General features: G+C 40.3%; 6 protein-coding genes across 10 annotated transcripts; 4 read left to right on the top strand and 2 right to left on the bottom strand.

Moving 5' to 3' along the window:
* Window positions 1-16,318: 16,318 nt before the first annotated feature.
* Window positions 16,319-21,218, bottom strand: psmd14 (proteasome 26S subunit, non-ATPase 14). Its single transcript, XM_072380832.1, has 11 exons — window positions 21,111-21,218; window positions 20,325-20,380; window positions 19,421-19,492; window positions 19,223-19,342; window positions 18,989-19,059; window positions 18,568-18,718; window positions 18,362-18,469; window positions 17,440-17,514; window positions 17,228-17,353; window positions 16,727-16,789; window positions 16,319-16,480 (listed from the first exon to the last, which is right to left on the bottom strand). The coding sequence occupies exons 2-11, from the start codon at window positions 20,370-20,372 to the stop codon at window positions 16,382-16,384; spliced, it is 933 nt and encodes a 310-aa protein (XP_072236933.1). The 5' UTR covers window positions 20,373-20,380; window positions 21,111-21,218; the 3' UTR covers window positions 16,319-16,381.
* A 4,007-nt stretch (window positions 21,219-25,225) lies between these two features.
* Window positions 25,226-42,065, top strand: rbms1a (RNA binding motif, single stranded interacting protein 1a). Its single transcript, XM_072380831.1, has 14 exons — window positions 25,226-25,654; window positions 27,417-27,559; window positions 29,802-29,860; window positions 31,017-31,108; window positions 32,130-32,287; window positions 33,978-34,057; window positions 34,161-34,261; window positions 34,727-34,776; window positions 35,718-35,808; window positions 37,122-37,172; window positions 38,005-38,106; window positions 38,941-39,009; window positions 39,273-39,348; window positions 40,169-42,065. Exons 1-13 carry the CDS (start codon window positions 25,604-25,606, stop codon window positions 39,339-39,341), a joined length of 1,116 nt encoding a protein of 371 aa, XP_072236932.1. The 5' UTR covers window positions 25,226-25,603; the 3' UTR covers window positions 39,342-39,348; window positions 40,169-42,065.
* Window positions 42,066-45,896: 3,831 nt separating this feature from the next.
* Window positions 45,897-59,051, top strand: itgb6 (integrin, beta 6). 2 transcript variants are annotated; one of them, XM_072380830.1, is made up of 16 exons: window positions 45,897-46,080; window positions 48,024-48,093; window positions 48,283-48,362; window positions 48,525-48,723; window positions 48,821-49,067; window positions 49,208-49,373; window positions 49,487-49,648; window positions 50,240-50,335; window positions 50,598-50,687; window positions 51,652-51,786; window positions 53,663-54,080; window positions 54,163-54,385; window positions 54,944-55,038; window positions 57,169-57,285; window positions 57,373-57,539; window positions 58,753-59,051. In XM_072380830.1, exons 2-16 carry the CDS (start codon window positions 48,039-48,041, stop codon window positions 58,846-58,848), a joined length of 2,346 nt encoding a protein of 781 aa, XP_072236931.1. In that variant the 5' UTR covers window positions 45,897-46,080; window positions 48,024-48,038; the 3' UTR covers window positions 58,849-59,051. The 2 variants fall into 2 exon arrangements, with proteins under 2 accessions (XP_072236931.1, XP_072236930.1); XM_072380829.1 differs by lacking the exon at window positions 45,897-46,080 and having other exon boundaries at window positions 47,874-48,093.
* Window positions 59,052-61,560: 2,509 nt separating this feature from the next.
* pla2r1 (phospholipase A2 receptor 1) lies at window positions 61,561-89,668 on the top strand. Of its 2 annotated transcripts, XM_072380827.1 has the most exons (30): window positions 61,561-61,874; window positions 63,981-64,361; window positions 64,460-64,633; window positions 66,187-66,351; window positions 66,560-66,673; window positions 67,066-67,215; window positions 68,515-68,709; window positions 68,806-68,969; window positions 69,450-69,560; window positions 71,552-71,664; window positions 71,752-71,918; window positions 72,033-72,241; window positions 72,707-72,852; window positions 74,086-74,170; window positions 74,262-74,397; window positions 74,489-74,524; window positions 75,809-75,969; window positions 77,243-77,307; window positions 77,854-77,957; window positions 78,036-78,172; window positions 79,035-79,152; window positions 79,258-79,397; window positions 79,981-80,122; window positions 81,570-81,805; window positions 82,705-82,885; window positions 83,023-83,157; window positions 84,104-84,226; window positions 84,302-84,478; window positions 88,551-88,586; window positions 88,671-89,668. In XM_072380827.1, the coding sequence occupies exons 1-30, from the start codon at window positions 61,730-61,732 to the stop codon at window positions 88,886-88,888; spliced, it is 4,464 nt and encodes a 1,487-aa protein (XP_072236928.1). In that variant the 5' UTR covers window positions 61,561-61,729; the 3' UTR covers window positions 88,889-89,668. The 2 variants fall into 2 exon arrangements, with proteins under 2 accessions (XP_072236928.1, XP_072236929.1); XM_072380828.1 differs by lacking the exons at window positions 84,104-84,226; window positions 84,302-84,478; window positions 88,551-88,586; window positions 88,671-89,668 and having other exon boundaries at window positions 82,705-82,938; window positions 83,023-83,086.
* Window positions 89,669-90,677: 1,009 nt separating this feature from the next.
* marchf7 (membrane-associated ring finger (C3HC4) 7) lies at window positions 90,678-99,527 on the top strand. 3 transcript variants are annotated; one of them, XM_072380824.1, is made up of 11 exons: window positions 90,678-90,982; window positions 92,894-93,099; window positions 94,257-94,400; window positions 94,533-94,704; window positions 95,401-95,586; window positions 95,684-96,869; window positions 97,112-97,281; window positions 97,390-97,493; window positions 98,418-98,522; window positions 98,695-98,743; window positions 98,861-99,527. In XM_072380824.1, exons 1-11 carry the CDS (start codon window positions 90,820-90,822, stop codon window positions 98,950-98,952), a joined length of 2,577 nt encoding a protein of 858 aa, XP_072236925.1. In that variant the 5' UTR covers window positions 90,678-90,819; the 3' UTR covers window positions 98,953-99,527. The 3 variants fall into 3 exon arrangements, with proteins under 3 accessions (XP_072236925.1, XP_072236927.1, XP_072236926.1); XM_072380826.1 differs by having other exon boundaries at window positions 90,883-90,966; XM_072380825.1 differs by having other exon boundaries at window positions 90,901-90,982; window positions 92,902-93,099.
* A 374-nt stretch (window positions 99,528-99,901) lies between these two features.
* On the bottom strand, window positions 99,902-125,202 carry ly75 (lymphocyte antigen 75). The gene is made up of 35 exons (XM_072380823.1): window positions 124,926-125,202; window positions 123,290-123,661; window positions 121,432-121,605; window positions 121,169-121,330; window positions 119,777-119,896; window positions 119,014-119,154; window positions 118,519-118,713; window positions 115,901-116,061; window positions 115,679-115,786; window positions 115,114-115,202; window positions 114,767-114,936; window positions 113,396-113,595; window positions 112,844-112,986; window positions 112,371-112,449; window positions 111,341-111,412; window positions 110,779-110,902; window positions 110,511-110,546; window positions 110,249-110,418; window positions 108,936-109,003; window positions 108,748-108,824; window positions 107,746-107,882; window positions 107,164-107,269; window positions 106,646-106,806; window positions 106,337-106,466; window positions 105,826-106,046; window positions 105,579-105,741; window positions 104,838-105,002; window positions 104,616-104,738; window positions 104,147-104,332; window positions 103,810-104,033; window positions 103,533-103,734; window positions 103,185-103,346; window positions 102,112-102,228; window positions 101,629-101,811; window positions 99,902-101,491 (listed from the first exon to the last, which is right to left on the bottom strand). Exons 1-35 carry the CDS (start codon window positions 125,020-125,022, stop codon window positions 101,319-101,321), a joined length of 5,211 nt encoding a protein of 1,736 aa, XP_072236924.1. The 5' UTR covers window positions 125,023-125,202; the 3' UTR covers window positions 99,902-101,318.
* Window positions 125,203-127,157: the final 1,955 nt, after the last annotated feature.

The following is a 127,157-nucleotide window of genomic DNA, read 5'->3' as shown; positions in this document are numbered from 1 at the left end:
AGTCTCCAGTGATTTCAGGATCTGTAAAAAGCCTCTGTAATGAGTACCAAACTTTAACAGATGGAGAGCCTGGGGAGGGCTTGTTTTCAAAGTGTGGTTCCCCACCCCAGCTTCCAAGTTTGGATGGGCAGTCTAGAGTGGGAGAGCCAGATGGCCACGGCTGGATGGAATAACTGGGGGAGGTAGTAAATCATTGGGGGTTGAGTGAAGTGATAGGAGGTTAAAAAGAAAGTTGAGATTTAGATGAGAGGTAAAAAAGTTTTAGTTGGTGAGTTTATGTAATTGAAGGATGGAGGGAGAGATGAGCAGTAACTGTGACTGTCTGAGTGTCACACCCATATACAGCTGTTCTGCTGAATGCCTCCAGCACTCCAGCTTTGAATTGTAAGAGTTTGAGAATTATATAAGATAATTCTCCCCTTGCATAGAGGAGAAAGAATATGACAAAAAAAAAGGGGTTATGCAGAAGTTCATGCACCAGACAGCCACTGGGTGAAAAATGAAACAGTTGAGCAACACAGTTTAAGATTGTCAGCGTTCTCACTGGTCCTCATCATTGCTCAAGTCTGAATCAGACTGAATTTCTGCACAGGATGTGAAGAGCATCTGCTGCTCTGCTGGAGAAGTCGCTGAGGATGGGCGACCTTTGCAAAGACGAACACTCAGACAACTCACCATAGATTCCACAACACAGTGCTACAATACAGAGTTACTGTGGAGACCAGATTGGGTGGGGCCATTTATGGAGTGACAGCAAGGGTTTGACAAGTGAAGGGTGCTAATGGCAGCATTTCATTCACTGAATTATGTCCTGAGTCATGCAGGGCACTCACACACCCTTGTGATTAGCTGGTCACAGTGTCCAGATGAGCAAAGCAAAAACGTCAGCTCAGTTTCTCTCATTTTGTTTTAATTTTGTCAGTCATGTGTTGAACATACTGCTTTTTCAAACATGTGACAGATGTGAAGCAACAGCCTTTTAGCTTTGTTTTGCTCTCCATTAGCTACCTACAGAAATATCTGACTGTTCACTGTCTATGTGTTGCTCTTTAGTGCATATGGAGCATAAGTTATCATTACAAACAAACAAAGTGCTAAAAGACACTAAAACTACCTGCAGTCAGGTGAACCTTTTATGTGGATGGGTCACTAAAAGGAGTAACCTTCACATAAGGTGGTCATTTGATCCATTTTCAATTTCATGTGATACAAATTCAAAGACACTTGGGGGAAAAAAAAAGAGTTAAAGAAAGCCGACTCTGTGCTGAGGACTGCTCTGGAGCTCCCAGAAAACTGGTTGTGATAAGAATTTTGTTGCTTAAGTTGCAAAATATGATGTTCAACACTGCATAACTTTTATTCAACTTAGTGATTAAACAACAGTCTTCAATCAGAGGCTTATTTAGGTCTGCTGCAAGTACCAGTTTATGAGGTCATTCCGTCCTACAAAAAAAAGCCTCACACAATGACTCTTTATGATAACTATTAGTTCACTTCTTTATGATTTGCCTTTCTACTTCAAAACCACACTTTCACTTCTAAAAATCCCACATCTCTGACCTTTTTCAAAGGTCCTTCCTTATCCAAAAGGAGCATTTGCTCTGCAAAACGACACCCTCTTCCTCTCCAGACAGCTGTGCTCCTTCAGGTCAGTCACAGTTTGTACTTCCACCAGTCAAACTTGACATAAGCTGTTCCACCATTTCCAGCATAGCAGTCTTTCATGTCACTATTCTTTCAGTTAGAGCCGTGGAAAGCCTGTCTGTGTTTTTATACCCTGACATCAGGTGTGAATAAGCATGACCTTAACTCAGTAACACATGTGTGTTTCTATTTCTGTGTTATTTTTGTGAGAGGGACAGAGAAACATTAGACTCAGTGAAAAAGTAACTCGGTGGAAGTGAACACCACGAGCTTCTGTAACCTGTGCCCTCACTTGCACTGTTCACTGTTTGGCCTTAATGAATCCCTCAAAGGGAAGCTTAGCTGTCTCTTTTCAGTGGGGTTGATTCCCAGACTGTGTCCATGGTTTTAATGAGGTCAATGAGAAAAGTAGAGGAAACAAGTCTGCATCTTGTTTACCCACTGGAATGAAAAAATAGCCTCATTGTTAGTGCTGCAAAATGAGCTTCGCAGACATATACAGAATTTGGAGCCCATGTGAAAGTGTCTGTCCTTTTTCCTGTTGTCACTCCAACTAAGACTAATTGTTTTATAAAACAGAGACTACAGTCCATCACATTAATGAAATCCTGATTTGGCTGCCAGTGGACAGGTGAGGATATTCACACAGACAGGGCACATTTCCAAAGTACTTACAGTAAGTTCCAGAGCCAGAGAAGGAGAGGATCAGTCAACCCTGACCAGTTAGCCTGCTCATACTGTTGGTGTGTGTCTGTGATGTGCTTTTGTGTGTGACTCCTCGCCGCAAGCTGCCTGCCTCGTCACCTCTCACTGGGCAGGTTGTCCTCAGAAGATCCTGGAGGAAGCAGACAAAGAGGTGCTTTGAGTGTGCAGACCTTTTGCTGGCCTCCAGGGAAAAGTGCTGAGAGATTTTTTTGTTTTGTTTTTTCAAGATGTGCAGACAGACAAAAGATATAAAGGAAAACACGAATATGTCATTGTTGAAAATTAAACTTTTTAATTCAGTTCTGAAATGAAAACTGTTTATGCTCAAAATGTTTGGATCCTCGTCCTGGCTGTTCCAGAACATTCAACCTTACTGAGTGAGCAGTTTCCATTATTTTCTATTTCACTATGTGCTTTACAAGACATGGTTTGTTTTAGAGCACATTGGGTTGAATGGGATATAAAGTGAATTAGGTCAGAGCATTCCAGTGCTCCTGCCTGCCTCCTAAAAGACATGGCTGATGTCGTTTTAGGACACAGTGCAAGATCTGCAGGAAGCCAAAAGATTTGCAAGACCCTGTTGAGGGAAAAATATATTTGAGTGTTGTCACACTGCTGTATGTTTTTCTCATTTTCTGAACTTTGCCAGTGTTCATTCTTATTGCCTGAAGACTCCTGTCTTCTGTCCAATCCTTTGTTCAAAAAGCACCTCATTTGTTCACAAACATAAATCTCCTGCATTTTCTGCAACTGAACTCTGATGATGTAAAAACACTTTCCAAAGCTTTGAGGGGAAATAACATTAAATGTGTACCTTGCTGTAAACGTCACCATTACTCACTCATTCCCGTCTAGACAGCATGAACGTGCCAGCTCACCTGAGGCCATATGCGGAAGGAATGGGTTTACCTGCCTCCTGCCTCACCCCAGGTGAAATCAGCCCATGGGAAATGGATGACCAGCTCCATAAAACATTAGAATGTTTGGAGGGATGTGGCAGGAATCAACAATGAACAGAAAGAACATCATCAGTCATTTGAGACTCAAGTAGGACTCAGTGAGGCTGCCAGACAGAGGTCTGCGTGATGACTAGCGAAAGTGTTCTTGTACAGACTGCTGCAGCCCCCTAAACACACACACACACACACAAATACACAGAGAGATTCAAAAATTTCCACAAATATACACAAGCATAGAAATACACAGACACCTCAGCAAACACAGCGTGCAAATTACAGCTATGTTTGCTGACAGCCCATCTGACACCTGAAGGTTTCATGTGGTCACACAAAAATCATGTCAAGAAAAAACAAATTAAAGAACTTTACGTGACTTTTTATATGGCTCAGATTTTTCAGACACACTTGTGTTAGCATTTGGTTTTGACACCACCGCTCTATGTAAGCAGAGCTGATAATTTGCACAGCAGGGCTGGGAGCCTGATTCAGAGATAGAAAGGGGGTGGAGGCAGAGCAGCTGTGGATGAGCAGTCTGCTGAGTGAAGCTTGGTTCACAGTTCACACCCAGACAATGATTCTACCAGCGGCTGTGATGGCATTTATTCAGTATTGGTAGGTTTATGGTGACGTTAGGACTGTGAAGTGTAATCTCTCCCGCACACAAAGCCACAGAAGTACTGATACTGTGGTCCTGTCTCTCAAAAAGACTGCTGGCATTACACAAATACCGTTTTATGTTCAGTCTTTTTCCTGTGTTCATAAAAGTGCCTTCAAAAGCATGATTTCTACATTGCAGATAAAGAATAACCATATTTCCAGAAAGGTTAAGATGTGGTATAAATGTAAGAAGAAGCAGAAAGGTCTTTTAAAATAATTTCATCCAAATGTTTAATAGTATATCAAATAATGAAACTCAGGGGAAAACAGAGTTTGATGAAAGCTTCTGGGTTGGAATGGGTCAAAAGACCACATGAAAAATTGTGAAAAGAAAGAAAAATACCTGGAGGAAAATCTCACAGCAAACTGGATTGGGAACAGATCAGTTACATGGCTTAGTATCAAAATAGAATTTCAGAGAGTTTTGTTAGAAGTAGAAATCTGAAATATGCTCACCATTCTGTGAGAGACTGCATGGATAAACAGTTTGATGATGTTTTGAAACACACTAAGAAATCTTAGTAAATATAGGTTGAAGCCACTACATCAAAAATAGACATAATTCTGAGGTGGATTTGTTGCATGGGCTCAGGAACACTACTGGAAACTATTATGAGTGAGTCCAGTTCATCGCTAGTCTACAATTCAATGACAAAAAATATGGAAATCTTTGATTGTGCATCCTTTGGGTTAAAGGACGGGACCATCTGGCTTGTAAGTAAGCAGTTCAAAAGCCAGCATCCCTGATAAAATGGGAGAGAATAAGTGCACATGACATGTGTTAAGAGTCCCAGTGCTAACTGACCTGCCTGCAGTCCAGACCAAACTTTTTTGGAACATTATGACTTGAAGAACACTAAAACAGTTGTAAGCCTAATACAAACAAATGCTTGTTAAAAACCGAAGAGATAATGCAATAGGACTGGAAAAACAACTTTAAACAAAAAAATGAAAATGTAGGTTGTAAAAATGGTGGCATTTTTAAAAAAACAGTAAGAATAATATGTGTGAACTATGTTTAAACTATAGTTTAAAGTGATATCGTTGCATGAGAGCAACATAGGCATAAGCGTGTAACATAAATCTTGAGTTGCAGAATCATCTAAAAGAAATGACATTGTTTAGTTAGGGGACCCTCGGCTGGGCTACAGTAGCGCACATCCTTACTAGAAATCAGTCTACTTCAAATTACTGCCATTTTTTAAATATGCCCTGCCTTCCAGGAAGCTGTTAGTCTCAGTTGAGCACACTACATTGGAAGAAAAATAAGTGGGGGGAAGAGTTTCTTTACAGAACGGGAGACTGGATCAAATTCCCCCACAATCAAAAAAAAGAGGAAAATGAAAGAGAAAAATATTGAAATACCAAAAATTACTTCTCATAAAGCAATTTCTAATATAAAGTCTGAGCCCTTATTCTTTATTCTCATTTCATTCTCCTCTTTCCTCTTTTGCCTTTTTTGGTCTCAGTCTTCATACGTCTCTCCATTTGGCTCCATGGAAGTCTGACTGCAGCCCTCCTCGGACCATTTGCCACAGTGCTATTTTCAATAGGAAATGCCAAAAGTTTAACTGGCTTTGCCACAGGCAGCCAAACACTTCAAGTGTTTGACTTGAATGCGGCTGTTAACAATTTAATAGAGTGAAATGTTGCAAATACAAAGCAAACATGAAGTAGTAATAATTTCCAGAACTCGTTTGGTCATGGCTGTAACAGTACTTCAGGTTTGCTATGACTCACAAGCATGGAAATGCAGCACGACAAAAACATAGTCAAGCTGCGAGAGGATGACTCACAGTCTGTGGATGGGCACACTGACAGGCCGTGTTACATGATTTCCCAGCAGTATATATCTCTGCATGGAGAAAACATTAAGAACAACCAGGAAGAAGACTCCCAGAGCTTTCCCTTTTAGAGTTATAAGCCCAATAAAAAACCCTCACAATCTTGGAAACAGAATGTAATAACGCCTGAGAAGTTTGGTGTGTAATTTCCCAATTTTATCTGTACGTTGTGCCAGTAACTTAAATTTTGGATTTAGACTTTTTCTTAAAAGAAAGTTTAACCAGCGAGCTGTAAAGATCTAAAAACCATGTGTGGCCCAAAAGTCAATCAGATCTTTGTGAAAGCATCTGACCCTTGCCTCACACCCATCTTGGCTGACTTTGTAAGTATTTAAAAGACAAAATACAAACTCTAAAATGAGAATTTGTTTTATCCTGCAGCCCTGAACAGATGATGGAAGAAGCTCAGAGTAAACAAACATGATATCATCGCTGTGCATGTGTGCCTGTTTGTGCATGTTTGAAGTCTGTCTCCATTTTTAACCCCCTCTAATTACACAGCTCATTCTAACCTGAAGGAATCCAACAGATGACATCAGACCATCAGCCAGTTAGAGCTGGGAGATCTTCACGCACATGAAAAGCCACTGTTATAGAAGTTTATTCGTTAAGAAAGTCACACATCAGAGATCAACCATCTTTTTGTGACTCCCTATGTGTCAAACAAACTTCTTCCTGAGATTCATGTAGACACAGTATATCAGGTTGAACTACAGCTGAACTAAACATTGCAGAAGTGAATACAGTACAAACTAAATATGACATCAGTGGTTGCTGATTTGACATTAATATGGTATGGTGTTAGGAAAGTTTGAGTTTGCTATGGAGATGCTCCGGTCATTGGTGAGTGTCTCAGAGCCAAAGAGGAAGAGTGGAGGTTTCTGACGTAAGACCACTGGGGAGAAGTTCTTTATCTTAATAAGTGCAAAAAAAATGCATGAAAATAAGAAGCTAAACGTTTTCTGTTTTTTAGAGATTTTTGATAAAAGACTTTAAAAGAGAATACATTAAATTTTCACGAAAAAATCTCCTACATTTCTAAAATGTATTTATGGAGAAATATTCAAGAATTCTGAAAGAAAATCTCAAATTTCCAAGCACCACTATAGATTTTCTAAAAACATGAATTTTCTTACTTATTTTGCTTTTCTCACATCATTCTGACTATAACACTCCTACTTTTGGTATTATCATCTGTCCTCACGTTTTTTTTGCAAGCATAATACACTTCCAGTAAGTGAGGTGTTGAAGTGTTAAGGTTAACATTTTACTGGAAGCCGCTGTAAAAGTGATGAAAGAGGTCTTAAATCATAATAAGTTATAGCATACTATGCACAAGTGGTCTAGCACTACTGCAGAAATGCTAGCTGCATTATGAGGGTGTCCCTCGCCACCTCAGTGTTTAACTTATTCTATTTCTCTTTCTGAGATTGCCCCTGACAGATTTCAGTTTAGTTATCGTCAAGCTTATTTGGCAGCGACTCAAATTCTACAACATCATTATTTCTGAGAAATTCTGACATTTCAGATTATTTTGGTTTGCATTACAGGAAATATACGGATTTCCCACCAATACTGTTTTCCCCAGAAGGTTCAGTCCTTTTTTTGGGCCATTCTTCTCATAAATTGAAAGGGAAATGGTAAAGAGTCAGTTTCTTAGACTGTTCATTGTGTGTGTGTGTTTTGGGGGGTTAGGGTTAGGGGTTGTGTATGTGCAGGAGTATGTTAGAGCTCATTGTTGACTTAAATAACACAAACTCAGACAGTGAGTCCCTGCAGACTAGACCAATGAAAAACAGCACCTCTCTTTTGTGGTTCTGTTCAGAACGACCATCTTCCCTGTGCAAACGCAGCCCGTCTAACTGCACATAGAAAACTCACACACACCCACTCGCTTCCTCTCAGCAGGCCCTCTGCTGTGGTGGAAACTACAGAAAGTGACATAATCATTCCTAGACCACTGAGTAATATTACAGAGAGAAGTGGAAATCTGGCCTTTGAAACAAGTAACATAAAAGCACTGTAGCACGCACAGTGTTATGGTCATTACTGTACCACTGTTACGGAAGCAAGGACTGTAAGCTGCAATGACTGTCGAATCTTACTTGAGGATACACACACAAACCACAGCAAAACTGATAATCATAACGCTGGACAAACAATCTGAATGACTTTATTCTCCCAAAACTTGCTTCATGAAAAGGCATGAGTCATCACTACATGCACTGTACTGCTTCGGATGGCTGTTGTGTACTTTTTCACTATCGCATTTTTCTCCCTTATAAAATGTTTATCCAGTATCTAAAGAGCCCCCTTTAAACAAACAGTCTGATGGGGGTGAACTATTCCTTGATATGTTTTTTGTCTTGGAAGATAAGAGATTCTGGTAAATTCTTGTGCTTATTTGCTCTTGGCTCTCTCTGGATTGGAAGCATATGGCTTCAATGCATAACAGACAAAAAGAGCAAGCATAGAGAAAAATTACTTTGCGTAATTATGAGAAATGAAACACCGACAGACTCCCTGTGTGAATTCAAAGGCTACTGCCCTCCTCTACAGAGCCTGATCTCTTTTGCACATGCCTGAAAACAACTGTCAACTGTTTCTTTTTCCCATGAACTGATAGTTTAACACAGTTTGACACTTTCCAGGGGATAAGGAATTACACTTCTACATAGCTGCATAACAATCTAAACAACTTAACTACAACAGAACAAATTATTTGATTCTTTAATGGAAATCTGCAAGCAAAGAGACTGGTTTTAAAAAACAGGGAATCTAAAAGACAAAAATATAATGGCAATATAAGTATAGTAACAGAAAATTACTTTTTTATAAATTCAGAGCTCATATGTTTAATAGCTTGTTTTTGCTCGTATTTACCATAATTATCAAAAACTTCGGGACTTGAGGCTCTAGCTGTCTTTTTAAGAATCTGTTCATAGACTGTTGCACTGTTGCATGAAAGTATGGAAATCTCATGATGAGTGTCAGTCTTAAAAGTAAATTGATATAAAACTCGTCAAAAAGCTTGCAAACATACATAATCTCTGTAAATCCTTATCTTCATATAAAAATGATCTGCAGAATTTGTATTCATTTGTTGTCAAAACCATTTAGATAGATTATATTTGAGCAGGTTTAGCACAAACCATATGCTGTCCTCTGATGATAATTTAACTTCTTCTTGGTATTTTAAAATCTATCTGTATTCATACAATTGATGTGGTAAAGAGGAAGTCTTGATCTAGATTATTATCCGTTATTAGCTTATCCGCCCGCCTCACCGGAAGCAACAATTCACTTTGCATTGTTGTACAATTGTTGTGAGTCTCTGTGGACATATAAAAGGCTGCCTGGGGTTAGGTGTATTATAAATGAAGTAAAAGTGCCTTAAACCTGGAGATGACTCATAGTTTTAAAAGAAATATGATTGTAAAGATGTTTATGAGAAAATGATCCTAACTCTTGATTTGTTACCTAAGTGAACATATTCCTAATGAGTGCACGGCCTCAACCATTTATTTCGCAAGTGATTGACACCATATTTCAGACAACATTTTAGAGTCTATAACACAACTTGGGTAGGGTGGAAAACTGGTCTGTGGTCAGATGAGCCAAAACTTGAAATCCTTTGTGGGCCTCTGGATTGAAAAAGAGAATTACCACCCGGCTTGTTATCAGTAAACACTAATGTTCTTTGTGTTCTACTGTGAATAAAATGTTGGTTTTATGACATCTGCAAATCATTGCATTCTGACTTTATTTACAATTTACAAAACATTGCAACTTTTTGGAATTTGAGAACAGTTACAGCTATATGTTTGTCTTTTATACTCATCAGCTTATTGTTACATCACTATATTAAGCACACATTGAAGGCTCCATTAGTTCCTCTTCTACAAGAGGAAGAGCAGATGAGCTGTTGGCAGTCTTCTGCATGTAAACTTTTTAAAATTATCTTCTGTTTTCTATTTACATTTCATATCACTCACCACCACACCCTTTATTTCCTACTAATTATGTAGCTCATTTCCTCTCTAATTTACTCAATATAATATTCAGCCCTGCAGAGCTGTATTAAATCAACTTGATTTCATTCCTTCAGAATAAGAAACAAATTCAGTAATATTGCAAGCATTCCTGTAAGACTAACTGCATTGCCATCTCTTATGCTTTCTTAAGTTAGACTACTAATTAATCTGTCTGACACTGAGTTTTATTGAAACTTAATCCAAAATCAGTCCATGTTTCTTATATCACACATCATACACCCTTTTTACTGTAGCAGGCACCATTTATCACATGTTGTATACGTTAGTTTTTGCCAGAAAACCCTGCAGGTAAAAAACTGCCCTTAGCTAAATGAATTTGATTATCTAAGACAGAAGATCTATTTATCTCTTGGCTGAAAGTAAAGATATTTGCAGGTTAGGGCACACTGACTGATGGAGCAGTCTGCTCATGAACTGAGGAGTCTGACTTTAAGCTGATATAACACAGCTGCCTGACAGATTGCATTACACTAAAATGCACAAATGGCTCACATTAACTTTGCTTGGCTAAATTTAATGGGTTTGTGAAGAAAAGTTAAATACTCTTTGGAGCTCTGTGAAGACTGAAAAAACAGCTCTGGGTTGATAGATGAGTGTTTATCACCCCAAAGAGATGCCCCACCAGATGTGCAGAGTTTAACATATGACAAAATTCACATACATCAACGACAATGAACAATCGTAAATAATCGAACATTCTCACATTCCGTGCAGTGAAGAAATGTCATCCCCCTCATGCAGTGACCAGAACAAACAGACAAGGTCACAGTCTCACCTAAAGTTACATTAGTTAGCTGTTCTGGAGCTTCAATTATCTGACATGGCATTGACAAGGTTGCAACCAGTACTCTACCAATACTAAAGCTGGATGGTGCATGCATCATGGTCAAAAGGTTGTGTGTGTAACATTACACACTTCTAACCCTTAATGGTTCTTATCTTGTCATTTTGGGACCATGGTAAATTGAAACATGCCTCAAAGCAAAAACATTTTATTCACTGAGGTAGAAATTAACTGTGCATCTTTGTGCAATTTTTTCAGATTGATGTATTTCAGTTGTTTTTTCCATTAAGCAACATGTTTTGCAGTGTCTTTTGCAGATGAGGTAGGAATCCTCGCCTGGTAAGATAGAAAAAAACAGATATGCCTTGTGGTGGATGCTGAGAACGAGTCAGTTTCAAAGGGCCAGTACGAAAGATGCAATTAGTACACAGAGAGGCACAAATTTCAAACTGCAACCTCTACAGTGACCTCAGTGGTTGGTTTGTTCCTTCTCTGCAGATTTATCAGAAATTGAGGAAACAGACAAGAAAGGTGATCCACAACATTACAAAAACTCATACATTCTTTCTATTATGTGAACAAAAGCATAGTAAAAAAATATCATATTGTATTTCGGTCAATTGACAGCCTTTAATGTTAGAAACTGAAACTTTATGGCAGTCCATCATGTTTTCCTAACCCTAACCAAGTAGTTTTTAAGGCCTTAATGTAGCATGAAGCTTTGGCAAAAGTTCAATAAGGGAGATCTGATTCATTTATTTTATTTATTCTTTCCTCTTGGGCTTTTACACTGCTTCCCTACCACTCCCTTCTTTCCTAAGCTGTCAATCCTTTCACATTAATTAATGACATCACTGCTTTATTTCTGCGGTCTTCCTACTTCTTTTCCCACAAAGCCAATCACTCTCTTTATTGCTGTCATTGCCCTTCTAGACAGTGTGTTGTGCATCACACCCCAACTTCACCTTCTCTTCGTGCCCAAAATGGAGCCTCAACAGAAGCCCACCATCAGCATCTAGACTTTCCTTTCCTTTCCTATCACATCATCCATCATGTCGCATTCTGCCTTGATGCAGCATCAGAGTCTAACCGCCTAATTCTTTGTACATGAAATGTTATTCTGTACACCAGATTTTTCTAATTATTGTACACTAAGAAATTTGTGACTTTTCATTTGATCGCTCCTTACTGATCAAACAGAGGGAAAACAAGATAATAATTTATAATTATTGTCCCAAGCTGGACAGGAGATGTACCTGGGTCTTTTTCATCTCTCAAAACTGGTAAACTTTATCTTTGTTACAGGTTTAAGAAAGGCCTTAAGGCTTTACTGCAGTCCTATGCTATTACGATCTACAAGAATCCATTGCACCTGAGGGAAAACCAGCAAGAGCCAGGAGGATTCACTAAGCAGTATCAGTCACTGCTACTTCAAGAACTGCTCAGGTTACCTACCTGTGCACGGCAGAGTGGGGGGAGGAGAAGGGACCTGCAGGTTGTTTTACTGGATAAGTGAAACATTTGCCCTGAAAGTGGCACAGGATGAGAACTCAGGGCTCACCAGAGTTGACAGGATTCATCCTCTGTAGATAGCCGTGTTAAAATTCAATAGCAACTCATAACATAACTATTGCAGTCTGGACCCCAACTGATGAAACTTTGTAAAAGCCACGAGCTTGGTTAAAAACATCATGTGCTGTTGAAGACCATGACGCATTGTTTTGTCAGCATTAAAGGTCAAGACTAAACTTTTAAGGCTCAATGAGAGAAAGCCCTCACAAATCATTTTGGACTTGAAAGCATTCTTCCCCTCATTTCACTTCACATCGACTCAGCAACAAAGAATTTTAAGCAGGTCACACCAACAAAAAAAGGCTTATCTCCTTTTTCATGTAAGTGCTCAACAACAACAACACAGTTGTTCACATTTTATAGCATTCTAAACTGTTAATCTTTGAAATCACAAACTTAAAAAGCCTTAACTTTGTCATCCTCTGGTTTCCATCCACTGAGGCGGGGCAGAGTGTTGTGTACTTGGCCTTCGCCTCTTGGGAGTGATCTGTCCTCTTGAACCACACCAAAAACGCCAACGAGTTTATTAAAGCCTTGGCCTTGTTTACAGCTCCCCTCCTTAACTCAACCATTTGGAAGTGGTTTACCACGAGAGGAAAGCAAGAAAAGAAACTGTCCTTTGAGAAAGAGTGCTACAAAGAAATATTCACTGTTGAGACTAACTCTGTGCAGGTGGAGGAGAGATGTCCTCAACCTAAGCATCAGTTAATCCCCAGTAAACACCCAAAGCCTCAGCAGGGTTCAGACTATATGCACATTAAACCACAAAACCTGAAGACTTCTGAAGACTATCCAAGTTGAAGAAAGCAAAGTTGAAACCTATCTTTAGGAAAGACAGAGAAAGAATTTTAAAAGGATGGTTCAGACTTGTGAGACACTCAATTTTCGAGGTTGGGGGGGTGGAGGGGTATGAAGGTTCTTATCACAGCTCCCAAAACATAACATTATGGTGTTGCTGTTGCTGGTCCATATGACTTCTCAGCAGTACTACTTTGGATTGAGTCTGCAATCTCAGTGAGACATCTCTTGGCATTTCCAAAAGAATACGTTACATCATGTCTGGAAATGTCTCCATTATATCAGCTGGCGAGAATGAAAAGTGTATGGTGATTCAGCAATTTAGCGCACAATTAGACTGACACGCTCACACAAACAAAGACTGGATCTGGCAGAAAACGTTGCCTTTCACAGCTGTGTGAAGAACATCCACAGCTGTCTGTGCAGACAATAAGAAATTATACTATTTTGTGCGCAGCAAGCCAAACTGCCTCAGCTCCCTACAATTTTAATATTTCTTCTGGTTTAAAAAAAAAATTTCTTTTGATCAGCCATGAAAAAAAAAAAGTTTTTTTATGCTTTTACACATTGAAGAAAAACAACAGGTGTGGTTACTCACCTCCCCTTCCAGCAGAAATGCATTTAGCCTGTTGTTTCTTCTCAATTCAGAGTACAATGCTTTTTTTACGCATAAGTTTGGTGATGGAGTGTCAGCTGATAAAATATGAAAAAGTTACACAGTTAGAATTAGAGTTAGTGCAGTTAGAATTACGGTAGCTCTACTTCAAACAAGTTTGAATTTTGATATAGAACCTTTCTATTTAATTATTCTTATTATTTGTTGTGAAAATAGAGGGGAAAAGAATCAAGATATATTCAGTAGCTGTTGGAACAAATATGAATCTCATGGCAAATCCATACAATTCATCCTCTGGGAACAGTGAATATCTGCACCTAATTTGATTGCAATCTGTCCCGTAGATGTTGCAATATTTTACAATGATATAATGATGTAATCCAGTGTTTCCAGTATCCAGTGTGTCCTCAAGGCACACAGCCCGTCATGTTTTCCACCTGGTTCAGATAATTGGGTCAGGTCTTTAAGCTCTGCAGAAGGCTGAGGACGACCCATTCATTTCAATCAGGTGTGCTGGAGCAGGGACACATGGAAAATATGCAGGGCGGTGTGCCTTGAGGACCAGGGCTGAGAAACACTGATGTAATCGATACTTACAAATGGTCCTACATCAAAAGTTTACCAAAGCAGCATACATCCAGTTGCCACAGTGGCATGTCTGTACATTTTCTTACAGTCAAAGCCGTTTAACTTTCAAACATTTCATGATAACGTACAGTCCGACAAAGCTGCTAAAGCCGATAGTATACCAACTCAAAACTGGTGTATCCACATTCAGAGCCTACGAAACAGACCGAACGTGAGGGAAAGTTTTCTTCTTTTAAATGTAAGATCGGAGGGTAACATGTCACATGATTGGAGGTAATATTATCAGTTATCCCTCTCGATCTTCACAGAATCTTAATACAGGACTTTTAAAAGTAACTGGACAGTTTCACTTTGAGACTAATTTCACACAAAGACATACAAACATTGTCTTCATTACTGTTCAATACAGGGTACACTAAGCACTTTATTAAAGTTTTTTTTTCTTGTAAATCAACTAGTTAAAAGATGCATTGTAAATATAACAGTCCACTAAAATAGTCTTTATTAAACCTTGATGGGCATTTTAAAACATGAGTGTTGATCTATGAATAAAACAGTCAGCTACGCAAACATGCTCCCAGTAAATACTGGCATTTACTCTTTAGGACTGTCACTCAACACTTAGATTATGCATTTGCTGTATGGGATTTCGTGAGGTTTGACTTCTCTCCAAATGGCCTCGAGGAAGGTGTTTTATTTCACAGTTTTCAATTTTCTCATTTTTCAAAATGTCCTCAGGGGGTAAACCTTCCTCCAGGGAAGGTTACAGAGATTCTGGTCAGGAACAGAAATTATGTAACCTGAAGCCCCCCCAGGAGGGAAATGTCTGCCCTAACTGTCAAGTTGGTATACACTGGAAAGAGTGGAAGAACAGCATGTGCTCCATGTTCTTGCGGGAGTGTGAGCTGCATCTCTGGCTGAGATCCTATAAACCCATTATAAACTCTACACACACACACACACGGTAATAAACTAAGAGCGATACAGGCTGTTAGGCTTCACTCCCCCTTTGAAAACATAAGTACTCTTCACAACTAAACTGCTGGATAAGGGGTGGTTGATAATCTTCTTTACTTCACAACATTGCAGGGAAAATTACTACACTGATTACTTCACTATATTCATCTGACAGTTTAAGTGACAAACATATATCTTCACTAGAGCCTGAGCAATACATAAAGTACATCAGGATAATATTTCCAGGACTGTTACAGTACGGCACTGATACTTCTACTTCAGTAAATGTTACGAAAAACTTCCTCCACCATTTAAGTTTATTAGTGTGATCTGTAAAGATTACTGCATGTTTTTTCTATTTTTGCAATCAGGCCTCAGTCTGTGCACTTCCTCTTTAGGGTCCTTACTGATTATTCAGTAAGACAGTTCAGCCTTGCTGATCAGTCTTTTTTTTTTTTCTTAAACGGTCTTTTTTTAAACTTATGAAACATCAATGGAAAACTTAAAAAGGAGAAATGTTAACTTTCATTGTCAGCAAGAGGTGTAATGTGTGAAATTGCAGTGATTTCTAAGTTAAGAACTTAGAGTTCAGAGGATATTTTGCCCCGTTTCTTTTTTGGGAATAAACAAATGTGGTTTTTTTCTTTGCTTTCTAAAACAGCTGAAAATTTAACCAATCCAGCCCCAAAATTGACTATATACAAGTACGGTGTGGAAATGTGCCACTGCCACACTGAGAGTGGACTTCAAAGTAAAGTTTGACACATCATGTGGTTTAAAGTATTATTTGTGCAAAACCATATCATAAACACTATGTTTGTATGCCTCAACAGATGTGCCGAGCAGATATCTGGACTTTGAACTGACCAGTTTGAAACACCACCATCTCAGACTTTAAACCTAAGCTACCTTTCCACCATCTCGTGGCAAGTAGAGGTATTACACCACATTACACACATACTGAGGGGCTCTGTTGATGCAAACTGTAACAAAATAACTAAAGCTAATAAAATATGTGGCTAATATACTGGCCAAGTAGAGAGAAAAAAAAAAGGACATGTGTAATATAGAACCATCCTATCCTTTAAAACGACGGTAAAATAAGATGCCGCTGAAGACGTCCAACACAGGCAAATGTATTAATCTCATACATACATTTATTTAATATAAAAGAGAGAAACAGTTATACACACAGAGAGCCATCACTGGAAAACAACAGTATCCAACATGGCAGCTAGGCACTGAACAATGTTGGATGTCATTAAAACATCTACATGCTCCTCCAAGTGTCTCTTGGGATCCTGTGAGAGGAACAGAAAATATCAACAGTTAGATTTGACCGATGAGAAAGCCGTTTCTACCAGACGCAAATTCTGTTTTCACATGTCTGTGGTTTGGACAAAAATGCAGCTACACAAACAGGAAATATTAATCCCAAAGTCATCTAATCTGCAACTGCTCTGCTGGCAAAGACGCTCTCTGCTCTCTCTCTGGCTCAGAAACTGGAACAGACTGGAGTGAATGCTTATTTATTTCATTTTACATACCTGTTTGCCAACATTCTTGATTGCCAGTTGCTCTGGGGTCATTTTGTCTTCATCTTCAACAGCCTGAGGGAGAAGCATGGGCAAAGTCTTAACGTGCTCTTTATATTGTAAACATGTAGCACTTTTTGCTGATTAGGTTTGTGAAGGAATGCTGTAAATCTGTGTAGTTCATCAAAAAACAACAACAACATTGTGTTGGGATTGAACAAGTATCGACAAAGAGGTGGTGAAATCCTGCAAACCAACAGAGCAGTAAATAACTCCATCAAATGATCAGGAATGCTACAATAAACACGACACACATCTCTGTATCAACAAAACAACAGGAAAGTTTAATAAATACAAGTGATTTAAATCAATATTCTGTTTAGTCACTGTAACCAGAAACAGAAGATTTTCAGATGTTTTTAAAGGACCAATTCAACCTTTAAAGGATAGAATACACTACGTTTAGTATTTAAAAAAAAAAAAAAAGTCTGGAACAAGGTCAGGAAGTGGTACCTTATTGTAGTTCTTAGCCAGCTCCAACATCTCCTTGACAATGGTCTCATTGAGCTTGCAGTGCTCACTGTAGTCCTGCAAGGTCAGACCCTCCATCCAGCTCTTCTTATGCAAGTTCAACAGCATCTGAAGAACAATAACGGGTCGTTATCACGATGTTCTACTGAAAAGCACCAACAGAAACAACTCCTCCGAAGTTGTAGGGCTCAAACCTTTTGCTCCAGCTCGTTCTTCCTGTAATTGATGGTGATGGAGTAGTAGTGTCTGTTGAGACCATGAATGAGAGCCTGAAAACGTGAGACACCTACAGGTCAGTGCGTTAAGTAAAAACATCCACAAACTTCACCTGAGAAGGCCAGCAGACAAGCAAGATAAACTCCAAATCATAATCAATCACTTTGGAGTATGAAAAGAAGCTTTTTGGATCATTCATAGGAAAAGGACTGAGTCACAATATAGGGATTAAATATATAATAACGACTTATTGATTGATTGTATTTTTAGTTAACTGACCAATAAATAATGATCATAACTTCAACTAATCTTCTAACCTACACTGGGCCTGCTCAATTATAGAAACAAATCGTAACCATGATGATTTTGGTCAGTCGTATGTTCATGATCATTTAAAACTATTACGCTGTGACTTCTTAAAACAACATTAATGTTGTTAAATCATTAATTAATCGCCAACCAAAAGAGAAGCTAAACATGAGAGCAAGGTCAAGGTGGGAAACCCTCATCAGTCAGGAGTTGTACAGACAGGACAATGGAGTGTTTTTTAGCTTAGAGTCTGTCTTGCAGACCTGCGGAGCTCTGCGGGTGCAGAAGGGAGGCCGGGGCTTACTCGTGCACATCTTGGGACGTGCACTGAAGCTATGGGAGGATCAAAGGTAAACGTGCTCAAAGGTTTTATAACTTTTATTTCCTCTAAACAGCTCGTTAAACTGTCTGTCTGCGATGTGGACTCAAGCCGAACTTAATATCCACACAGGGGGGTCAGTTTGGGCTTTAATGGCGAAAGTGTGCCACAGTGGAAGGGGTGAGGTTTATTTAGCATTGTTGCTACATGAAATGCAGCACAAAAACAATTATATGCCAATTATCGGGTCGAATGTGTACAAGTCACTGCACCTGGATTGAGGGCTTGTTCAGATGACCCAGGTTGGATGTGGTTTGCCTGGGTTCATGACCCAACACCATCATGTTGGCGTTGATCAATCTGAATGCATCGATAACAACCTGAAGAAAACAGTTAAACAATTTTTAAAAAAGCGTTTCAATCTGCAATGCACTTAAAATGAGTAGTACCCATCGATTTGCAGGCTTTGCATCCACACCTTTCCTTTGACACTCTGAATTGGATCAACCACCACAGCAACAGCTCGCTCCGACAGGGCCTCGAAGCTCTGCTGTGTGTTGATGTCCACACCTGACAACCAACAGCCGAAACCAGGGTGACTGTGGTACCACCCCACAACCATCTCAGGTCTAATGAACAGTACAGGTGGACAGCAGCACGTGCGTCATAACGGACCAAAAGAAGAAAAATGTTTAGTGTTAATGTCACCTGGAAAATGGGTCATTTTAACAAAAAAAAAAAAAACAGCTTTCCTTTAAAGTACTGAGCTGCTATTTAATAATGGCAAATTGACATTTTAGCAATTTGCCATCAATACTTTTGTGTGCACAAAATAAAGAAGGTAGCAGAAAATGTCCTCATAGAAACACTGGATATATAGATATTCATGTGAAGCTCACCTGCCAGTCTGCTTCAACATGTCCAACATCTTTGCCTGAAACACGGGGTCCACCGCTTCAACACTCACTCCCTGTGAGGGACAAAGACATGATTTTTATGAAGAAAGACTTCAAAATCACAGACTGCCTTTAAAACCACTGATTCCACACACAAATGAGGAATTTATAATCTAAACACATGACGTATACGAGTCAGATCAAGCTGCATGCGTTATGAAGGGGGAGAGCACGTACCGTTCCTGACTGAGGCATGGCAAACACATCGATCACTCGCACCGTGTAGTCATCAACAAATTCTCCCAGCATCAATCCCATGACCTCCATTGGTACACCAGCACGGCCGTGCTTCAACATCTGATGAAAAGCAAACACTATGAGAACTCAAATGAGACCCGTTTCAAATCTACTCAGATTCAGCCGATGAGTGATCACCTTCAGCAGGGCCAGAGAGGAGATGTACACCTGCTCTGCCGTGTCCACAGCAGGTGCATCTGTCGGGGGGCCCTGAGGAGTCAGAAGAGAAAAGGCTTTTCAACTGCAGCAGCATAAATTCTGTGCTATAGTACATGAAAATGCTGTTACTGCTCTGGGGTTTGTGTGCAAACGTGAAACTAGATCTGGGCTCAGATAAAGTTACACTGGTTTCAACCTAGGGTCTCTGCAGGTTTCAACAAGTCAAATTAAAGACTTTTTTAAGACCATAATGAACACAATTTAAGACCCATTTCACAACCATACAGGCAAAAAAGTACAAAAGGCATGAAGAAAACTCGGAGGCCCGGCATTACAGCTCTTTCACATTGGAATACAAAATGCTTAACCTAACTAAAAACATCAGAAGTCTCTCTATTGTGAACTAATATTTGTTCTACTGTTAACTTTGGAGATGTACTTTAGTTCTGTTTTGTTGTTATGTTATAGCGTCCTCAAAAATTGAAATAATTAAAAGCAAGACTGAAGTTTATGTATTTCTTTTAAATAAAAGTAACATTCATATATTTCTAAGACCTTTCAAAATTGTATTTGAGACATTTTATGAAATTTTAAGATAATTTAAGACATTTTAAGGCCTTAAATTCAAGTTATTGGATTTTAGACATTTTAATACTTTTTAATACCCCACGGATACCCTGTCAACCGTGAGAGTAAATTACTTCAGATGAAACTGAAATGACTATGAAATGCCATTACTACAGTCAAAGATCCTAATGACGTGACAGACGGAGGCTTTCATTTCGTCCCCAGTTTTATGTTTTTAAGTTCATCTCGTCAGATTTCCGAAGACTTTTGGATTAAAAATTTTCTGAGCTTTTTTTCCTCCCCTTTTTCTTTTTACCTGGCCAAGTCCTGGCATTCCCCCTCCAAGCCTCAGTAGCCGGTCCATGTTGAGATCTGTAAATAAATTCCAAACAAACAAGTCCTTGCCATTAAACTCCAGCAGCAAACTGTTTTATAATCAAGGTAAAACATGTGCAGATTCAGAGTGTCGTGTTGCATCTCCTAAACCTTTAAAATCCAAATATAAAGGAAGACTCTTAAAGAAAACTTCTGGGACAAAAGGGGTCAAAAAATAAAAAATAGTGGAGCCCTCACTGTGGGTACTTATGTGGTGGGTTTGTCTAGAGAAGAATTCACCATGTTAGCATGTACAAGGGTATTAACTATGTTGTTAACGTGCAACCTGAATTGTAGCCTTCTAATGTGTGTTCCAATGATGTGCTGAAATAAGATCAGAACAAAGTAGCTATGTCCTCAATAGCATTGAGGTCTGACGTTTTAGTTTACAAAAACAACAAAGCTCAGCTAATGCTAACTTGAGATAAATTTCCCCATTGTCAGGCAACATAAACCCATCACAAAATCTCAAATAAATAATGGAGATGCTTTGTTTTAAGACAAGCTCTGAATTTACACTTTTCCCTTAACAACTGCTTACTTAGGGTTCAATTAACATCACCGGGCTAATATAAACGCTTCTCGTCATGTTACCGCTAGCGTGCTTAGGCTAACTAGCCTGACTCGTCCGCCACAAGAAATCGAAAATCTAAACATTAGCACCAATTCGTTTGTGTCGACATTAATGACACATAGAGGATTAATTTAAAATTGTATCTCTACTTACCCGCTGTCTAAACTTTAGGGTATTAAGATGTGTGTTGTCAGCGTTCAGTCGAATCCAACCAGCAGGCGACAATGAATCAGCCAGAATTCGTTTTTTAGAGTAACTACTTCCGTGGCACTGATGACGTATGTCATTGCAGCCCGACTGGCAATTACATGAATGAGACACCAGGGGGCGCCACAATCTTTCAGTGATGGAATACAATCAAATACAAAAACTAGGGTACTTCGAGCGCGAACTGTTGTGTTTTCCACCCCATTGCATCATTCGGTAGACTTTAGTTGTTTTTCACCTTAAAAATAAGATTTAAGTGCGGTGTTTTGTTGTAGATTATATAGCACAATGGGCCGGAATTGATCTTTTTACCGACTGGCAGAAGTATATTTAGAGATTATTTTGATGATACATTGAGTACCTTTTGTAGACTAAATAAAAAACAAATGTACAGTCTCATTATTTTCAGAGGTTGAAATCTGCTGCTCCTTTTTTGTTTTTTGGTTTAGTGGGTTCAGCTCTTGGTTGGGCAAAGCAAATATGGTGATGATGTCACTTTGATCCTTTGATACTATTTTAAAGTTGAGAAAACACATTCTAGATTAATTTATGATTAAATTAAGTATAAGATGCTGCTACATTGGTAAAATAGTGAAATACTAGTTTCATGGAAATGCATGAGTAACAATAGCATCTTGATACTTACTATACATAACATACATATACATGTACCTCTGACTAGAGCACCTTTTATCACTCTTCGCTTTTACTATGACAGCAAATGATTACATTAATGTGCACGTTTTCACCTTACATTTATACTGTAGGTGTTGCTGAAGCTGTCACATGAATGATTACTCCATATATGTCTTAAAACATCTAGATATCTCATAGGCTAGATGTTATCTCGAGTCAAATTTTGATAATAACTTCCTTATTTTCAAAATGACATTTTAGCTATTTATAAGGACACCAAGTAACAATTCAGCCTACTTCATTGTAAGATATTTCAGGTTTTGAATTGGCAAGATGTATTGGGCACCATCTGTAATTTAAGTCTCTTTTTTTTTCAAAGATTGAATTCAAGTTCTCACTTGTACTCTTTGTGCTGGCCCAGATTTACTTTATGTTAACATTGATGTTCAAGTGTATGATATTAGCTTCGTAAGTAGGTCATTTAATAAACATTTTCTTGTCTAACTGAATGGAACAAACAAACCTTCTCTCGAGTGCATACAGAGACGTCATCTTGATGTAAAACAACAGTGATATTATCGGTACTATTATTTTAAGAACTTAAAAAAAAGAACATTTCTTTGATCTTTTTTGTGCTTCCTCATATTTTAAGGAAGCATTTTATTATTCCCAGAGGAGCCATAAACTTTAAGCCGAACCACACCATCACCGAAACTGTGAAAAAGCTTTTCTGTTTGAGTTGATGTTTTCTTTTCTGCAGAACATCTTGTGCAATCTCACCCAGACTTGGCCACATAGCCACACCAGATAACTTCGATGGCATTCTAAGGTCACCAAGGGGAACTTCAAATTCCTTAATTCTATGGTGGATGTGGACAGAGCAGATAATCATCCACATTCCTCAGTTCCTCCCTGTTGAAACCCACAGGACCCCCTGCTACCTCAACGAGATTCAACACACTGCATTCTTAACCAGGATGGGCTTCCTGACTGTGGGCTGGCATAGTTTGTTTGAGCTTATAGTTACAGAGTTGATTCATTAGTAATGTATACAGCTTAATTATGCCTCTAAAATCATATGCTTTAGGTTTTATTTAAGTCATTTTGGGTCACTGCTTGCTGTCATAGTTTGAATAATGATAAAACTTTAGCAGCAGGAATACTTTCATTATTAAAAGAACTTGTTGAATGTAAAAAACTTAGATTCATTTTCCAGAGGCTACACTGTGTGCTGAGTCATTATTGCTTATTGAATTCAGCTCCAAACAGAAAGAAGTCATTTATAAAGCTTTTTGATTAATTACCCAAATGTGGACAAATGAGCAGAGGTCTGTTGATCAGCTGACCTATGGGACTATTTGATATTTGACAAAACAAAACAGATGCTGCAAACACAGCTTTGATTTGTGAAACTTATTTCGATGAATATGAAATCTCATCTGTCATCTGCACCGTTGGTGTAATGGGTTTATGAATCAATAACTACCTAAGTGGATAACAACAAGCACAGGAAGTCATCTGCAGCTGATCGTTCTGATAGGAATGTATGGACTTTTCAAGGCACATCAGAAGTCGCCAGAAACACGAAACCAGCGTGAAACCCTAATCCTGCCGGCAGAGGAAATAAGGGAGAGAAATCTGATGCTTTAAGAGCCTCCTTGCTCCCCAATGGGATTTGGATTTTCGCGTTGCTTTATAAATCTCCAGCAGGACCTGCAGCAGCATGGCTGCTAGTGGCAAGCACTGCTTTGATCTCTTAAATGTTTCTAAGTGAATATAAGAAGAGTCAATTAAGATCAAAGTGAAAGGTGGGTGTGCACCAAGACAGTTAGGCCTGTCAGTTACGCATCCTGTGTTACATTTGTACCTGCCTAATTTCTCTGCACTCTTTCTTTCAATCTCTATCCTGAAAGTGTCTGAATAAACACAAAAACTACTGATAATAGTTAAGATGCACACCATATGCTGTCACGCAACGTAAGTGGTTCGGTTCTGGATAATAGCTGAGGACGACAAAGAAATAGGTAAAATAGATTCAAAAAGAAAAAAAAAGCATACAAAATTATACTATTTAACAAATATCCACCTCTTGAAATAGCAACGAAGGTTTTTCTCTTGAACAGCTTTAACATTAGAGACCTCCTTCCACAGTCTGATAGTTTCACAGATACACTTTTTTTCTGTATCAACTTGTTTTAGTTCTGCATTGAACTGAGGCTGAAGCTACAGGTCAAACGTCCAAGCTCAAGACTTGAAGATATTTCAGATGACCTCTGCACAGTTGTGATAATATTTCCCACAACATTTTGGCCAGAATACACTCCTAAATGTGGTGCCAGTAGTTTGTGATCTAGATATCTTGATAAAGAAGAGCGGCCATATTAAGCTTGATGGGTTAATCTTTAATGCAACAGTGTAATAACAGTCTATAGTCTTAGTACAATAATCTCTCATGCCAAGTAAAGATTATTTGCCCAAATAAATCAAAGATTTTCATACAAAAATGAGCATTTGAGAAACACTGATATATTGATGTTATGTCCCTGTAATGCAGTGTTTAGTGTACTTTCTGATGATTTTACTGAGCCAGTAGTGTAGCTCTGCATTACTTAAAATTTAAAGGTATTTTTCAAAAATTCTCACCTGCAGAGCCAGGGAATCAGAAATGATCAGAAATGAAGAAAAAACCCTGTTACAACAAACCGCTTCATCTTTAAAGCACCGGAAACCTGCGCTAGAAGGCTGTGGTTCCTCTTTTTCCAGCTCTAAGAGTTATTTGTATTCCACACGTGAAAATGATTAGTTTACCCTTGAACAAATAACACAACAGCCAAAAAAAAAACAAAACACGTAAATGCACTCAGAGCTGCAAACGGCTCTCTTGATCTGCAAGTTCATCACAGGTGGAAGTATTTTGTTTCTGCTTCCTCACCATTAAACATTGATGTCACATGACCTGCATGCACGGAGTCTATAGATGCTGACTGCGTTCAAGAAAATAGCACATACAAAACCGAGAGGGGATGTTATCTCTTTGTTTCCAAATATTTGCCCGCTGTTTTGTTTAATAATCCCCCCACACACACACATACACACACCCATACCCCCCAGAGTTGGGTTTAAAGGGAAACTGTGACCTCCTGACCGGGCCAGTCGCTGCTTATTTCATTGCATCCTGAATCTCTGACATGTATGTTGGATGGGGGGAAGGGCATAAAGGGGAAGGGAGTGCGTGTGTGTGTGTGTGCGAGAGTGTGTTTGGAGGAGGTGGGGGTGAGGAATGCTTGGTATGTGCGGACGACAACACCGTGAAAGGCGATGAGCGTTCAGCCCATCTCATTGTGAGCCCAAAAATCAAACCCCAAATCACTTTGTGCCCCATTAAAAAGTGAGCCACAGACACCAGACGTCTCGACGTGTCTTCGTAGTAAAAAACAAAGGGCCAGTTCGAGTTTTAACAAGGCGGCCACGCAGTTTATTTGATGTGGAACACCCTGCAGAGGCGGAGATGGTTCGGTCTGTAGTAGGTGGGACTGCCGAGCGGTCTGCAGCAGGACGTCGTAGATCAATGAACCGGACCGGAGGGTTGGTCCATCGCCTGGTGTGCATCTGACTGTATTATAGATGTGTCAGTATACCTATCAAATACCGAGGCTTTTTTTTGCTGCTAACCAGCCCGTTCAGTATGCGGATATTATAAAGCGACCGGTTATTTTTCAAGCCCCTCTCAGCGCTCGATTTCCGTCTCTCGTGGCTCATCTTTGCAATTCATTAGGAATTAAAATACATCTGTAACCTCCAGGATGATCTTTGCAAACACAGGCAACCCACTGAAGACAGCCAATCGTAAACAGGTAGGCCAACACACACACACAGAGATGATTTATTTTCTGCCTACTTTTTTTGCTCCCACTTGAATAAACTGACTGAATTATAGCAGCCGCACATGACATTGGAAAGCCCTCTCTGGGTATCACGCATAGAGTGTACCCTATGTATTCACACCACATCTTTTTAATCCCAAATTAATTAAATTCCTTACTAATTAGATCCTCGGCTCTCAGCAGTTGTCAAGCTGATGCTCCGATAGGCCACACGGAGAGATAAAACAGCAGCTGGCCCGGATCTACGGCTCTACAACCGATACTTAAATAATTATGTCCGTATAACCTTGTTTGCTCAGTCAAATGGCCAACTCTGGTCAATATGTATGACGGTAACTGTAGTCCATTTTATGGGTTAATGCATCCCGAGTGAATGCAGAATGGCCACAGAGAGGGCTACATGTACTAATGTAATGTACAGTATGGCGGTGTGCTGCCTGCATTCTTCATCTTGACCTCTCAGGTGAACAGAGCGATAATTGGAAGGCTGCTTCACCATCACACCTTTTGATTTAGGTGGGAGATGGGAATAAAGAGCAGACGCGGGGAGAAGAGAAGGAGCACTCGTTTTGACCTCTGATGATGGAAATGTAAACCCTGTGTAAGATCAAGTGGCTTGAGGGCTTATTTCACTGTATGCGAAACCAATCTCATGTGAACCTTTGCAGAGAAATATGAGTTTTTAGTATTAATCAGCTGCAGATTGCCCTTTCAGAGATGCAGACCCTTCATGCTCTCCAACATAAAAGTTAATAACAAAATATATTGGAGCACATAACAGACCTCACAGATGTTTCTGCCACAGCCACCAGTTCTTTATCTTAACATTTAACATCCCATGACTGAGAGAATATCTCTGTTTTGTGTTTATTTTTTATTTTTTTGTGGTTTGTTTTTATTGGCATGGCTAGAGTTGCATATCTTTGGCTCTTCAAGTGGATTGTCCTTTGGTTATGGACAGATGGTGTGATTCTGCCATGCTCTGCCTTTGATCTGATCTGGAGAGGGTTTGGGGTGGCTGGGAGCGATTTTAATGAATGAGTAAGGGGAAGGAAATGCTTTGCAAGGCAGTGTGGTGTGGCATGGCTCACAGCTACGAAGAAAACTGTGGATTTCTGATGAACACCCAAGCAGGATGTACAACGTGAACACAGATTTAATCACACTGTGATTCATAAAGGCCCTGTTACAGGAATAATATCTCTCTTTGAATGAGTTCTTTAGAATTTTAGTGCATGGATTCATCTTTTTACAATAGCTAGGAGCTTAAAGTCAAATCAACATGCCACCAAAAACCGGGACAGTTGAAGAAAAAAATCTTCCACTCAAGTAGAAGTGGTAATATGTTTGTCTAATAAGACTCCTATACTATTATATACATCTAATGGAGTAAAAATGTTTTTATCTGAAATGTTGCAAAGAAATAGCGTAAAAAAGTATCATAAAATGATCTAGAAGTACCTTATAAATGCACAGTACATCAGTTACTTTTCTGCTACCACTGGACCCTGTTATTGTCTTAGGGATGTTACAATAACTGCCTCCTATGTGGATGAGCAGTGCTTAGATAGCAGCATGTAGCATAAGATGGTGAGGTCAGATTATTCTTTGTCTGTGCTTCTCTGTTTTCATTTCACACAGATGAGATGTTCTTGTGATTGCTGTTGACCTGGGTTTAAATTAGATTATCTAGGTCCTGTACACTTCCTAACAGTGGGTTTCCTGTGTGCAGTCCTACCCCATGACTCCGTCCAGTCCCAGTAGCAGCAGCAACAGCAGCAGCACAGGCCTGGAGCAGCTCAGCAAAACTAACCTTTACATCCGCGGCCTGCCTCCTGCTACTACAGACCTGGATCTGGTTAAACTCTGTCACCAGTGAGTACACATTCACATACAGTATGAGCATCACACGAATAGTCGTATGTTGAGCAATCTACAGAAATAAAGTTACTGTGAAATTTCGATGACACATCTAAGGGTAATAAAGGTTCATTTTTTTCCCAATTAAAAATACACAAGTCTCTTTCTTGATGAGAGTCATGGGACATTTATCTGGTTTCTTGTTGGATATGAAAACACGCAGACCATAGGATGTTGTTTTAGGTGTGGAAATAATTCATGAAAGATGATATGAAGACATGCATTGTTCAGTCTCCTCACAGGACATGAGGGTTGATGAAATGATAATGGATGGATGGATGGATGGATGGATGGATGGATGGATGGATGGATGGATGGATGGATGGATGGATGGATGGATGGATGGATGGATGGATGGATGGATGGATGGATGGATGGATAGAAGCAGTTCCATGCCAGTCCTCCTGTCTGATTTCTAAACTGAAAATATGCCAAACAAATACAACCTCTCATAGGTAATATAAGAAGAAACTGTTTCACCATTTTAAGCTTGAAAGTCTCTTACAACAGTACTTCAATGGAAGAAAACTGAAGATAGCACACAACAATAAAATACCAACATATGGTGCTGGGATGCCCTCTGGTTTTTAATAAACTGTTTTTATGAAGGTGAGATAAAGGCTCCTGCTGGTCCTGTGCTAACCATTTCACCCTTATATATTAGCACCGTGAAAATAGTGACATTTCAGTGATATTCAGTCATCTTTTGTAGTCCCAACCACAATTGTCTTTTTACTTGCATCACCTCGCATCAACCTGTAAATGCCTATTCATGTATCAACCATTGTGTTAGTTGTGTGTTTCAATCAAGTCGATGTTAGACATCAAAAGAGGTATTTCAGTCAAGTCAGCCGTCACATCACACAGCAGCTCCACTGTCTTTTCCAAAGACGTTCACTCTTAGCTCCAAAAAGATCAATAAGACAACAGGTAAACATTTACATCCACAAACCAGTGGAAAATGTCAGTGGTTACAGCCACTTCTTTATTAATACATGTTTTTTAAGCGCTTGTAACATGATTCTTTTGGTTACTTTGGTTAGGCAAACAATTTCCACATTTTACCAGCCTCTGTGCTAAGCTAAGCTAAGCTAATCAGGTGTCAGCAGTAGCTTCGTAGATATTAGTGGAGGTGTCTGTATTCATGCAACTTATTGCAATAAAAGATTTAATCATTATGGGTCACAGCAAGGTTCACTCCAACAGAATAATAGTTGTTTCTGATTGATTTCTCCCATTGATAAAAAAGAGACTTTTTGGAAAATGTACTGAATAAATTGGATTTTAAGGTGTTTTTTTTCTGTAGATAAATCAAATTGAAATTTGACAGAAAGAACAACAGACTGTTAGCTGTTTTAGTACAAAAACCTGATTGTTGGAATTTCAAAAATGCACACTGGTTTAACCATAGTGTATGCCGAGACACAAACTGCCCAAACCTCTATAAACAAAGACACATGGAAAAACAATAGCTCAACTTTGGTATGTGTAGTGGGCTGTAAAATGGTTGTTTTATAGAAAGAACAAAGCAGTCATGCAAAGCTGTCCAGTATTTGATACAAGTTGATACTACAGACTCAAGTGGTTTGTGCGGTGGATGCCATAATTAGTCGAGTTTTGTCTAATTTTTTCACTTTCTAATTGAGAAGCATATTGGAAGAGAAGGCATTCACCCATGTAACCAGCAGCAGCAACAGCTGTTTGTGTCCTGTTTGCCTGTGTTTTGTTCATGTTCCCGGTGGTGTTTGCCAGCACAAAGCAGAATTGAAAGTGCTTTTCATAGCAACAAGGACTGAATGGTGATGTAAGCTCGGCTTTCTGTCTGTATGGTCTGCGTGTCCCGAGAACAACTCACAGTTTGTGTCACATTTCAAGTTGAATGTGGAGTCATTGAAACTAGTTTCTAAAACAAAGCCTGAAGTATTTAAAATTGATTCATATTCTTTGCAAATATGTGGGAAAGAGCAGACAAGTGCCCCTGCAACTACCAATCTCCATGAATATAAGCAGCTTTTATTGTCTTCATGAATTGCTCTTTTGTGCTGGAGCTGTCTTTTTTGATCTCACAGCTATGATGAACAACAAACCTCGTATGAAGTCCCCTTGAATTGGACACACAGAAAGTTGACTGACATTCACTATGGTCTTTCCTGTTTTCAATTCAAGCTCTTTGACGAAAATTTTGTTAAACATCCAGGTATGGAAAGATTCAGTCTGCAAAGGCCATCCTGGACAAGACAACCAACAAGTGTAAAGGTCAGTAAGGCCATCAACTCATACCGCCAGCTGTCATTAAGAGCTTATACAATTCCAAAACCCCCCCAAAAACAACATATTTAAGAATACAGCTTGAAATTAGGCATGGAGAATCACATGATGTGTCTTTTAGTTGGACAGATAAAGTAATTGTTTGTTTTCTCTGACACTAGATGATCTCCCTGAATAAACCATGTTGATTTTTAGGCAGATTCCAGCTTCTACTAACTTCCATTTTTGTCAAACTTCTGTTGCATGACATTGCTGCCGATTGATTTGCAAAAAACTTTACTCCATTTCAACGCCATGGTAGCAGAAGTTTGACAAAAACAAAAGCAGATTATGATGGATTAGAGGCTCCACAAGCAGATTGTCACTCCTTATGGAAATAAATGGAAAACAGTAACTGACTGGATTATATGAAAATATTGAGACCACACCCTCCACTTATGCCAGTGACCTATATTGCAATTTGAGTTTTAAAAAAGTAATGCAGAGTTGAAAAAACTTTTAATGGGTTCTTCCATTACACACAAGATGCCACTCCAAAAAGTGCCTTAACATTTGGCTTGGTAACTTAAGCATGATCTTGCTGACAGTCAAACAAGTAAGACAAACAAACAGCAATGATCTCATACCTCGCCTTGCTCTACTGCAGTGGAAGAGAAGAACCAGTATATAGAAGCAATATACATGTACTGGAAAATGGTTCAAATACATGCAAGCTAATTTATCATGGGCTGTCAGACATAAAAACGGATTTGTTTTAACATTTTGACATCAGAAAGTCATTACACAAAGCTCAAAACCAAATGTTTTGTCCTGGGAAAACAAACAGATTGTAATTTGCTAATTAGTCAGGTTTATAGGTGCTGGTATGCAGATTTTTGGCTCAGTACTGTACACTGATGAAAATGGTATCTTCTTAATTCTTGGAAAGAAAGTGAAAAGGCAGATTGGTAACACATTCCTTTAAGATTTTATACATGTTAGCTTCTTTAAAGTGTAACTTTAGTGTAACTGTCCTAATGATTGAAATTACGATTGAATGTCTTGTTAACATGATTAGCAGTGAATATTCCAACTGGAAATAGTTTGAAAGGTGGTTGTTCTGATTTAATGGCTGCTGATATGAATATTGCTCTGCAAACGACAGGTTACGGCTTTGTCGACTTCGACAGCCCAGCAGCTGCTTTAAAGGCAGTACATGCTCTGAAAACCAGCGGCATACAGGCCCAGATGGCCAAGGTGAGTCTGTTACAGGCACGTGTGTATGTCTGTGTGTGTGTGCATGTTTGTCATGCTTGTGAACATTTCTTCGGACGCATGCTTTTTTAGTGCATGTGTGCTTGTGTGTGTTGGAGAATGGCATTAGACAGGTCACATGTCCTCAGCTGTCAAGCTGTTCCTTCCGTGACCTCATTTACTTTCACTAAAGAAACCAGATGTCACCTATCTCTCTGCCAAATAACCTGTCAGTCACTGTGACACGTTACACACAAGCCCACTCGGTGATTCTCTACCACCTCACTTCTGGTTTGGTTATACCAATTGTACAGAGTTTACAAGCATTATTGCAGTCTCTTTGTCTGTTTACATATCCAAATTATGCAAACTCACATAGAGGTATCTGCACCTAAGCACTGTGTCAACAGCACTACTGCTCTGAGCCTTTCTTGCTCTCCTAAGAGCAACTGAAGGTTAAGCACAGCACATCAACAACACTATTTGATGACCATCTGGATAATTATCTGGATATCTGCATCACATTTGTGATTTGTCTCAAATTCTCTTTATCGTCAAATTTTGTTCGAACACACCCATTTCCCTAGCTGTGTTGCTGTTTCTCTGCCTAAATAAATGAGTGAGAGGTCACTGATGAATGGTTACTCACTGGAGACCTGCATGTGGCTGCTCTGTGTGGAACAAACATGGAAGAACACAGTTTGTGTGTTGTGGTCGCCATGGCAACACTGCTCTCCTGCTGTTTCTAGAGGAGACCATAGAGGCGCTGAGCTGCTGCGCAGTGCAGATGAAGTGTGCTTCAGTGTGTGTGTGGTAGAGCTTGTAAATGTTTATTTAACTAAATGTTAGTCGAACACGTGGAGAAAAACAGATTGTGTCAGACTTTAAATTTTTTGTGAAGCACATGACTGCATTTTTCAGTTTTTTTCCTCTTGAATTTTGCCATTTCCACACGCCAAACAAACTAGAAAACACTTATTCATTCAATGCACTTCTTCTTTTCCGTTTTCATTTCTGAGAGCAGCAACAGGAGCAGGACCCCACAAATCTTTACATTTCCAACTTGCCTCTCTCCGTCGATGAGAAAGAGTTGGAGAAGATGCTGCAACCCTTTGGCCAGGTGGTCTCCACTCGAATCCTCCGAGACTACAGCGGCAACAGCCGAGGCGTGGGCTTTGCCAGGTCTGTCTCGGGAGAAAAGAAAGCACATTCATTCCTTTTCAATTACATCACCTTTGAAGTATTTGTGGAATAAGCTTTCAGCAAATCAATGACCTAAAGTAATGTTACCTTGTGCCTCACTGCGGCACTTTGGAACAATCTTTTTTGTTGAAATTAAGATTGGCAACATATTCTTCACAGTTGTGGTTGAGGTTTTCTGCAGTTCAGGGCGAACAGTTTCCATTCTCAGACTCATTAAACTGGGTTGCTTCTGTCCTGCTGTCTTTGCAGGAATTGATTCTGTGTTAATAGTGCTGGCAGAAAGTTTGTAAAAGAAAATCAGATCAGCACACAGGTTACATGTAGGCTGTGTTTATGATGACTTACAGTATTGTCACCTCTCATTTCTTATGTTCTTATATGTTGCTTCCAAGTAGGCAGACTTTCATTTAATCTTTTTAAGTGGTCTTAAGCAATAGACCTCCAAGCTTTCGGAAGGTCTTTCAAAGGTTTTTTTGGACATTGACAGCTTTTTCCACTCATCCTCAGTCCAGACATTGTATCTGACCATTTTCAGAGAAATTGAGGCTGTTTTTTTCTTTTTAGTATTAAGGCACTTAACACTGAACTATGAATCGTTCAAGCATAAAAAAGGCAGGGATGAACCAGTGCTGTGACATCGTATAACACACAACTTAGCAAAGAGCCTATTTCAAATTGTATGTTTTGGCACTTAGTTACTGGAACCTGTATCAAAGACATAAATTCTTACCATAACTGTAGTTAAAGTTATGGAAAATGCAAAAGATAAAACAGTTTTGACAAGCATAGATAGTATTTTTTTATCAACAAGGCAATTCCTATTACAGCCATTCGCTAAAAACTTGGCATATATCTAAACTAGTTGTCAAGAGAACATTTTTAAAAAAAAGGTAAACAGGGAGGAAAGGTTGATTCATGCCAAATGACACAAGAACTGGAGTGAAAGTATGTTGCAACAGGTCTTATGGAGGGAGGAATCCTCCCCAGAGTCTGGATCTCAACATTATTGAAGCTGTGTGGGATCATCTTAACAGAGAACGGAACAAAATTTAGCAAACATCCAAAAAAGAGCTTTGAAATGTCCTTCAAGAAGCCTGGAGAACTATTCCTGAAGACTACTTAAAGAAATGACAAGAAAGCTGGTCGAAAAGGGTTCAGGCCGTGTTGAAGAATAAATGTGCTCATGGCAAATATTGACTTTCAAGCTCAATTGTACTAACTATGTCTTTGCCTTATATACTGTATCCCCATTTATGTTTGCTCATAATTCAATAAACCACTGCACACTCTTGCCGTTTTTTGGGCAAAATATATAAAGAAATGAGTGGCGGTTCAAGACTTTTGCACAGTACCGTATTTCTTTGGGTTTCGTGGTTAAAGCTTTGTCTTTAAAATGTTTTCCTTACTTCTGTTACAAAGCGATATACCAAGCCCACTCCTACTTTTCAATGACGCCAAAAGAACAAAGCCTGATATACTGATTCAATCCTGTTCCCTCATATGCATACACAACCAGTCCTGACAAGACACTATTCTTTGACTTTCACATGAAAGAGCTCAGGAGTCTTCCAGTTATGCCTAGCAATACCACTTTCTGTTGAAGAAAGTGTTACTGTAGATTGTCTCTATTTAATTTATTTGATGTTAGCATCATCTTCTTCCCTGTCAGGATGGACACAACAGAGCAGTGCAACGCAGTCATCTCCCACTTCAATGGAAAGTTCATAAAGTTAGCTTCTGGAGCTCTGGGTGAGAGAGAGTTTCACTTTTCTGTACACTTTCCAACTGTGGAAGCATTGATGATTCATTGTTGACTAGCTGTTGATTTGTTGTTCTTGTACTTTGCCTACAGCCCCATCTCAGCCCTTGCTGTGTAAGTTCGCGGACAGTCAAAGGAAGAAACATGCTCACAGTGGATTTGTTCCCAATGGACAGACGGCAGATCTCAGACTAGTACGTGCATGCTGGTCATATTACTATGTCCAGTCTTTATAGGCTCACATAACCTCATGAATTCTGTTAAGCAAGAGAAAAAAGGGCTGCAACTAGATATTCAAACCTTGCAAAAAAGGAAAAGAAAAGCAACAAAGTTAAATTCTTTGTTGTCAACAACAGAATTTCCTCAGAAAAAACATTTACTGTGCAAAATTAGAGAAATCAGTCCATTTATTCTAATCTAATTGACTTGCATTCCAAGTTTCTGACTCAAAAGCACATCAGAACTGTTCCCATCTGTACACCAGACTATGTCTGGATTTTGTTAAGCAATTCAGTGCAGAAGGAAATTAAAATAAAAAATAACATTAATCGGACTAAGATTATACCCATATTTACTCTGATGTTGTTTTCAGTTGTTACAATGCAGTGGTAAGACATGAATTTGTAATAAACATTTTTGTATTTTCTTTGTCACGTTAGGGTGCAATGACTCTCACCTATGACCCCTCTTCAGCAGCCATACAGAATGGGTGAGTGAGTAGTGTTTCAAAGTTTGTAAAGTCCTCAAAATGTTAATGCTGCTGTAATTCAGATCTTGTTTTTTCATTGATGATCTGTCATGACCCACAAGCAGCAAAATGGTCTCAAACCATCATATTAGCAACACCATCTTTTACAGATAGGAAAGGGCACAGCCTATCTTTGTAGATCTCTGTTCACAGTATTATTTTTTCCAGGGTTTTACTGGCATCACACAGTATTAAAGACCTTGTTTTTAGACATGGATTTATTGATCAATTTGTACACATTTTGTTCAGATATGGTTTTGTAACATTTCTCAGTCTGTCTTCATAGATAGTTAGATGTCTCATAATAATCCAAAGTACTTAAGCAAATATTATTCATCTGAAACGCTTGCTTCAGTCATAAATTATTTAAAGTCAATTTGAATTGAAGAAACAATTTGGATGAAAGGTGTAATAGTTTCAAGAACAACAGAAAAGAAGCCTAGTTGCCCTCTGTTTAAGCACTTTTCCGGCTTGATAGGCATTAAAAGACTCTTTTAGGCATATCACACTTTCACAAACTTGCTGTTAAACTCTTTCATAGAATTCTAAACTCCCTCTCACACCTGACAGCCATTATATTAATTCAAAACACCAGGCCTAATTTCACTGTCAAATTAACTGCGACTTATAATGGTCCACACACTTTTGGTACTCACAGTTATATAAAATTAGATCATTTCCTCAATAAATAAATGGCCAAGTATGAACATGTGTCTCATTTGTTTAATCCACCTTTAAGATGTGTGGAAACCGAATAGTGCAGTCATATTTGTTGAGAATTCAGATCATTTCAGAGACCTCACACGGATTGAAGCACCGTTATAGTAGTTCCTGACTTCATTTAACCTTTTGCAACCCTCATAATTCTTGAGCTTTGTGTTGTAATGCTATCTGTTTCTTAGGTATTATCCTTCACCATATCCAGTGACCAACCGGATAATGACTGTGCAGCCTGCAATGTCTCCCTACATGTCCCCAGTCTCTGCTTACCAGGTACTGCAGAGTTCCATCAATAGTCGAATACAATTGAATATAAATCTTCCCTCTAACTGTCTTGCTCTTCTCTATTTTGCATTTGAGGTTATAGTGTGTATTTGTGGGTAAGGGTGTATTCTTAGTTGTGTGTGGGTTGTAGAGGCGTTAAAGATATAAGAATATGTGTTAAACCATCCATGGGCTACCTAACACTCCTGTCACTCCATTTTACAGTGGCTTATCATTTTCATTTTTCTGTGTAATAAGAGCATGGTCAATTTGAGATTATCTAATCTGAAAATATACTTTGAAGGTCAGACGTATGAAGTGGACCAAAGAAAATCCCCACTTTGACATTTCATTCTCTGAGTTCCCTGACTTGATAAGATGAGTTTGTGGGGTTTTGTTTAGCTTGATTGCAACGCATAAGAGATGTTTTGTAACCCGATACATCCTGAGAAAATGTTTAGCTCTTCCAGACCTGTCTGGTAGATATTCCCGCTGTGTTTTTTTAAAGTTTTTTTTTCATCACTTACCATGCAACATAAAAGTATTACAATGACTATGAACATCAATCCATTAGCTTGGCTAATAGTCACGTCTTAGTCTCACATTTTATCACTAGAAAGAGGTGTTAGGTCTCTGCAGGTCACATTAATTACTAGAATCAACACCTGAGTCTCCATGAAGCTTTCTCAATGATGACATACTGAGACTAAAGATTGTCTCTATTAGACACAAACTAGCAGCTCTTTCACATCCACAAATTTTAGTACATCTAGTTGTTATGTATCAGCTTTATGATGCAGTTCCTTCGCCTCATCCTAACGTCCTGTTGTTCTTGGTGCATCCATTATTCTCAAAACCTGCAACTTCCCTTGTCCTGCCAGGGTTGTAGAAGTGGTTCTAAGTGCTGTGGAGTAAAGATTAGAAAGCCAAGACACCAGCAGTTTGATTAACACAGGTTATACACACAAGCTTGGAAGGTTGAATCTTTAATGGTTCAGAAAAGACAATCATACAATGATACTTTAAAAGCTCCTTAGTGAGACAGAGGGTGAATCAGACTTGAACTAAAATGTTGAAGGCTTTGGATATTATTGGGCCATCATGGCTGACCAGAATCTCTGAGCTGGATTAGCGGTTTCAGAATTGATGGATGGGTTAGTAGATGTGGTGCTCCACTTGCTGATTTAGGTATCTAAAATAATTGCATCTTCATCTACAATTTTTTTTTTTATTGTAGCTTTTAATTTGTAACATATTAATTCTCTTTCTCTTTCTCTTTGCTGCTGTCTCTTGTTCTGCCTCCCTGTCTCACCCTCCATTAGGTGCAGAGTCACTCTTGGGTGGCACATCAACCATACATCATGCAACACCCGGTAAGGGAACGGCAACACTATACGCCGCCTCCTGTTCTATGTACAGGAAATGTCTGTGTCGTACAGCCCAAGCTCTCAGCTCACTACAGCTCACATTTTATTCAGCCTGGTCTGCTCACACACTCAACACAACAACAAACTTCCCCAAAACATATAGCGAGAGAAAGACTGAGCTGAGAAAAGAAAAAACTACTCTATGTAACATGTTATAAATGTGTGTGTTGTGGTGTTTAGTGTATAAAAGAGAAATGGAACAACTAAAGAGACATTCAGCGGCTGCCTCCTCCCTCTGTGTGGATCCAGCAGGAAATGCCTGAAGCAGAGACAGTCTTGTGACTCTTTGACTCTTCCAACAGATGGTTTCCACTGGAACAAGTGTCTCTGCTGATCTGCCCCCTCCCCCTCTTTTTTGCTAGGAAATGGTCTATTCCCAAAAGACATTCATGTTTGAAGGAAGACACTCCATCTTAAAATTAACAAGAGCTGTCCAAGTCATACTCATTACAGATTTTGGGAACATATTACACATCTTATTTTTTCATCTTAATACATGGACTATTTTTACAATGTAATACTATTTTCTCTCATTTAGTGGTATGAATTTAAAGTTGACATTTTGTCAAGCTTCTGTCTTTTCCTCCTACCAAACTTTCCAGTCTGTGCTGAGCTGCAACCATAACTTTCAGATTCTGCTTATAATTTTGCCCAAATCCGCCAGTTACTGTTGCTGCTGTCCAATTTGTTGTGTTGGTGTTCATTGGAATGAGTTGATTGAGTTAGTAAAAGTTAATCATGTGACATAAGGTAAAACCTAGACTGCCTTGTGCTACAGGCTGCTGTGATGTCTCCCTCTGTGGATCCCTCCATGTCACTGCACCCAACAACCATGATTACTCAGCAGATGGGACAACTGTCACTGGGAAATGCTGGAACTGTGAGTGGCATTATGGGATACCCTTCAACAGACAGCACTGGTTAAATAAATATCTGTGGCATGATTAAAGAAGCCAGTCTCACTTCATATTAAGACTAAATGCTCATTTCTATGGACCTGAAAGAGGTCATTTTACACACATATCTTTGAATTAGCAAGTTGAAATCTTTATTTTTGACCATTTATTTTTCAGAGAGGATTGCATTGTACTATGCATGATAATCTCCTCATGAATAGTTCTTAATGTATAAAGAAAGTTGAGATCAGGTTGAAATTAGTAATATATAATAATAATAATAATAATAATAATAAAAAAAACTGTCTGATGTAAAGGAGTCTTTTTGTCTTGGTCAACATTAGTTAAATCAAACAGATGAGCATTATCCATACAAAAAGACAGGTTTCTTGGCCTCTTTGAGGAGAAAGGACCTAAAGCACTCAGGTTTTTCATCTTATCCTGATGAATTCTTCTGAATAGATGAGTATGACAAACTCATGAGCTCATGAGAAAGGACAACATTTCTTGTTTTCAAAACAGTAGAAGGGGTAAGAAGTTGCCATCAGATCGGACAAAGGTTTTGCTAGAGCAGCAGTATTTTTTCAGTGTTTTATCATTTCATAACAGCCTTTTAAATCTTACCGCAACACCAGAAACCCAATACCTTCAGATCTAGGACCACAGTAGATGACCAAATTTTCTCAGTATCTGCATCTAAACTCTCCCTGTGTTAAATGAATTAAAAGTTAAGAAGCACGTCTGTTTATCAGCCCAACTTCATGTAATCTGCCATTTAATCATTTGGGGTTTTTTATTGTATTTTTCTTGTCTTGCAGTATATTGCTGCCAACCCCAGTGTCCAGGGAGCTTACATGCCTCAGTATCCTCCCATGCAGGCAGCACCTGTAAGTTCATCTTAAATTCATCTCTTACAATATATATAATTCATTCACCTCCCAGCTGGTATCCATTTAACCAATATATCTAAAAGCTGTAATTACTTCTGAAAATGACAACAGCCCGTGCCAGTCCAAACGTCTTCCATACACAAGGCCTTGAGTTGTCTTTTAAATGTTTGTCCTCTGAAACTATCAATTATCTTAGTGCGCTCCCAGAGAGGATAGTTATTATCAGATTCTAAATGAGAGATGCTGTTTTTGCTTTGCAGGAAAACGGCACGCCGCAGCAAGTGGATTCTTCCAACAACTCATCTCCTTACAGTCAACTCAGCAAGTAACACACAGGTATTCTTTGAGTTTCTGAGAGCAAGCCCTCGAGCATAAATGCAGCCTTGAGCCACCCATCATTTCTATATATGTTGCTTCCAAGGACCCAGACTTTCTTTTAAGCTTTTAAAGCAGTCTTGAGCAAAAGTTCACCAGGCTTTCTGAAGTCATTGGCTTTTTGTTGCACAGAATCTATTTGAAATAGTTTAGAAATATCTTTAGGCACTTTGTTACTATGAGCCTGTCACAAAGACACATTATTTGTTCCAATTTTTACTTGCATCTATGAAAAATGTCCCAGATAACACAGTTTGACAGGAATATAATGGTATTTTTGCACAATGATTCTCAAAGATCTATGAGCTAAAAACGTGGCCTATCTCAGCATGGTGTGCAGTGTGTCCTCAAACAAATTACAACCTTGTCTAAGAGGGTTTAGACCACAGAATACACATGCTCATACCAAATATTTCTTGTATACTGTATTTCCATTTAAATCAACACTGGCTCCAATACATTTCTTCAGCCTTTTCCCATTTTTCTGGCAGAATATAAAGAAATGAGGCATGGCTCAAGACTTTTGAACCCTGGTTTGTTAAAAGGTAATAGCTGCTAAAATATTAGAACTGAGATCGTTATAAATCAGAGAAAAATAATCATCTTTCAATGTGATATTAAAAATGCCCTCTAGAGTAAAACATCCATGACAGTAAATTAAATTAATTTTGGGGATGGAGGTCTTTTGATAAGCTCAATGAAAAGCTTGTCATCAATAATCTAAAAGTTATTTTAAAAAAGCTACAGCCCCATTGAGTGCTTCTGCTTTCTCTATTTACAGGCCACATTACTGCTCTGTGAGCCAGAGGGCAGGTGGGAAGTTGCTTATGACATCACAGGGATAATATCCACCGCCTGCTCTGATTGGACCAGATACATGAACTTTTTTTTGCACAGACCCAACATTTGTAGTGGAAATTGAAACGTGCAAATGGACTCAAGCAGTTGGTTAGTCACGAAGAAAAAGAAAAGAAAATTAGATTTATTTTGATAAGAAACAACATGCTCTTCTTTTTCTCTTTTTCAATGTTTCTCTAACACTTGCCAGAGGACCCCCCCCCCCCCCCCTCCCCTCTTCCACCCCCACCACCATGCTCCCTCCTCACCCAAGTATGATGTGACATTAAAATGCATGAGATAGAGATATTTTCCCCCCTTGAGGTGTCCATGATTTTATAGTTCCTTTATTTGTGGGATAGGAAAACCTTTGCAGACCTTGTTTGCACTGAAGTTTAAAGTTTTAGAATAACTTCATGTTGGTTTTGAAAGAATAGCTCATAAAATTTGTTTACGTTTAACTGCACTTGACAGCTGACACAGATCACCATTTCATTAGGAAATTAATGAATTTATTATTGGAAACGGTGCCTTCCTTACGCGACATCAAACATTCGCCAACATTTTTATCATAAAACTTGATCAGTTGTCATTCTACAATCCCAATTGATCAAATGTGTGCGTGAAATCATGGAGATTCGAGTGCTTCGCTATCTCGTCGTCTGGTAGCAATAAAGACAATGAGAGTTCCACGGCAATACTGAGAAAAAAGGGTGAGAAATTCAGAGCAAGATATTTTCTTATTTTCCTGTTTCCTTGTTTTCTTCTTTTTAAAGCCTCACAATCTGATATGAAACAAGAGCCGTACTTTTATGGAAATTTCAAGTTTTACACCCAATGGGCATCTTTTAGGAAGGTTTGCTTTTCTCTTGTGGTCAGTTTGACCAGTAATCTACCTCATGGTTCTGCTGGAGTCTGCTGGTGTTGTGGGGTTTGCAGGTAAAGCCCCCTTCTCACCAGCCCTGACGAAGCAGACCAGAAGCCACGCTTGGGAGCTGGCTGAACGGGACTTCTGCCGTTTGTCTCCCAAATGCAGCATTTCTCCTCCTGATCTTCAAAAAGAAAACAACATACTTTTTGCTTTTTTTTTATTTCCATCTTTATTTGTCTTTTCTGTGCTGGTGTTTCTTTTTCTCAACATGAAAACTGTTGTTCAGTTGTGATGCACCATTTTAGAAATTCAAAGACAGCTTCTCTGTAAAACAGTTGGTTACCTATCTGCTTAAAACAAGTTAATGCAAGCAGTATACGTCGTTCTGCCTTTAAACAGATCCTTCTCACCCTGTTTCTGTGAAGCTCTCCAAAAATCATGTTGAAATCAAGTCCAACTTTGGTATCTTAAATCTCACTCGTGCAAAATTATGCAACAATCATATTTGAACTACTTAAAAAAACAGCAATATTTTATTGGAATTTGATGAGGAAACTGTATTTCTTGTTAATTATTCCCACTGAGGGCCAAAAGTGAAAAACGAGTGAGTTGTATCGTTTATTTTGCTCTTTTTTTTCTTTTCTTTTTAAAAGTTTTCTGATGAATGACCACTACACTACTCTGACACAAGGAAAATGGTCAAACATGTTTGGTCGTGATGCTTCGCACCGATCAGTCATACCTAAAGCAGTTAATGCAGACCATAGAGAAAAAATACATCCAGGCTTTTACTGAGTGTACTTGCCCTTTCTGAACATTTGTTGCTGGATAAAAAAAAATGTAAAAATGAAAGAAAAAAATTGTACCTCCTGTCACCTTCTTCTGATTCTCAAACAATCCTTTCCTTGCTCTCTCCTTTGAAAACATTGGAATAAAAAAAGTGCTAAATAAAATGCTCTTCTCTTTCTCACATCTGGCTCCTGTCTTTTTTATTTGACTGGTGTCTTTGCTTTTACATTTTCCTGCCCCTGCGTAGTTGCACTGTGATACAGTCTGGTTTACAAGATAAATGGGGTCTTATGTGATTTATTTTAATGCAATAACAGTGCAGATCCAAACATAAAAGTTAAAAAAGGAACAGTCACATAAAAACAAAGCACTAATTTGCCAATTACCCTGTATTTGATTAAAAACAGAATGACATTTGATGGAAGCAAATTGTTTTTAAAAAGTTGAGATAGGGCTAACAGAGGATTGTTAATTGTGCAATGCTAAGAAAAAAAGTCAGAAAAGCGTTCAGAGAATCTGAGTCTTTCAGAAATCAAAGGAGGGGTTCACTACTCTGAAACACTCTTGTATGACTTGGACACTATTTTTTCTCTCTAAAATTATAAAGACATAAAGGGGATTTCTTTGACGAAGATCCATATTATGATTTAAGGATCCAGACAATCCTGTGAGATCTCTTTTTACAAGGTGCAAAAGCAGTACTTGTTGTGATCTTCGGGCCCTGAAACAACACTGCCTTACAAACAAATACATGTCTGTCATGAAAATGATTGAATGGGCTCAGGAACTCTTTGACAATGTCAAACCACATTCTAGACATATTACAACAGCATGACTCTGTAAAATAGTCCCGGTGCTAAACTAGTCTGCCAACTGATAAAATGTAAAGCACCATGAAAACTACAGCAAGAACATGAAAAAAATAGCTTTTCTCTCCATTTCCCAAACACTGAAAGAGTTGCTGTTGACAGAAAAGGTGACTAACGTGACCCTTTCCCAATATGCTGCACCCATTAAATTCCCAGTTTCAACATTCTAATATTTTGCATCACACTTTTTTCGAGCAAATATTAGGTTTAAATCATATACAAATGTTTGCATTCTCGATGGCCATTATTTTTCCCATTGCTGTCACATTCCTCGAGCAAATTCATAACACAGTGCAAGAACAAAGCACGAGTTACGGGATCAATAACAAATAAATGAAAATATCTGGACATATCTGGTTCTAACAAGTCAAAACGACCCTCTGCACACAAAACTGGTGGCTGTATTGATTGCCAGGCAGCAGATGGCGTTGTAAGCCACAGCAGTTCAATATACAGTCTTTGATACCAGAACTAATATTCAGTCATGGATATCTTTTGGCATGACTGTGTCTGATGTTATGTATGCAGCTTATGATGGATCAGATGAGTAACATGTGCAGCATATGTGCTCATGCCCTATCCAATTCCTGCACTATTTCAGGCACACAGCCTTTGTAGTTTCACTCTTATACCGGATCTCTTTCTTAAGCTCAGACTTAGCGCAGCTGATCCCAGAGACATGAAGGCACCATGCCCCCATCCCTTACCAGTCAAAGGGATCAAAACCTCCAGGGTGCTAGATTAGCTATCACACCCACCAACACACACCACCCATCCTGCTCCAGTGCCGAGAAAATACATACATGTCCCGTGTAGCTTATGCACACACTCGTGTCAATCAAATTCCTATTGTGAAGGCATCAAACCTTTGAACATAAGACACAAGCCAAGCAGAGTCTCTCTTTCCTGTCCACCAATCTCTGTCTCTTTTTTAATTCTCCACAGCTGAAAGGACACATGGCACAGATCCCCTGAGAAAGACCAAGGTCAGAGGAGGGGCACAGACATTAAGAGGAGAAGCCTCCGTATCCGATATCATTTATTTAGTGTGATTTAACAATTCAACACATGGGACGCATCCAAGACATGAAGGCAGCTGGAGAATAACTTATAGAATCCCATGTGTGAACAAAACCTGTTGAAAAAGAAGAAAAACTAAAAAATGTTTAAGTTAATTAATGGAGTGCTTTTTACAGTCTGATTTGCATTTGTCTGCTTAAACAAGCGATTCAGAAAAATTCCTTGGTCAATATCAAAAAAATCTGTTCTGATCTCCACATGACCTAATAAAGATTTAAAACTTTAAATACCTTTATTGATGTTCAATAAACCTATAGATACATTTCCGGGATGTGGAATCATGTTTGGTTCTTACAAACCTCCATGATTCTTGTCCACGTCACTGAAACATTTTGCTAAGCCAATGTCAGTATATCTCTGAATTTTAAAGCTTTTGTTGTAAGAGTTTCTTCAAATGGTAAGTCAGGGCCTTACAGTGAGTTTCATTTTATTATGTAGAGTACGAATACTAGGAATTTGTTTTAATATAAGTTTGATTGAGAGGTACAACAGCAGCTTTTTCTGATCAAATGCTTACGAACTGTTACAGAAAGCCTACAGCAGAATAATATTATGGGTCCATAAATATACCCCAGAATATAACACTATCAGCGATGGATTATTTTCATACAAATATTTTTTAGTTTGAGAGCTAAACGCTAACTTAGAAATAAATAGTGAGACTTGTAACATACATGCTCGATTGTTACTCTGAAATTCTTGGCTTTACAAGTGTAGTTCAACAACTTCATCAGAAGCACAGTAAAGGTCAAATGACTGTTATTACACAAAGCATAAAAGCAGTATTTGTTGTCACTTCTCACTCAAACTTCCTGTTATTTTGATATCAAAAACAGTTCCTCAGGCTCAGTCACTCAGTCAATGCACAGCCAAAAAAGAAACGACAGAAAACCACAGCTATTGTCTTTTCTGTGCACTATTTTCTGTGTTCTGCACTTACAATAAACGTCTGTCATCACAGTCCATGAAATGAGTGATTCATCTGCAATTATGATAATTCTTTGGACAAGCTGGAAAGTTATCAACTGCAGAAATAATTTTCTATGAATATTCACAAAGGTGGTAAAAGCAGATTTGTTTCTCCAACTGAATACATTCTAAATTCACTTTTGGTTTTCCCTTCACCTGTTGTTACTCTGTGCTGAGGCTTTTAGCCATTCTAGCATGAGCTCTGCACGCATGCAACTTGGTTTCCCGTTTTAGGCCGAACTGGATGAATCCAACAGGCATTGGTGCCTTTTTTCCTGCACCGCCACACTGAGGCTGATGTTCTTGGCTTATAACAAAACATCTATACAAGTGTTCTATGGTGAATTATGTTTCCAATATGCTTCTGCCTTGATTCCAGGGCTGCTTTGAAAATGTTTGCAATTTCTAAACACATTTGTTCATCCCAGTTATCATCACACATGCTGAACTTCAACAGTATGAGCGTGTTTATATGCAGTTCTAAAATTTTCAACTCAACAGGTAGATTCTTGTTTATATCTTAACTGAGAGTCTCAAAAAGAGAGCTGCATGTTGACGCTCATGTAACAGCCACATGGGGAAATACTGTGATCCTCCATTCTTTTATAAAGTGGGCCTGTATTTTATTATTTTGTGCATGTATGTGTACACCTGCATTCCTGCCATACCGCTGTATGAAGGAGGCTGTACTCCATAGCTGGCACTCTCTCCCTCAGCTCCAACTCCTCTTTGCAGCAGGAAGTAATGGAACTTGAACAAACATGAGCACACACACGCACAGTCCAAACTTATCACAAAGTCCTTACTTTTGAGTTAAGGAGTGTAGGGGTGCAGCCTCTAGAGTGCAACACTGACACATCAGTCAGGTCTCTTAATAAGGGAGTTGGCTCCTCTGGAGGTCCCACAGTCAGCAGTTGTTACTGTCACTCATTATTGCCACAGCCTCCTTCTACACACACATATGGGCAAGCTTGAGCTTGTACAGACACCCACACATGACCCTCGCATGCATACATGCACACCCAATCACCCACTTTCAGACGCGCACACACAAACACACAAAAGCACACCAAGGAGCATGGGCAGCAGGGTCACCCCAGCGCCATGCTTCATAAAGGGCGCCGTTACAATAGGTTTACTGTTACTCTGAGGAGAGCAGGGACACAATAGGACTAAATGTGCTGGCCTGATGTTTCTCCAATTCTTTCCATTTTTCACTTGATGACAAGGAGGAAAGACCGAGAGAGGACAGCATGTTATCAGAGGACGGCCCTGAAGGTGAGTCTCCTCATAGGCGGGTTACTGCACACCTTCATTTTTAGGCATTGTAAATGTGTATAGTGCTGAGAGAGACCTAACAGAATTATGTATGAATTTTGATTTAACTTTAATGAGCTTGTTTCTCTTGAAAATTCACAACATGCTTAGCTCAAAATAGTATTTTCAGGTTTATGAGAGAAAACAGCCAATTCCCCATAACTCATTGGAAACCCAATAGGTATTAAGTTTAGTGAAGGGAAGTCAGGTTGAAATGTTAGACAGCAAGGTGCAAATAGGCCACCTTTATTACATCGAAGGCATCCAACCCATTTAATGAATGAGTTGTTGCAAAAAAAATGCTGCATGATTGCATCATATTAGGGTTTTTTATGAGAAATCAGAAATTCAGAAGAAAAGGGAGCATATAAGAGATAAACTGAAGGAGGCATGAATGAAGTGGCAGCTACACACATGCACACATCAAGAGATGGGTGAGAATACCAAGAGCTGAGCAGGGAGGAGCTGAGAGGGATTGGTATAAGAGGAGTGGAGAAGGGGGTTTGGTTGGGGGTGACAGATGGGACTTGCCCAGATTCAGAGGGGCGTGGTGCTAAATTGTGAGATTCCTCTGAGTTGGGACAAGCAGTAATATTTGCACTGCAGCTGTCAATGGTCCAACACCTACGCAGCTCCACACCCTCTGACCCTTGAATTTTACTCACACATGAACACACTTACAGCCATATTCATATCTTCCAATAGACCTGCAAAGTTGTTTTTGTCTTGAGTTAATAGTCAAACTGAAAAATTCTTCTATGATTAGGTTACTATGATTCATGCTCCTGAGTTAAATATTAACATATTTTTTGTTAAGGTGTCTACGTAAAAGAGTTTTGAGGCTGCTGCATTTGCTCATGGTGTGGCTTGTTTATATTTTATTAGCATTCTTCAGGAAGTTCAATGATTAAACAATTATATTATAGTGCAGCTTACCTAAAGATTTGAACATTGACAGAGTCATGGAAAGAGAGTATAAACAGTAATGTTGGTACAGAAAACTCCTATAAGTACAGTATGTAAGTAAATCTGGAGCACCTATTAAAGCTAGACACATAGGTTGCCTTATGTAGGTCAGCTATGACACAACTTAATCCAATAAAAAAAACTTCATGATTATGGGGGAGAAATAAACTAATAAACACAAAGACTTTTATCATGAATATAGTATGTCTGGCTGTAACTTTCTATCACTTGATCTATGGAGGCAGATGCATACATTTAGAGCTCAGTTTCAAACATTTTTGAGTGAGATAAAACTAAGCACATTTGTTTGAGTTTTTCTGTGCTCTTTTGCTTTTTGATAAAATATTAGATGATTTTCATTCTTATTTTGAGGTTAATGGCTCTTTTGTGGACTATTTAGGAGGTCACACATCTCTAAAACATACAAGTAATCATAATTATTATGTTGTTTCAAACACCAACATCGCTGTAAGTAAGGGGGGAAAGCTAAGGCACAGTGTAAGTTGTATTATAAATGTGAAATCTTGAACAGGAAAGTTACTTTAGCTGTTAGATAATGGTAATGAAGTAAAAAGTACAACATTCCCTCTTAAATGTACCCACCTTATTACTACAGGCTGTTGGCCTATATATATTTTTTGCTTATTTTTAAGGTTACTTAAATTTGTATTGTATTGACACAGTGAATGATTAAAGAAAGAAAAAGTAAAAACTGAATGATTTCAACTCGCGCCCGCCTCGCTTTCTCACCTGGACGGAAGTGGACTTAAAAGGCAGCGCAGGTAAGAGCGGCACCTCACCTCCTCCTCTATCCAGGTGCAGCGGGACGGCAGCGCTCTACTTTCCTGTTGAGGAAGAATGAGTCTAGATATGATTAGCTCTTGTAAATAGCCCATGAGAGAACTTGCAACATTCTTCTTCTGTTTCTTCTCAACCAGTAACCTCACGGACCAATGGGGCTTATACTGCTGAGCCTGATTCTCCGGTACTGGATCAACACCGTGGAGGGTAAGCGGGAGTTTTGTTCGGTTTGAAATACTAAAGGTTGTCACGCTTTTCATGGGCAAACAAAAAGTAACATTCTTCAAGGTCCAGAAACTTATCACACTTTACAATTTAGATCCTCTCCCCAGGGAGTCTTAAAATAGTAAGGAAACTGTGGTTGGTGTTAACAAGTTCACTGTGACTGTGCTGCAGGATCATGTTCAGCTGGCAGTGCTGTGACCTGTGATGAGTGTCTGCAGCTCAGTCCTCACTGTGCCTGGTGCACACAGGAGGTAAACAGCCTTGACTCCATGCATTGATTGAAACTGTAAAATAATGTCATTTGTTTGGCACAGATGAGCAAATATACGATTGTGTGTTGATGTATTACAGTATGCGATAATACAACCTCAGTCCTCACTCTGTAAACAGTACAATGTGTGGCTTTTCCTCAGAATTTCACAGACTGGTTTGCAGTCTCAGAAAGATGTGACACACTGGATAGCTTGCTAGAAAAAGGATGTGCGAGGGGCCACGTTGAATTCCCAATTTCCAAAGGCCAAATCCTCGAGAATCGCCCACTTGGGAAGAAGACAAGCAACCCAGACAGCACTCAGATTTCCCCACAAAAAATGGCCCTCAAGCTGCGACCTGGTATGAAGTCCAAAGTATTTTCAATTGATGACTTGTCTCCAGAGGTGGTTCTTCATTTTTCAGACAGAAATAAGGGCTTGACTTTGTTATTGCACAGGCAGTGAGGTGACTTTCCAGGTTAAAGTTCAACACACAGAAGATTATCCTGTGGACGTCTACTATTTGATGGACCTGTCAGCATCCATGGTCGATGATCTGGAGCGAATCAAAACCTTGGGCTCCACTCTATCTGAAGAGATGGCCAACCTCACCAGTAAATTTCGAATGGGATTTGGCTCTTTTGTGGAGAAGCCTGTCCTTCCCTTCATCAAAATCACAGAGGAAGAGCTGATCAACCCCTGCAGGTATACAGTTAATGTTCAAACAAAAGCAGAAGGCTCAACAACATCTTCTGCTTTCCATCTTCTGTTGGAACTTTGAACAATATCATGTTGTATTTCACGTTGCGTAGTTCATTTTCATCTGCTTTTTTTCTTTGCTCCAGTGATGTGGGCACAACTTGCCAGCCAACATTTGGCTATAAACATGTCTTGTCTCTGACAAGCAGAACCGACAGGTTCAACGAGATAATCGCTAAACAACTTGTATCTGCAAACCTGGATGAGTTGGAGTGTGGCTTTGATGCTGTCATGCAAGCAGCAGTTTGTGGGGTAAGATTTTCCATGTAAAATGTCTAAAAATCTAAAAGGGAAATATTAGTTTGGAATTTTATCTCACAAGTGTTCTTAGTTGATAAGTCAGTGCAGTTATGTTTTAATAACAGGACAAGATTGGCTGGAGGAATGACTCAATGCGTCTGCTGGTGTTTGTCAGTGATGCTGACTCACATGTTGGGATGGATAGTAAGATGGCCGGCATTGTGATTCCCAATGATGGGCAGTGTCACCTGGATGCCAACAATGAATACTCCATGTCCACAAAGCAGGTAAACCTTCGTCCTGGTAGTCAAAAGGGATCCACACAATAAAGGTTCAAATCCACCTCATCAGAGCTCAGCGACTGCATCCTTTCCCTAAACCAATGCTGTTTGAAGCGGTTTTCATAAAAGATTATCCCTATCTGCACCAAAATTGAATAGCTTTGTCTTTTGCCAGCTCTTTAACTCTCCATTAAATTTCACGAAAATCAGCTTGGTAGTTTTTGTCACAAAGGTTGCCCCAGTGCAAGTCAAAACTAAACCAGATCTTTATCTTGCAGAAAATTGGAAAGTTGGTCCAAATATAGCTAAAGGTTTAAATTTTCTGCCCAAGCTGTCTCAAACTCAAACCGTACCCAAGTCTGGCTACCATTACCGGGCAAGAGCAGGCTCACTTGTGGTGAGTTGCTGTCTGAGAAAGTCAGTTGGGCCAATTCAGGCAGCTATCTGAGCAGGGGTTCTCTCTCATAATACGGGTGGTGTTTTTATGATTAATATTCTGTTTGTAAAATTCATATTGTTTCACTTTCTTCATTTAAATCCATTGATCGTCGGTCTTACAGTCAGAGTCAATATTAAAGATTTCGCTTTTTTTTTCAGGAGTATCCAACGCTTGGTCAGCTCATTGATAAAGTGGTAGAGAACAACATCCTGCTGATATTTGCTGTGACAGAAAATCAGATAAACAACTATAAGGTAAAATCACTTCCTGGAAAGTTATCAATTCTCTCCAGCACAGTAGTTTCATACTAGAAAAATGCAAGTGTTTGCTTCAGTGTTACAATTACTGAGGGTAACGTGTTTATATACTGAGTTGCATTCTCATTCAACCTGTTAGAACAAGCCCGGTTTTCTGCCTTTGCCTTTAGCATTTTTTTTGCCTTTGGGACTAGGAGCGAGGCTAACCACTTTTGTAACAATGAGATTACTGTTTATCTGTTTTTGTTTTTCTTCCTAGAACTATGCAAACCTCATACCTGGCGCCACGGTTGGTGTTCTGGCGTCAGATTCTAGGAACATCCTGGAACTGATCATCACAGCATACAAAGTAAATAAACAGCCTTGGTGATGTGGATGTGCAGTGATATGAAATAAGCCAGAAAACACCTGCCATCGTGAAAGCCCTAAAAGCTGTAGCTGTGCTATTATGATCAGGTTATTTGTCAAACTTTGTTGAACTTGAGCCCCGCATACATTAAAAAGAGCACACGAGTTAACCTTCTGTACATCATCATTTTTTTATGACAGACAATAGGTTGCAGACCCAGTTTTGCTCCAGCATGTTTGAAAGCAAGTCACTGCTTGTCCTGGCTGTTTGATCTCCTCTGACTCTGACTTGCTCTTTCTTCTTCACTCCTCCTCTCTCTTATGTATGCGGTGTCGTTATTTTAAATCTCCCCTGGCGGTGATGACTGGTGTTGGTGCACAGTCCTCTAATTACATCGCCAGTTACGTCGTTTACACCCAGGTTAACTGCACCAATAGAGGAGTCCCTGTTATCATACTAATTGTAGATGTGGTGCTTACAGGAAACGCAGTACAAACAGCAGAATATTCTACAAAAGTAAACAGATACTTAGCATTACTTTGAATTTTGGATCAACCTTTGTTGAGGTTGTTGTTGCTGAGTGATATAGACATAGTACAATTGCTAACCTACAGGAAATGAACCCACTGTTAGCACCCAGACAGTCTGACGCAGAGTTCATTTGTCATTCAAACACAGTCATTTCTTTGGCTGTGGTTTGCTGTCATTCTTTTCTTAGGTGCTTTGTATAACCAAACACACCTGGAATGATGACTCACAAAAACACACAGAATGAGGCTGGAGGTGCCATACTGTGAACACATCACAGTTCACTGTAGGGTGAAAGGATAATTACACTTGCTGCTCTGGAAATCCCATTTCATGATAACTAAAGTCATTACACCACAGTTTATAAATCTGTCTGTTTTAGAGAGCAAACTTTGTATTCACTATCTATTGCTTTTCCATACAAACTGTTTTCCAGGAGCTGCGTTCAGAGATTGAGCTTGAGGCGCTTGGAGACACAGAGGATTTGCAGATGTCCTTCACAACCGTTTGTCCAAATGGGACTGTGTTTCCTGATCTAAAACGTTGCTTCAACATCACACCGGGAGAGACGGTCAGTCCTCTGAAGCTTCTGCTTCACTTTGCTCCGTTCTTGTGTTTGTAGTGTGACTTTTATACAGGCCAGTACAGTTCAAAGTACTGTATAGGTGACTCATAAACTAATGAGACAGATAAGACAGGATAAGACATCTTAGAGGACAAAAACAGCAGAATTGTAAAGTTAAAATCTGAATTGGTGAAATTTATGATTGAAAAGAATATAAAAAGTCAAAAACAATAAAAACAACATGCTTCCAGGATTTAGATCTTATAGGAAAGCTACTTAAAGCTTTAAAACATAAACACTAAAAGCTGCCTCGCCAGATGGTTGATGGCAAAGTCCCTGATTCAGACATTAAAGGCATTTATTCTGAAATCAGAATGAGAAAAAAGGCTCAGCTAATACTAAAAGGTAAATGGGTGTAATATGTGTTCCCCTTCTGATCTTCATCAGTGCTCGGGCAACAGAGTTGGGAATCAGTTGGACCTCAGATAACAGTTACTTTAGTCAATCCTGCAAGTTCTTTTCTTCTTCTGAGCCTCAGCATGTGTAATCAATAGTTTTTAAGAAGTGAAATGGTATTACTGTCCTGTGTGAGATCAGCAGACATCACCATATAAAGCTGTGTAAACTCTTTATTTTATCTAGAGCTGCAATTAGTTTACTAATCAGCTATATGTTAGAAAGATATTCAGTAAATGATAATTGATAAGCCAGACTTTTTTCCTGTTCTAACTTGTCAGATAGCAGGATTTCAGTGTTCTTCAGTCCTCTGTACCAGCGGCAGCTGTAACTGCTGATGTGTTGTTTGCCGCTGGGGTGGTACCTTGTAGGTAACTTGGAAGAAATTGTCCGAATGTCCACTTGGATTAAAAAAATAACTGACTAAAATTTGATGATCAAGCCAAAATTCAGGAATTCATAAGCCAATTATGACAAATTAATCCAGAAATCCAGTCTAACAAGAAAGAATTATAACGTGATGGCGACATTCAAATGACAGACTGGCAAAGGCGTTCATTGTAGTTACTAGTATCTTATTTATCTTAAAACTATTATTAATATGTCATTATTCCTCTTTAAATATAAATTGAATAAATTTTCAATTTTTACATGCAAAGGAAGACATTTGGGTACCTTTGGGTGCCGGAAAATTTAGTTATTTTCTTTTAAATGATAGAAAAAACTAAATGAAGATGCTCTTCTTCTTGTGATCAAACAGACTATAGAGCTTTGAGAAGCTGACGGTGCACAGAGGGATCTGTGGAAATCCTTTGTTACAACTGGGATAAACCACTGTCTTTCAACTTCTAGAGTTTTCATCAGGATATTGTTAAACTGAAAAAGAAATTAAGTGGCCATTTATCAGTTCTGCGTCCCAATGTTTGTACTTGGTGTAACTAGATTGTTTAGGTGAGTTAAAATCGAAAAACTGGAAACTGCATATTTTTCTTACTGCCAACAAAATGTGAACTAAACCAATTACTTTGCAGAGAGTTTTTTTTCATTAAAACCAAAGCTTGACTTTTTCAGGTAGCTGAGAAAGTCACCTAAACATCAGGACACAACATCGATTTTTGCAAATTTTAGTTAAACTAGGAGCGTATAGTGAATAGAATTGGCTGGAGAACTACTCAAATGTATATTCCTACACATTAGATTTTTAGTATTCATGGTTTCTGGATATTTCATGTGGGATTGTTTTAAAACATTGCACAGAGCTCATGTTCTTCTAAAAGAGGGAACATATCAGTCATTACATCAGTGGCAGACTTACTCACTTTCCACAACGGTGAAGCTTTACAGCATTAAGGCCCTATGGAAATTCTTACTGGGATCAGTATTAGTTTTGTACGTAGTTTCATGGAACCTCTTTTTTACTCTGCAGGTAATATTTAATGTATCCGTGGGCCTTCCGGGATGCCTGTCAGGAGTCCGGCACTTCTCCCTCAAACCGGTGGGCTTACAGGACGTCTTGGAGGTGGAACTGGAGTCTCTTTGCTCGTGTGACTGCAAGCAGCCTCTTCCAGGAAACAGTAGCCAGTGCACTGAGGGTCGGGGAACTTTCCAGTGTGGCGTGTGCGAGTGTCAGCCGGGGTTTCTGGGAGCTCAGTGCGAATGCAATGAGGAGAGCGCTTTGTTGAGTAACTGCCTCGCGACCAATGACTCTGAGATATGTAACGGTCAGGGTCACTGTTATTGTGGGCAGTGTGTGTGTCATGCATCCAATTTTGGCCGCATCTATGGACCAAACTGCGAGTGTGACAATTACTCCTGTGTTCGCTTCCGTGGGGAGCTCTGTGGAGGTGAGTAATTCCATTTGAATGAGGCGACTTATTCACTTTGTTTTGTCATGGGCATGTTTCTTAAAGGATTTTATGTTTGTAGGTCATGGAGTATGTGACTGTGGGGAGTGTCACTGCGATGACGGCTGGACAGGGGAGTATTGCAACTGCAGCACCAGCAGTGAGATGTGCATGTCGGAGGACGGCGGGCTCTGCAGTGGCAGGGGGAAATGCAAATGTGGCCAGTGTGTCTGCTCTGTTCCTGGAGCATCTGGGGACAAGTGTGAGAAGTGCCCAACATGTGGAGATACCTGTAGCACTGCAAGGTGAGGAATCACTTAAATGCCATCTCTCTCTCATCTGAATTTTTTTTAGCTTTCCTATTATGTTTGACCCTGCCTTTCACCCAGAGGCAGCTCCATAGGCTCCAGACCCTGAATTGGATTAAGTGGGTATATAAAATGGATGGATGTTATGATTGCTATTGCCTTGCCTAAGAGATATAAGACGGTTTTCCTTATGCCACATGATCTGTCTGTTCCTTTAAGTTCAGGGATATCAGGTTCTGGTCCCCTTGTTCACATGTGTCTACACCTTCTAAGTAACATCAAAAGAAACTAATGTCACCAACAAAGTACTAAAAGATTACCTGTCTCCATTGTAAAGCAGCTGTCAGGGCTGGTGCCATTTGATACCAGTGTTACAGGTGAGAGTGGTGATAGCGAGTGAGTCAAGCCTTGGGAAAACGCTGATAAGTGACCAACAGTGGGACTCTTTGGGCCCCGTGTCAGTGATTACAGCCCCATTAAACTTTGGCTACCAGGGGTTACTCTATTATCTCTTAGATGAATCTGACCTTTTGTTTTTTTGTGTTTTAACAACAGGACCTGTGTAGAGTGCCATCTTCAGGAGACGAATGATTCTGGGTTGTGTGATCAAAAGTGTAGCATTGCCAAAATATCCATCAACAGAACAGCAGGTAAGGCTGGGTGAATGGTGGGTCATGTTCATACGACCTGTTTGGGCCGTATCATGGGCATATAATCAGTCTACAGTATATTGGAAAGTTTTTTTTTTAAATTTTCATTATCTGATGAGATTTATGCATATGCGTATTTGGCACACACAGTCTGCATGGTTATTTGGGCTGCACATGATCAACTACAGAGACACTCAGTGGACTCTTGCGAACTGGTGAGAGTATATTTACATCACACCAGCCTTGTGCACCAGCAGATGTGGGAGCCTTGACCACCCTCTAGGACTCTCTACTCTGGCTGTTCTGGCTCTTGAGGAGCATCAGTGCTTCTTCACTATCAGCTATCAAAGCTATGATGTCATATAATAAAATCGTGATGTTCCCTGTTCTGTTACAGCTGTGGAACTTTTGTTGCATGTTCCACTTCATCTCTTTCTCTCATTCATTCACACCCATACACCTACATACACTGCATCTCCCAATGTCACCATATAGTAAAGACCAAAGCCTTGTTTGTATATAATCTTAAAACTTTAAAGATACTTCACAGAACCAAAAACACAGCCATACTCATTACTAAAATATTTCTTTGGAGTGGAGGTTTAGGCTTGGGGAGTGTGCACAGGATGACCCAACTGTTTGTCATCCATGCTGATACAATATCTTAACTGTGCCTTGGCATCCAAACTTGAATATCAGATTTCTCTTGGAAGAGACTGACAAGGAAACTTTTAATAAACGGTCTTTGGTTGCAACTGTCACCATGACATGATGACTTAAGAATGATGGCAAACAACACAACATCACTCTGAGCAATTGCCAAAGAAGACATGAAGCTGGTTTCAAGTCTATGCAAGTCGACTTTCATTAGTCACTAATGTCAGCTCAGATAAGTGGAGAGGAGTCATTAAAAAAGCTTGACATGTACTTTGAAAATCAGCCTAGAGAAAAATGGGTTTAGGCTATGTGTTTTTAATAAAGTGAATGTTAGAAATTAAAGTTTTGTATGAGAAGAAACCTTTATGTCACTACCGTATTTTTCGGACCATAAGGTGCACTTAAAATCCTTTAATTTTCTCAAAAATCGTCAGTGCGCCTTAAAATGCGGTGCGCCTAATGTATGTATTAATTCTGGTTGTGCTTTCTGACCTAGAACCGATTTTATGTGGTAGATGGCGCTCATAAATCTGTCAAAATGTTTTAGCACGGCCTTGGTAAGCTGTGAAGCTGCACTGCTTGATGGTTTGAGCATTACGGCCACCGTAGTCACAAGCCTCGTGGAGTAATACGATCTGTGCTTCAACATTAAGATGTGTGCATTCATTCATTCATTTTCTATACCCGCTGCCCCAAAAATGGCTCCTGTTAAAAGATATGCTTACGAAGCGCATTTTAAACTCAACGCTATCAGTACAACAAGTGAGTTGAATAAAGTTTGACTTGTCTGAGTTTTGTTTAATTTAATGCGCCTTATAACCCGGTGCGCTTTATGTATGAGAATAGACCAGTTAGCAGTCAATCATTGATATTGATATTGATATTTATAGCCCGAAAAATACGGTAACTAACTCAAATGCATTTACGAACTAAAATTTGTAGTAAATGCTTGTTATCACTAGAATTTGTTCTCAGCTCAGTTTGTGATATCTGTATCAACATGCTAAGTTTCAGCATGGGTCAGCGATTTGGAGGAATGCCGACCTTGATCGACTCGAGTGTCTCTCTGAAGTCTGCGCCCTCCTCTCTAACACAACACCATCCATGTCTTTTCGGGTAGCGCGGGACAATGGGGAACATATTATTTACCTTGTTGTACAGGCAGAGCTATTGTGGTGCATGTGAATAGCCAGAGGACCTGGTCTTCCTTCCATAGAACAGTTCATTTTAAAACCGCTGTACTTGTGCAAGCTGAGAAGTATATCTGATTATCAGGGAGGATTTTCAGACTTTGTGTGGTCCACACACATGGGCACACAACAGATTGTAGACTTTGATATGGAAATCACACTGACAGCACAACAGAAGAGAGTATATCCTTTTACATTCAAGTGCAATTACAAAAGGGAAGATGATATATTTAAAATAGCTTCACTCCTTCCTATGAATGTGTATGTTCTCATTGCTTTTCAGATTATGACAAGAGCCTTTCAAAGGTGTGCACGCTAATGATGGAAAATGAGTGCTGGGTGTCTTTTAGTTTGGTAAAAGATGAGACGTGGGCGACTGCCTACAATCTCCACATGTATGGTAAGCTTTTCAACACAAGAAGCAGATAAAACCAAACATTTTATAAGGCTGGGACAAGACTTGTGACATCCTCTGTTCCTTTCTCAGGATGCCCAGAGCCCCCCAACATCCCCATGATTATTTTGGGGGTCTCCCTCTCTGTGGTGTGTATCGGCCTGATCTTGATGGCTGTGTGGAAGGTGCTGGTATCAGTCCACGACCGGAAAGAGGTGGCCAGGTTTGAAGCAGAGAGGGCAAAGGCAAAATGGCAGACGGTAAGACCTTAATATGAAAAAAAAAAAAAGGTTGCCAATAGTCTTTGGTTTCTTATTTTCAAGAAAAAAGGGGGAAAAATCCAAGTGGAACACCAAAAAGCAACAAAACATTGATCTTATAAGAAATATTACTTATAACAACAGGCTGACATACATTTAACAGTAATAACGCCATATGATATGATAGACATCAAATAAGTTTGTAAAAGAAATGTTGGAACAGGAGAAAAATAATAAAACATATAGATCAGAAAGGAAAATAAGAGGTCAAAAGGCAAGTAATGATCAGGTGCTCTCAAAGCTGGCACTGCAGACTTCCCCTCACACCAAATGAAGACATTGTTGCCGTCGCAACAACAACATATAGAAAAATATATGGATATTCAATCATTTGTTTATTAACTGAGGCATATTTACTTGAGCAGATTTAATTCCATTTTACACAGGTCAAAAACCACACCAACACCCAGTAAGATCTTCCTTTTAGTGCAACGGAAAGTATTTAAGCAGCATTCAGTCCTGCATCAAATGCCTCTGCAGAAGCCATGGGTATTTAATGGCTCTGCCTCTGATTAGCATTGACAGAAACACAACACCCGGGTGCAAACACAAATATTTTATGAGGGTGCTCAAGTTGTGAGAATGAACATAGCATATTTTTCCTCAACAGAAACACATGTATGAACTATATAATCTCACACGGTGGTCCTGAAAATACACATAGAGCTTGTATGTTTTACAATTCATCCATCATAGCTATTATTATCTCATGTGGATATCATCCTACACACACAAAAAACAGCCTATAGATACGTTGCCATCTCCCAATTCATGGATTGGGACTTTACTACTAATTGGAGACGTGAACATACTCATTTTCTTTTCAATTTATCTGGGGTTGAAATGATCGATTAAAGCCGCTTGACGTAATCGTTGTGATTATAGTTGTTGTATATTTTTTTTATCTGAAAAATATTCACTGGAGCATTTTGACTTTTTTTTTTGTTCACAATTTGTGTTAAAAGGGCTGAGATGATGAAAATACTGCTCAGGTAAACTGGAGGCATCAGATTTGACCAACAGGACTAACCCACCTTTAGTTTGATAGTTTCATGGAGATTGTTAATTGTAACAACCACACTGAATATCTGGGCTCTCGTTTATTTGTGAAAATGTTTAAATGATTTTCTTCCATTTGTGTTTTTTTGTCCAGGGGACCAACCCGCTGTTCAGAAGCTCAACGTCTACGTTTAAAAATGTAACTTATAGGAACACACAGAGAGAAAGGATAATTACAATGAACTACTAATGATTAACTGGAGGCCAATGCAAACCATCATCTGAGTGCACTTGAGTGAGTGTGTGTTTGTGTCAGAAGAATTTTTGTACTAAAATTGTTTTAATTGTCTTAATTCAGAGACATTTCAACACAGTGGGCAACACTGTGAAGAGAAAACCCCGACTTGATGAATTTACTGCTGTAAAAGTGCACTGCTGAGGTTTTACTGTAATTGCACGATTCAACACAGGCGCTTGTGTACTGTGACGTGCAGTTTGGAAGAGAGGACTCTGCGTTGAGAGGTTGACTACTGAAACAAAACTTTTGTTTTGTTCAAATGTGTGTAAATACACAGCTGTAAAATATGTTTTTTTTTTAAATATAGTTTGTTGTTTCATTGCAAAGCAAGGCTGAGCCTTTAATGTAAATAACTTTTGTTGTGCTGAGTTTTTTTGTAGCACATGGGACACAAATAAAGTAAAATATTGACCTGTCGTAAAATGATTTGTGTGATTTCAGGGTTGGATATGGACACATGTTGCACCGTATCTCTAACATCTTCTCGCAGATATTGGTCAGATCGGTAGGACTGCAACAAAGCTGATTAGTGGCATCTCTTTCTTCTCTTGTTTCATTGTAAGGTTGAAAAAGTGAATTTCATCGTGAGATGAACAGAAAGATTGTAAAGAAAATTGTACCAGATGAGGTTGGTCCGACATTTTTCTATCTTCACGTGGCCTTTTTTAAATTTAGGAGTAAAATCTGAAAACAACAACAAAAAAACCCCCAAAACATTTCATGTTTTTCAGTGTGTTCGTTCAACAACTTACTGTATTCAGAAAGATTCAACTAATCTAGACTTTGAAGCCAGCAACACACTCATAAAAAAGTTGGAAGGTTGAGGGCAGAAAAGTTCATAGAAAATACTGCTAACAGCATTCGGAAAGATTCTACAGTCAGCAGGGTAATTGGTGTCAGGTGAGAGTGTCGACACTGGGCATAAAAGAAGCCTTCACCAAAGGCTTAAGTAGAAAACAAATAAGCGGCCTACCGCTGCTTCACATATGACTCACGTCAAGTGCCGCCACTCGCACCAGTAAGAAGTGTTACAGTGTAGACAGCATGTGGCCACATGTCCCAATCATAGGCTACAGCTTTGAACTAATAACTTGAAAAATCTGTATTTTCATAAGTGATATTTTGTCATGAAAGCAGCAGAACAACCCAGCTGGTATATATTGTTTTCTGAATAATTAAAGTCTAAATTTACTCTTAATATTTCTACATTTTATACCTTACTAGTGCAGGTACAATACAGGTGGCTCACCAGTTTATGTCAGCAGGTGGCATAGTTTAGATTATTTTAAACTTTAAAGCGCATAATTAAATTAACATTACATAAATTATTTGTATTACACGATCAAATATTTATCACAAAAAAGGTTTTCAGCCACACTGAGACTTTAGTTTAAACTTTTGCGTGGACAAACACTAATTTAACTTGGTGACATACCTGAAGAGGGATATTTCTGATGGGATTTGATGATAAGAGCAACTGTTTTGACCCATAGTGTTCAGCGCCAATAAGTTCTGACCTTTGGTCTTTCCATACAAAAATGGGTTCTTGCTCACTGCTTTGTGCCAAACTCCATCAGAAAGTCACTGATTTATAAATAATATTAGTCAAATATTAGTCCTGGGTAATGACAGTGCTGTCATGTCAGTGAGTTGGATAATATGTGGGTCTGTGCAAAATATATAGATTAAGCCATCATCTGTAGTTTTGTTTGGGTTTTGAATCAGAGGCATATAATATATATACATATATATATATATATATATATATATATATATATATATATATATATATTGATGCCTGTGCCATGCATGCCTCACATGTCCATTACAGGGGTGTAAATTGAGTTTATGGTTATCCTTTTTAACACTAAACATGTTTCAACTGAATATCCAGAGGAATGTTTGATAAGGCGTGGTCAAAATGCCAATCTGACAACTAGAAATGACATTTTAGGGTAAGAACATTTAGATTATGGATATTTTTGAGTAGTTTCCACAAAATATAGTTTATTTTACTGTCAAGTTACAAATATCTCACACTAAAGTTAAACTGATAAAAAAATGCCTCGTGCATTAATATGAATATAGCTGTATATAGTGATCAATACAGAATTTGTATATTGTTGTATTATTATCACTGAAACTAAAATAGTATCATTTTATGTATTTTTTCAAGTTGGAGTTGAAGTTATTTGAATGATTTTTACGTATAGTGCGTTAAGTTTGTTTTTCCTTTTGTTATATTTAATGAAAGGAAAAACTTAAGGAAAATTTCAAGATTACTTTGTATTGTTAGCCAGACAAGTAAATGTTGAAGATTGTTTTGGGGTCATGGAACCTTGAGAGAACCCTGAGGAAACTTTTCAGTTATGTTTCTAAGAGATTGTTCAGTTCAAACCTTCAGAAAACATGCTCGAAAGCCTTGGACGTTATTAAATGAAACCTCTGGGAACGTGAGAGAATCAACGTTCTCAGAAGGTCGGTGGGTTCTCTCCTGCTCCCTGTAGGATCTGTTAAAGTACCCAGACTCTCCCATGTGCATCTATCTGTCATTTTGTTTTGTATCTTCTGAAGCCCTTAGGTTAAAGTAGAAATGAACTTTACTGGCTGTGCCCCAGTGGAAACAGTGTGGAGCGGCAGGAATGCAGCTCTAATAGCGGACAGCAGCAGCTCCTCCGTCAGACGTGACGTCGCTGGTTCCCCGCTGAAAAACTGAACTCGGCCAAAGTTTTCTTTGAGGGGAAAACAACGAGCTCAAAACACCCTGTCTTTCTGACCGAGAGGCTCGGAATGTGCGGACCCTTGATCTTCAACACTGTATCCTGCTGTCGAAATGTTAATGCAATTGTATCGTCGCATCGACTCCGTGGCTGTTGTGGCGCTTATTTGCGTAACTGTGTTGTTGGCGAAAAACTGCATGTGTGCCACCGGGGAAGACGATGAGGTCCTGCACGAAAACCAACTCTTGGAGTTTTACAGTAAGTTAACAGTCATGTGGCTGCAGCTGCTGCCCGGCTGTGCTTCTTTTAATGTTGAAGGGAGCGCTGCAGTCCACAGTGCCTTTCTGAGCTTTAACACTGCAGATAATCACCTAACAGCATCTCTACAGTTTGTAGAGATGAAGATTGATGTTTGCACCGTTCTGATCTGTCTTGTGATGACTGAAATCGAGCTACAAGCTTTCTGAAGACTCTTTACTGTAGTGGCCACAGTCTAAGCCCCACTGCAGCACCAGGCTCATATTACCAAGTTTTTTTAAAATGTTTTTTTCCCCTTTTTGTTATCTGCCATAAAGCAGCTTGAAATAAGTATCAGCAGTGTTTCAGTTAATTTTGAGGAAGAAAATATGTGATCAGAATGACTAATTTGTCACTGAATGTTATATTAGGAAACTTTGAGTCTAGCTATGTTAACAAATAGAGAATTACAACAACTTAATTATCTACAGTACATAAAATGAAATATGCTGAAAATCCAGATAAACCTTATGGAAGATGGTTGAAAACTAATACTGAGTGCCTGTGATGTCCAGACCCTTTTTAGGGCCCTGTCACTGAATGAACTCACAAATACTTCTAAAAACTTTAACATATCCAAGTTAAAGTTTTGCAATACAAGGAAGACACGCAGGTAACGAAGCTCATACTTGTAATCCAGCATCCATGTCAAAGGTAACTGGCACATCTGCTAAGGGACCTTAAAGGTGGAGCAATGAAAGCCATCATCCAGATTCACAGAGAAGGCCTTGCTCACTTTAGGAAGACACCGTCAAGCAAGATTCTTCAAAAAACCCCAGCGACTTTTCTGTTTCTGTAGTGAAAGAATCCACGTGCTGAACTGCATGCCTGCCCCCCACACTTGTCACCTATAGAAAATGTTTGGTGCATTATGACACGAAAACTTTTTCTGCTGCTCCAAACTGGGAAAACTAAAATTTGAAACTGTTTTCTTTAAGAATCACAGCAGCTGAGCTTCTTGGTTCGCAAACACATGAATCAGTCAGAGTCAGTTTAGCACAGCGTTTAAACACGTAGCAGGCGTCATATACAGAATTAGCTAATGGGTTTAATTTAGAATGAAATGTCATTATTTCAACATTTCTCTTTTAAATATTGGGTTTAATTGTTTTTGTTTTCAACTTTCTAATGTTTCTTTTGTTAAAATGGTCTGGTCTGCTCCTAATCAGTCTAGGAATAATGTCAAACATGCAGCTTTGCATATTCTGTGCACATTTTCTGTGCTTTATATTCTGTATTGAATAGGAGACAATAATTAAATCTGTTAAATTAAAAAAAAACTGATATTGCTTTGTTCCAGCTTCTTGAAAGTGAGAATCTTCCACTTTTTCTTTGTTAAGTCCAATAATACAAAAGCAAATATTTCATTTTTAACTTCAACACCTTGTCATTTAAAGTTTTTTGTCACGGTTTCCATGTGTTTCAGGTCAGATTTTTGCCCCTTCAGGACACAGCTAAATGCTGAATGTTGGTGTGGTTATTCCTGTAAAAACACAGAATAAGGATATCCGGACACTTAAAATACATCCCCACATACAACACTTGTGGTCATACAGACATTTGAATCCCTCTTGTGGTGAACGTGCACGCCTTTTCAAAACAATTTTTTCAAGAGCCTAAAATGCAACACAAACAAAGCAAACATTGAATTAGACCTGGAAACATACAGTCTTGTTTTTCTTCCTAAGTATGCAGTCATGATATGAAGGAAGAATTTCTTCAGTTGTTTTTTTATCACTGTCTTGTTAACAGTCAGCATGAAGTCGAGTTGCACAAGCTTTCATGTTAATTGAATAATTCTGACTTTTAGTGGAGAAACATCTGAAAAAGGGCTAGAATATTTAGTTGAAGAAATTATGTGCCTTGTCGTCGTAAATAAATCTGTCCTTAGATCTCAAACTGCACAAATCCATTCATCCTCCTCTGTCTATGGCACACATTTATATCAAGTTCTCTTTTTGTCCAGGATGTCTCACACCCCTCTTGTCCTCATCCCACTCCATCTGCTCCATTTCTCCACGTCTGAAAAGCTCACATTTTCCGCTTTTTTCATCTTTTTCTTGTCAGGAAAGGGTCTGTTTATCCTGGAGAGTGTTCACCTGAAACGCTGCATCACAGTGGATCGCTCCAACCTGGTGCTGGAGGACTGCAAGAGTCCCACAAGCCGCATGCTGTGGAAGTGGGTCTCTCAACATCGCCTCTTCAATTTGGGCACCAGCATGTGCCTGGGCCTCAACATTTCGGACACGACTCAGCCTCTGGGCATGTTTGAGTGCGACATGGCCTACCCTGTGCTGTGGTGGCGCTGCCGTGGAAACATGCTGTATGGGGCGTCCCAGTGGAAGGTGACTGTGTCTGGACGCTTGGTGGTGGTAAAGAAAAGCATTTACCATGAGTGGAAAAGGTACAACACTCCAGGAGAGGGTCCCTGTTCATATCCATATGAAAGTAAGCGCCTAACTTGCAATGTCTTTATTATAAATCTGAGATGTCATTGGTGAGATTTGAAACGAGCAACAATCATGCTGTTTTGGTTCAATTTACAGATATTCACACTTTGTTGGGAAATGCGCACGGAATGCCCTGTGCTTTCCCCTTTAATTACAACAATAAGTGGTACGCTGAGTGTACAACTGAGGGGCGTGAGGACCATCTTCACTGGTGTTCTACCACCACTCGCTATGATCTGGCCGAAAGATGGGGCTTCTGTCCGGTGAAAGGTAAAGTGGACAGCCTGATGTTTTTGGCTTCCTCGCTGTGATGAGTACTTTGATTTCTTGCTCTGGGAAGTTCCTCTTCTTCTTTGAAGCAGGATTCACCATTGTTGATTGGACAATAGGTGACAGGCGGTGTTTGTTATTGTACTTTGTGTAGTCATTTTTGGGATGGTGGGTTGTATGGTATGTGTGCTTAATTTCACATTTATAAGGAAAAGGTGAGCAGGATCAGGCGTGAGGATGGTTTCATACGTGTGGATATTTCTTGGCGTACCTATTTTACAGATTTTGTGATTATGGTTTTTTTTCAGAATGAAAGACGCACATTGAGCTGAATAAATACAAGCTGAATAAATACATGATACATATATTTTAGGGGTGGCTGTAGCTCAAGATGGAGAGTGGCTGTCTGCCTGTTGAAATGTCGATGGTTTGATCCCCAGCATGTGGCCAAGAGTCTTTGGGCAAGACACTGGACCTCAGTTTGCCTTAGATGGGTCCATCAGTGTGTAAACATGTATAATACAGAACAAAAAAAGCTCTACATACCCTGTAATACTGACTATGAAGTGCTGTATGAGTGCAGTAAAATTGCTTTCAGTGGTGAGCTAGTCTAGAAAAGTATTATAGAAATACAGTCTATTTACCCCTGGTTCATAAACCCCTGACAGGCAACCCCATATCATCAGTGATAGTTGAAATATGTTTCATTTAACCTGCACCAAACTGAAGTTCCAGCATCATCTCCTAGTCCGATGCAGGTTGGCAATTCATCACTATCATCCAATCATCCACAGTTCACGAGTGCTTTCCTTTAGCCGACTGTCGCGTTGTTTCCTTCTGTTTAGGTGTTAGTGATGGTTTGCCTTTGGGTTTGCTAAATGGAAATCCCATTTCCTTCAGCTGGTTTCTTGCAGTTCACTCACAAACACTGACCTCTGTTTCTGTCCACTTGTTTTTTATTTAATTTTGTTGTTCATTTTCTATCTTCAGGCATGTTGTCCTCACACAACAAATGGTGTGGTTTGTGATACAGGTTTCCCTTTTACAACCTTCCCATTTTGTTTGTACTTGCCCCATATGTTAGACACAGCTGACCGGGAACAACCAACATCTTTTGCCACACTCTGAGTTGAATTAGCTTCTTTAAGTTGTTTTTATAATCCTTTCCATTGGTTATTCCGACAGCTTCTTGTTGGGACCATGTTTCTTTTTTTGACTTGATATGAAAAAAATGGGTGAAAGTTAATTAAATTAACATAGCAAATTGATTTTAAAATTTCAGTTGTGTCTGACAGAATAATTTAGTGTCATATCCATGATTATTTTATAATTACGAATATGAATGTCCTACAGTATTTTTGCCAGAGTTTGTAGTCATTAATTTGCATCACCTGGTTTTAATTTCTTGTGATATAGTCTATAACTGCAATGTCTGTCTTTTGTCACTAAGACTAAGCTTATGTTAACTCCAGCCCATCATGTGTACGCTCCTGACACATCCTCACACCTGTTTTTTTCCCCCCTACCTTTTTGTTTCACTGCTTTATTCATAGATTCCAGTTGCGAGCGCTTCTGGGAGTCAAACCAAGAGCTGCGGGCATGTTACCAGTTCAACCTGTACACCATCCTGACCTGGAGTCAGGCAATGTCAACCTGCCAGGCTCAAGGTGGAGACCTGCTCAGCATCACCAGCCTGGCAGAGCACAGATACATCAGAGGTAAGCATCTGAGAGGAAAACACTCACGGAAGCCACAGATCTTCAAACTCTCCATCAAATCCACTCTAAATTTGTGCGAGAGCCTTATGCTTGTATTTTTTCAGACCTGCCCCTTACTTAAGGTCATTTGATGTAATGTCTTTGATTTAGTTAATTGCAAGATAATTCAAGAACTCCAATCTAATTTCTTTTTTGTATTTTGGGGTAGATCGACTGTCAAGTGTTGGAGCGATGGTATGGATCGGGCTGAACCACCTTAAGGATGGAAATGGTTGGCAGTGGTCTGATGGAGCACCTCTGTCACTGGTGAATTTCACCACAGGTACTAAGTATTGGACTGACCTCTGAACAGTGCCCATCCACAGCTCCGTAGTTGCACAGATCCTTTTTGCTCCACACTCAGCAGAAAAAAAATTGAGAGCGTAAAAACAGCTCAGGCTTTTAGAAGCTGTTTTGACTTGTGTTTGTGCTAAAAAGTATTGAAGAAATAATGTATTTGTTAAAAGTTTCCTGTCATGTGATTTGTAGAGTTGGCTTTATGTACCTGCAATGAATAATGAAGAAAAAAATTATTCGTCTCTCACTTCAGTGTTTGTTGATGTACACGTGACTTTTTTCCACAACGACAAGTTCCACAGTCCCCAGTGCTCCATTTGAATGAGAATAATGCTGTGGCGTAAGTTAATATCCTGTAACTCTTCCCAATCCCATCAGCTCTGCCTACCAGCCCACTACAGGACAACAAAGAGTGTGGAGTGTACAACTCAGCATATGAAGGCCACTGGCAGAGTCTCTCCTGTGAGTCTGCTCTGCCCTACATCTGCAAGAAAACAACTAATGACACGCTCAAAGCTGAGCCGCTAGGTGAGCGCACATGACAGACACATTCATGACTTTAACGCCGAGCATACGGCTGCTTCCCTGCTTCTTCAGAGGTGTTTCACACTGTTTTGGCAGGTATGACTTTGGAATCCAAGTGCGAAATTTACGAGAAACTTTCTTAGGTCTTGTTACTCTTGGTGTCAGCAGCTGCGCTGCACCTGGGGAGTGAACTTCTGACCTTCCTCTCTTTTGCACTGTTGGCGACTAGACCAAAACAATGTCTGCTGTGAGTTTGTGTTATTCTAGTCTGTCTTCAGTTCAGTTCAATTCCGTTTTATTTATATAGCGCCAAATCACAATACACTTCAATAATACAGTCCAGTTCAAGCCAATTAGAGTCCAGTTCATTGTAATCATAATCCAATCAAATCCAATTAATTAGATTAAAAATGAGTCCAATTCATACGTACAGAGCCTATTCAAAAACAATATCCTAGCTAAAGAAACCAACAGATTGAACCGAAACTTCTCTTCAGTCCAATCTCCCGACCTGAGCATGCCTGAGGCGACTGTGGAGAGAAACGACTCCCTTTTAACAGGAAGAAACCTCTGGCAGAACCAGACTCAGGAAGGGTGGCCAATCGGCTCGACCAGCTGGGGTTTGAGAGGACAAAAAAGATGGGGCAACAAACATCATAACTCCATTCAAAGGATACCTGCTGAGACAGGGAAACACAAGTCAATGACAATGATAATGCCTAATGTACATAATGTCATATGAGAAATTAAACGGGGAAAAAAAAGGATCACCTGAGCCATCCCAAACTATAAGCTTTATCAAAAAGAAAGGTTTTAAGCCTAATCTTAAAGGTAGAGAAAGTGTCTGCTTCCCGGACGTATACTGGCAGCTGGTTCCACAAGAGAGGGGCCTGATAGCTGAATTTTCTACCTCCCATTCTACTTTTAGAAACTCTGGGAACCACAAGTAAACCTGCAGTCTGAGAGCGAAGTGCTCTGTTGGGAAAATGTCTAACAATGAGATCTTTAAGATATGATGGAGTTTGGTAATTAGGAGCTTTATATGTGAGGAGAAGAATTTTAAATTCTATTCTCAATTTAACAGGGAGTCAATGAAGAGAAGCTAAACCTGGAGAAATATGATATTTCCTGTTAATTTGTGGGACAGCCCAATAATAGAGAACTACAGTAGTCCAATCTTGAAGTAACAAATGCATGGTCTAGTTTTTCTGCATCACTCTGACACAGGATGTTCCTGCAAGCCTGTCTTGTTCTGATCAGTTTTTTTTCACTTCTCTCCTCTCCTGGTTCTTCCTTCTACAGAGAATTGGCAGTACATCCATACTGAGTGTGCTGATGGCTGGTGGCCTCATAATGGTTTCTGCTACCATGTGCTGACACAAACGGAAGCTGGAAGCTGGGAGAAGTCTTCCCAGGCTTGTGGCTCTAAGGGGGCAAACCTCACCAGCCTTCACTCTTTGTCGGAGGTGGAACTGCTGCTCATCCTCCTGACTAACTGTGAGGATCTGCCTGCAACACAGGATAATTCTACATAGTTTTTTTTATTATTATTTGTTTGTGTCTGACTGCTATGGTATGTTTTCATGTTCTCAGTTTCTGGAGAGAGTATGGAGGTCTGGATTGGTCTTCGGAAACAGGCGTTGTCGCCAGTGGTCGAGTGGTCCGATGGCTCACCAGTAACTCTAACTCTCTGGCACCAGTATCACCCTGTTCACAACCTGACGGATGAAGCACTCTGTGCCAAAGTTAACAGGGAGGTGGGAAACCCTGGAATACTTCTTTTATTTAGAAAATCTTGTCCTGTTGTGAACAGCAGCAATTGATATTTCCCTTTTTATTTGTACTTATAATACCTATTACTTTCCTGATTAATCGACTAAATTTTCTTTAAAAAAAAAAAAAAGAAAAGTCGCCCGTTTTTCTGACACTCAAAAAAAATTAAATTAAAATCTGCTACTTTAAATGTTTTTATTTGTTTTTCATTTTAATATAATTTCTGGCAGTTAATAGCACAATTTCTCTAATTTGAGTCGCTGAATAATACTTAATGAATACATTTCATTAATGTAGATTATAATGAACAAGAACGGTTTTAAATTATCTACAAATATTGCTGCCAAATGATTTAGTCAGTCAGCTATTTTGTTATTTATCTGTGTCAATTTATCTGTGTCAATGTAAGTATGCGTCAAGTGTTTGCTGTCCACGTGTAAGTAAAATGCTAACCTCTGTCACAGAAAGGTAACTGGCTTTTGGCCTCATGTGATGAGCGACTGCCTGCTGTGTGCAGAAGAGAAAGCCAGAGTCCTGTTCAGCACGGCGGAACCTGGGACGAAGGATGTCCTGAGGTAGGATCACAAGTGCACAAGAACGTACATGTCAGTACGTGCTCACCTGCTGATGTGTCTGTGATCAAAAAAGTCGTTTGACAGTGAGTTCATATCAGAGATTGTTGAACAACATTTAATCTGAAACTGCAGAGCCCTGTATTAGAATTTCACCCACAAGATGGCACAATTCTAGTTAGGAAAAAGCAAAAGATAGTATCTACAGTCAGAAGGAGTTTAGTTTCCCATTGCTTGATACTGAAGTTCTTTAAATACCGATTGTGTTTTTAGGTATCTGTATGTAAAGGACTCATGTTGTCACATAGCTAAATGATTTTCAAAGAAACTCTCTTTTAAGTCTTTCAACAACTAATACTGTTGGAAATGTATTCCTGTTTTTAGTTTTTTTTTAAGTTTGTTAGGCAGCTTATGTGCTGTGCAGTGTAACAAAAGCACTGTTGAGATCAGGGCTTGCACCAGACGGAGCCACACGCCGGCTGCAGTTCAACTTCAGAGCAAGTTACCCTTTCAGAAGCACAATGAGCTGATTCACTCCATGACTGACGTATTGTCTGGCATTCATATTGCTCTCTGACTCTGCTCACCACAATATCAGACTCCTGAGTCATCGGGCTACTTTGTGCTCTGGAACACGAGATAAAAAATTACCCTAAGGGCACAATATCAACCGACATGCTCAAGCGGCTTCGTATGATTCCTGCCAGGGTTTTAGCAAACTAAGCTATGCTTTCCACTAAAGTATGCATGCTGTCCGTCTTACAGCACTTTCCTTTTTGCCTAGTTTTGCTCTTAAAATGAATCCATCAGCAATACAAAAGCATTTTATACTCCAGTGTTTCAGAAAGTTTTGAATTCTATGTAAAGGCAGATGTGAGTTTAGGCATCTGGACCCCGTAAGGAGCTTGAGATTAGAGGGGGTATAGGGGTGAAGGGGTAAAATTCACACCACTTGTCAAAACACGCTTTCCACAGCATGCATTCACATGTCTATATAAACACAGACCTGCGCATATTGCACAGAAATACATCAGAACATAGAATAAGGCCTTTACTGTAGATTAGAATAGGACCAGGAATAGGAGCAGTATGAATATGAAACCTTTGTTTTCAAATGGATATTTCACTATGAGAAACAAAAACATTTATTCAGCAGAGAGATATTTGGTATTTTGGATTGCAAGTTTGAATAGTCTATATTCTGCTTTTCATTGAACAGTAGAAGCAACACATTAAATGTTAATATAAAGATAATATAAAGAACTGGCACTTAAAGAAAACTATGTCAGAAAAAATGACTGTACGGAATTTAGATTTGAATAAAAAAATAATGTGATAAAAATGCTCTGCAATCTCCCCTTACTGTTGGAGCTTCAGGCACACTTTCATTGATACCAAAAACAGGTTCGCCAACTCTCAAGTACCAGAAGCAGTGAGATGTTGACTTTTTAAATATGTTTGAATGCCACGAGACTCCAATAAATTTCCATTTATCTGCAAATCTTCAAAGCCTGGGCTTGTCATCCACACCCAGCCGAGCATAGCCAGACCTGTTTTCTCAGGGCAATGGGTTTGCTGCTCTGTCTTATCATTTTATTACATGTGAAAATGAAATAACAGAAAAACAGTTGTACAGTATTTCTTCAAAGAAGTCACAGTTGTCTTGGGCAGGGTCATGCCCTTAAAGCAGTGTACCAGGCACCTGTAAAATAGTGTCGCTAGTTTTGATGGAGCTGGTGGCTAAACATACCAGAATGTCGCCATTAGACGACAAATATTGGAGACATAGAAACCTATTTGAAACCTATTTGAGAAAGGGCTTCTCTGAGTTGGAGTGTGGTGGAAGAGCGCAGTGTCACTGAGTTTTTTCGGTTCACACATCGTTAACTCCAAAGATTCAGTGCTACAGTAATTAGAGAAAGGTGAAAATTAGGTCTCCACCGAGTATACAGAGGTGAAAAAGAACTCAAGAACTGCTTTTGTGCTTCTTTCAGGGCTGGAGGCGACATGGTCATTCCTGTTACACAGTGACTAGTCATGAACAGAGCTATGAAGATGCATTGATGGGATATTACTGCAAGGCCCCTCTCCTCACTGTGAAGAACAGGTGCTTCATTGTGCAAATGATTAATTGCATTTTTTATCTTTTTTCAACATTTGAGACTGTCTTCTCTCATCTTCCACACATGTGCAGGTTTGAGCAGGCATTTGTCAACAGTTTGCTGAGTGCAAGTGGAGCCAACAGCAGCATGTATTACTGGATCGGCCTTATGGACCAGGACATGGAGGAGTACAGCTGGCTTCCACACAACGGCTACGCTCTGCCCCTCACCTTCACAAACTGGAACAAACACCAGCCAGGTGGCCAGTTGCTGGAAAATGCTTGCTTGCCAATAACAAATAAATACATTGTGGTTGTGTTCAGGTTGAGGTTCATCTTCAAGTGAATCTCCCTTCGTCTTTACTTTTCTTCAGTCAGCACTGGTGGATGTGTTGCCATGTCAGGTGGACCTGCTCTGGGTCACTGGGAGGTGAAAGACTGCAAGTCACACAAGGCCTTATCGGTGTGTAAGCAGAGTGTCAGCAGCTACCATGATGTTCAGCTGCCAGAGCACCACATTGATGCTTACGCCCCCTGTCCTCCAGGCTGGGAATCGCAGTCTGAGCTGCCCCACTGTTTCAAGGTGGGAACCTTTTATCGTGCTCCCCTGCTCTGTCTTCCCTCACACCTCTGACCCTTTATTGTTTTAGTTCTTACCTATTTTAATAGATAAGTTAATAAAGAAAAAAAATAGCTCACCAACTCAGCCTGAAACACACTGAGGGAGATATTAGCATTAGCAAACTCTTCCATCTGTTTATCCTGTGAAGCATGAAGTGTTCAGTTTCAGCTTCAAAACTCCACTAAAAACATATTCCATTTAGTCTCTTAGATTTTAATAAGTCATTTAGGTTTAAATTAGTATCCTTAATTATTCACAGTTGATGCTACAGTTAAGCATGTGCTCCACTGTGCCTGCAGAATGTGCATGGAATTGCTAAGAACAACACAGTCTTGTTTAAAAAGATTAATAAAAACCTACAGAAACTTTACACGTGATACATTTCTGCAATTACAGCTCAGCTGACATGAAGTGTTGCTCTTGCAGGTGTTCCATGATGAAAAAGTTCTGATGAAACGCTCCTGGGTGGAAGCAGACTTCTTCTGCCAGGCCCTCGGGGCTCAGCTGGCCAGTTTCCAGCACTACAAGGAGCAGTTGTTTGTTCAGCACCTTCTTAGTACCATGTTTGAAGGGTTGGTACAGCTTTCCAGGGCTCATCAGTGCAGAAATGTGATGGATGGTCAACTGAGAATTTTTATGTTCATAGCACAGTAAATGCCAACTTTAATCACTCAGTGATGAGGGAGAGAGATACAACATGGCGGAAGTCAATTGAATTAAATCAGTTTATTAAATGCTGTGATAAACTGTAAAGTCATAAGGTTTGATTTAAAATAAGCAGTTCTGCAGTTATCTGGGAGTTTGTCCCAGATAACTCTGGATTCTGGAGACATAAAGCATACCTGATTCTTAACAAACCAGGAAAAATACCTGCACAAGTCTTGCAAATCTAACCTTTTAGAGCAGGGAGCCGGGCTCTTGTCTGAAAATCTTGAATAGAGAGGGTTTTTATTGTCATTATTGATCACAATGATATAGTTCAAGTTTGAAGCACTTTTCAAAACCAATTTTTTAAAGGGGATTAACACAGACCTGTAATCCAGTGGTAAAGCTGTAGATCGCAGATAAGCAAATATCCTCCCTGACCCACCCTCTTTTTCAAAGAATCAGTGGTGGCTGCTAAAGACATGAAAGGCGTGCTGTAAAGCTACTGTTTAGTTTGTTATATACGGGCTACTGTAGAAACTTGATTCTACACTTGTGCAATACTGCAGACTGTGAAGAAGAAAGACACTAAGTGTCACTAATGTCTGAAGATATAACTGGCTCGCTCTAAAGTAGATGATTAATGATTAATGTAATATTCCCTCACCTGTGTAAATTTAAATGTTTATGCAGAAAAGGCCAGACGGTTTGTAGTTTCAGGACCTCAAGTTGCTCGGAGCAACTTTAAATTGTAAATTAGATATAAAATAATTACAATGCTGCTAAAAGTGGAGTAGTAGAGAAAGTGTAGTAGCTGCATTTAATACCATTGCGTTAATCCAGTTGAGAGGCATGAGATCGAATTTTCAATATTTTGGTCAAGGATAGAACTTGAGCTGCAGGTTTTAATGGCCAGTAAACTAATTCAACAATTTAAGCTCTCATCAGTAGCCAATTTTGAATGCAATCTAAGGCTGAAGCTCAGAAAGACTAGAAGCTATTCTAAACTTTTTTTATTCACTGTCATTGAACCAAAGCTGTTTTTCCCAGTGATGGAGAGGCACACTGTCAAAGTTCACATCTTGAAAAGTTAAAGTTTTCTCATACGGATTTACGTTGCAGTGTGTTTGTCTTCTGCTCTTTTTTTGTGTTGTTTTTAGAACAGAGGGTCGCTGGTTCTGGATGGGTTTAAACAAGAGAGACCCTGAACATCTTGGAGTCTGGGAGTGGTCTGATGGTTCTCCGGTAAGTACTTAAAGGCGCTCATTAACGCCTATCTACACTTTGTTATATTCAAAAGATGTGCATTACTAAACCTTTGTTTTGTCTCATGCAGGTGGTGACGTCTTTCATTGAAGATAAGAATGAAGAGGATGACAGGAGGGACTGTGCTGTGTACAGTGACCTGACCAACTCTCTGAAGCCGCAGCCCTGTGACACCAAGCACGAGTGGATCTGCAAGCTCTTCAGAGGTAAAAACCCACATAATACCTCTCTCTACACATCATACTGTATTGACACACATCAGCGCTGTTTTATTCACTAAACTGTTTTATATTGCAGGTGATGAACTAAAGAAACCCTACTGGTACACTGAGCGTAAGTCAAATTGTTTTTGGATGCACAGGCCATAGAAACTTTCTTATGAACTGCTTACTTAAAAAATGTGTTTTTTAAATTTTTAAATCAAATTCGTATAAGCAAATGTATTAGTTTGTTTTGGCCCACCTTAAGAAATGCAAGAAACTTTACATACCCAAATGGACTTATGGGCCGACATGCATATGTAAATACCTACGTGCACATTCAGTTGGCATAACAAGCAGTTTGAAGTAGTTTTTGGCAGAAATCCTCAGATCTCCCTCTCCCCAGCCACCTCCTCTAGGTCCTCCCAGGGGACACCAAGACGTCCACAAGCCAGCCAAGAGCCAATAGTGTGCCTCAAGGCCTCCTCAAAGTTGAACACGGTTCAAAACACCTACTGTGGAAGGTGTGTGGAGGACATTCTGATCAGATGCCCAAACCAGATGCCCAACCATTTCAGCTGTCTCCCTTTAATGTGGAGGAGCAGCGACTCTACCCTGAGCCCCTCCCTGTTCACTGAGTTCTTCGGCCATCCTTTGGAGGAAGCTCATTTCCACTGCTTGTATTTGCATTTTCATTCTTACAGTCACTACTAAAAGCTCATGACTAAATTTGATGGTTGGAACAAAGATCTACTGGTGATCTAAAAGCGACACCTCGCTTCGAACACTTAAAGCAGCTTGTAGATCGTTCTGACTCCTAAGTGCTTTAGTTCTTAAACGTTTCTCCTCTTACTAAAAAGTTCAAACAGACTGTCAGAACAGAAGAAGCCTTTTTCGGTAAGAAAATAAAAGGAATTGTAGTTTCTCTCTGTTTAAGCATTTAGGATTACCATGACCTGGATGACCACAAATATCTCCAAAGCAGAGTTTACTCTGGACTTATCCCAGTCTTTGTGGGAGACCCTCTTGTGAATATACCCACAGGCAGATGTGGACAGCTGTGTAGGAGTTGAATTACCTTACTTTATAGTGAGCTGGGAGAACACGTGTATAGATGCAAAAAGCCAAATACTGGCTATCTGCTGTGTTACCACTGCAGACACTGACTTCACCTCCAGTTCATTAGTGGCTTCCTGTTCTTTCTGTCTTAGCTAAGAGTTTATCTTTTGTATCAGTTGAGCAGCAGTCCTCAACACAGTGTGTCTTGATTAAATCTGAGTCAATAAAATAGATTCCTTCACAGTGGAACAGCATTATCGAATGTAAAATATTATTAGTTTGTCAGTAATTAGAGCTGTGTTTAAGACACATTAGTTCCACTGTACTACTTGAAAACATTTCTTCATACTACTTGCAGAGAGTGAGCCCTGGGTGTTTTACCGTGGAGCAGAGTACCTGCTGGCCAAGCAGCCCTTCAATTGGCACTCTGTTTCTCTGGCCTGTCAGATGATGGGAGCCCATCTGCTGTCCATTCACTCCAGAGACGAGCTTCATTTCATCAAGGAGCGCTTGCGGCGGGTTAGTCACGCCATGTTTAATAGTCTGATTTACATCATCAGAGTGACACGTGAAGATTTGTTAGATGGTATCTACTTTACAATTATTTTGTCAACACGCTGCGGTAAAATCATTCATTTCCATTATCAGATTTTGTAGTTACTACTGACAGGTTTACTACTTTTTAACCTCTCATACATTGTGCATAAAGTGAAGCTACATTTGACATAGACTCAACCTTTCTTTGAATGTTCCTCATCATCTGATGAGTGATCTCAGACAGTAGGTCTACATGATGAGATTAATTAGATTATAGCTATAGTTGGATAATGTTCCTTATTTGAGCAAGGGCAATTATCCAAGTATACATGGCGTGAATAAATGGAATCACTGGCACAAAGCATGTCATACCCCGTTACGATAGGTGGCGCTGTACCCATTTTAACTATCGCTAATAGAGCCATTTCCAGTTCACCCCTTCACCACCACCAACAACAACAAACTCAGGCATTCGAGAAAGATGAAGCTACGTCCCTCTACATTTAGTTTGTGATGAGCATGGTTATGGCACTAATGCGATGCACAACAGCGCATTCTCCATCGCGTTGTTTCTTTCTTTCCTTCGACGTCCGGGTGACGATCCCGAGAAAACATCTCGAGCATACGCAGAACGCTCGATCCAATTCACAACATGCTTCACCGTGTACATTTAGTGTGACTATCAACCGAGTTATCTTAATTCGACTGTGAGTAACCTGATCCGGTCCAATCTTTTGTCAGACTAAGGTATATATATGAACTTAATAACTCAGTCTTATTGTTATTTAGCCATTAATCCGATTCTTTACAGTGCCATGTAACTCCACTGAGTGATACTAAGAACTCAAACTTTTCAGAGTACACAGTCAAAGAAATCGCCTTAATCACAGAGGTGTGCCTTCACTGAATGGCCCTAAAGATCTATTCTTCAAACAGTTTACATACTCACTGAAAAACCTACAAGTATGAACACAATGACACCCTCTTTTCTCATACAAACTCAAGTGTTTGCAGACACACGTCGGCAAGCTAAGATGAATGCTTGAGTGCTCCCACACAGAGGGAGTAAGGAAAAAGGCTGCCTGTTGGCAGCAGCCTGTTTGGATCAGTCTGTGGGGGGATAATGGGCACAAAACGAGACACAAAGCACGGGACAAGGAGGGCGCCTGAATGGGAGAACTTGTTTGCAAAGATGGAGAGTAAAAGTAAAGCTCTTTCTTTTTTAAGCCCTGTTTTGTTCACTGTGTGCTTTCAGCTCTCCTTGGGCCCGACTGACTGGTGGATCGGCTTGTCCATTGGCCTGCCTGGAGCGGAGGTCAGGTATGTGAGTGTTTTTAATGCCTGTTAAACTTGTTTTGCTTCCGTAATTAATTTAACTCCAGTACTCTTTTCAACATTAATGAATATTCAAGTTTATACCACTGACACCAGTTCACAAAAGTGAATTGTGATTACTAAGCGTGCTGTCAAAAAACGATTGTTGTATTATTATTGAAAAAAAGATTATTGTGTTAGTCGAACCGAACTCATAATAGCATGTTAGTCTAACAGGAATTGTATGAAACTGAGAACTCAGAAGGTCTTGAGACATTTTCTGACACAGTCAACAGCATGTTACATATCTGAAAGCCACACGGGGAAAGTGGCAAAGAATTCCATAAATGGAGAGATGTGAGGAAATAAAGAAATCCTGCCCCTCACCATTTCTTGGTTTGTATGTCCTTATCTGATCAGAGGTTGTAAGGGGAAAGTCACAATCATGGCAGGATCCTTACGACATAACTTACATGCATTAAAACTCCCCGAGGGTGTTACTCAGAGCAGGGGATCAGCTGTGACCCTGTTCATTGTGAACTTCTTTTACAGGTGGAGTGACAAGACAGAAGTAGAATTTCAAAACTGGGCTGATGGAAGTTTTCACAGTGGCCATAGAAAAAACGGGATGTGTATCACCATGTCTTCTTCAACAGGTAATTGCATGTTCACACATGCTATGATTTACATATACTAACGCACGCTAGCACTGAGACTATCTTGGCATGTTGCAGGGAAGTGGTCGACAAGTAAATGCAGCGACTCCCACGGCTACGTGTGCAAGAGAAAAACCGTGTCCGTGTTGGAGACCCCCAGGGAGCCTCACTACATCGGAGGATGTCCAGAAAAATGGCTGTACTTCGGACACAAGGTTCAAATAATGCTTTAAATTAAAATTACCCTCACAGAATTGTCATAATATATCTATGGCTTTGCATGTTGGTGCTGGTAAAAAAGCAGTGAGGACTGCGTTTTTGTAGTTTTTAATTTTCCGCTCAGTCTTATAAAGGTGGCATAAATTATTTTAAAGTCAAACGATTGTCCATTCTTTAAACACGACTACCCTCTACTGCTCTATACTGACAGAGTAAAAACTGTGGCTCATTCCACCCCATTTTCCCCAACAAGTGATCGACTTTTCTAAAGCAGAATTCTGCTGTTGAAGCAGGATGTTTGTGTTTCCACTCACTGTTTCTGAGTGTGGTGTATTGTCAACATGAGAATAACCTCCTGCTGATGGTACTCAACTGAGTCAACCTCAAACACACCAGCTGATTGTTTCTTAAATCACAAGAAGCCATTATCCTATTTTTGGTAATATTTTCCGCAAAAGTGTATTGTCTAAATCTAAAATATAGTCGGGTAGAAGTTTTAAATGTGGTCAAATGGACGCTGAATTTGCATGATTATAGTTATTCTTTATCTCTTTCAGCAAAGAGTAAGTTGTTGTTTTGTTGGTCACTTTGTTCACATAGGCTGCTAAACTGGTTTAAAAACATGCATTTGAATTGCTGATTCTGCATTAACAGAGACAGTGTTGTTGCCCTTATTTAATTTTTCTCAAATTTACTTTCAACAAGTATAGCTCTTATTTTCCCTTTTGCCTTAGCGTCTAACATTTGTAAGTTTTAGTGATGAGTAATCCAAACAAAAGTCATAGTGGTGTTGTGGGAATACTGATTAGCATTTCACATGATGTTCATGTTTTGCGTGGGATGTGTGTGTGTTGGCAGTGTCTTTTGCTTCACCTCCCTGGCAGTCCAAAGGAGGGAAAGAGTTGGAAAGACGCCCAGTCCATCTGCTCCTCGTTTGAGGGCTCCCTGGTTGCCATAGAAGATGAGATTGAACAAGGTAGAAGCAAAGCGAAGTGTGTGACATTTGCTCATTTCATATCCAAACAACAGAAGGTTTTATTTTTGTTTTTATTTATCTGTTGTCATGCCTTCATTTCTGCAGCGTACATCACCATGTTGCTTCAGGGGAGCTCTGTAGGTGTGTGGATTGGTTTGCGGGATGAGGACACCATGAAATGGACCAATGGGAAACCAGTCAGCTACACCAACTGGTCTCCCATTGAACCAAAGAGCTACCTCACTGTAAGTCCTAGTGAATATTTCATATTGACTGTATGAATGGATGTCCCTCACGAGTCGACGGCAGAGTTGTGACTTTTCAAAAAATGTTCTGAATCTTTTGGTTTTTAGAGACTGGATAATATAGTGTGCAACATCGCTCTTCAGGTATATACAATCAAATTGACCGTGTTCTGAAACTTATTCATAATTGTAAACTCAACAACATTGTAATCCTGGTGGTTGGATTTCACCGTTTTACATTTTGATGTAAAGTTATTGTACCTTTTGCCATTTTACTGATGAATAGATAATTGAACTTGGAAGAGATTTGTGTATATCCAAGCAAGCTGAATTCATTTAGGCAGGAAACAACCAGGACTTTTACATCTGGAACCATAGATGGACCAAACACTTGCTCTAGCTCAATTCTAGAAAAGAAGGTGATTAAAAATAAATGTTTTACCCTCTACAATGTGAGAAACGTTACAACCACCATGAAAGCTTGCATACAATACTGGTTGTAATGTGATAATGATTGTAAAGATGTTTAAGCTGAAACGTCACACATACAAAATGCTTTTGTCTGTTTCTGTGTGACTCTCAGGACGATGAGTGGCTCAGTGGTTTTGCTGACGAACCACTTTGCACTGTTTTGTCCAACAACCACAACTTCCACCTGACTGGGAAATGGTACGATGAGAAGTGCAGCGAGAGCGGATATGGATTTGTTTGTCAAAAACCTCAAGGTAAGTTTCCATCAGTTTCTTCTTCTTTATGTTCAACCAGGTTGTTCTTCACTGAGGCTTTTCTAGCTTTCATATATTAAATGATCTTTTACACAATTTCAGGTTCTGCCTGCATTCAGTTCTTTGCCCTTGAAACTTTCACTTTTTGCCAAACATTGGCAAAAACATCAGTACTACTCCAGAAGGAAAATAACAGCTGCAAGGAGCACAAGTCATCTGAATGAATACAGAATCATGTGTATGGTGTAGGTAAAACCTGGGACAGCACAGTAACGGTGCGTGCACACTTGAGAGGTGTTGTTTTGATTAATAACAAACCCTAGTGTGATTGCTCTGTTAGTGTGGATGATTCGAAGGAGTGTGAACTCCGTTATGTGAACCCTTGTGTGCACCAAATAATCAGAAAGAGACCACTTTAAAAGATGGGTTTTGGTCCACTTTCAAACAAACTTTGGTGAAATTCCATTTAAATATGAACGCTACACAGAGGATTCATCCAAACTTACAGTACTGGATCCTTTATTTCAAGCCTACCTCATTTTTCTAATAACAGAAGCTTTGTTGCTCATAACAGTTCACTACAGGCGTCAGATTAATTGTTTTCTTGCAGCATATCTTCATAGTGTGTGCAATATAGGACTACTTATCATTGTTTTTCACTTAATATATGTTAGTTCTTTGTCACGTCTGTGGCTAAACTTTATCAGCCACACAGCATTGGTATGGAAACTGTATCAACAATCCTAAGTCAAGAGGCTCAAGTCCTCACTGTGGCAGGCCCAGGCTCACGGGATGGCGACCAAAGCAAATAAGAAATTTTTCATTTTGAAGAGGTGAGAAAACCTCTGCTGGCCGTCAGCTGGTCTAAATCAATTTGAGCTGCATTCCTCTCTTAGGCCAAACTAAAGGTGGTCTTGGAGAGCATTACCATAGAAATGACTAAATGTCTGCTAATACTCATGGGTAAAAAAAAATCAGGAAGTCAAAACTGAAAATGCAAAATATTTCAAATTTCAATATTAATGTAGCCTTACCAAACCTACCTCTAAATTTTCTCAAATTTAAGTTAAGACATGCGGTATACAGTCAGAATAGCATGAAGACTGGAAACAGCTGACCTAGCTCTCTCCATTGGTCCCCAGATAACAGTAATTAGCCAATCAGCATATCTGAAGCTCACAAACAAACCAGATAAATTAAGACTATTTCTTGGACTCCTGGAGTTTTGACTTGTGGTTTGGCAACCTCTCAGTAATGACTCAGACAAACCGGTATTCAGTAAACTTTTCCAAATCTAAGGCCAAAAATTGCCAAACTTTTCCTTAAATCAATCCTCCTTTTAGTTTCCTTATTCAAAACATTAACATCTTGAAATAATCCGTCTGACGCATTGTTTCAGTACGTTACCTTCTCTCAACACTCCTCTTTTTTCTCTCTCTTCTTGCAGACACTTCCAAGCCCCCCACCCACTCATATCACCACCCGCTCCCTGACAATATTGAGTACAGGAGCCGCAGCTACAAGGTTGTATCTGGCAACATGAGCTGGTACGACGCGATGCATATGTGCATAGAGAATGATGCTGACCTAGTGAGCGTTACAGATGCCTACCACCAGGCTTTCCTCACTGTACTTGTCAATAGATTGGCAGCCCCACACTGGATCGGACTGTATAGTCAAGACGTATGTATTCTTTTATAAGAATTTGTTCTGTATATCTTTACGGTGTGACAAAGTGTGTGTGCGTGTCTGTTTTTCTAGTGTATCTTCAGAGAAGTAGTTTTTGGATTTGTCTGCAGCCCAACATTAGACTGACTGATTATTACTGATCTCTAAGAACGGGAACATTTACAGGTTTTTAATTGTGTGTGAGTAATGTGTGCTCACAAAAAGCTTAGAGTTGGAACTAAATCTGAGTAAGAAAATCTGTTACCCACAGTTCTGAATTACAAAGAAAAGTATGACAGAAAATCCCAAAAGATTATTTGAACAGACCTCTAACGAGAATGTGTTTTGTTTAGTTTGTTTTACATAGTTTCTGTTGTTTTTTGTAGACCTTGGGAGTTTTCTCCTGGCCCTTTAACCCAGTAGAGATGTTCTATTTACAGACATGTGTTTTCCCAGCAAACAGTCAGAGTTAACATTGGGATTCATGTATTACTCAGCCCCTGTGCAATAGTGTGGTCAAAGAAAGAAATGAACACAGGAAGTGAGGGATAGGCTATTCCCGTGCTACTCTATTTTTCTCCATTGTCTTTACACTTATCAGTTCACCATCAATTCACAATCCAACTTCCTTGCTAACAAATAACTAGCACCACTTCTTTTCATGCTACAGGATTGTTATACGATGGAACAGTTGAACGTTTGTCACAGCATGTGAATCAATGGGTGGATACGCCTCAGAAATGTGTTTCTTTTCATTCTGGCTTTTAGTGTAGTGTTGGTATCTGATTGGCTTCTTCTTTGTCTTGACACTCACACAAATACCTTCTGAAAACTGGATAATTTACAATTAATGTGCCATATCCACACAAGTGTAGCTTTTCACCAGATAAATTGGTGACTGTGAATCGTTACAGAGTGGCATCAATTATCAGTGGTCAGATGGCAGTGACACAGTGTACACACACTGGGACCCAGCTGACGACGATGACGACTTTGTGACTGGAGAGTGTGTGTACATGGATGTGAGCGGAGGCTGGCGGAGAGCTGACTGTGAAACTACACTACCAGGAGCCTTGTGTCACATCCCCCCGCCAAGTCAGTGCCATCTCAGTGAAGCATGAAAATCTGATCACTCATCACTGTGTATTGTCAGTTGTTTCCTTTCTTCTATTTGTATTCAAATGTCTGAAACATAAACAGCAGTTTCTGCATTCTCCCACTGTCTCTCGCAGGCAGTAAACCATTTGTCTCATATGAGACAGCATGTCCGTCCACCTGGGTGAAGTTTGCACACGGCTGTTACAACTTTGAGCCTGTGGTGGAGAAACTGACTTTTGAAGAGTCAAGAGAGCACTGCAGGCATAAAGGTAAGGTACTCAGAAGGTGTAACTTCAGTTGACTTTGTAGAATTGGATGTTTGTGCGTTTTCATTTTTCTGTCAAGAAACGACTTTTCAGAAAGAAAAAAAAATCAGAAAACGTGGCATAAAACATGAACAAAACACAATGTTCAATGAAGCCTTGAAGGCAAACTAAACATTTAAGAAAACACAATGAAACAGAAATAACTAAAAAAAAAGTACCACTTTTGACAAGAAAAGAAAAACATGTTTCAATCTTTTTTTGGTGGTTCTATGTTTTGTTGGTGTGGTTAGATAATTTGTTTGTCTTCTCTGATTTGTAGTTTTCTGAAATGTTAGTGTTAGTTTGTATTCTCAAAGTATTTGCGAAGTTTTCTGAAATGACATGTTTTCTGTTTGTTATTGTCTGTTCTTAAAAGTTGTCTCTGTGTAGAATAATATCACTGTATTGTGTGCTTTCAGTTTCGATTGTGTCGCAATATTCATTACTTATTAAGTGTGTTTTATGGAGATAGTTGAACATATTGTTGCTTTACTGTCTTAAGGCGTCAATACAACTATGAGCGAATATGAGCTCCAGCTAGCACCCTGTTAGCTTAGCGCAACTTAGCTTAGCGTAACTTAGCTTAGCACAGCTTAGTTTACACATAGAATTGGAAACAGAAGAAAATAGTCTTTCTTAAAGATAGATTTAAAGTCCATCTACAGGCAAGTGTAAATTACATTTGTGATTTCTGATGTGATTTTTTGCTTGAGTATCAGCTTGTTGCCTCCCAACCCCACACTTTGACATCAGAGATACCTGGTTGTCATTTTGCATATAGTGCACAAACTTGATGTTTGGATCAAGAAATATTTTCTGCCATTCAGCAAGTAGAAAGAAAAAAAAATTAAATATTATTTTAACTACAGAGAAACAATTATGAGTTTGTTGTGCTGCTGTTACCCTCCAGTCAACACCTCTGACGTCCTGACCATTGAGAGTGAGACAGAGAATCGCTTTGTTCTGGAGCAGCTGTGGTCGTTGGGGTTCCTTCACCAGACCGTTTGGTTGGGGATGCACTTCAACATAGACAGTAAGAATCTATCACTCTTGTGTAGCTCTCAGATTTCATAAACCCGCTTCACTTAACTGTGGAATCTTGTTCTAGCTGATTCTATGACCTGGGTAGACGGCTCACCAATGGACTACATCAACTGGGCCAACAAAGGCCCAGACACCAAACGGTTAACTGCAGATGCTTGTGTTACCACAAGGGTGGTTGATGGTGTGTGGCATCTATCAACATGCACAGAGCGGCTCGGCTTTATCTGCAAAATTATCTCAGGTAAGTAGAAAAGAAGGCTTTACCTTGTAGACGGCCTTCTGACACAATAGTGGGCAGATTTATAGAACAAGCTGGGTTATTGTTTGGTTCCCTTTCACTACAGGTTCTAACAGTTATACACCAATGTCACAGAGCTCAGCTTAAAAAAAAAAACAGAATTAGATGTATGTTCCATTGGTATAAAAATGTAAAGTTTTAAGTAGATCAAGTGTGTGTCACAATTCTCTTTAGGGGAGGGTTTCCTTTAGGGCAAGCAAAGGAAGCTTTAAAAAAGAATCAAGTATGTGTTTAAAGTTTAAAGATGTTGTAAACAATGTTTCTGTATTCACAACTGATCACATGACTACTCTCATGTGAAAGGGATTCGTTCCGCCCCTTCACATCTTCACTGTCCTTGCAGTGGTAGCTGAAGAGACTTTGGACTGTGAAAGGACTTCAGTGTGATAATTCTCTTAAATGGCTGTACCTTTTAAGAGAACCATCAAAGCATGTGCTTGTTGTTTTGCTTTGTTTTTGTGATCATATTTTTGTGGGAATAAGTTTAGAGTTCAGTGGTGGGCTGTATCTCTGGTCTTCTGCCTGCTTTCAAGCTTAGTGTTCAAAGTCACCTCACGCCTGAAATACCAGGTTGAAAGCAAGATTTTTCTAACTTGTGTTGTTTGAATTTTCAGCTTGTGTGGGGCTTTTAGTAAGACCTTGTAGCGTAGCTGAACTCATTTTTGTTTGCAACTGATGGTCATGCTTTCTGTCCAGGAGCTGTCTGTGAGCTGGCATTTGGTGTTAGTGCTCCACCTGTGTAGACATGCTCACTATGCATGGCACCTACATCATATTTACAGGTTATGATGATGAGGTGGGTGTACTTAGTTTTTCTGTGATGGGATCTTTTGTGATTTGGAGGAGTCGGCTCAGAGTTTTCTTGTAAATGAGTAAAAATGAGTAGAATCAGTAACATTGTTTGTGCCATAAGGAGTAACACTAGCTGTGATCACAGTGTTTTGGTCTGTCTTGCAGTTTGTGGTTAGTTAGTTGTGTGTTTGATTCACTGAAACTTGGGGTTCTAGTATCTTGTTGTGGAATGGTGCCATTTTGTATTTGATCATTTGTTCATGACAACACTTCACTGTTGCTTGGATAATTTGTTGTAACTTTGCATGACTAATACTCTGTTTGTTGTCATTTTTGCGTCAGTTAAAGGTTACTGGTGTCTGTTCTGTGTAGCAGCTCTGTGTTTTGAAATGGTCGAGGTTTTTTTTGTCTTGTCTGAGGTAAAGTTAGATATTGAAGTGTGTGGTGAGTCATATCACTTTGTCAGACTGTCTGTTGCTTCATTTGGTGATTTGAGTGTTGGATTTAGTGGTTGACTTACTGGTCTGTAGCTTCTGCACATGCTTGCCCTATTTGTCTTTTAGGTCTGAAGGCTTATCCTTAATACATGCTTGCTGAATTGAGAATTCGGCCACACTAAGATGTGATGTTGGTATGCTATGGTGAAACTACAACTGTATCAAAAGTGAGTTCAAAAGTAAACAAGCACCTGTGCTTTCTTATCTCCTCTTTTTATTGCAGCCGGGTTGTAACAGATCCTGTGCTGATACTGATGAATCCAGTGATTACAACCAGACTCTGCTGTTACCCTCAGTAACTAAGGCAGGAGAACACAGGCCTGTAGATACTACATCGAACAGATCAGTGTGTGGATGCAAAACAAGTCTCTCCAGCTAAACAAACAGAAACAAAGAGAAAGTGTGATTAGTCACCTAATCACACTTTACCCCTAGGTATAGTCAAATATTACCCCTAGGTTTCTAACTTAGGGGTAATATTGGACTCAGACCTGAACTTTAACAGCCACATTAAATCAATAACATCAGCAGCTTTTTACCATCTAAAAAACATTGCCAGAATCAAAGTGATAGTGTCTCAACCAGACTTAGAAAGGCTACTCCATGCGTTTGTCTCCAGCATGTTAGACTACTGTAACAGCCTGCTCACTGGGCTCTAAACAGGCTGTAAGACAGCTGCAGTACATCCAGAACGCTGCTGCTCGAGTCCTGACAAGAACCAGAAAATACGACCATATTAGTCCAGTGCTCAGGTCTGCAGAGGTCTGGCTTCCTGTTGCTCAGAGAATAGACTTTAAAACAGCTCTGCTCGTGTACAAGTCTCCTCATGGTCTAGTACCAAAGTACATCTCTGACATGTTAGAGCCATATGAACTAACTCGGACTCTGAGAACCTCAGGGAGGGGTCTCCTGCTGGTGCCCAGAGTCAGGACTAAACAAGGTGAGGCTGTGTTTCAGTTTTATGCTCCTAAAATCTGGAACAGTCTTCCAGAAGATGTGAGACAGGCCTCAACACTGACAATGTTTAAATCCAGGCCGAAATCAGGTATTTTTAGCTGTGCATATGACAAATTAAAGCATCTTATCTGCACTCTTCGCTTTTAATTTAATTAAATAATGATTATTTTTATATTTTATGGAATAATGTTATTTGTCTTCTTGTGATTTTATGACGCTGTAAATCACTTTGAATTGCCTTGTGTACGAATTGTGCTTGACAAATAAACTTGCCTTGTCTAAGTGCGGGCTACCTCCTGAACTGCTATTTGTGAACACGTCTTGCAGTTATCTGGTGAATCTGGTGGAGAATTCAGCAGCTAAATTCAAAGTCTTGCCCTTATAACTTGATGGGGACCAAATGCACAGCAGAAAGTGAAAACTGGTCTTGCAGCTGCCAAATGTCCACAAGCAAATCTCCAGCTGAATGAGAATGATTCCCTGTGTTTACAGCTGATACAAAGCAGAAAAGACTCTCCCAAACAGGCCAGGCAGATGCTGCAATGATGCCTCATCACTTTTTCCTGGACGTCAAACGATTTGTTCATTCACTCAGGGTGGATGTGCTTTCACAGGAAGAAATGACTGTTTTAAGTTTTAGAAACTTAAAAGGAGGGTCAAATTTACTGTAAACACTCCACCCATCCATTTTCTATACCCGCTTAATCTGTCGGGTCGCGGGGGGGGGCTGAAGCCTATCCCACCAGTCATTGAGTGAGAGGTGTCCTGGACAGGTTGCCATTCCATCACAGGGTCACACAGAGACAAACAAGACAAACAACCATGCATGCACACACTCACTCCTAAGGACAATTTTAGAGTCACCAATTAACCTAACATGCATGTTTTTGGATGGTGGGAGGAAGCCGGAGAGAACCCACGCATACACGGGGAGAACATGGAAGGTGGGGATCAAACCTGGAACCCTCATGCTGTGAGGCAACGGTGCTAACCACCGCACCACAGTGCAGCCCCTATAAACACTCATTCACATTAAATATTTCAATTCCTATCATAGTTATGATCACATTTCACTGAGAAGTAATGCCAGTGTAGTCATAGCAGATGGTATAAATACCCAAGATTGTGCATTACTGCAATGCTCTTTTAGAGAGTCTCGCTGCCTGCACAGTGACACTCCTACACATGGTCCAGAGCGCAGCAGCACGTCTGTTGTTTAGTCAGCCAAGAAGGACTAATATCACTCCTTTACTTATTCAACTCCACCGACTACTCATGTTTGCCCGAATCAAATTCAGCTCACTAATGTTTGCCTACTGAGTGAGTGGGATGCCTGCAACCATGAACTCAGTCATACAGGCTTATGCTTCTTCTTGACCACTCCTTTCCTCTTAGAAGCACTGTGTGGTTCTCCCATCTCTACACACAAGGTTGTCACAATCCACTGTTGTCATTTGTGGTTCCACGATGTTGGAACAAGCTACCAGGTGCTATTAGAGCAGGGCTGTCCCTCTCTACCTTCTAGAATCTCTTGAAGACTTATTTCCTCATGGAACATCTCCTCTCCAAACACCTCTAACACTCTAACACACCTAAACTACACTTACTGACACGTCTGTACTTGTTTTACTTTTACTCTGTCATTTAGATAATAACTTAGCTCTCAGTGTATGTATCAGGGTTTCTTACTTCACTAAAACTTGAATATTGTCACTTTGGAGAAGATCTTTTAGCTTGTACTAAACTTCTTTGTACTTGTTCTGTTGCAGATGTAGTTACTGAGGTGGAAGTGGAACCGCTAAACGGTAACCTGAGATTCAAACATGTGTAATTACAGATTTTGCTTGTACTTCAGTAAGAGGGTGTTCTCATTGTGTTGTGTCTTTCAGGTTTACATCATGGTATCATCCCTGCTGCAGTGCTGGTGGCCGTATTGATCTTTGCCCTGCTGGCGGGAGCAGTGTGGTTTCTGTATAAGAGAAACTCCGCTCGTTTTAGGAGGCTCCCCACGCTCGGCAGCGCTTATTATAGACAAACCAGCTCTCAAGCGACGGAGTCAGATGGGAATGTGTTGATCACAGACTTGGAGGCGCACTCGGGAGAATAGCACTTACGGTTAATCTCCCATTCTCTGTCTGTACCTCACCATGTCACCAGCAGGTACGAATGGCCTGTGACACTGTAAAGCTGTGATGCTGACTCCTCAGAACAGTGCGGAGATGGTGACGTGTTTGAAGGATTCCAGTTGTTGTTTTGATCATTTCAAAACATGTAAATGAGATTTAAAAAAAAGTGTGAGATGTTTTTTTTTTATGTTGACACTGAAAAGCCTACATTTAAATTTATGCTTGAACTAACAAAGTTCACGTGAATAAAAATGATGAAGAAGGGATACTAGAGAGCTTTAAACCCGTTTAAAAAGAAATACTCAAAATGCTTGTTTAAGTTCAGAAGCGTGAAGATTTCTCCAGTTCAACTGGTAAACAGTCTTTTGCAGAATAATTTGGATAGTGAAAGTCTCATTAAACAGAACAGAAGAAGGAGAATCTTAGTTTACTTATCAGGGTCAAAAGTAATAGTCATTTCCACAAACAGGAAGCAGGTGGATGATGAAATATTGATAACAATGGTTGGTGTTTGTTGTGTATGTTTGTACATTTAATTCAGAATTCAGGATCTGTTGGATCTGTCCATGTGGTACAGAAATGTTGTCAGTATTACATTTGTATTTAGATCTTGTTTTGCCATGTATACATGCTGTATATTGAAGACAAAAAGGATTTTGTGGGTTCAAAACTGATTGAAAATGTGTTTGGCATGAGTGATGAGCGGATTTTTTTCCTTTTTTTCTGCTGATACAAATTAAAGGATGCATTTTGCACAGGTTCACTTGCATTTGAATACATCTAAAATAGGTTGAATGGTGCCAGTTTCATCAGAGGTTTCCTGTTTTAGTGCCTTTTTGAAGCCTTAAAGGACAGCAGAAGTTCTCAGCATGAACACCGTTTGGCGTTTTTCTCTCTACAAAAAAAAAGTAAGGTCAGAGAATGGCAAAAATATTCAAATAAGAATAAATTTAGAAAAAAATTGTGCTTTGAATTTAAACATCTGTAAGTGCATAATACTCTGTATTTCTGCAAAACAATGGCCTCACCTTGTGTACAGCAGTCCCATTTGTGGGATTTTGACTGTCTTTAAAGAGACTTCCAAATCATCAGAACCACGCTTGGACCTGATAAGTTCAGTCACAATAAAACATGATGGTAGTATAGCTGATATACTGATAAAGCAAAGTGTGTCATTCTTCTTATACGTTGTAGTAAAAATAAATGTATCTATTTTCCTTAAGTATTATCATGTCACAAAAAAAGTAATGTCGTGACTTTGGTCACTGACAGTAGTACAAATATTTTCTTTGTGGAAACAATTCTGGGTGTACAGACATTAATGCAATGATAAAGCAATCATCTCGTGTTTTTATCGAACTCAGCAAAAAAAAAAAAACACTCATGTGGCCATTTGATTGATTAAAGGAATCCGTTGATTGCAGCTATATATAGTCTCCAACATTATCTGGCATAATTCATTACGGCTCAGTTGTATTTTTGTATACAAGTCACAGTTACATATGCAGAGAAATCGGATGCATGGACGTATCTGGACTTATATTTAATCTATGACCATACTGTTATTATACACGTGGGTGGTCAAAATCAAACTGCGATGAAAAAAAGATATTTTAGCACAGAGCCAACCATATTTGATCAAGTTTAACAGCGGATTTGAGACCTGGCAGTATTTTTTGTTCGGTGCTTCGGTGCAGCATCGTTGCTATGTGTGATTATTGCAGCGCGAGGAGCACGCACATCTGAGGCAACTCCACGTAACAAAGGGTTGAGCGTTCGCGGAACGATCTCCGTACGTTCCCTTGTTAACTGAGGAATCAGTGAAAAGCACAAATGCGAGTGGTTTGGCGTCTTCTTATTGTTTCTAATTTCGGGGTTAATTTAGCTGACTTTCATCTGAGACGGACCATGGATGAACCATGTGCACAAACAACTACCTGAACCATTTAAACCACTCCCTCCGGGCCAATGCAAATCACTTAACCTTCTGCGTCAACACCAGCCAGCACGGACGCCATCGTTACTGTTGTGCAAAAACAAGGAAGACTTGAGAGAAGAGGTGAGCGCATATGCTGGTAAAGCATAATGTTTCGTGCTTTTCTTCACGTAATTTGTCTGTCGTTGTGTAACGCCATTCGATGTTTAGCTTAGCGTCAATGTGAAATGTCGGGAGGTTAGGGCAAGCGAGCTGAAGAGATAAGCAGCTAGCTGGAAGCTAACCGTGCTGTTGGCAGCCGTTGCAAAGTCGAATCGTCGGAAAACAGCAGCGAAACTATCATGATACCATACCGCTAACTATTTTTCGACAACACGCTTTCTGACTTTAAACACAGCAACTACTTTACTGTCTTGCAGTTAGGTTAGCTAACACCGTGCTGTCTCGTGCGATGGAATTTAATTTGTTTGACAGCTGCAAAGAATCAACAGTGACGTGAAGTCGCGAGCAGGATGAGTTAACGGAGACAACGCTAGGCTAATGTTGATGCTAAATCTTTAATGCCAATGCACTATAGTTGGCCGATTCTAAAAGTAGGTTGTCAAAAGGTCCGTTGAAGGTCTACAGTATTTTCTGGCGTTAATTAACAATTATTCCCAAGGTACACCCAGGTGCTGATTTGATTTCGGGACAATCAAAGTACATTATCACAGGGCGTTACTAAATCCGCCATGTAACTGTCAGCCAGGACTTTTTTATTCATATAATGTGATCATGTTGTAGTCAGCAAGCTTAAGCTAATGCAGCGTAATAATCAACAAGGTGTGAAATGTCTCGACTGTCATTAAGAGGTATTAGAGAATCACTGATTCATCTTTATGGTCATTTTGGAGCCTGGAGTTTGTGTTTCTGTTTTATGGTGTGGCCCTAATTATTTTTAAATGGTCTAATTTGGGCATGAATCAACAGTAAGATATATCAGTGTAAGACAAAAATGCTTCAAAATACAGTGTAAAAAAACACCAAGTTGAAGTTGAAATATAATTGTAAAGCCTGTATGAGACTTTTCTTTTTACTACATTGATTTATTATTATTTTTTAAATATTTAAGTAAAAAGTGGCAGCTCAGGGTATATTGTATTTATCAATAATGGGGTTATTTGTTTCAACTAGTAATTAAACACATCACTCTTAAATGTTTACAGTAGTTGCTGTACTTGCTTTGCCTCTGAGGCCTTGAATTCCCTGAAATGATTTTGTTTTAACGATGAATCATTTAGATCTTTGGGAACATCTTGTTGCCTGCGGTTCAAGGTTTTCAGTGCTATGTTTCAGATAAATTATTTTTGTCATCTGGCCTTATTTACAGCACGTCATTTCAGCCTGACAACCTGCTGCCCAGCTGAGCTATCTTTATCTACAGGTGCTGCAGCAAAAATCTGTGTATCAATATCACTACCAGGGAGAAACTTAAACAGAACCACCTTTACGTCAGGAGGCCTTTCTCTTAGGTCAGGAGGTGCTGTCACAGATTTATTAGCTTTTAGGGTTACCTGCAACAATATGAGAAGGATGCAGTTTACTTGATTCTTCTCCACAATGCTTCTAAATAACAAATTGTGTGAGGGAGTGTCTTGTTGTTGTTGACCAGCATCTCTCCTTCGTAGATGCTTGGTAGTGTCATGTTCATGTGACAGAGTTCATAGTCCCAAAGATAGGTGCCGTGACTATGATACCAAGTCCAGGAAGGAGCATACTGGCTAGTTTTATGTGTACAGACTCACTGTCACGTGCGCTCCATCAACAAATCCGACATGGAAACACAGCGCCCCACCAAGCCTCGTTTCTAAACGGGTGTAGAAGTCGCCGACTGTTGGCAGTCTTTATGGGGCATTTGCATTGCATTTGGCGTCATGGATGCTTTTAGATGAAAGCTAACTTCCAATTTACACATCAGAATTTCAAATATTCAGTAGTCTTTAGTGTTTTCTGTTGCAGCAACATCCTTTGATTTATTTATTTATTTTATTTTTTTCCTCTTGACTTTCAGGTTCAAAGCAATCCGTGATGGACTCCAGGTCTCGCAGACTTCCTTTTTGTCTGTCCAGCTCAAGGTCCTCCTACACATCCAGTCCGACAGTCTCCTCTTCCTCCTCATCACTGGCCTCCAGCCGGTTGTACGGCAGGGAGACGGTGCTGAATAATGACCGCTTCCCAAGGGCATCATCACCTTACAAAGCAGACATGGATAAGCAGGTAGGCTGATGGAAAAGCACACAGGCTTATTACACTTGAATGCTCATCGGTTAGGAATTTAACATGTTATTGCCATTTTCGATTAAACATGTCGTGTCCTCTGAGGGTTTGCACACAGAATATATGCTTCAGATGGACCACGAACCCCGTTTATTCAGTCACTTTTTGCTTCTTGTTGAAGTGGCACGTCTAGTTTCACGTTAGGTTTTTCGGATGAACGTTTTCTTTTTTGAGGTCATGACGACGTCACCTGTAAACGTGTCGCTTTAAGATGGACAAAAAAATTCAAGATCAACAGCAATTTCTGCACATTGGTGTCCCTATCCCTGTTGTTGCATGTCTTCTGCCTTTCTAGTGTGGTCCACAGAGTTGACATTCAAAGAAGCTCTTTTCTCACAGCTTCCCTTTGGAGCATGATACAGTAGCTGACTACGTAAATCAGTGGTGCAACAGCCGACACTTCGTTCGGAGATCTTTTTATAGGACAGCCTAGATTCCTTGAGTGTATTTCAGTCCTGCCTCTCATCAAGGTCCGTTTCAGGAGATGGTGTTACTATTTACCAGGGCCCTGTCTGGTGGTTTCTGTGTATTTTTTGGGGGTTTTTTTCCAGAAGAGTCCAAGCTGGTTGTTTAGATGTAATAAACCACCTTTCTATTGTTGTTTGTTATTCATCTTACTGTTATTATTATCCACGCTAATATGATCACAGATGGGTGGATTTTTTTCAAAAATAGTTCTTAGAATTTCATTCTCCATCTTGAATCACTTAAGCACTTTCCAATAACCTAAACAGGAATGTTTACAAAAAAAGGGCTGCAGACATTAGTGGTCTACAGGTACAAAACGCACTGACAAATCTGCTTTTTTAGTTGGTGAATTGCACCGGCCTGCTTACAACGCAATTCCACTCTTTAACATTTCTAAAGTCTATGTTGAGTTCAGCTTTTAGTCTTATTTTTCTGGGTATAGCTTAATTTCTTGGCACACAGGAAGCACAAATTGTAGAACTGTTTGCAAGAGGATGTGTTGCATCATTCACACGTTTGTTTTTATGCTTAGAGCACAGGATGCAGCAAAAATGAGGAACTGCACATTGAAACAACGCTCAGACAAGAGCACAAACTAATGTTATGCCTAACCTTGCCTCCTTTTGAAGAGTTCTCGGCTCCTTGGCTCATCAAGAGACTACAGCAGCTCTGAAAGTCGTTCCACCAGCTGGAAACTGCCTTCTTTGACGTCGGCCAGCAGATCTTACGACCGCCCGTGGGCCGAATCGCCTCTCAGCAGTAGAAGCAAACTGGTACTGAAGCTACAGCAGTCAAAGCTGTTTTATGTACAAAACCCTTTTTAGGGTAGAGGTTAAAGGAATAATACTTTCTGAATGTTTTTTTGTTCCTATAACCTTTGTACTGTCTGCCATCTCTTTTAACAGACTGATTTTGAGGGGAGGTCAGGAATCGGCTCTGGTTTGTTGAATGCCACTGATGATGCTGATTATAAAAGGGCCAAACTTTCATACAGCAGCAGAGGACTGTACTCAAGACCGGCCAGCACCTCAGTTACAGGATCCACCTATTCCAGTACTGGGCTCAGCAGTGGTAGAGGTATGGAATATGTCACTTGTCAAGATCACAAGGAAAGACTGTTGATCAAAAGAGCTCGTGTCTAAACACTCTGGAAGTTTTTCTGGAGAGCTCGCCAACACAGTGGTCTGAGCATTGTAGTCGTAGGCAGACCTTCTAATTCAAAGTGATTGAGAAGGCGTGTCGAAGCTTTTAACTGGATCTGTTTTTTATGTTAATTTTGATTAAACAAGATTTTCAATTCCGTGTTCCCTTTATAACTCTCTTAGCAACTGTTAATTTTATTGGGTCAGTACACTAATGGTATAACCATTACCTGCTGCAATTAATTAGCAACATCCAGTGTTTCCTTAAGAACTAGTGTTTGCGGTACAGTCGTTTGTAATGTGTGATTTATAGACCTCAACCCTTACAGAATGTTATAGATGGGTGTCAAATGTGCTGTAGCTCCAGTGGATCCACTCAGCATGGATCAAGTTCAGATTCTCCAAAAGTCTTGTTTTAAAAAAAAAAAATGTGATATTTAATCTGAGAAAATGACATTTCTCTACGTCTATGGGGTTTGTTCTCAAATGCTCTGTCTGGCAGGGAAATTGTGTTCAGCATACTGGACATCTAGAAGTGTCGAGTCTGCTCAAATTCTGTTGAGCAATTTCACTGCCAGACTAATTAAGAACAAATAGTGCATTACGTTGTCTCTGTGCTTTTCCTGAACAGGTGCAGGTGAAAAACAAAGCGACATCTTTGATTCGTCGTGGAGCTCAAGCCATTTACGCTCACGGCCATCATCTTCCTCCTCAAAGCCACTGTTGTCCAGGCGAGAGCAAGAGACTAAGAATGAACCCGGCCTCTCAAGTCTGAGAGAAAGACATGCTCGGACTCCTGGATTGGTTTCCTCGTTGTGTAAGCACATTTTGTGACGTAAACCCACATTTATCTAAATGTGTTGTTAAAGACGTGTCAGTCTCATACAGGTTGCTTCTCCCCTCCCTCATTTCAGATCAAACTGACAGGGTAATGTCCACATATGCACAAGGAGCTCGTCCCAAAGAAACTACCTACTCTCCCTCCTCTTTCTCCTCCACCTCCGCTGCCCGAGAAGGCTCACTGAGTCGCCACTTCTCATCCTCCACATCTCAGCAGACTTCTCCACTGGCGCGCGACTTCAGCAGCAGAACCTCAAGCCGTTTCTCGAATGGTTCATCTACCCTCCATTCATCTCAGGAACAAGCAGGAAACCGCAGATCACTGGATACCTCTTCTTCCTACTCATCTCACAGCCCATGGTACACCACTCCCCTGGCCAGGCCTGAGGCAGCGCTCCCAAGGCCGGCTCCTGAAGGTGGAGAACCCGACGGCCGTAGCTCTACACGTCGCCTTTTATCTCGTCTGTTCTCACGGCGGTCCAGTCAAGACTCTTCCAGCGGGTCCTCCAGTGTGCGCTCCCTTGACGATGACAGTCCATCGACTGGTGGGGATTCCCTGGACAGTGACGATGGAGCCAGGACTTCTAGTGTGGGCACGGACATCGGAAAGTCAGAGACGACCTTGGGTAGCCTCAGGAATCACAGAGCAGACCTCTCCCCTATTCAGGAAAGCAACAGTGATGGCTATCGTAGTGGCTTAGCGCAGCCCGGAATGGCATCGTGGAGAGAGCCTGCCGTTAGCAGTAGTAATAGCAACAGCAGTGGAGGAGGAGGAAGGAGATCCTCTTGGTTGTCTTCCTCCCTCCGTGGCCGCTGTCCTCCCCTCCTCTCCCGCCTCAGAAGACATACAAGGCAAGATGGTACACACTCAGCTTCAGATTCACAAGAAGGCTACAGCCATCCACAGCACCTATTGAGAAGGTGGGATGACCTCGATCATAAGGCATCGCAAGATGAGGATGTTGAGGAGGAGGAGGAGGAGGAGGAGGAGGAAGAAGAAGAAGAGGAGGAGGAGGAGGATGAAGAAGAAGAGGAAGGAGCAGTTGGGTTAGATGCTTTTGGTGCCAGTCGTGCTTGCAGACTAGAGGATGAAATTTTACCTGAACTTGAAGATGCTTCTATTACATTCTCGCCACATCGCAGGGTGGGAGTGTTTGAAAATATTTCAGTTTCTGTGGGTCCGTTGGGAGGTGTTGAGAGCCAGAAGGAGAAGACCGTCTCCAGCAGAGATCAAGAGAAGCTGCGCAAAATCAAAGAGAGGTAATGCGTCTCCCACACAAGTTAAATGTCTTGTTATCTACTTGTGCTGCGTTTGATTGGCGTCTCAGTTTAGTTTTGCTGTTCAGCTTCAGCCGATTTTATTTCAACAGCTACTCGTCCTCTTTATTTTCTCAAAGTTCAGCATCTGTACTTAAAGTGAAGTGCTTGTTGAAAAAGCAGAACAAGTCAATTGTACACACTGTGTTACAAGTTTAAATGTTTAGCATCCTTTCATCCCATAGACTGCTGCTGGAGGATTCTGATGAAGAAGAGGGCGACCTGTGCCGAATCTGCCAGATGGGCGAGGATTCTGCATCCAATCCACTGATTCAGCCCTGCCGCTGTACAGGCAGTCTGCAGTACGTCCATCAGGAATGCATCAAGAGGTGGCTTCGCTCCAAAATTGGCTCCGGTAAACATGATCTCGCATGAAGGACAGCCTCTATCAGTACTGCCCAACATCCGACAGTCGCATGTTATGCATATATCTTTTCTTTTCCCCTCATCTCTTTCTTCACAGGCACAAATCTCGAGGCCATAACAACCTGTGAACTCTGTAAGGAGAAGCTGCGTTTGAACATTGACAACTTCAACATTCAGGAGTTGTACAGGACACACGTGCAAGTGAGTGATTTCACCTCCTTTAGAGAAAATGATTTTACATTTTCAGTCTTCTTTTTTTCTTTCTTCTCTAAATAAATGTAGAAAATGAACATTTGTTGTAGCTAAATCATTTGATCGTGCTTTTTTTCCCCCTTTACTGGAGAAATAAATGAGCTGTTTTGATGAACAGAAAAGTGTTTTGTTGTATTGATTGATAGTTGAAAATAAACATGGATTAAAATGAAAGAATACAACAAAATAAACTAACGAGACAAGTGAATGCTGATACTTAAATGATTTAAATGTGACAGATAAACGAATCTGCTCTAATAACATCAGATGTCATCAGATTTTGGATGAATAAACCAAAGTAAGAAATGTAGAGTATCTCGAGCCTGTTGACAGCGCGACTCCTGCAGCTTTATTTACAGCCTTCTATGTGAACGACACAGAATGATTGCGGTATTGTTGTTGCACCTTTGAGGAATTGGAGCGAAAATGATAACTCTGAAACCTGGCATAGCTTTCAACGCCAAGTGTTGATGTTGCACGTCATGCCTCTGATTTCAGAATGCCAGCATGCTGTCTACAAGCACGCACGGGGGTGGCGTTATAATTAGTTTTAATGGGTGTAAATGTGCAAAGGCGACATTGTTGCGTTATAAAGCACCATCTCTGTGTGAAAGGGGCTCATGTAAAACAGCCATGACACTTTAAAGCGAGCGCCAGGTTCTCGGTATATGAGTGTCAAATAGATTTGAGGAGAGCTTTTGAAATGTCTCTGAGAATGCAAACTAGTTTCCATCAGTTCCATTTACTCTTTATTTATTCAAGACTGACATGCAAGGATGTGCATGGAAAACACTGCAGGAGACACAATGAGCTACATGCTGTAGAATAAAAAACAGCATTGTGTTAATTCTAACACCTTTCTTCTTACTCCAGTCAGAATATGATGAGTTCATCAGCAGTGGCCTCTACCTGGTGGTGCTGCTACATTTCTGTGAGCAGAGGTTCTCCGATGTCCTCGGGGCAGTCGATGCAGCTGGGGTGAGAAAGCGCTCGCAGACGCACACTTTTACCTGCTACATTCATTAGTCTCTCGCAACTCGGGGCCGAAGAGCCGTCTCTTCTGTATTTCTGTCAGATTACATTACAGTAAAGTGTTGAATTGTGTCAGACCTCAAATCTGGAAAAAGACAAATGTTTCCTTTCTCACCAGTTGTTCAACCTGGTGAGAATTCTTCATGAACACATGGACAGTCTTGAAAGTATGTTGGTCAGCTCTTGCTTTTCTGTGCACTGCAGTGAACAATCTCTCCGATTTATATTTTGCGCGTTTTCTATCACGCCGCCACAAAATTTGACTCGATGTCTCTGGATTGCAGTTCCCCACGAGGAAAGCGACGACGAAGAGCGAGACAACAGGCCGTCCGTTGACTTTTCAGACCAGGACGACGAACTCGAAGAGGAGTATTGATAATGTGAACACGGTGAGATGGGTCATGTGATCTGAGGTTGCAGGGCTTTTCCATGCCAATGTGGTAGCTTAACCCAGTTTTCACTCATGCTTCGACAATGTCATGTTCATCGGAGGTGCCGCAGCAGCACGAAATGCAGAGCGCACAGAACCCGATTAATCTTTGCTGCAGGTGGCTTTTGCAGATATGCAAACGTGGAATGAACTATTGTGTATATATATTTTGGCTACAACCACTTTATTTCAGTTTTTTTTTTGAGAGTGCACTTTATTCAAGTATAATGAAATAAAAATGCAAGTCTTTTTAATGGTTCTACCACAAGTGCTTTAAAGGTTAAAGGAAAAGGACAACAGTGATGAGTGGTTTGTACTTAAGATGTGATGGAAGGACTTTTTGGGACAGAATCTAGAAAAAAAAAAGTGGTGATTATTCCTTCTCTCTGATTTTCCTCATGTTTTAAAAAAATGACAACTGTCTCTGTTGGCATTTTCTTTGTTTCATAAATGCTTTACGTATGTAGAAGTCCGAGTTTTGTGCTTTTAAGTTTGGGAATAAAGATGGATTGCAAACTGCCTTTAAGTCTCCTTGTGCTGTTTTTGACTTAAAGTATCCTCCTGATGTTTCCAGCACGGAAAAGGCAACGAGGAGCCACTTCATAAACTAACTGAATGGTAAAATGGCAATTTATTCAGCCGATCAGGCTGGATGTAACTGGACTTGGAGGCAAAATTAATCATAAAGCAGCATTTATGTATTTATTTTTAAGCCTTTAAAACTAAATGCTGACCGGTTTATTTATTTTTTTAATAGGTTGTACATTGAATATTGATAAGCTGTTTGTATTGCCAGTTAAGGCCAAGCAGTGCTGCCTCTCCTCTTAGAATTATAACCAACACTAACAGCTGCTCATGTGGCTTAAAAAGAAAACTAACATGACAACGAACAAAGTGTTTGAAGACAGACAATTTTTATTGACAGTTACTGTATCCAATTGAAGCTGAGAAACTGTAGGAGTGATGGAAAAGTTAGAAAAGAAAAAGAGATTAAGTACCTGATAAGGATTGGTTAAAGCGCCACATTGAGGCAGTTGCTCAAGCTTTTGATAGTCAAGCGATTCAGAGCGTCTTTGGTTCATTCTGTTACAAAACAAATGCCACATATTTACAAAAGCATTTTCGGCAAACAACAGTGCAATCCGAACCTCTTTAAAAACTCTTTGTGTTTCCATGTACCGGAGGAGCTGCATCCCCTAAAACTAAAGTGCGTTCTTCATCAGTAGTTCAGTGCATAGATGAGTCAGCGCCATGAAAATTGCACACACGCGTGTCTGATTCAGTGTGAGGCTACGGGGGGGGTGTCATACGCTTCCAAAGCCAAGCAGTAGGACAAACTTTAAGACTTTTTCTCTTTCATGATCAAATTTTTATCTCTACATGTTGACAAAAAATCTTGAAAGGCATTGACAACAAAACCAAAAGAGTAAATACATTTCAGGATAAAACCTATCCAGCGATGACATCACAAGGCACCGTAACTATCTCATAGTCCAAATAAAAATTCCTTCTGCTATAATACAATCGCAATTTAATTGTGCTTTGTAAAGTTTTGTTTTTTTAAAGATCACTTAGGTGTCAGCCCAATAAAGGGGAGCCTGGAGTCACAATCCAGAAAGTGAAGAGCTCAACTTCATCCTAACTAATAAATTAGACGTTCAAAAAATATCAACATCCTGTAGTTTGTTTGTTTTTTTTTTCCTCCATTGCACTTACATACGTATCGGGCATCTGGCAGTGTCGCAAGTACCCGAAGGTCTTGGATATAAAGCACTCGATGTCAAAGGAGACGGGTATTTTCAGGCCACCTGTCCTTTTGGTAGTCTGAGCGTATTGATTTTTGATCCCCACATGTGAATCAAACCTTGTTTTAGTTTGAGTTAATCGCACATAAAGTATAAAAACATCACAGCGGATTTTGTTTCGGATAGTTTGACTCATGCATCAGTGCAATCAAGCGTGAATAGACTGAGTGGGAGGCCAAGTCAGATTTTGTCAGGTTGCATATATCTGAATCAACCCCACACAAGTCAAACAAAACATCTACCACATAGATTCAGCTCAAGCCTCGACAGTAGGAGCTCTTAATAAACAGTCTAAAATAACACAAATTAAGACACTTTGGCAGCTATTCACAATTTTCAAACAATATTTACAGTCTGAAACTTAATTACATAAGGTTTACAGTCTCGAGCAAGAAAAAAATAAATAAAAGAATAAAAAGAAAACTGAGAAGGCTGCTCTAGACGAAAAGTAAAATGCACATGAGGCAGGCTTAGTAATACTCCCTGAGGCCGACAACTCAAGCAAGCTCAGTCCTCTGTTATTATACTGTTGGTGTCCGTTTCGTCGAAGGTTCTCTTGTAGCGGACGGTAGAGGAGAAGTGGGGTCTTTTCTTCTTGTAGATGACGAAGCCGATGGCTAAAAGGAGAGCGATGAGGACCACGATGAAGAGGCCCAGTGCAACGGGAGAGCCTGGGGATTCTGAGGACCACAACAGAGGTTTGCACATTAGTCTGGTTTTAAAGGAGTTCTTTTCTTACCACTTTATGCTCAAACTCAGCAATGTAAAGACCAGTGAACTTCCTAAAATATTGCGCTTTTCCAGCAGTGAAACTCACTTGCTGCAGTTTTGCAGACAATGCGACTGTTGGTGGACTTGCAGTTGACCACATTCCAGAAGCCGTCATCTCCCGCCATCATGATGGCACAGTGGGGAGCTGACTTCTTCCCGGAATTCAGCTTGTCAGACTTCCATTTAGTGTAATCCAGAGCCGAGCCATCCTGCCAGGATACGGGCTTACCTGAGAGGACGCACGGGACAACAGTGAGCGGCGAAAGAGGAGGTGACCTCACTACACGAGTTACGAGTTTCCCTGTGATACATGAGGTTCATATCGGACTCCAGCAAAGGCTACACAACAAGCTCCTCCTCACAATGACAAATTACTGCTGTGTCAATGAAATCAAAGGAGATGTTTGACTGTTTTTCTGTTTTACACGAAACTTCCAGATGTTCACAGATGTATCATTTCAGAGAGACGGTTTCGTCGTTTAAAGCTAAAAAAAATACTTGACTTTCTATTTCAAAACACAGGGCTTACCTTCCGAGTCGAGTTCAATGCCGAGCCACACTCGGTTGGTGATGAGAGGGTCGTCTGTGATGTACTTGGCCAGAAAGTCGTTGTCTTCTTTGGTTTTGATGGTCAGCAGCTGAGCATCTGTCAGCAGAGACAAAACTTTGAGGGCATTGCTTCATGCACAGCTCTCTTAAGGTCCCACCACAGCATTTCAGTCAGGCTGAGGTCTGGACTGTGACTGCACCACTGCAACACCCCGATTCTTTTCTCTTTCAGACATTCTGTTGTAGATTTGCTGCTGTATTTGGGATCATTGTCCTGTTGATGACCCAGTTTCAGTTCAGCTTTAGCTGTCGGACAGATGGCCTCACATTTGACTCGAGAATACTTTGGTGTACTCATGGTGGACTCAACGACTGCAGGTCCTGTGGCTGCAGGACAAACCCAGCCCCCCACTACAGTTGGTGTGAGGTCTGTGCACTGACACGTGTTTGGTTTGGTGTGTCACTGTGTATTTGGATAAAATATTTTCACTTTGGTCTCTTTTGGGGGTTCGTTCAGATGCAACTCTGCAAACCCAAACTGTCCTGGTCATGTTCTTTTTTTTTTCTCCTGCAATTCTTCCAAACAAGCCATGCTCGTTCAGTCTTTTTCAGATTGTCCTGTCATGAACTCTAACGTTTAACATGCTAACTGAGGCCTGAGTCTGAGATGTAGCTCTTGGGTTTGTTGCCGTTTCTCTGAGCTTTGTGCAGGTCTGACCTTGGGGTGAACTTGATGGAACATCCTCTCCTGGGAGATTGGCAACAGTTTTGAATGTTTTCCACATTCTCTCTCACTGTAGAACGATGGACTCAAATTATTTTGGAAATGGCCTCATAACTCTAAATGGCCCAGATTGATGGGCAGCAACAGCTGCTTGTCTAAGATCATTGCTGATGTCTTTCCTCCTTGGCAATGTGCTAACACATGCCTGCCTCTGCATCTTGATTTGCATACAAATGTCCCTCAAATCAGAGACGCAGGCATATGTTATATATATATATTATTATCTGGTCAGAATGGGTTAATTACAGCTATACAACAGTCCAACTCACTCATCTCCTGGCAGATTGTCCTGGCCTGCTCCATGTTGTAGACGCTATAGTTGTAGAAGCTCATGTCAAAGGCGTAACAGTGATCCTGGTGCTGAACCCACTTGGACATGCCATTACTTTGAGGGCAGTGATTGGCCTCTGAGGCAGGTTGCAGTTTTGCTCCTGGTTCATACAAGCACAGACACAACAAAGACAGTGAAAATTACACGCAGATGTGCGGCTTATAGACTTTGGTACAATTTTGCCATAATGTGTGAAATTGTTCATGGCGACTCATTCACTCCTGTCCCCCCTTTTTTTCCCCTACTAAACTTCTCTTTCGATAAAGAAAATGGGTTGTTCTCTCACTTTGGGAAGCAGTGGTGATGGTGGTGGTGTAGCAGATGGCGCCGTCTTGCACAGTGTTGCAGCCGGTTCTCACCCAGTCCCCGGCAGGGTTTATGAAAACACAGCTGACCTCCTGTTGGTCTAGACTGGAGTCCTTCAGTGAGATGCTGCGGACGTAGTCAGCATTTGTCCCATCAGACCATTCGTAGGCTGAGCCACTGACCTGCAAAGGAACAGACCGAGTCAACAGACGTGCAGCTCTGTGCGTGCTCAGATTTTGCTTGCACTAAATTCTCACATCTTGGTTCGACAGGCCAATCCACAGTGGAAATCCATCTGTCTTGGCAATGAGCTTCATATGTGCGTTGTGCTCCATATCGTGGACACTCGCCAGGTGACCGCCACGTTGACTACACTCTTCTAGAGCCTGGTACCAGCTCAGCTTTTTGGTCACCACCTCGTAAGTTAAGCTGCCGTAGTTTTGGAAATCCTTGGATGACTGGTTGTACTCCTGTTTGGATTCTTTGAGAGGAGGATTCAAAATGTACCGCAACGTTGTTTTAGCATCAGATATGATCAGCAACGACAGCAGAGGCAGACATGATGTTTTAAATCATGATGTGTCAGATACCAACCATAATCCAGCTTGCAGGTCACAATCGACTTTTGTTTGAACTCTGCGTGCAAGTTGGTGTTTGTGATGAGAATCCAGGTGCCGTCAGTGGTGAGACCGGCCATGAATTGTCCGTCTACATCCGGTCGGCCTTTTGCCCAGTTGGAATACTGGACATTTGTGCCATCATACCACTTTGTCTGGTTATCTAAAGCAGAACAAAATCCCTATCAACTCTGACATAAGGACATAAATGCCCACTCACACACATACAGCAAGGTCAGAAACACAAGTCAGAAACAATACATAGGACATCATAAGGTAATTAGGAGTTCATTTCTTCATCCGGCGTCCATGTTGAAGCCTTTTTTGACATGAATGAACTTTATAGTAAATTGTAAAAGATAAAAGAGCCTTATTTCCAACACATCTACTGCATCGAACATCTACATCACAGAAATGCGCAGCCTGTGACGAAATAAAATACCAACCGTTGTAGTCTTTGAACAGTCCCAGCCAAACAAACTGGACCAAGTCTTTAAATGGTAAGAGCTGGTTCTTGATAAACTCGTTTTCTTGCTCATTTCGGATGGTCAGGATGTCTGCACCTGCATCTGAAACACAGGCACACCGTCGCACAATTTTAGCAACATCCGTTACAGGAACATCTTCCTCTGCATGACAGCGTGTGCCGAGTGTCGTCGAACTCTTACGAAGTCTTTTGCAGGTGTCTTCTATCTGGCCTTTGTCAAACGCTTCCCACCTGGTTGCGACCTGCTGGAGGGAGTAGCAGTTGTTCCTCCAGGGGATCCAGTTTGGTCCGTTCAGGTTATGAGGGCATTTCACGGTAACTTTCTCTGGTGGAGTGATGGTCTCCTCTGTAAGAAATACATGTGAAACAAACGTATTTGTGAAGAGAATAATTATCGTTTTAAAGTACTTTTCTACTCAAAGAAACAAAAATAAAATAAATAAATCAATAAATAAAATAAAAAAATCAATAATTATAGTGAAAAAACAGAAGCTCTGTAAAGAAATGAAAAACAAATGGGCTTTGAAGGCCTAAAATGCTTCTTCTGTGAAATGGTTTTCACACAAAAAAAAAACCCTCCAGAATCTTCCTGATGCTCTGCTTTATCAACTCTTTTGAATCACAATGTTGTTCTTTCTCAACACCACTTGTGCTGCGACATCTGGGTCAAACGGGAATCATGAAGCTTCTCAGTTTCCCGCACAACGGATTTTATATCCTGTTACAGATTAAACGTAACAACAGCTTCAAGCCTCAGGACTTTTCCTGACTCCATTTTGAAAGCTGTAACTTCATCCTCCACCTTTTTTCCGCCTGCTTATATTCTACATTCACAACTTGCTGCACAAGTCTTCTGTTCATTTCTGTCTGAAGTGAAATCGCTGTTTATCGCTGTTGTCTGCATTGCAACGGCAGCACTCACTGTGGGGTTTGTGGCAGATGGCGCCTTGGAGACTCTCCTCGCACTCCGTGGCTTTCCAGAAGCCATCGGTGTCCTGGTAAACACACGAGCCGCTGCTGGGATCCGCAGACCAGCGACTGAACACAGTGTGACTGCGGTCAGTCCAGTGGTAGTGGTTCCCATCCTAAACCCAAAGCAAAAGCAAAATCTTACTGACGAATTGTATAACGGGTGAGTTAAAGTTAAAGGATTGCTTCGGGACACCTACATCTTCACTAAAAAGGCCAATCCACATGGGTTTTTGGGCACGGTTTACGTGCACGCTGAGGGTGGACTGTATGAAAGTATCCGGCACACTCGCCAGGTCCATGTTTTGATTGATGCACTCCTGCAACGCCTCAGACCAGGTGAGATTTTTCACAATCAAACGGAAAGTATGGTTGTTGACTTGGAATTCCTCTGTGGGAATATGGGGCTCCTCTAGCTTATCTGAAACGAAGAATGACATGTTTAGAAAACATCTCATCATAAAAACACCATGGTTAGTGTGTTAGTGAGTGTTTTAAAGATATCACAGACATTACAGGAAGTGAGGTATAAGCCAGAGTGAGTAAAACATCTTAGTGCTAAAAAGTGGCTGAGATTGTTTGCTCGAGTGTATTCTCCAAGGTGGTAACCAGAGTAAGTAAATCTCACCAACTTCAACCTGATTATGTGCCAATTTTGAAGGAAAATTTGGGACAATAAAGTTCACTTAAGAGTAAGGAGAGAGAAATTACCTGCATAGTGTTGGCAAATGCCCAGACCTAGTAGTTGGGTACAGGAGGAATAATCCCAGGTGCCCAGGATGTCAGAGCTGGGGTTATTGAGCAGGAACACACACATGTCCAAACTGTCTTGATCCAACATCTAATAAAATCAATGACGAAGCAAAGATTAAGCCTCCTGGTTTTTTTTTTTTTTTTTTTAATGACTCACTAAATCTGACATCATTTACCAACTTTTCTTATGACAGCTCCAATGTATAAAACTTTCTCTCTGTAATAATAATAATAATGATAACTAAAATAAAGGTAAGGACAACTTACATTGACTTTTATGGCCTTGTGCATGCCCAGCAGGAGGGAGTTGAAATTGATGTAGTCAACTGAGGAGTGGTCAACCCAAGCAGGGTCGTTTTGCTGGATTTTCAGACCAATCCATATTTTTTTCATATTTGTCATACTTGGCAGGTGAGTGTTGATGAAGTCTAAAAAGTACAAGCCACAAGCACACAGGAAATTCATTTTGGGTTAAAGAAAACTAATAGAAATGTGATATGTATATCTATCACTGTGCTGCTGTCACTCATAAATAATTCATCTCTGGTCTCTGGTCTAGTTAAAGTTAGGTATGCTGCGTTTGGTTTTTACCAAACGTGGTGCTGCGCATTATGACCAAATATCTTCTTCTCGAACTATCATTTGGCTTAAATATTTCATCTCAATTATCCGTATGAAGAGGAATCATGACCTAAAACATTTTTTTATTGTGACAGACTTTCAGACACAAACATGAAGTTCAACAGATTTCAGACCATCGTGATAGGAATGCTAAACATTCTCACCTTGTTCCACTTGATCTGAAATAGTGACCAGAGTTCCCCTCACAGACAGGCATTCCTCATTAGCATATTTGAACGACATAGACGTCATGTTCATCAGTGTGTAGCACTGGAAAAATAACACCAGTATTATAACCACTTCTGCAAAGTGTGTTTTATTCCTCTCCGACCGTAAATTCGCTGAGCATTTCTGATTTTTGGGAGCTACGAAAGCCAGGGCGATGGAGGAAATGCACCTTTAGCCATCAAGAGCAGCATACAGAGTAAATCTCAAATTCTTAAAATAAATAATTAGAGAAACATTTCTGTTAACCTCAACCTAAACACACTGCTGGAAATATCTTGAACTTAAACACTTCATTAAGGGCATTCCTTCATCTGAGGAGCAAGACTTGACAGCGTTTTTAAGTGGCAAGCCTCTGACAAGCCTTTTCAAGTTAAAACATGTCATCACCATGTTTTCTGATCTTTAATCTCCCTGCAGTTCTGTCTGAAACTATCATTGAGGGCTTGGAGGAAATGGCTGTAAGAATTAGGGCTAATCTATTCCTAAGGGTCCTCTGTTAAATAAGGGAAGTGTCAGACCTTATTTCTGAAGTGCAGAGAGTTTTTGTCACAGGGCAGTCCATCAGGCGGAGGCTTCAGAGGGTTGATCTCCACTGACGTGATGTTGTGTTTTTCACACACAAAGGAATATCGCTGCTGGCAACTGCGATCGTGCTCTGCAAGGTCAAATATGACATTAAAATCTGTGTGTTGCCAGAGAAACCTACTGAATCGAGTCAAGGCAAGCAGATGGAAAAATAGAAAGAAAATCATCTTTAACCAAGGCAATTCATCAAGTTTAATGTCTTTATCAAAGCGATGTGTCCTACATGCACTGGTTAAAGAAAAAAGCGCACATTCAGCAGAATATACATTCCTTAGGACTTTCATTAGATGAGAGCTAGTTGTAGCTAATTTAGCCAGTTTTATGCTACTTTGGACAAATTTCCAAAATACTTTGATAGTTGCTGTTTTTTCTTGTTGTAGGTGAAAAAAAAAACAAAAAAACATTTAAATCTTTTATATTATAAACCATAAAGTTTCACTTTTGGTCCCTTACAAAAAAAAAAAAAAAAAACAGTTATGTATTTTTTCCAAAATATAATACCTGAAATACAAGGTGTTGTTTTGGTCTTGTGAGGTCTAATGCTCACCTCTTTAGTTCACAAAATCCACACCTTTCCCATTTTGATTCAACAGTTGATGTAAACTCATGGAAATTATATCCCAGTCACGTAAAAACCAGTCAAAGAAGCAGGATTTTTTAAAAATTATTATTCATTTTACCAACTGCGTGGAATTCGTTTTTCTGCTTTGTTCGTTAGGTAAACCAGGTTTCTATTGAATTTTTGAAGCAAAATAAAACATTCGAATTAACTTACAAGGAACAACAGTCTGATTACATCATGTTTTTTTCTGCAATTCTTTCATTGTCCAACTTTGACTAAATTTATCATTCTTTGTCTTTTCAAAGCAACGCAGTGCCTCTAAAAATGGCCTCAATCATTTCCCCTCGATAGCAGTCCCGTCATTCTAAGTTACCTGGAAAAGGACTCTCAGAAGTGATGAACGTGCATCGACCCAGGAAAAACGAATGATAGAAGTACATCTGGGAGTATCTGGAATACAAATAAGTTCGGTAAATCCTGTGTCACCACAGTCAGCACAGGTGTAAGCATCAAAAACCTGTAGAGCACAGACAGCAAAAGTGTGTGACCGTCTCGACTTACGACATGGGGAATATTCGCCTGGGCTTCCTCATGTCAATCCACCAGTTTTCCTCAAAGGAACTTGACAGCTGTTGGGAGTTTCACAAAATTGTTATAAAGTCACAATAAATAACAAAAAACGAAACACAATTATGCAGAAAAGATGGCATGGATTTCACATTTCTAGAAAATTCAATACGAGTTTTGTTCAAATTTCTAGAAAGTGCTTTAGGAGTGTTTCACTCTAATTAGGATTTCCATGTCCTGAATGTTGAGATTTTCTCTCGGTCAAAATATTTTGCAAAATCAACTATAGATCCCCAATGGGGACAAAAAAAAAAAAACAACTAAACCTAATAAAAAAAAAAACAACAATGGTCAAAGAAACTCAACTGATTTGGCCTGTTATTCCTATCATTCTTAATATCAGGGGTTTTTTTAACCTTTAAAATTGATAAAAAACGTAGCCTCAATGCATAGTTTTAACTGATAGTTCAAACCCAGCTACTAAACAGCACTACCATTGCCATTTAAACCTGTGAACATACTGCAAGCCTCACACATAAGCACAAGTTCTGTCTTATTGTGCATCATGAAACGAGTCACAATAAAATGCTTGTTTTTAAACCCTTCGACGGGGCCAAGTTAATGCTATAAAGTCACGTCATCAGGGGTTTAGCTTTAGCATTAGCATCTATTTAGGCTAGACATCCACAGCTAGTCACCCAGTCAATAAACCAGATGGTCAACTGACAGAAACTTATTTGGTCTTCCTCTGTCTAAAATGAACATTTAAGATCAAAAACTGAAGTTATATTGTACTGGTAGGAAACAAAGACATTCTTTCTACATATTTAGTTTCATAAGCAGTAAAATGTCCTAAACCGCAATATATAGGCTGTGTGCTCCCAACAAGAGTTTCTACAGCATAAAAATAAAAACAAAAACTCCACTTACTCACATACTGCTAAGGCTGAATGTCCCCTGTGCCACAAAGGATTCATTTTGTGCTGTGATAATAAGCGGCCCTCATAAGGTCAGCAGATAAAAATGGGCGGTGGTTATGGTTTGATCTCCGGTTAAGCACTCGTTTGTGAGCATCTGTTTACTAATTAAAGGTCTTCTAAACTGAGAAACACTCAGTAGGTACCACCTCACACTTCCTGTGAGCCATAAGAGATGATGGTTGAGAAAGACTGCTTTCGTATCAGTTTACAGAGAATGTTACACATCCTGCTTAGTCTACTTTTAACATCCAAAACCAAATTGATGCGGACCGAACATCTAATCACTCAGTGGCATATCGTGAGCAGAGGTCGTCTTCTGTCACTTACTATTGCTAGCTGGTGATGGATCTTTCCAGCAGCAGTGGAGCTCAGTGGAGAAGCCAGTTTGCTGTCATTTGCGGCGCAATAGAGCTGTGCCTCCTCAAAAGTTAATTTTGGCTCCTTCACAAACCAAAACTCTGCTCCGTCCACGAAGATTGACGTCTCATGATGGCCACCTGTAAAGAGCAAAAGAGTAGATCATCTTAGAGAAGAACAGAGAGAGAGTTTGGATAATGGCAGCACTATTCTGAAATGATGCGGTCATTACCGTGCTTGTACCACTCTGGATATTTCGGCGTCTTTCCTGTAGAAGCATCGTCAAACAATGAGAAGCAGACAACAACCAGGAAAAAGAAATCATGTAGCACTCCAACAGATTTGTCATTAAGTTCGCATTAGATCAAATAAAATATTCTCTTTCTTCACCGGATAACTGTGAGGCCACAACATTCAAGCTGAGTTATAGAACCCCCTACGAAGCAAGAAGTCCTTATGAGCGACATCAACTCAAAATAAGATGTTATGAGCAGTCTTACCGCGGGGTATTTGGCAGACCCACTCAAGCCGGGCGTCACAGTGAAATGGCATGGCGTAAAAAGGTGTGGGCGGTATGTCGTGAACAAGAAACACAAACAGGTGTGTCAAGGTGCTCCTCGTTGTCTAACGGGACACAGATTGCACAGATACCATCACTCAGGAGTGGGAGACAGTTTCATATCTGTATTCCATTACATTCTTTTGCTCCTCAAAAACAGGAAGCAGATAAATAGGTATGTTGATTATGGCCAAACTTGTGCACGGCAGTTGAAAGTGCGGTCTCGTAATGTGAAACTGCTTTTACGACCTTTTGTCTTTTCTGGGTTTTCAGTTCCACAGCAGAAATCACAGAGTTGGCAGAGTTGCACATTCCCTGTATCTCATTTCATGACTCATGCGTACAGATAAGCTTAGAGAAATCTGGCAAGAGACTACACATTTGAAATACTCCTTGTGGTGTATGGGGGAGTGTGTGTGTGTGTGTGTGTGTGTGTGTGGGGGGGGGGGGGGGGGGGGGGGGTGGTCATAGAAGGTTTTGTTGTAAAAATCTATCCAGCTCACCTTAAATGCAGTGCAGTCCCGGTTGTACGCATCGTCCTCATGGAAATCTTGGTGTAGAACTTCCACAGAGACCTGTTGAGGAGCCATTGAAAAACGTCAGTGAGTCTATCAAAAGTTGTTTTTTTTCCCAACCATCGTCATCAAATGAGGGGAATAATTGTTGGGCGTATGATGTTCCAACCTTTCAGAAAGAGAGGTTTTAAGACTTAAGGCTGGAAAGAGGCTTGTAGAATCAGAGACAGACTTAAGCTGTCCTGACAGCACAGCACAATGCTGGACTTTCATTTTTCTCATCTGTAAACATAACCCCTGGCAAAAAAGAAATGCAATCACCACTCCAGACTGAGCTCTGGACTGTCTGCTGGCCGTGACACTGAGCTGATGTGTCTTTCCTGAGTAAACTTTTAAGTGCACGTGTTCATTTACTGCAGAGGTGATGACAGTCATGTGCCCTGCACCATTCCATCAATGATTGCAGAAATCTGCTTGTTTTCTTTGGGCATCATTCATCGTACAGAGTGATTATTAACTGAATATCACCTTTAGCCCTCTGTAACTTTGTTTTCTTCTCTTTAGCCTTTAGTGATGGCTTGACTGCATGCAAATTCCATTTCCTTCAGCCGGTTTCTTACAGTTCAATCACAAACACTGACTCCTGATTCCGTCCGCTTGTTTTTCCATTTCTTTTGCCGCTAATTTTCTATTTTCAGAAATAATGCTTTGAGTTTTCCGCCCTGGCACTTTGACAGTGTCCTTGGTCGATCCTGTATGTTTCCCTTCAATCAGCCAGGTGCAACAGCTTGTTCAGCTCAGCTCAGCATGCAGTCTTTTTTTTTTTTTTTTTAAACTACTGACCCATGCACATGCATTCGTTTAAGAAATGCAAATACAAAGTGATTCTATTATCTTTTTATGGTCCGTTTTAGAAAGCCAGAGTGTTCAGCTGTTAAAATAGATCTGTGTTAGAACTGTATTCTCCCTCTCCAGTGCCATGTTCTGAGAGGGAGTTTGGAGTTTGGCTTGTACTCACAGGCCGACCGTCGCTCCACTCCCAGGACCTGTCAGCTGGGTTTCTCCTGTTCAGGCCGACCCAGAAGTAACGACTATCACTGCAACAAGTCACGACACACAATAATCATTCCTGATCAACCTCTGCTTAAAGACAAGGATAAAACAGCAAAAATCCTCTGGAGCATTGACGATTCTCAGAGCAATGCTGGCGTTTGATCCTCAGACACACCAGAGTAAAACTAACTCCAAGTGTGAAATGTGAGTCTGAATGTTTATGTTGAACAAAGAGAAAAGTTTCAACTCTGAGGTATGTGTCTGGAAAGAAAGGAAATGTTCAGAAATCACATCTTCCCTTAAAGACACTGGTGGTGTCAGCTTGATGTGAAATGACTCCCAGCAACTCCTCTCCACGCTCTTTTGTGTGATGTAATATGAGCGAAAGCGGAAACGACATTTCACGAGGGCATTCGTTTAAGTGTTGTGTTCACATACCTGATACTTTCTCTCATGATGCTGTGCAGGGCCCTCATCTCTTCAATATTTGTGAAGCTGGGCAGGTTGCCCCCCAAAGCCTGACAGAACCTCCTGGATTCTTCCCAGGAGCGTTTCCTGCTCAGCCTTTCCTCGTGAAACACCTGACAAGGTGAAACAGCGAATTACAACAACCAAGTCAACCTCAGAAATGAAGCGGCACACTGGCAGACTGTAAAGAAAGCCGATTCAGCTGTCAGATCAGGTCATTTAGAATAAACTGAAACGTAAAAAGAAAGCTGAGGAGAGGAAAAAAAAAAAGAAAAACACAGACTCCTTATCATTCTGATTGGCTGATTGCAGGAGCATCTTCATGAAAATCAATCATAGGCCATTTGTAATCACATTAATCTATCAAGCTACTACAGCTTTGCTTCTAAACATCACTTCCTTGCCTTTTATACATACTTTATCTGCTCTTTCTGAAACTATTTTCACTGTTTCAGCACAAATATGGACCGCAACACTGAAAAATCTGCACGACCAAAGGCTGATGGAGACACACGCACACACCTTGTAACAATATTTGATGTCAGGTCTGGACACCCACCCATCGGGACAGGTTGCGTTAGGGTTTGGCTCTGGTTCTGGAGGTGGAGGTGGACTGAGGTCTGTCCTGCAAATGGTGCCAGCTTTAAAAAGCGTGCAGTTCCTCACCTCCCACTTGCCCAGGGGTTTTGCAGTGGAAAGCACAGCACAACCTCCGAACCGCTCTGAATCACACACATAAGTGGAATACAAGTCAAATAAAACGATATTGTTCTTATGAATCTAAACATAACAACATTGTTTCAATTCATTGAGGTTCTTGAGGCATTCTTTTATGCAAAGCTCTCTAAGCTCTGTTTAATTGATCTTAACGACTGTAAGGCATCATAGTCCTGTGGCAGCGAAACAAGCCCCAATCATCACTAATCCAACACCGTGCTTCACAGCTGGTATGAGGTTTATGTGCTTATATGCGGTGTCAGTTTCTTTTTCCCCCAAACCTGGTGCTGATATATACGCCCCAACATCTTTGGTGTCGTCGATCTAAAGAACTTTGTTACAGAAGTTTTGTCTCTCTCTTATATCCCTTCCAAACAAACCATACTTATTCAGTATTGTACTGTCACGAACTTTAAAATTCAACGTTCTGACTGAGGCCTGTAGAGTCCGACATGTATTGGACGGTTTCTCCGAGCGCTCTGCTGTCTGACCTTAGGGTGAGCTTGCCAGGACGTTCACTCCTAAAAGGACTGGCAAACATCTTGGATGTTTTCCCACTTGTGAATAATCTTTCTTTCTCGTTGTAGGAAGATGGATGCCAAATTGTTTGGAAATAGCCTGATAAGCCTTTTCAGATTGACTTCCTGGCTTTGAGTTAACACACACCTGAATGCACCAGACCGGTAAAGTGCCAACAGGTCTACTTTTATGGTGATCCTCGCACTTGTTCTAGTTAATGAACTGTGTTGGATTAGCAGCACCAGGCTGCCACTTACCCCCTTAATTCCTATGGAAGCCGTCAGGGTGCACATAGCTTTTTGGATTTTGGCTCAGTTGTTGTTAAATAAATAACGAGTTGGCTTTATATGTCAAGCGTTACTGTTCATCTGCAGATGTACCTGCCATGTTTTCAAATTTAGTAAAGACTAGTTGATTTTTCTTTATTAGATATTAAGGTTTTACCAAAAACAGATAAAAGGCTTACTTTCTTTAATCAAATGACTTCATGAATCAATCAATCAGTATATTTAAACATCTGCGCCAAAAGAAACGACCTGTCTCTAAATTACAAACACTATAAAACCATAATCCATCATCTCTCAAGGGACAGTTTTGACACATCACATGTGCTACTCCAGCACCGAGTTGGGCAACGGTCTTGTGGTTTTTACCAACCTGGTTCAAACCAGCCCCAGTTTGTGTATGTGACCACACCCGGGAGACCATCCTGGCTCATCCACTGGTACTCTCCTGAGTTCTTGATGTCCTGCAGCCCGATCCAGAAATACAGAGGGTCCCTGCTTATGTGCTCACTAAGTAGGCGGTTGATAAAGGCCTGCTCGAACCTGGGAAGACCAGTCAAATATGAGTGCAATTTCTGTCATCCTGTGTTTAACTTCTGTGTTTAAGAAACATACTCAACACATGGTTAGAATCTGAATTGCAGTTAGATAAATAGATGTCTTTTGAAAAGGCACCAGATGGTAATTGTGGGTATTTTGACCAACTGAACAAGCCCCTACCTGTTTCTTATAGTCATGTTACAGTGATCTTTGAAGGATACTTGTTTGGTGCTCAGCTGAAAGCAGGAGTTACCGTGTCGCCTCCAACCCTGCGAAATCAAATGTTGTAACAGTAAAACTTCAGCTACGATCAAATCACAAGGAAGTATGACAATACGCGATAAGATGTCTTATCAGTCATAGTTCTGATACACAGCTAGTCCTCTGCAATGGGAATCTAATCAGAACAGTCACTTCTCATGCACACGTCTACAGTTCTGGCAACACCTGTCAATACAGATTTTCTTTCAACTTCTCTGGGATTCAAAAGGGTATGTTTAATCTGTCCTTGACATAAATGGCGTCTACATCCTTTTTAAAGATTTTGTTGCTTACATACATAAAGGTAATGTGCAACATGTGTGAAAGGACAAATATCACTTCCAAACAAAGACAAACAAGCAAAAAGAAACACAAAAATAACCAGGCATCCCAATTTGGATCCAAATTACATTAAGGCCAACCATATTATGCAAAAATACTGCAAGCCTCCTCCAGACAACTGGCTCGTGTAGACAATACTCACATCTTCAAAGCGACATCCAGCTTGTGTTGCTGATTCTTTGAGCTCTCCTTTCTTCTGACACATGAAAGGTAGCATCTTTGTGCAGTTTTCAACCTGCCAACCGTGAGACTGTAGAAAGCAGACAAGTTTGATTCTGCAAGCTTTAGACTTAATACAAACACCACTTGACATCCCACACATTGAAGCTGAACCCAGCGGGTTGCATTACTCAAACGCACAAACCTGCCCCGAGTAGAGGACACAAGTGGGGTCCTGAGTGGGCTGAAGGGGTTGGTTTTGGCCCCAGAACGTGAAGGTGACGGGTCGCTCATCGATCCATTTGAAGACAGTGGAGTCCATGCCGATACCGATCAGACCGATCCACACGTCCAAAAAGTTGCCATCTGAAGGAGGAGGACACGGACGCAAACTTTAGCCGTTATTGGAAGTGGAAAATAAATAAATCTGACTCAAACAGTCAAAGTATGGGCCTGGTGAAAGAACGACGTTTGTAGCAGCAAAAAAACAATGAAAAAATAAGGCTGTGGTTGTTTTACACATTTACTCGACTGCTGCTAGAACAATCCAGATAAGTGCACCCAAAAGTTTGTCATGTTGTCAGTGTGAAAAGCTAAGCGATTAAAAGACCTGATTATTTAAAAAAGGTATACATTCATGCAGAAAATTGTGTGTAAAGATGTCACGTGGTAGACAATAGTCACTTAAAACACGTTAAAAGATAAAAGTGTTGAACTGAATCGTGGAGCGGGACCATTAAACAGCTTTACATCCATTTTCTGCTCAGGATCTGTGGGCAAGCTCTGAAATCAGGCTTTTTTATGACGCTGTGGGGCTCATGTAAAGTGGTTATCTATGAAGAGCTAAACTAGCCAGCCATGCAATGAAGCTGATAACTGACTAATAGTTAGCCAACTGCTCTGCCCTCATCACAGAAAGCCATCTTACCGGGATGCCAGAATTTGCTAAACATAGGCCGCTTACTTAAACTGCACATGAATAAAGAAAAAAATTTGAAATTTTTATTTTATTATGTCAACCGTGAAGCTGAAATGCAGCACTACCGCAGATCTGGTAGCGTACCAGAGAGAATCAGATTTATGATCGGTGGACTGAAGGGCCAAGCTAGCACTCCTGTACTGTGGTTGTTACGGGACTGTTTGAGCGTGTGCCGGAGTCACACCGAGGATCCATTTAGTGAATAACCGGCTCAGATGGAAGAGTGCGGCGTGACTTCTCTGAGAACAGAGGTTAGAAGAAGATTGGTGACCTGATATTGTGTAGAGTTACGGTGATGAAGAGTTGAAGAGCCAGACAAACACCCGCCTCATTTTTACACCCGGCACTTTTACAGACAGCTGGGATTAAGGGGTACGCCGCTGTGCTCGTGCGGCGCCGATATCTCAGCTGAATCCTCAGTAGGACATACTCGCCATGAGAATGCAAGTTTTCACAATTAAACAATGCTGATCATTTTGTAACTTCACAGCTAAGCAGGACGGTCGAGTTAAAACAGATCTGCGATCTGTTGTCACAGCTCTTCAGCAGGAAACTCAGAGAGGAAACACTGCTCCTTTCCTCATGATTTTGAAACATAATTGTATTAGCCATGGTTGACTGAGAAGTTAATAACAATTTTTCCTTCATGTGACTTATTCAGAACAAAGACTACTCTGCCTTTACAGACACATTTCTTGCAACCTGCCTCGTTACTTAGCGTTTCGCAATATCCTCACCGGGAAGTACCACAGCTTGGAAATCCTGCCAAGAGTCTCTCAACTCTCATTCAGGTGATTTTTCACCCTTGTACTGTGAGATTCTCAGGCTGTTATGCACACAGATGGCCATCGATGTTTAGGCTGTGGGACTTTTATGTCATTGTAAAACTTTCATTTGAAGCCTTTCAAAGTGCGTTTGGGGTCAGTGTCCAATTTTAGAAACAATCCTCTTTTACTCCTCTGACAATGTGATGTTTGTCTTTCTGCCTCCAAGCAAACCTTTGCTTTGTCAACCGGCGGTCGCAGTTTTAAAGGAAACTGTCAACAGTGTGCTGCCTTTTCATAACGGACATATTTAGCGTTTGTAAGCATGTGAGTTGCTTTGATTCAGCTCTGCCTGCTCACACACATTACATCAGCCTTTCCCCTGTTACACATCGAATCAGCACATGATGTTGCACAGAAGTATGCGAGTTAGAACACATTTCCCAGCAAGATTTACCAAACATTTGTCAGAACCTTTAAGCATAGTTTTTTTCTCTTCTTTTTTTTATTTTTACCTACCAAAACCTGGAGCAATGTTTTGAACCAACATCCATTACTGTCTCTGTAGGGCAGTCCCTTGGCAAAGTCTTCCTCTCTGTGCTTGAAGCAGAGAGGAAGACTTTGTATCGGAGCATCACATAACGATCATACAGGGATGTCGCAGCTAATTCAATGAACACGGGTCCGGATGACAGCTGACCAGGATGCAAATGTGAGTGGGAAAGAGGAAAATTAAGATACTGTCTCTAATCTAATAACAATAACTGAAAATAGAAGTTTATGCAATGAGTTTATGGCAAAATACCTACTCCTCCCCCATCCTTCATATAACCGACCAATGAAAATTTGGCAAAGACTTTTATCGTCGGCTAAAGCTTCACCAACAGTTTGGGAGAAGCCCAGATGTTTGCCTGCAGATTCTGCTGGTATTTATCTGACTGACTAAGTAGCAGTATTTTTAAAACTTTTAATATTCTCACTAATTACAATCTCAGACGTTGTTAAAAGTAATCCGAGATCCTAAATCTGAATCCAAATAAAACAATCTGACTTCAGGAACGTTGAACATTAGAGTTTTACCTGTATGGAAATGAGTGCTGATCATCTCTTTGCTGTCAACGGAGTGGAAACTGGCTAAAATCCCTCCCTCTGTGCTGTTGCAGTGCATCTGAGCATCCATAAAGTTTTGTGGGGTGTCCTTCACTAACTTGTAACACCAGCCACTCCACGGCACCCAACCCTCTGGACACACGGTTTCATTATATACAAGAGCCCCTGTGGAAAAGAAAAGCAAGGCAGACAAGAGGCTATAAGGGGCGAACACAGTTTTGTATTCATCACAAAATTGACTCTAAGGGCGTTTTTATTTGTGCAATGTTAAGCCCCGTTTTTATATAATACCAGGCTAAATGTCATGAAACATCATGGTTAAAGGTAGAACCATTTACGCTCTGGTGTGGATCTGGATCACAAGTTCAAACCCTCGAAGGAGGCGTTTGCCCGACTGTCCTCCAGCTAAGAATGGGACTCAGCAGAATTATGATGGGCAAAAAGTGAAAGCTGCAGCCGACCCACCTGGGGCTGTCGTGTCAGTAGCATTCCCACTCTTCTTGCAGATGTACGGCAGCCGTTTGTTGCACGACTCAGATACGTACTTCTTTCTGGAGTTCAGGACGCCGCAGTCTGACTCAATCAACATGGAGGAGAACGGCATTCCTGTCAAATAAACCCCCCCGACCCAAACGCAATGAATGCCAATAATCAGCTGCGTTTTACAGAGATGTGAGACAGAAGAAATGTTCTGTACCAGTCCTACACAGCAACACTGACACATTATAAATGATTTCAGCCATGAAGAGCCCATAATAATACAAGGCCACATAGCTGCTGTATCCTCATCTGTCACACTAACATATTTCCTAAAAGGCAAAAGAAAAAACTGTTACAACAGCAGGCAGGCTTGATAAAGCCATCCTTTCAGTTCCATTAACGGGTAATTCAGCAACACCAACAATCCCAGTGCCACACTGTGTCCAATAACCAGGCACACTCAGCTTCTTTACAACACTGGCACATTGTTTCTCTGACTGAAACCAATGTTTATAGAAGGGCAACGCTCCACAGGATGCAGAACTTTGCACCGAGGAGCAGGTTTTCACGACAAGTGAAACCACAAAATGCAAACTGCAAAAGCATTCTCAAGTTTTTCTCCCTTCATCTCAACACACATTCAGATTTTCAGACCTATGTATTTGTTGAAGAACAACATTACATCAATCTGCCTTCAGAAAGACTGCAAAGACACACAGAAAAAATAAAAAAGGTGCACAGTCATTACCTTCATCCCAGCGCAGGAAGGAGAGAGGAGAGCCATCCGACCACTGCCAGCCCTGAGAGGTGTCCAGCTGGTGAAGGCCGATCCACATCTTCGCAGGCATTTTGCCAAGGCCGTCCAAGACTGCACAGAGCAGCGTCACAGCAACAAGGGCAGGGATCGGTCATAACAAATAAATACATGCTCATATGACTCATGAAGAACATTCGTAGATGTGAAGACAAAGTAACCAGCAGCCCTGCCTCTGCTCAGCAGTAAAGTTACACCGAAAAATCTAATCTGGCAAGACTCTGAAGGAATTCAGGAACAAGTATCATCTGTATTTAATCAGCACAGTTTCACCGGTACCTGAGATTAGTGCAACCAACACAGTGTTGCAGAACTCTGACACCTTCATGTGAAGTCAGTCCCTTGGATACAAAATATCATTGCGTTTCGTAATTAGATGTGAAACTTTGTCATAATTAGCGCTCAACTCTTGAGTTATGGCGAAAACATTTGTCGTTTGTCCCACCCTAAAAGGAGTTTATGATAGGTTGCTTTCGTGAGAGGCTCTACAAACATTACAACACAACGGCAGAGAGGCTGCGGTGTTTGTTTCCAAAGACGGGCTTCTAAAACCTCAGGCAGGCATCGAGAGCTGAGACATCTTTGGGCCTTTAAAGCCGTTTAATTCACTCCTCAAAAATCTCACAAGTGCTTGAACTGTTTTCAGTTTGAGTTTTGTAAAGCATTTGTGGAAATCCCACAGCACAACTTTCAAGAAGAAAAAGAAAGGGGAACAAAAGGAGGAAGTAGATAAGAGCCTTCAGGCTCAACAAAGGCATCTGCAGCACTGCAGCAGTTGTACGTCGCCGAGTTTCCATCTTACAGGATGGTTGGTGGTGAAAGCATGCAGTTGATATGCAGAACCGCCCCAGAGACACCTATCTGAGCATTTAGGCGTTTAGGCCTGAGTCATTCACCCCAACTTCCCTGTTCCTTTCAATTATTTTTCCATAGAAAAAAAAGAAACAATAAGTAGGAGAAACCAGGTAACAAACTTGACAAAAGCACAACGAAAAACTCATCACAGAAGGAAAAGAGAAGTAATAAAGGCTGTCTTTGAATGACTGGAGTGATAAAAAGGGAAGGAATACTCCAATTAAGCTTACTGCGACTAAATAAGAAAGCCTACTGCCATATTTACCAATGATGGTGACCGACTCAAAAAAAAGTATTGTGTGATATCATTCGCATAAATACAATAAATTTTAATCACTTTGTTGTTGTTTTTTTGTTCATGATGAACACTGATGTCTGAATTTCCTATTTTTGTTATCATATAGGTGGAGGAAAGGGAAGAGCGAAAGAGGAATATTGAGGATGATAGTAGTAGTTCTCAGCCAGTCTTACAGGTTGCTGAGGTGAGATCGTCCGGTCCTGACAGACTCAGCAGATCGGCTCCCTGACTACGACATGAATCCAAAGCTTCGTGCCAGGTCACTGCAGCGTTGGAAACAAACTCATAGCAGGAGCCATCTCCTGCATCAGCAAACAGGGTGTGGCAGCCATCCTCTGCAACGTCAGACAGGCAGCGTTGGAAAGCATGCGAGAACAAACTGTAGACAAAACCAAAAAAGAGCCAAAGACACCTAAAAAACAAAAGGACAACATACCAGGCAATAGACAGTGCCCCTTCTTCTTCTCTTGATCGTAGTCTGAGGAAGTGGCACACCAGGACAGCCCAAGAAAATCTGAATCTGGAAGGCACTCGTGATACCAGCTGCCGTTGTACTTGAAGGGGAACTCGCAGGGGATTCCAGCAGAGTTCCCGTTGGCGGTGTGCACAACTATGAAAAAGAAGAGATGAACAAAGTCAGAGTCCCCTGCTTTTTGCCCTTTTTAAAAGGCACCTAAATCACGCCAAAACAGCCATTTGTGAGAGAAAATTTTGCTGCCACATCAAAGCTCTTCTTTCGTTTCAGGACGCAAACTCCTGAGCACAGGTTCCTCCAAAGGTACCTGCGATCCAATTTACAAACGCTCCCGTGCGGTGGCGAAGTCGCCGGGTGAATGTGAGCGAGGCATATTCTACGGTGAGCAAAACGCCCCCGGCCTACAAAAACAAGTCATGGGAGAAGAAACAAAGTAGGTTTGTCACTTCAAAGACTCAAAGAGACTGTGGCGAAAACAAAGTGTCATAGTTGGACAAACAGTTCTGATGCAGATAAAGATTAAGAGAAGCACATTAATGCATTTCAGCTCCAGCTTTGATCATCTCAGTTGTTTCATGAAAAGATTTAAGCTTAAATAAATAAAAAAAACAAGCCTGCGGCAATGGAGATGGAAATAAGTGATGGGGAAGAGCTCACATTTTGTTCGTAGTTTCATTTTGGCTCATAGTTTTGTTTTTTTTAAGCTTTCATGTTCAAAGGTTTTCATCACACGGACACCCAGAGTGAATGTGGGGCCGAGAAGAGACACGGCGACGGAGGAGAGGAAACTGCCAAAAATAAGTGTTTTTGGTTCCTTTTTCCATCAGTCAAAATCAACGGGAACTTGTGCGCTACATTTGGAGGTTTTACGAGGTTGATAGAAAAAAGGAAAAAAATCCTTCCACATACAACGCACCTGTGTTTAATCCCTTGAGGCCTCCTCTCTCTCTCTCTTTGCACTCAGTCAGTGTGCATGTAAGACGTTGTAAAAACCATAAGCACAGAGCTATAGCTCTGCATAAGCATAGGTTGCTGCAATGAAAAGTGTGAGTGTCACTTCCTCATACAGTGAAAACTACATCACTGTTTTCACCAAGAATATCCCTTTAAAATACACCGCCTGTCACATGGGACTCAAAACTAGAGACACTCCAGCAAAAATGACCGAACAGTGAAGGAAGTAAAGCATAATGTTCTACAAAAGCATCTGTGGGACTGAGAAATGATTCTGAAAAAACTGCAACTGTATCAGTCTAACAAGCAAAACTGTCTTAAACATATGTGGTGTGACCTCATTCCTCTGAGTGAAAATGTATGTCGCCGTTATGTGCTGTGAGCCAAACTATTAAAGGAAAGCGAAAGTCAGCTTGAACACTGCACTCGACATTTGTGATACGTGTCAGATGGCTGCAAAGTTATGGATTATACATGAAGGAAGTCCCCCAAAATACTGACAAAGTACTCCGCTTCGAGAGGCAGTCCTTCTCTTTAACTTAGAATTAGACGTGCCTTGTTGTTATATAGCATAAAGGAGCAGTTAGCTAACAGGAGTGAAGCCAACCAGTCTGTCAGGCTTTCTTTAAAATGTACCAGAACCGGTTTTGTGTGACACAACAGCCAGAGCCGATGTATCACAAGATCAGAGTAACCAGCCCAAGAAGTGAATCCTCAGACCAAACTTAATTTGCTGCACTCAGCACTCAAAGTGAATTTAACACTACTTTTTTTCCCCCTCAGCCGACAATGTCCACAAGCATTAGACAGTCCATCTACTGTGAGCCTTTTGTCTCTTAGATATCAGAGGGGAGGCCACACTTACCGCGATAAGGCCTATGGCAGATGCTGTCCTGGGATCCTCCTCTTACCCAGGTCTCATTAGTGTCTCGCTTGACCACAACTTTGCCGTCGCTGACTGCCAGGCCCATCTGATATACGGTGTACACAGCCCCATCCAGGCAGCGCCACCACAGCAGAATGCTGGAGCCACAGTCAACCAGAACCAATGACTTGAAGCGAACGTCCATCGCCAAGCAGAGGGATGTGTCCACGTGGAAGAGCCGGTGACCCGAACCCCACTTCCACAGCTGGGATCTGCTGTTTGGATCACAGGGGGCTGCCTTCAGGTCTTTTGAGGAGTCTGAAACCAGGCACTCCCCCGTGCTTGAATACTGAATGGAGAAAGCATCCTCGTCTGTAGTGAAGGGACAGGAAATCCAAAAAAAAGAAGTTAAAATTAGTTGACAGTTACTATGTTATTGATATATACAGGTAAACAGCAGACACACACGATTTAACATTTGTGACAGTTTTGGACCGATGAGCTCTGTCTGAGTGTCGGTATGAAGGCTCGATGTGACAAAGGAAGGAAGAGAAACGGAAAGATCCAACTGTGAGCCTTCGCAAAGATGGCAAAGGACAGAGAAAGACAAGTAATCAACTCAAAATCAGCTAAGACACGAATGCAGCACTATTCAGAAGATACACAAAGAGCCATAGTGTCACTAATCAGAGACATGCACTAATTTCATAATCTAGCTCTGGAAAACAGATGGACAAGTGCTTCAGACTTGGCTCGGGGGTTATCAAGGCAAACCAAAAACCGGAGTTCCTCAGCAAAAAGGAAAATGCAACTATTCTTCGGTCAGTGAACCAAGACAAGTTTGCTCGGCTCAGATGAAGTCCAGCGGTCAGACCACGACTGTGAATGCAACATACAAACAGGGCCCCTAAAGGTGGGAGTGTGACGATACGAAGCCAACAAAACGCAGCTTTGGGTTATGGCAGTGCAACATGAAGGATTGTTCAAGAAGATATGCATTTAAAAATCAATCCCAGCAGGAAAAAGGTTTTCATGTCACATCAGAGCAAACTGTTCAGTTCAGAAATGACATAAGGTGATGCAATTTTTAATAATTTGACATGGAGGTGATAAAACGTGGGATAAAGCTGACTTCTGTTACACGGTTTGAATATATCAGTAGCTACATTCATGAATAAGTACATTATTCCCCTCGCAGAGAGCCTAAAAGAATAGCATCCTGCTGGTGAGAGACAAATAACAAGAGAAGTGGACAGATGGGGAGGACATGAGTGATTGGGGCTAAATAAGAAGCAGATTTCCAACAAAACGTCCCCAGGCAGGCTTTCTAAAATAGACAACGATATCATATTACAGCCCGACGGAGTTGTGTTGCAGCAACTCAGTCGAATTATTGCTGGATTATACGGCAGAGAATATGTAAAACATAACAGGCTAAGAGGAGGGATGGGTTTGTTTGGGCTGTCAGAGTGTGAAGTACAATTTAAAAAAAAAAAAACTTAATGGAGGACGGGAGGCGTTTCAAGCTGTTAATAAACTGGACAAACCAAATCAACAACTGAAGGCAGACACTGGTTAGTGTTGAAAAATGTTGGCCAGTGGGCAAACCGAAAGTGAAGTGTCGCAGATTACTTACCAGAACCTTGAACCGGAGAACAAGTTCCCTGGTGAACTGTCGTGTCCAACAACGTCAACAAACAAAGGCAAAGTGTCGCTCCGTACAATTTCAGCATGGTCACGGCAGTCTTTTTGGTGGATTCAAAAAGGATCTGCCCCACTCTGATTGTGCAGCACTGGATATACGCCGATGAATTACTGAACTCCAAACAGAAAGTGATCAGACAACCAACCTCACCCAATCCTCCCCCAACTGTCAGCTGTGCCGTCCCGAGTCCCGCTCCTGTCCGCGCCGTCAAGCCAGCTCCACAACTTCCGGTTTATAAGTAAAACGATGACAAGGAAGGAGGGAAAATTATGTATGAATATATCTAGTCAGCCAAACCGTGCCATATCATATGATCAAAGTTTAGAATATCAGTCTGAATTTTCGTAATAAATATACAAAGTCTAAGAAAAAAACGCCCTCTAAATAACAAGCAAAAAAAGTAGGAGAAGAAGAAGAAATAAGACAATAACCTGATTGGTCAAATGAAATTAAGTTCAATTTATGATAATCAATAAAGAAATACATTTATAATTTGTGATACGCCATATTTTCATTAGATAAACATTTTAAATTACATCACTCAAAGTTTAATATAAGTACTACTTAAAAATGAATTAAATAATTTTTAAAAAACAACAACATACAAACAACCCCTTTCTGGGGCAAATAAGAAATTATTTAAGATTGTAAATATATAATATCAAATTAAAATTGACATATAAATCAAAATATTGAGCGAAAAAAAGCTATTCAGTGAAAATTGTTTTTAAAAAGTTGATATTTATCGGTTTTCACAATGGAAGTCTGTTGCTCCTGAAAATATGTGAACTTGAACAAGAGTCAAGTAAGTTTTTTAAGACTAATACGGTCGTAATGATCACAAAGGCTGGCCAGCTGTGCATCCCTCCGACAGAGTTTGACTCTGAACGCATTTCATGGCATGGTGTCACATCTGTATTAGGTACGTTATAAAACGACAGGCTTTTATACTTTAACGTTGAAGGTGAAGTAGCTAAACTTCCGGTTTAGACCTCACACCTCTGGTCACCCCTCTGCATTTATTCGCTGCGTTTATGCGTTCTTCTACTTCACTTTTGACTCGTGCCGTGAACAGATACACACGTTTTTCATCTACAAATCCTCAAATGACCTTGGAGCAGATCCTGTCTGTTTTTCGCTAAACGCACAGACACTGTTATTGCTTTACCGTCACACAGCACAGCTGATGTGTCTAACGTGCATGAATGAATAATTCACGCACATTCCGATGTCAGATAATGGTGCTGACTGCCAGTAGCTGCACTATACTGATACCTTTAAATAGGCAGTCTAATGGCACTGAGTGTTTCTTACAGAGATAAATAAAACAGGTGCTTCTACTATTATTGCACAAATAAAAATGGTTTCCCCAAAAAATATGTTGTGCTATTGTCAGTAACCAAACTCATGACATTATTTCTTTATGATATGATACAACGAAGAGGGTAATACTTAAGCAAAATAGATACATTTACAGTCATATGTTGATATATTTTTACTCCAAAAGTTCACGAAAAATGATACACTTTGCTTCATGTCGTGTTTTATTGAGGCCAGCAAAAACTGGACACATTCTGCCCAAGTGTGTTTATATTTGAGCCTGTTTTTGGCTGTTCGTCAACATACTTCTGCTAATTTATTTGTCTTTTTTAAAAAGCAATTCAAATCTCAAATTTGTCTTCCCTCAGACAATGCAACTCTCCACGCCGGGAGGCCTACTCTTTTCAAGTTAGATGCTTCTAAATGACAGGAACACGGTCATCCGTCAGACTCCAGTACAGCGGGGTCTTCTGTGAAAACTAAACTTGACTCTCTTAACTCATCCGTATATCCACGGTGACAGAACTGTATCATAAGAAGTTACACTTTCTGCTTAAATAGCTGTGGTTGAAGACATAATCTGAGTGTCGCACTTAACGTCAACATGGCAACATCAACTGCTATGTGGAAATCACAGCTGACTGAGGTTTGGTAATCAACAACGTCCCTTATCCTTCTATTTACACAAGCTTTGATAGGTTCAGTTGAAAGTTCTTAGCAGCTGACAAGAGACAAGGAATATTACAGTAAACCCACATAAATGTTTTCGGAATAGCCCAGTTTGCAAACAAGTATTTAACTTTTTCTTTACCTTTAGGATGAAGGTGAAAAATCCTAAAGGTG

The sequence above is a fragment of the Leuresthes tenuis genome, unplaced genomic scaffold (assembly GCF_036924035.1).
Source record: "Leuresthes tenuis unplaced genomic scaffold, fLeuTen1.0.hap1 SCAF_2, whole genome shotgun sequence".
Lineage (NCBI taxonomy): Eukaryota > Metazoa > Chordata > Actinopteri > Atheriniformes > Atherinopsidae > Leuresthes > Leuresthes tenuis.
Note: the sequence above shows the minus strand (reverse complement) of the source record. Positions and strands in the feature narration are given on the sequence as shown.

Bases quoted from the DNA above. Each gene is read 5' to 3' on its own strand.
- psmd14 (XM_072380832.1), bottom strand. From the start codon at position 20,372: ATGGACCGGCTACTGAGGCTTGGAGGGGGAATGCCAGGACTTGGCCAG. The intron at 19,060-19,222 runs GTACGTGCTCTC...TGTCCCTCACAG, and splicing joins CCATGCCTCAGTCAGGAACG to GGAGTGAGTGTTGAAGCGGT. The intron at 16,481-16,726 runs GTATGTAAAATG...TTCCTCTCACAG, and splicing joins TCAAGAATGTTGGCAAACAG to GATCCCAAGAGACACTTGGA.
- rbms1a (XM_072380831.1), top strand. From the start codon at position 25,604: ATGATCTTTGCAAACACAGGCAACCCACTGAAGACAGCCAATCGTAAA. The intron at 37,173-38,004 runs GTAAGGGAACGG...CTTGTGCTACAG, and splicing joins CATACATCATGCAACACCCG to GCTGCTGTGATGTCTCCCTC. The intron at 38,107-38,940 runs GTGAGTGGCATT...CTTGTCTTGCAG, and splicing joins CACTGGGAAATGCTGGAACT to TATATTGCTGCCAACCCCAG.
- itgb6 (XM_072380830.1), top strand. From the start codon at position 48,039: ATGGGGCTTATACTGCTGAGCCTGATTCTCCGGTACTGGATCAACACC. The intron at 49,068-49,207 runs GTATACAGTTAA...TCTTTGCTCCAG, and splicing joins GAGCTGATCAACCCCTGCAG to TGATGTGGGCACAACTTGCC. The intron at 49,649-50,239 runs GTAAACCTTCGT...TTTTTTTTTCAG, and splicing joins ACTCCATGTCCACAAAGCAG to GAGTATCCAACGCTTGGTCA.
- pla2r1 (XM_072380827.1), top strand. From the start codon at position 61,730: ATGTTAATGCAATTGTATCGTCGCATCGACTCCGTGGCTGTTGTGGCG. The intron at 66,674-67,065 runs GTACTAAGTATT...CAATCCCATCAG, and splicing joins ACTGGTGAATTTCACCACAG to CTCTGCCTACCAGCCCACTA. The intron at 77,958-78,035 runs GTAATTGCATGT...GGCATGTTGCAG, and splicing joins CACCATGTCTTCTTCAACAG to GGAAGTGGTCGACAAGTAAA.
- marchf7 (XM_072380824.1), top strand. From the start codon at position 90,820: ATGAACCATGTGCACAAACAACTACCTGAACCATTTAAACCACTCCCT. The intron at 94,401-94,532 runs GTACTGAAGCTA...CTCTTTTAACAG, and splicing joins TCAGCAGTAGAAGCAAACTG to ACTGATTTTGAGGGGAGGTC. The intron at 95,587-95,683 runs GTAAGCACATTT...CCCTCATTTCAG, and splicing joins TGGATTGGTTTCCTCGTTGT to ATCAAACTGACAGGGTAATG.
- ly75 (XM_072380823.1), bottom strand. From the start codon at position 125,022: ATGCTGAAATTGTACGGAGCGACACTTTGCCTTTGTTTGTTGACGTTG. The intron at 115,203-115,678 runs GTGAGTATTGTC...TTGATTTCGCAG, and splicing joins CTGGATGTCGCTTTGAAGAT to GGTTGGAGGCGACACGGTAA. The intron at 113,596-114,766 runs GTTGGTAAAAAC...TGTGTGATTCAG, and splicing joins CTGGGGCTGGTTTGAACCAG to AGCGGTTCGGAGGTTGTGCT.